Source organism: Dendrobates tinctorius, unplaced genomic scaffold (genome assembly GCF_039654945.1).
Source record: "Dendrobates tinctorius isolate UK_male_01 unplaced genomic scaffold, ASM3965494v1 ptg000232l, whole genome shotgun sequence".
Taxonomy (NCBI): Eukaryota; Metazoa; Chordata; class Amphibia; order Anura; family Dendrobatidae; genus Dendrobates; species Dendrobates tinctorius.
The window spans coordinates 2,554,013-2,691,271 of record NW_027361899.1 but is presented as its reverse complement, the minus strand read 5'-3'; the positions used below and the strand labels follow the sequence as shown (position 1 = coordinate 2,691,271).

Sequence of the window (137,259 nt, the reverse complement as noted above, 5' to 3'; positions counted from 1 at the left end):
GCTCAATATCTCTCCTCCACGCAAATCAAGTGCCCTGTATTGATTCATGGCCAAGTGAGGCTAAAAAACGCCCCCTCTGATTCTCTTCAAAAGCATCATGTCCGTCATATTATGAAGAAGCTTTAGAAAGTTATGGGAAGCAGGGTGTATAGCAGTCCGCGCTAGCCGAGATTAACAAATCACCTGGGATATAAGATGTTGTAGCAGTGTACTCCTTTATTTCCTCCTACGCGTTTCGGCGCCCTTCCTGGCACCTTCCTCAGGGATATTACATCAGTCATAGGAGCAGAAAATGTATAGCCCCTAACATTAGCAATTATGGGTGTGTTCTGTTAACATGTGATGCCATGATGGTCATCACTGGGGGAGGGACCAACATTTTTGGCGAAATTTCACATAAATAACATGATAAAACAAGAAAATAATCCAAAACATTTGCTAAACTATATATAAAAATCTTACAAACAGAATGATGTGAAAATTTCCATGAAAAATGCAACAGAAACGTTGCTAAAATATCCAAACAATCACTGCAAAAGAAAAAGTGTTTTATAAACCCATTACCACCCGACTTACAAGGTAGTAGAACCCATGTATTTGCTGGTTTCAGTGTTTCCTCTTGTGACAAATGTTGAGCGCCACCGTATCACTGATGTCAGTGCCGTTGGATCAAGAGTTCTATAAACTACTTTTAAATGACACTATCCTATAATTGTTATAAAAGAATTGTTGTGAAAAACTATCAAAAGAATATATGCCAAAAATATTATTATTATGTTGACAAACAATCTTCTTTACTTTTACTTTAGGAGGAGAACAAAGAGCAGTGCTGCCATTAAAAAAACATTATAAAATAAAAACCAAATTATTCCTAAGATCAGCTGCTTCTGAGGGTGTTTATTTTTATTTTTATTTTAAATATTTATTGTAAATAAAAAATCTAAAAAAATTGTATTAAAACTGTTAAAAATGGCTTACAAACCGTGTTTCTCATCTTCCGTGTGTTTATGATCACTATTTTATATATTGGTTGTGGTGGTGTCACCCATAAATCGTGTGTGTGTTGGAACAGCAAACTTAGGTTCTAATACCCAGGAAGATCACAGGTCTCCATACAGGCACAAACAATATAGCACAAAACAATATAACATAAAAGACATGAGGAGAATATATATTTATACTGATAACATCTATTACCTATGATTGTGTCACCCACTAAGATGAATGCCACAAAGTGGGCGTGATGTGAGAATTCATATCAATTCAGAAATTATATTCAAGCCTCTAGGTTTTAATGTGTCCAGCTTAAACATCCAATATTTCTCACTTTTTTTTAGGTATTCAAACCTATTCGGTACATTATCTGCTATGTGATCAATTGGGATTAGTTTGATTGCTCTTATATCTCTATTGTGATAAGTGTCATAATGGAGTGACGCACCATGGGCTTTATAACCATTCTTTATATTTGAACGGTGTTTGTTTAACCTTTCATGAAGCGGTCTGGTGGTCCTCCCTACATATTGCAATCCGCACGGGCATTCAAGCAAATAGATGACGAATTCTGTTGAACAATTCATACCATGTTTGATGGAAAAGGATTCCTTTGTCGAGGTAGATTGGAAAGTGCTAGTCTGTTGTATACTTAGACAACAGAGACATCTAATTCTTCTGCACTTTGAGACCTTTTTCAGTGGTTCTTTACTTGGTTTCTTGGTCATTTTTTGTTTAAGCCGACTAGGAGCTACTATTCCTTTTATATTTGGGGCTCTGCGGAATGTTATCCCTGGTTTCACAGGTATAATAGATTTCAAAATGGGGTCACTCTGAAGCAAATGCCAATGAGTGTTCAAACATTTCCTGATGGTTTTATGGCAATTATTGTATGTTGTTATAAACTTCAGTGCTTTCATTTCCTCAGTCTTTTCCTTATTCTTCTGTGTTAGGAGAATTGCTTGAGGGATTTCTCCACTATATCTCTGCGTGGTGGATATTAATTCCTTCGGGTAACCTCTCTCTAGGAATCTGTCTTTGAGGATTTGAGACTGTAATGTATAATCTTCTTATAAAGTGCAATTTTTCTTTATTCTTCTAAATTGGTTTGCCGGAATATTACGCAACCATTTTCTATAGTGTCCACTCATATAGTTGATATAGGAATTCTTGTCTGTCGGTTTAAAAAATGTTTTTGTGTAAATCCGTGTAGCGACAGAAAAGATTGTAAGGTCAAGGAAATTGATGTTGTTTTCATGTATTGTTAGCTCAAACTTAATACCCCAATTGTTATTATTCATATTATCAAAGAAATTATCGAAATTACCAAGCTCAGTGTCCCAGATGAGGAACAGGTCATCAATGTACCTTTTGTATAGGACCAGGCCTTTCTTATGTACGTTGTCAAATATATGTATTCCTTCAAAAAGACCCATAAATAGGTTTGCATAAGAGCAAGCTGTTTTTGAGCCCATCGCTGTGCCATATTTTTGATGATACATTGCACCATCAAATGTGAAATAGTTGTTATTAAGTATGAAGTTCAGGGGCGTGGCCTGGAAGCTCATGGTGCAGGCTGCATAGTCAGGGAGCTCCTGCAGACACGAGCTACCACTCGGCTTCAAGCGGCTCAAACAGGCTGATTTTGTCACCTTTGTCTACTAGAGGACCCAGGGAGCACATAGCATGCCGCGAGGACCCCCGAAACTGCGCAGTAACCCGGCAAAGCTTACAGATTTCTACAGCAGGGAAGGGCTGCAGCAATCCAAGATGGCACCGGCATCTCACTCAGGCTCTGCATCCTCCCATCCCTCCTCTAGGGACATCAGAGAGACAGTGGCGATGGAAACAGAAGATATTCCTCTTACCCAGGCCACGATGCAGCGCCTCTTGTCCTCCCTCAGGAAGGCTCTCCATGACGATATGAAAGGTATGATTGGGGAGCTTAGGCAAGACATTGTTTCCCTGGGTGACCGCACAGACCATATTGAGCAGAAAATGGTGGAATATGCGATTGCTCATAATGTCCTGGCTGATGATTACTCTGCCCTAGAGGAACGTTTTTCGATCCAGCAACTTAAACTATGGGATTTGGAGGACAGATCCCGCAGATGTAACATAAGACTTTGTGGTATTCCTGAGACTGTTAAAGAGGCTGATCTGTCTGATCACTTTACGGCCTTTCTCAAAGAGGTTCTCCCTGATGCTCAATCCAGGCCCCTGGGAATAGAAAGGATTCACCGGGTGCCCAAACCCTCCCACATTAATCAATCTCTTCCCAGGGATGTGCTTGCCTGTCTCCACTCTTTTAGGGTAAAGGAATATTTCATGCATGCAATGAGAGATCAGAGAACCCTTCCGGAGCCCTTTTCAAAAACTGCTGTTTTTCCGGATCTCTCGGCAGGGACCTTAGCCAGAAGAAGAGAGTTTGCGCCCCTGTGTAAGGTGTTAAGAGAAAATAGCATTCCTTATAACTGGGGTTTTCCGGTGAAGATCCGATTTGTGCATATGGAGACAAGATACGTTTTTCACTCACCTAAAAAGCTGGAACAAGCGCTTTGTGATTGGAACCTACTGGTCTCCCCAGAGAGGGGTAGTCCACAACCTGGCCGAGTACAGCCTTCGAGAAGAGTAAGAGCGGACTGGGAGACGGCAGGTTGACCTTCCTAAAACTACTCTAGGTGGCACACAGCCTTAAATTCTTCTTGTGGCCTCTGTCTGCAGATGGCTTTTCTTTCCCTGACGCAGCGTGGGAGAATGGTGTATTCAAAGGGACCTGGTTTTCCCTTTTTTCCCTCTCCTGATGCTGTTTATCTGCCCCATTGCAGTATTCATACTGCCTGTTACGTTTACATAGATGTTCGTTTTATTGTCTGTTTACTTGTTTCCCTCATTTTGATGTGTATCCCTTTTTGTCGTCCCTGGGTGTGTCTGGTGAGACGTGTTCTCCACAGTTTCGAAACCTTTTTTACACATGACAGTGAAACTTGTTTCTTTAAATGTCAGGGGGCTTAACTCGCCGTTTAAACGCTCTATGTTGTGGGAGGAGGCTCGCCGAAATAAAGCAGATGTATTGTGTATACAGGAGTCCCATATGCTCGAAGGGGACAACCACCGGGTCCGTAGTCTCATGTATCCCACGGCCTTCTTTGCCAATAATACTTCAAAAAAAGCTGGTGTCTGTATCTTTGTTAAAAAGGATACTCCTTTTCAACTCCTCAATGAGATTGCGGACCCGGGAGGGAGATTTATTATTCTGAATTGTGTTATAGATGGTTCAGCATATTCTATTGTTAATGTGTATGCCCCTAACCTCTCCCCTGTGAAATTTATGAGAGAATTGTTAAAAGTTGTGGAGGTGGAGGCGGAGTTATTATATGTGGTGACTAGAGTTGAGCGACTTTTGCTTTTTTAGGGTCGCGTTTCGTTTCGTGAAACCCGACTTTTCCAAAAGTCGGGTCGAGCAAGATCGTCCGATTATAGGGAAAAGTCGGGGTCGTCCCGAAACACGAAACCCAATGTAAGTCAATGGGGAATAAAAGTCGGCAGTGAGAGGAGGACAGGAAACACACCTACAGTGCCCATTTGAATGCCAAAAGCATCAATTCTTCTTACTTAAGCTTGTCAACCTTAATTAACTTCATAATACAAGTTACGCACTGAAAAATGGGGGTTATTTGGCTAAATTTGTGGGGGGGGGAGGGCTGGCTGCAGGTTTTCATGTGCCCTGGGCGAAAGAGCGCCCCTTTAACACATACCACAACTCATCATGCTCCGATACGGCAGAGAAATAGCGGTATAGTACAATGAAAAATACCTCACTTTTTACATCTCATGACGAGGCCCATCTATTTCTCCATACAAAATCATTGGTCCCATATAATGTTTGAAACAGTATATGATGAGCTCCACATAATGCAACAGTATATGTTGGTCCCCATGGATGAAGCTCCACTGTCTTATGGGCCCAAATAATGCTCCAAACATAATGGGCCCCATTTCTAATGCTCTAGTGTATAATGGGCCCTGTAAATGCTGCTCCAGTGTCTGATGTCCACCTTTGGAATGTTCCAGTGTATGGTGGGCCCCATCTATCATTCTCCAGAGTATAGTGCTCCCCAAAAATTGCTGTCCCAACATTGAAAACAATCAAATAAGTCTCCTCGCTAGGGAATCCCTGTACTTGTCTGGACAGGTGCTGTAGCTTGCTTAACAGCTCGCCAGCCGTTCTCACGCCCAGTATGGATTGCACGTGATTGCACAAAGGTTAGAAAGGGTACCGTATCCCTGGATAACATGTATGGATAGCGTACACATTCAAAATATATGTCTATACAGCATGAGGCAGGCTCAGACGGTGTTAGGCCCAGTATGGATTGCACGTCATTGCACAAAGGTTAGAAGGGGTACCGTATCCCCGGATAACATGGATGGATAGCGTACACATTCAAAATATATGTCTATACAGCATGAGGCAGGCTCAGACGGTGTTAGGCCCAGTATGGATTGCACGTCATTGCACAAAGGTTAGAAGGGGTACCGTATCCCCGGATAACATGTATGGATAGCGTACACATTCAAAATATATGTCTATACAGCATGAGGCAGGCTCAGACGGTGTTAGGCCCAGTATGGATTGCACGTCATTGCACAAAGGTTAGAAAGGGTACCGTATCCCTGGATAACATGTATGGATAGCGTACACATTCAAAATATATGTCTATACAGCATGAGGCAGGCTCAGACGGTGTTAGGCCCAGTATGGATTGCACGTCATTGCACAAAGGTTAGAAAGGGTACCGTATCCCTGGATAACATGTATGGATAGCGTACACATTCAAAATATATGTCTATACAGCATGAGGCAGGCTCAGACGGTGTTAGGCCCAGTATGGATTGCACGTCATTGCACAAAGGTTAGAAGGGGTACCGTATCCCCGGATAACATGTATGGATAGCGTACACATTCAAAATATATGTCTATACATCAGGAGGCAGGCTCAGACGGTGTTAGGCCCAGTATGGATTGCACGTCATTGCACAAAGTTTAGAAGGGGTAACGTATCCCCGGATAACATGTATGGATAGCGTACACATTCAAAATATATGTCTATACATCAGGAGGCAGGCTCAGACGGTGTCAGGCACAGTATGGATTTGACGGCCCAGATTACACAGCGGAGGAGCAGGGAGAGGTAAAGATTGCAAATGCTGGGGCCCTGGCCAAGCAAGGGGGGCCCACTCGTGGGCGTCGGTACTGGCACTGGGCCCCTCATAGTACAGCGGTGTGTCTGACGGCGGGTGTGCACCACCACCATCAGAGACACTTGATTGCACTATGAGGGACCCTGTGCCAGTGCCCGCGCCCAAGAGTCGGCCTACCCACCTGTCCAGGGAAACGGCACTCGCACGGTGTCGTGCGCTAGGTGGTGACCCCGGCCATGGGGGAGGGGGGAGGCAGCACAGTTAAGGAGTTTTAGAAAGTGGCATATGTTGATGTTGGACATTCAACTGATGCAAAAGGCGAAATAGGTGAAGTACCAGGAAGAGGTGGACCAAAGCAAGCCATTTTTCTGTCACCCTATGTGTCATCAGGGGAAGGTGGGACAAAATCCTTGGAAACCCATGCGTGGTTCATTTTAATGAAGGTTAGATCATCCACATTTTGGGTTGACAGACGTGTCCTTTTTTCTGTCAGGATTGATCCAGCTGCACTGAAGACTCTTTCCGATAGCACACTTGCAGCTGGGCAAGCGAGCTCCTGTAAGGCATATTGGGCCAATTCAGGCCAGGTGTCCAGTTTAGCGGCCCAATAGTCAAAGGGGAATGACCTGTGTGGGAGAACATCGATATGGGAGGAAAAGTAGTTTGTAACCATAGTTGACAACTGCTGTCTCCTGTCACTTTCCATCGATGCAGTATTACCAGTTGTGTGAGCGGTATTTGAAAAATCAGTCCACAACATTGTCATGAAACCCCTGTCTCCAACGCCACTTCTGCTGTGTGCACCATGAACACCTCTGCCAAGCTGCCCCCGGCCCGTATGGCTCGTGTGAGAACCATCACCGCTGCTGTGTGCTGGGAATGCCTCAAGCAACCGATTTACCAGAGTTGCTTGTTTATTAGCCAATATTAGGTCAAGGTTCTCCTGTGGCATGATGTTTTGTAATTTGCCTTTATAGCGTGGATCCAGGATGCTGGCCAACCAGTAGTCGTCATCGTTCATCATTTTGGCAATGCGGGGGTCCCTTTTTAGGATCCGCAAGGCATAATCTGACATGTGGGCCAATGTTCCCGGTGTCAATGATGCCCTGCGAGTGCTGGGTGGAGGAGCACTTTCTGACAAATCCACATCCCTCCAGTCACGCACAAACCCTGTACCAGACCTTGCCACGCCAACATTTTCACTTGCCCCACGAGATGCATCCTCCTCCCCTAAGTAATCATCCCCATCATCCTCCTCCTCTTCTTCCTCCACCTCATCCAGGAGAGGTCCCTGAGCAGACAATGGCTGAATGTCATCAAGGATTCCCTCCTCCTCTTCCTCCTCATCAACATTGGCTGCAGACGCCTGCTCCTTAAGGTGCGTCAAAGTTTGCATGAGCAGACGCATAAGTGGGATGCTCATGCTTAGGATGGCGTCGTCTGCGCTTACCAGCCGTGTGCATTCCTCAAAACACTGAAGGACTTTACAAAGGTCTTTCAGCTTCGACCACTGCACGCCTGTCAACTCCATGTCTGCTCTCAAAGTGCCTGGCCGTGTATCCTCCCACAAATGCATTATGGCCTGCCTCTGCTCGCACAGCCGCTCCACCATGTGCAGGGTGGAGTTCCACCTTGTTGCAATGTCGATAATGAGGCGGTGGTTGGGAAGGTGGAGCAATCGCTGCAGCTTCTGCATACGAACGGAGTGTACAGGCGACCGGCGGATGTGCGCGCACAGTCTTCGCACCTTCTGGAGCAGGGCTGTTAACTCCGGATAATTTTTGAGGAAGCACTGCACCACCAGGTTCAAGGTGTGAGCCAAGCAAGGTATGTGGCTGAGTTTTGAAAGGGCTATGGCTGCCACAAAATTACGGCCGTTATCACTAACTACCTTGCCTGCCTCAAGATGTACACTGCCCAGCCATGACTCAGTTTGTCGCTTCAAGTACTCGGCCAGCACCTCGGCCGTGTGTCTGTCGCCCAAACACATCATCTGCAACACAGCCTGCTGACGCTTTCCACTAGCTGCTCGATAGGGGGACACATCATGTGCAACAGTGGCAGCTGCAGATGGAGTGCTCGTACGACTGCGCTCTGTGGACGAGCTGTCGCTTCTGGAGGAGGAGGAGGAGGAGGGTCGAACGCCTACAGCCAACTGTTTCCTAGACCGTGGGCTAGGCAGCACTGTCCCACCACCGCTGTCCCCTGTGGACCCTGCATCTACCACATTAACCCAGTGCGCAGTGATGGACACGTAACGGCCCTGGCCATGCCGACTGGACCATGCATCAGTTGTGAGGTGCACCTTTCCACTCACTGACTGCTTGAGTGCATGGACAATGCGGTCTTTCACATGATGGTGGAGGGCTGGGATGGCTTTGCGAGAGAAGAAGTGGCGACTGGGTAGGTCATAGCGTGGTACTGCATAGGCCATGAGTTCGCGGAAAGCTGTGCTTTCCACCAACCGAAAGGGCATCATCTCAAACGAGATTAGTTTGGCAATGTGGGCGTTCAAACCCAGTGTACGCGGATGAGAGACTGTGTACTTTCTTGACCTACTCATAGTGTCTGGGAGGGTGAGCTGGACTTGAGAGCTGCATATGGTGGAAGTAGCGGTGGACAGGGCGGACTGAGAGAGGGTTGATGATGGTGATGGAGTTGGTGTTCTTTCTGATGGCCTAGAATCAGTCTTTCGTTGATATAACAGTGGGATTCCCTGACTGCTGTGGCCTTGCAACGACACCTCAACATTTGCTGCTGTGCTAACCGGTGTGCTTACAGTGGGGGAAACAATGTAGCGTTGCTGACTACCTTCGTTGTGATCAGTTGCACATGTGGCACTTGAGGTTTGGTGTTGTGTCCACGCTTGCAAGTGCATGCTGGTTAAATGTCTAAGCATGCAACTGGTATTCAAATTTTTCAGATTTTTCCCTCGGCTAAAGGTCTCTGCGCACTTCTTACAGATAACCTTGGCCTGATCATGAGGATTTTGTTCAAAAAACTGCCACACTGCACTCTTCCTACTTTGGCAGACATTTTGCGGTCTAGCACGCTGTGATCTTTTGACCCTCTGGACAAGCTGTCCAGCAACTCTTTTGATGTTTGGAACCTGTCTTTGGAGTGCTCCGGGCCTGCCAGATAACAGCTGTTGCGATGTCGATGTCTGCTGTGGATGCTCCTCATCTGAGCTATTGGAAGCAGCACCCTCTTCCCCCAATGGATGCCAATCTGGGTCAACAACTGGGTCATCCATCACCTCCTCTTCTATGTCATGTGCACCTTTCTCTGTGTCACCGTGTATGGTGGTATAGTGTGCGGGAAGGGGCACCTGAGTCTCATCAGGGTCAAAATCTGGCTCTGTACACTGCGAGGACAATGTAGTGCTCTGAGTGAATGTACCAGCAGAATCATCCATCAGCGGCTGTGCATCAGTGCACTCCATGTCAGATTCATCTTGGCCTGGGTAATTCACCATTTGACTTGATAATCCAGGCATGGTATGTGAAAACAGCTCCATGGAGTAATCAGTAGTATGGCCTGCGTCATCCTTCAATCTTGGTTGGGGTGAAGGACACAAGGAAAGGTGTGGTTCATGAACATGAGCCTCCAATGACGACTCAGTGCTTTTACTTTTTACAACTGAAGAAGAGGAGGCGATAGAGCTGGAGGCTGAGTCAGCAATGTAAGACAAAACTTTTTCCTGATGCTCTGCCTTTAAAAGCGGTTTGCCAACTCCTAGAAAACTAAGCGTTCGAGGCCTTATGTAGACAGACGATGACACAGGGTCAGCACCTCCTGCATTTGGTCCTATTTTGCTCTTGCCACTACCATCAGATCCACCACCAACACCATCATTACCAGCTGCCAACCCCCGCCCAATTCCACGGCCTCTTCCACCAGCCTTCCTCATTTTTGGTAGAAATGTAGACAAAATCCAACAAACTATATAGTAATGTAAAACAAGGTACAAGGTGTCTATAGGACAGGGGAGTTTTAGAATTTCTGCACACACTTGTGGACAGTGGACACTTGTGGATTGTGTGCGGCCCACTGATATCTGAGCGCTATTTGACACGCTCGATGGCACAGCTGCCTGTGACCAAAGTGACGAGAGGATAATGGAGATTTTGAATCTCTGCGTACACTTGTGGACAGTGGACACTTGTGGATTGTGTGCGGCCCACTGATATCTGAGCGCTATGTGACACGCTCAATGGCACAGCTGCCTGTGACCAAAGTGACGAGAGGATAATGGAGATTTTGAATCTCTGCGTACACTTGTGGACAGTGGACACTTGTGGATTGTGTGCGGCCCACTGATATCTGAGCGCTATGTGACACGCTCGATGGCACAGCTGCCTGTGACCAAAGTGACGAGAGGATAATGGAGATTTTGAATCTCTGCGTACACTTGTGGACAGTGGACACTTGTGGATTGTGTGCGGCCCACTGATATCTGAGCGCTATGTGACACGCTCGATGGCACAGCTGCCTGTGACCAAAGTGACGAGAGGATAATGGAGATTTTGAATCTCTGCGTACACTTGTGGACAGTGGACACTTGTGGATTGTGTGCGGCCCACTGATATCTGAGCGCTATGTGACACGCTCGATGGCACGGCTGCCTGTGACCAAAGTGACGAGAGGATAATGGAGATTTTGAATCTCTGCGTACACTTTTGGACACTGGACACTTGTGGATTGTGTGCGGCCCACTGATATCTGAGCGCTATGTGACACGCTCGATGGCACAGCTGCCTGTGACCAAAGTGACGAGAGGATAATGGAGATTTTGAATCTCTGCGTACACTTTTGGACACTGGACACTTGTGGATTGTGTACGGCCCACTGATATCTGAGCGCTATGTGACACGCTCGATGGCACAGCTGCCTGTGACCAAAGTGACGAGAGGATAATGGAGATTTTGAATCTCTGCGTACACTTTTGGACACTGGACACTTGTGGATTGTGTGCGGCCCACTGATATCTGAGCGCTATGTGACACGCTCGATGGCACGGCTGCCTGTGACCAAAGTGACGAGAGGACAATGGAGATTTTGAATCTCTGCGTACACTTGTGGACACTGGACACTTGTGGATTGTGTGCGGCCCACTGATATCTGAGCGCTATGTGACACGCTCGATGGCACAGCTGCCTGTGACCAAAGTGACGAGAGGATAATGGAGATTTTGAATCTCTGCGTACACTTGTGGACAGTGGACACTTGTGGATTGTGTGCGGCCCACTGATATCTGAGCGCTATGTGACACGCTCGATGGCACAGCTGCCTGTGACCAAAGTGACGAGAGGATAATGGAGATTTTGAATCTCTGCGTACACTTGTGGACAGTGGACACTTGTGGATTGTGTGCGGCCCACTGATATCTGAGCGCTATGTGACACGCTCGATGGCACAGCTGCCTGTGACCAAAGTGACGAGAGGATAATGGAGATTTTGAATCTCTGCGTACACTTGTGGACAGTGGACACTTGTGGATTGTGTGAGGCCCACTGATATCTGAGCGCTATGTGACACGCTCGATGGCACAGCTGCCTGTGACCAAAGTGACGAGAGGATAATGGAGATTTTGAATCTCTGCGTACACTTTTGGACACTGGACACTTGTGGATTGTGTGCGGCCCACTGATATCTGAGCGCTATGTGACACGCTCGATGGCACAGCTGCCTGTGACCAAAGTGACGAGAGGATAATGGAGATTTTGAATCTCTGCGTACACTTGTGGACAGTGGACACTTGTGGATTGTGTGAGGCCCACTGATATCTGAGCGCTATGTGACACACTCGATGGCACAGCTGCCTGTGACCAAAGTGACGAGAGGATAATGGAGATTTTGAATCTCTGCGTACACTTGTGGACAGTGGACACTTGTGGATTGTGTGTGGCCCACTGATATCTGAGCGCTATGTGACATGCTCGATGGCACAGCTGCCTGTGACCAAAGTGACGAGAGGATAATGGAGATTTTGAATCTCTGCGTGCACTTTTGGACAGTGGACACTTGTGGATTGTGTGCGGCCCACTGATATCTGAGCGCTATGTGACACGCTCGATGGCACAGCTGCCTGTGACCAAAGTGACGAGAGGATAATGGAGATTTTGAATCTCTGCGTACACTTGTGGACAGTGGACACTTGTGGATTGTGTGAGGCCCACTGATATCTGAGCGCTATGTGACACGCTCGATGGCACAGCTGCCTGTGACCAAAGTGACGAGAGGATAATGGAGATTTTGAATCTCTGCGTACACTTGTGGACAGTGGACACTTGTGGATTGTATGCGGCCCACTGATATCTGAGCGCTATGTGACATGCTCGATGGCACAGCTGCCTGTGACCAAAGTGACGAGAGGATAATGGAGATTTTGAATCTCTGCGTACACTTGTGGACAGTGGACACTTGTGGATTGTGTGCGGCCCACTGATATCTGAGCGCTATGTGACACGCTCGATGGCACAGCTGCCTGTGACCAAAGTGACGAGAGGATAATTGAGATTTTGAATCTCTGCGTACACTTGTGGACAGTGGACACTTGTAGATTGTGTGCGGCCCACTGATATCTGAGCGCTATGTGACACGCTCGATGGCACAGCTGCCTGTGACCAAAGTGACGAGAGGATAATGGAGATTTTGAATCTCTGCGTACACTTTTGGACACTGGACACTTGTGGATTGTGTGCGGCCCACTGATATCTGAGCGCTATGTGACATGCTCGATGGCACAGCTGCCTGTGACCAAAGTGACGAGAGGATAATGGAGATTTTGAATCTCTGCGTGCACTTTTGGACACTGGACACTTGTGGATTGTGTGCGGCCCACTGATATCTGAGCGCTATGTGACACGCTCAATGGCACAGCTGCCTGTGACCAAAGTGACGAGAGGATAATGGAGATTTTGAATCTCTGCGTACACTTTTGGACACTGGACAATTGTGGATTGTGTGCGGCCCACTGATATCTGAGCGCTATGTGACACGCTCGATGGCACAGCTGCCTGTGACCAAAGTGACGAGAGGATAATGGAGATTTTGAATCTCTGCGTACACTTGTGGACAGTGGACACTTGTGGATTGTGTGCGGCCCACTGATATCTGAGCGCTATGTGACATGCTCGATGGCACAGCTGCCTGTGACCAAAGTGACGAGAGGATAATGGAGATTTTGAATCTCTGCGTACACTTGTGGACAGTGGACACTTGTGGATTGTGTGCGGCCCACTGATATCTGAGCGCTATGTGACACGCTCGATGGCACAGCTGCCTGTGACCAAAGTGACGAGAGGATAATGGAGATTTTGAATCTCTGCGTACACTTTTGGACACTGGACACTTGTGGATTGTGTGCGGCCCACTGATATCTGAGCGCTATGTGACACGCTCGATGGCACAGCTGCCTGTGACCAAAGTGACGAGAGGATAATGGAGATTTTGAATCTCTGCGTACACTTTTGGACACTGGACACTTGTGGATTGTGTGAGGCCCACTGATATCTGAGCGCTATGTGACATGCTCGATGGCACAGCTGCCTGTGACCAAAGTGACGAGAGGATAATGGAGAATTTGAATCTCTGCGTACACTTTTGGACACTGGACACTTGTGGATTGTGTGCGGCCCACTGATATCTGAGCGCTATGTGACACGCTCGATGGCACAGCTGCCTGTGACCAAAGTGACGAGAGGATAATGGAGATTTTGAATCTCTGCGTACACTTTTGGACACTGGACACTTGTGGATTGTGTGCGGCCCACTGATATCTGAGCGCTATGTGACACGCTCGATGGCACAGCTGCCTGTGACCAAAGTGACGAGAGGATAATGGAGATTTTGAATCTCTGCGTACACTTGTGGACAGTGGACACTTGTGGATTGTGTGCGGCCCACTGATATCTGAGCGCTATGTGACACGCTCGATGGCACAGCTGCCTGTGACCAAAGTGACGAGAGGATAATGGAGATTTTGAATCTCTGCGTACACTTGTGGACAGTGGACACTTGTGGATGGTGTGAGGCCCACTGATATCTGAGCGCTATGTGACATGCTCGATGGCACAGCTGCCTGTGACCAAAGTGACGAGAGGATAATGGAGATTTTGAATCTCTGCGTACACTTGTGGACAGTGGACACTTGTGGATTGTGTGCGGCCCACTGATATCTGAGCGCTATGTGACACGCTCGATGGCACAGCTGCCTGTGACCAAAGTGACGAGAGGATAATGGAGATTTTGAATCTCTGCGTACACTTGTGGACAGTGGACACTTGTGGATTGTGTGCGGCCCACTGATATCTGAGCGCTATGTGACATGCTCGATGGCACAGCTGCCTGTGACCAAAGTGACGAGAGGATAATGGAGATTTTGAATCTCTGCGTACACTTTTGGACACTGGACACTTGTGGATTGTGTGCGGCCCACTGATATCTGAGCGCTATGTGACACGCTCGATGGCACAGCTGCCTGTGACCAAAGTGACGAGAGGATAATGGAGAATTTGAATCTCTGCGTACACTTTTGGACACTGGACACTTGTGGATTGTGTGCGGCCCACTGATATCTGAGCGCTATGTGACACGCTCGATGGCACAGCTGCCTGTGACCAAAGTGACGAGAGGATAATGGAGATTTTGAATCTCTGCGTACACTTTTGGACACTGGACACTTGTGGATTGTGTGCGGCCCACTGATATCTGAGCGCTATGTGACACGCTCGATGGCACAGCTGCCTGTGACCAAAGTGACGAGAGGATAATGGAGATTTTGAATCTCTGCGTACACTTTTGGACACTGGACACTTGTGGATTGTGTGCGGCCCACTGATATCTGAGCGCTATGTGACACGCTCGATGGCACAGCTGCCTGTGACCAAAGTGACGAGAGGATAAGGGAGATTGGATTGCTTTTAAAAAAGCAGTTTGCGGAGCAGTGGGTAAACAGCAATGCCAGCGTGTCAGGAAGCCTTAGAAGGCAGCCCAACAACCAACACCACTGATACACCACAATATAGCCTCCCCTTGCACTGCACATACAGTGACTTGTGTGTTGTGCAGGCCAAATCGCTAGCAGCAGAAGCAGTTTTTTTGTCTTCTTCCCTGCCTAACGCTATCCCTACAGAATCAGCAGCAACCTCTCACTATACTAAGATCGGCAGAAGTAAGATGGCGGTCGGCGTGCACGCCCTTTTATACCCCCTGTGACGACCACCAAAGCAAGCCAATCACTTGCATGCCCTTCTGAAAGATGGTGGTGACCCGTGCCTATGTCATCACGTTGCCCACAGTGTCCGTGGATCCTGATTGGCTGAAAAAGAGCGCAAAACAAACTTTTGAAACGCGACTTTGGCGCGTAAGTCGCCGACCTTGTGGCCGACCTCATCCTAGGGTCGGGTTTCGTTTCATGAAACCCGACTTTGCCAAAAGTCGGCGACTTTTGAATTTTTTCGACCCGTTTCGCTCAACTCTAGTGGTGACTTTAATGTTGTCACTTCAAGGGATTTAGACTGTTCACCGCGCTCAAAAGTGGGTCGAGGTGAACTGAGCTCTCTGTTTGGAAAAACATTTACATGATGTCTGGAGATACTTACATGCTACAGAGAGGGATTTTTCTTTCTTTTCCCATAGACACAGCTCTTACTCCAGAATTGACTACTTCCTAGTTGACAGCGGAACTCTCCCGGCATGTGTTTCGGCGGAGGTGGGAACAATCTCCTGGTCAGACCATGCTCCTGTCAGTTTGGAAATATCTGTGGGGTTTCGGCCACGGACTCCCTGGCAATGGAAACTAAATCCTGCTCTTTTAACTAGGCAGGAGGTGGGGACGGATGTGGAGGCGCAGCTGGCGGAATACTTCTCCATCAATGATAATCTGTCAGTTTCTGATGAAACTATATGGGAAGCCCACAAGGCTTTTGTTAGAGGCCTTTTTATACAAAGAGCATCCCAACTTAAAAGAGAGCGCGAGCACACTAGAGCGACCTTAGTGGCTGATTTGCAACGGCTGGAACGCATTAACAAGCTTAACCCGTCCCCTTTGGTCTCTAAACAACTGGCCTTAACCCGTTCACAACTCAGGTCCTTTCTATTAGATCAGCATGAGAAGTATTTGAGGAAAATGAAAACTTCTTTTTATGCAATGGGGGACAGAGCGGGTTCATTACTTGCTAAACGTATCAAAAAGAGGGAAAGGTTAGCTCATATTGAGGCCTTGCGAGATCATTCCGTAACCCTTATACGTAACCCCATCGCTATAGCTGAGGTATTTGCACAATTTTATTCTAAATTATATAACTTAGAGGGAGATGTGAATACCCCGCTTCCATCACAGACAGATATCCAAACCTATCTAGATTCCATCTCTCTCCCAAAATTGTCGCAGACCCAACTTGAGGCCCTTAACTCTCCTTTCTCTTTATCTGAAATAAAGCAGGTTATAAAAACTACTAAACTTCATTCCGCCCCAGGTCCAGATGGACTTCCTAACGATTATTATAGAAGTTTTTCTTCTGTTCTTGCCCCATACCTCCTCCGTACTTTCTCCTCGTGGCAAAGGTCTGGGTCGGTCTCTGCTATCTCCCTTCAGGCTACCATTGTCACTATACCCAAGCCAGGTAAATCTACAGAGGACCCGGGAAATTATCGTCCCATCTCATTACTGAACTGTGATGTAAAAATTTTTTCTAAATTATTGGCATCTAGATTGAATGTAATTACCCCGTCCCTGGTTCATCCAGACCAGGTGGGTTTTGTGGCCGGTAGGAGGGCTGGAGATGGCACTAGACGTATGATTGACGTTATTGATGTGGCTGAAAAGATGGGTGTCCCCAGTGTGCTTCTCTCATTGGACGCAGAGAAGGCTTTTGACAGGGTACATTGGGGATACCTTAGCTCTGTCCTTAAAAAGTTCGGTTTTGATGGCCCAATATTGTCGGCTATCCTGTCGTTATACTCTAACCCTAATGCTAGGGTGCTATCTTCAGGTTTTTTGTCCTCCCCCTTCCAGATCACTAACGGAACCCGTCAGGGTTGCCCCCTGTCACCGATTATATTTTCTTTGGCTATAGAACCCCTGGCTGAGTCCATAAGATCTAACAAAAATATTTCAGGTTATCATATAGGTTCACACCACCATTTGATTGGCTTATATGCAGATGACATTATTATTACTTGTACTGACTTGCATAAATCTTTACCAGCTGTTATGACTTCTCTGTCCTTATTCTCAGCAATTTCCTTTTATAAACTTAATGCGACTAAGTCTCTTATTTTTCCCATAGCAGTCCCTTCGCCGCTTCAAGAGAGACTGAAAACAGAACTCCCCTTTACATGGCGGGATGACGGAATTCCATACTTAGGTATAACCCTTACCCGCTCAAAATATATCGCCTCAACTAACATGGGAAACTTGGTCTCAGCTCTAAATTCCGAAATCTCTAGACACCCTTTACATGGTTTGTCGTGGATAGCCCGAGTCCAAGCCTTTAAAATGTTTCTTCTCCCTAAAATTCTTTATTATTTTAGTTCCCTCCCTATTGTAATTCCTTCCAAATTCCTCACTAAACTCCAAAATATTACTAACCAATATATCTGGGCTAATAAAAAACCTAGAGTAGCGGGTAAAATTATGTATCTTCCATATACGGAAGGTGGCATGGGAGTTCCCTACATAGCCGGGTATTATAAGGCTGCTGTTTTAGAAGCAGTGAAAAAGTGGTGGTCAACCCCGCTTGAGAATTTGGGCTGGATACAGATAGAATCAAGCTTTGTCGAAGGGTCCTCATTACGGTGCCTACTAGAGGCAGAATCGCTCCGGCCGACGCCTTATTCCCCTCCGCTAATTACAATGCAGGCCACCCTTGTAGGTTGGAGGCGAGTGATGGGGGATTGGATCTCACTGCCGCCGAGCCTGATAAATATCAAGGCCCTGTCCTTTCACATACCCTATATTGATCTCCTTCCCTGGATGAAGGCTGGTATCCACTCACTGGGAGATATGTTGTGGGAGGGTACCTTCTCGTCCTTTTCCAAATTATGCTCGAACTTCTCTGGTATAGAGAAAACGGGTTTCCAACACTTCCAAGTGAAACATTTATTATCATCAATACACCGCCTCTCCTTCCCCTTATTACCTGTATGCCCCTCTTCTTTTCAAAAATTTCTCCTATCCAACCCTCACCAGTACAAGGGATTATCTGCTATATATAAAGCTTGTAATAACCTTTTATTTCCTATAAGACCAACTTATATGTCGCGTTGGGAGGAGGATTTATCTTTTCACGCCTCGGATGAAGAGTGGAGAGCGGGAATAAAAGCAATACAGCAGGCATCTAAATGTATCAACCACCTTGAGACACTAAAAAAGATTCATCTTAGATGGTACTATCCCCCGATTACTTTATCTAAATTTGGAAAGAATTTCTCCCCTTTGTGCTGGAGACAGTGTGGAGGAAGAGGTACTTTGGCTCACATGTGGTGGAAATGTCCTAGTTTGACCTCCTTTTGGTTAGGTGTCTCAAACTTACTTAAATCTGTGACGGGTATTGATTTCCCTCTATCTCCTCAACTGGCAGTTCTAAACATTGGGATCGAAACACTTCCCCTAGAATTCGTACCCTTGGTCTCGAATATATTGATGGCTGCTAGGATTAGCCTCGCTGCTAAATGGAAGGCCCCGCTCCCGCCTACCCTCGCGGAGTTGGTGGTCAGACTTAACTCAACATTTCATCATGAGTACTTTCTTTCAATAGATGCAGGGGTCAGAGACAGGGTAATGAAGAACTGGGCGGGTTGGGTTTCCCACCCCTTGGCATCTCCCATAAAGTTTAGTACTTAGTCTATACATCGGATCGGATTAGGATTTCTTGAGTCTTACCGGATCCCCCCCCCTCCCTTCCTTTTCCTACGGTCTCATTGTCTGATATTGTTATTGTTATTGTTGTTTGCATTTCTGTCTGTCTATATTATGATCTTTGATTTTCTTCTGTAAGATCATTTCTGTCTTTGAAAATTTCAATAAAAATTTATTGGATAAAAAAAAAAAAGTATGAAGTTCAGACCATCAAGGATGAAATTGATGGTTCCTTTATCCAATTGTGTATCCTTTTTCAAGTAGTATTCTGTGCACACAAGTCCTATGTCATGTCCTATGTTCGTATACAATGAAGTAACATCCATAGTGACAAATCTGTAAGATGTCTTCCATGTCATTCCTTTTAAGATCCTGATCATGTCTGTCAAATCTTTGATGTAGCTATCTAATGTCACCACATATTTCTGTAGTTTTTGATCAATGTAGGTTGCGAGGTTACTTGTGAGAGAGTCAATACCTGAGATTATTGGTCGTCCAGGGGGATTGACCAGATTTTTGTGAATTTTAGGTAGATGGTATAAAAACGGGGTGGAGGGTTGCCTTTTTATCAGAAATCTCTTTAAATCTGCAGTGATTATTTCTTGTTGGAATGCTAAATTTATTTTTTGATTGTAAAGTTTTGTCAGAGAGGGATATGGGTTGTCTTTAATTTTTTCATAATATTTCGTATCTGATAATAATCTCAATGCTTCTTTTTTATAGTCGTCAATATTTTGTATGACGATGCCCCCACCTTTGTCGGCTGCCCGAATCACTATTTCTCTGTTCTTACTCAGATTCTGAAGTGCTTCTCTTTCTTTTTCCGTCAGGTTATTTTTGTCCTTCATCCTGCCAGTACAGATGTTGTTGTTCTTCATTAAAATATCTTTCTTGAGGTCTTTCAATAGTAAATCTTGGAAAGTCTCAAGTACGTGGCCCCTGCTCTCCAGGGGATAAAAACTGGACTTTGCTTTTAAATTGGGATTGGATTGCATTATGTCTCTATTATCACTGTTGTTGTCAGGTTTAAGTAAAAAATGTCTTTTGAGGGTCAACCTCCTAATAAATTGATGCACATCTAAGAAAAGTTTAAAATCATCTGGCTGATTAGTGGGGCAAAATAGTAAGCCTTTATTAAGAACCCTTGTCTCTTCTGTTAGTGTATAGTCTGACAAATTGATGATGTTCTCATTATTATTAGTAATTTTTCGTTTCAATCCCGAAAACTTATTCTTACTTTTTTCCTTGCTTCCTTTTCCTCTTTTTCCCCTTTTTTTCTTTTTCCTGTAATAGGGCTGAAAAACTTTGTTATGTTTTGATTTGTTCCTTTTACTGCGGCTAAAAAAGGAACTATGCCATTATTGTCATTTCTCGAGTTGTCCAGTATGACTCTTTGTGTAGGTGTGTCACTGTTTAGTTCTATCGCTGTCGGTGTTGTTATGTTAATTAGATCTTCCTGGATTTGATTGGTTCAGAAAGTTGTGGGAAGCAGGGTGTGTTGCAGTCCGCGCTGCCGAGATTGACAAATCACCTGGGAAACAAGATGTTGTAGCAGTGTACTCCTTTATTTCCTCCTACGCGTTTCGGCGCGCCCTTCCTGGCACCTTCCTCAGGGTATTCCGAAACGCCGAAACGCGTAGGAGGAAATAAAGGAGTACACTGCTACAACATCTTGTTTCCCAGGTGATTTGTCAATCTCGGCAGCGCGGACTGCAACACACCCTGCTTCCCACAACTTTCTGAACCAATCAAATCCAGGAAGATCTAATTAACATAACAACACCGACATCGATAGAACTAAACAGTGACACACCTACACAAAGAGTCATACTGGACAACTCGAGAAATGACAATAATGGCATAGTTCCTTTTTTAGCCGCAGTAAAAGGAACAAATCAAAACATAACAAAGTTTTTCAGCCCTATTACAGGAAAAAGAAAAAAAGGGGAAAAAGAGGAAAAGGAAGCAAGGAAAAAAGTAAGAATAAGTTTTCGGGATTGAAACGAAAAATTACTAATAATAATGAGAACATCATCAATTTGTCAGACTATACACTAACAGAAGAGACAAGGGTTCTTAATAAAGGCTTACTATTTTGCCCCACTAATCAGCCAGATGATTTTAAACTTTTCTTAGATGTGCATCAATTTATTAGGAGGTTGACCCTCAAAAGACATTTTTTACTTAAACCTGACAACAACAGTGATAATAGAGACATAATGCAATCCAATCCCAATTTAAAAGCAAAGTCCAGTTTTTATCCCCTGGAGAGCAGGGGCCACGTACTTGAGACTTTCCAAGATTTACTATTGAAAGACCTCAAGAAAGATATTTTAATGAAGAACAACAACATCTGTACTGGCAGGATGAAGGACAAAAATAACCTGACGGAAAAAGAAAGAGAAGCACTTCAGAATCTGAGTAAGAACAGAGAAATAGTGATTCGGGCAGCCGACAAAGGTGGGGGCATCGTCATACAAAATATTGACGACTATAAAAAAGAAGCATTGAGATTATTATCAGATACGAAATATTATGAAAAAATTAAAGACAACCCATATCCCTCTCTGACAAAACTTTACAATCAAAAAATAAATTTAGCATTCCAACAAGAAATAATCACTGCAGATTTAAAGAGATTTCTGATAAAAAGGCAACCCTCCACCCCGTTTTTATACCATCTACCTAAAATTCACAAAAATCTGGTCAATCCCCCTGGACGACCAATAATCTCAGGTATTGACTCTCTCACAAGTAACCTCGCAACCTACATTGATCAAAAACTACAGAAATATGTGGTGACAGATAGCTACATCAAAGATTCGACAGACATGATCAGGATCTTAAAAGGAATGACATGGAAGACATCTTACAGATTTGTCACTATGGATGTTACTTCATTGTATACGAACATAGGACATGACATAGGACTTGTGTGCACAGAATACTACTTGAAAAAGGATATACAATTGGATAAAGGGACCATCAATTTCATCCTTGATGGTCTGAACTTCATACTTAATAACAACTATTTCACATTTGATGGTGCAATGTATCATCAAAAATATGGCACAGCGATGGGCTCAAAAACAGCTTGCTCTTATGCAAACCTATTTATGGGTCTTTTTGAAGGAATACATATATTTGACAATGTACATAAGAAAGGCCTGGTCCTATACAAAAGGTACATTGATGACCTGTTCCTCATCTGGGACACTGAGCTTGGTAATTTCGATAATTTCTTTGATAATATGAATAATAACAATTGGGGTATTAAGTTTGAGCTAACAATACATGAAAACAACATCAATTTCCTTGACCTTACAATCTTTTCTGTCGATACACGGATTTACACAAAAACATTTTTTAAACCGACAGACAAGAATTCCTATATCAACTATATGAGTGGACACTATAGAAAATGGTTGCGTAATATTCCGGCAAACCAATTTAGAAGAATAAAGAAAAATTGCACTTTAGAAGAAGATTATACATTACAGTCTCAAATCCTCAAAGACAGATTCCTAGAGAGAGGTTACCCGAAGGAATTAATATCCACCACGCAGAGATATAGTGGAGAAATCCCTCAAGCAATTCTCCTAACACAGAAGAATAAGGAAAAGACTGAGGAAATGAAAGCACTGAAGTTTATAACAACATACAATAATTGCCATAAAACCATCAGGAAATGTTTGAACACTCATTGGCATTTGCTTCAGAGTGACCCCATTTTGAAATCTATTATACCTGTGAAACCAGGGATAACATTCCGCAGAGCCCCAAATATAAAAGGAATAGTAGCTCCTAGTCGGCTTAAACAAAAAATGACCAAGAAACCAAGTAAAGAACCACTGAAAAAGGTCTCAAAGTGCAGAAGAATTAGATGTCTCTGTTGTCTAAGTATACAACAGACTAGCACTTTCCAATCTACCTCGACAAAGGAATCCTTTTCCATCAAACATGGTATGAATTGTTCAACAGAATTCGTCATCTATTTGCTTGAATGCCCGTGCGGATTGCAATATGTAGGGAGGACCACCAGACCGCTTCATGAAAGGTTAAACAAACACCGTTCAAATATAAAGAATGGTTATAAAGCCCATGGTGCGTCACTCCATTATGACACTTATCACAATAGAGATATAAGAGCAATCAAACTAATCCCAATTGATCACATAGCAGATAATGTACCGAATAGGTTTGAATACCTAAAAAAAGTGAGAAATATTGGATGTTTAAGCTGGACACATTAAAACCTAGAGGCTTGAATATAATTTCTGAATTGATATGAATTCTCACATCACGCCCACTTTGTGGCATTCATCTTAGTGGGTGACACAATCATAGGTAATAGATGTTATCAGTATAAATATATATTCTCCTCATGTCTTTTATGTTATATTGTTTTGTGCCTGTATGGAGACCTGTGATCTTCCTGGGTATTAGAACCTAGGTTTGCTGTTCCAACACACACACGATTTATGGGTGACACCACCACAACCAATATATAACATAGTGATCATAAACACATGGAAGATGAGAAACACGGTTTGTAAGCCATTTTTAACAGTTTTAATACAATTTTTTTAGATTTTTTATTTACAATAAATATTTAAAATAAAAATAAAAATAAACACCCTCAGAAGCAGCTGATCTTAGGAATAATTTGGTTTTTATTTTATAATGTTTTTTTAATGGCAGCACTGCTCTTTGTTCTCCTCCTAAAGTAAAAGTAAAGAAGATTGTTTGTCAACATAATAATAATATTTTTGGCATATATTCTTTTGATAGTTTTTCACAACAATTCTTTTATAACAATTATGGGATAGTGTCATTTAAAAGTAGTTTATAGAGCTCTTGATCCAACGGCACTGACATCAGTGATATGGTGGCGCTCAACATTTGTCACAAGAGGAAACACTGAAACCAGCAAATACATGGGTTCTACTACCTTGTAAGTCGGGTGGTAATGGGTTTATAAAACACTTTTTCTTTTGCAGTGATTGTTTGGATATTTTAGCAACGTTTCTGTTGCATTTTTCATGGAAATTTTCACATCATTCTGTTTGTAAGATTTTTATATATAGTTTAGCAAATGTTTTGGATTATTTTCTTGTTTTATCATGTTATTTATGTGAAATTTCGCCAAAAATGTTGGTCCCTCCCCCAGTGATGACCATCATGGCATCACATGTTAACAGAACACACCCATAATTGCTAATGTTAGGGGCTATACATTTTCTGCTCCTATGACTGATGTAATATCCCTGAGGAAGGTGCCAGGAAGGGCGCCGAAACGCGTAGGAGGAAATAAAGGAGTACACTGCTACAACATCTTATATCCCAGGTGATTTGTTAATCTCGGCTAGCGCGGACTGCTATACACCCTGCTTCCCATAACTTTCTAAAGCTTCTTCATAATATGACGGACATGATGCTTTTGAAGAGAATCAGAGGGGGCGTTTTTTAGCCTCACTTGGCCATGAATCAATACAGGGCACTTGATTTGCGTGGAGGAGAGATATTGAGCGGTTGGGCAAAGCATCCCAGAGACCACTAGCATCTACATAATCAACCTAGAAAATGTAATCCGCTTAGAATAAAAGTTATATTGTGCAAACTAAAAAGTGCAGGATAATAACCACAAACATCCATGTTTACTAGTGATGTTTAATAGGTGGACAGCCTAATTTTAGTACTAGTAGTAGGAAAATGAGCTACCGGTATCACAGCGACGCATGCTGTGTGATAGATGGCGCATCTTGTTACACACTTTCTCTCTCACCCATATTTGCCATAATTTAGATCATTCATTTCCATTAAATTCATGATACGCCATTCATAAATCTGGCACATTTTTAGATTCACCAGATCTGTGCATCATTTTGTAGACACCTGTAAAAAGTATACAATGAGGGTGTGATGGTGTGATATGCTATGTGGATGTCATTTTTTGTATATTCCTATTTTTCTATTTCAGTTATTTTCATAGTGTTTTTCTTATTACATTGTAAGTCTACAGCCTCACTGTATCTGTCTCTTGATGACCCCCTGTAGTGCATTAATCCCTAATGCCCTTTATTCTCCTCTGGGAAGCCTGGAAACCGCCCCAACTGGTTTGACTACCCCTGGACAAGGAAGGGGGTGGGGGAGAGAACAGGAGCTGGCAAGTCAGTTTCGGTGGAGACAGGATGGTGTAAAGGCTGCATTTCAGAGAGAAGGACCCATTTTTATCCTCTGGTGCTAGAGTTTTGGAATTCTCGTTTCCCTGGACATTTTATCCTGTTACTGGACTGCATTCTTATTCTGGACTATCTTATCCTTTGTGTGGTGGACTGAATATGGACCTTTTCGTATATTTGCCTGAATAAAGGTCTTGGAATTGTTCACTCTTCGCTTGCTCTGTTGATTGTGTGATACCAGAGAAGGACCCCGTGATAACTGGTGGCAGCAGTGGGATCAACAGAGCGTAACCCAATGGAGAATCACTCACAGAGTGAGTACAGAAATTGGACTGTACGCAGTTTACAGGAGAGAGCCAGAGACCTGGGCCTGAACTACCAGGGACTGACTAAAGAGGCCTTAATCGATCTACTGGTGGGCGCTAGCCCGGCCACCTCCTTCCAGATGTCTGAAGGACGAGCACTGGAGACAGGGATCCCCTTCCAGAAAAGCCATTGGTTGGTGCGGTACGAAGAAGAGATGGCGGTTCTGGGCCCCGGCGTCTCTCAGGAGTACAAGGAGGAGGCTGCCCGCCGGGCACAGCGGAGACAGGAAGCAATGGAGCTTGTAAAAGGGAGTAACGCAATGTGGAGTGTAACCCCAACAATCCGGGAGCCTGTTCGGATCACCCGGACAGAGTTTAAGACATTTGATGAGGCTTCCGGAGATGTGGAGGGGTTCTTCAAAGACTTTGAGCAGCAGTGTGCTGTGATGGAGGTGCCCCACTCTGTTGTGAGTTCATTTTCCCCTTCGCCACTGAGGTCTGGTGAACTCCCTCTTCTGGTTAAGGAAGGTAGTGAGCCTGATTATCAAGCACCTGAGCCTAATGATGATGACTGGCTGAGTGGAGTTACTGACTGGATATAAGGCTGCCAACGCCCTTTTACCTTGCGGGTGATTTCTCTGAGGGATTCTTGGAGACCAGTCTGAATTCCTGCTCCTCTAAAGCTAAGTTTTCTGCTCTGCTTTTTGCATTTGTGTTTTGATTTTGTTTTGCTTTGTTTTTCTGGATTTCTGCCATTCCCTGCTGGGGTGAGCTGAATTCCTTTTTGCTCTGTCTTCAGAAAAGACCTGAGTACTGATATAGTATTTTTGAAGCCTAGCGTCTTCAGGGTCTTTTTCCATATCAGTCTGATGGCTTTTGTCTTTGATAGGGTTTTGGCAGATTGCAGACAGCAACCTTCCTTTCCTGTCCTATTTAGTTAGCTTGGGCCCCATCGTTTGCTCAGCCTATCTTTCTATCTGTGTTAGTGTTTTTTCATCTTGCTTCACCGTCATTATATGTTGGGGACTGCCTTTTACTTTGGGGTCTGCTCTGGGGCAGTTTAGATTTCCCTTTCTGTCTTTAGGCTATTTAGCTCTCTGGCTGTGATCGAGGGGTCTAGGGCACCGTAGGAACCCCCCACGGCTACTGCTAGTTGTGTTGATAGGTTCAGGGGTCTGCAATCTGATAGTGGCCAACTTCTCTGGTTTTCTGGACGTAGCTACTATTTTGGTGTTTGCCTCCTACGGTGACTCAATCATAACACCACTCTAGCTGGATGCGTTTGTTAGTGGGGCTCCTGAACAGAAGCATGGCGGAGGCTTACCGAACCATTGATGCACTGCGGAATTGGGATTATAACATTGTAAAGCGGACTATCCTGGATTACCATGCTATCACCCCAGACTCATATAGGGCCAAGTTCCGAGACCTCCCATGCACCACGGGGGGATCGTTTAGGATGTATGCACATAAGATGTCCAAGGCATGTCGGAGATGGCTGGAAGCAGAAAACGCCTTTACTGTGGAAGATGTTCTACAGGCGTTCCTTATAGAACAATTTCTTGCCAAGTGCCCTGCAGAGGTACGGGAATGGGTCCGGGAGCGCACGCCGTGTACCGTGTATAGAGCTGCAGCCCTGGCCGATGAAGCCCTTACTATCCAGCCGCAATGGAGGAGGCTTCTGGACAATGAACCACAGCCTGCTCCCGCTCCAATTATATCTGCCCTTCCACCTAGTCGCAAGCCGATGACAATCACGCCTCACAATCCTAGGCCCCAACAGTTCCGACCACGACCTTGGGGTGTCACAGAGAGGTGTTATGGGTGTGGGCAACCTGGACATTTGCAGTCTGGCTGTCCCTCCAGGATTCGGAGGGAACCCCACCTCGTCCAGTGCATCTTGTACACTCCACCACACCTGAGGAAGAGCTACCACCACCCCCACCAGAGTGGACCACCGACCACGGCACCATAGATACCCCTCCTGGAGTGTACGGACTCCGGCCTCTGTCCTTTAGCTACTCAGAGCAACGGCAACGCCACCTGCAGGATGTCTTTATTGATGGATACAAAGCTTTAGAGACACGGGGGCATTCTTGACTATCGCTGACCTCCGTGTGGTTCGACCCGAGGCAATTTACCAGGGTCCGGGAATTCCCATTGTCCTGGCGGGGGGTGCCCGCAAATATATACAGCGAGCTTCTGTGCGTTTGGATTATGGTTGTGGAGAAAAACTGTGTTGTATTGGAGTTATGGGAGGACTTCCTGCAGATATCCTCATTGGGAACGACATTGGGGAGTTACAGTGCCAATTTGTGGGAGCAGTCACCCGACTACAGGCCCTTCAAGCACTACGTCATCCGGACCCCACCGGGGAGCAACCACCACGAACTGCATCAGAGTCGGTAAGCAATACTTTCGCTGCTACTACATTGGGAGAGTCTTGGGACAGAGAGGAGTTTAGGAGAGAAATAGAGGGTGACACTACCTTAGCAGCCCTTAGGCGAAAGGCAGAAACTGGGCACTTGGGAGATAATGGGGATGGCTTCACTATACAAAACGGACTGTATTATCGTGTAACAAAGGGCAGTGACCAGGGCAACCCTGATGCAACGACCAGGCAACTCATTGTCCCTCAGAAGTACAGGGCACAGCTACTTCAACTGGCCCATGACATCCCCTTGGCTGGGCATCAAGGGAGAAAAAGGACTGAAAAGAGACTCACCCAAAGTTTTTACTGTCCGGGCGTCTCGCAGTCGGTAGCCCATTATTGCCGCTCCTGCGATGTGTGCCAGCGAATGCGGCATCCAGGAGCTCGACATAAGGTACCCCTGCAATCCTTGCCCATAACTGAGGAACCATTTCAACGTGTAGCCGTCGACATCATAGGTCCTCTGGCCCACCCCAGCAGGTCAGGGAAAAAATATATCCTGACCGTGGTGGACTATGCCACTAGGTATCCTGAAGCTGTGGCCCTGTCCAGTATTACAGCAGTAAAGGTAGCCGAGGCCCTTGTTACCATCTTTACCCGGGTAGGGTTTCCTAGTGAAATATTGTCGGATCAAGGCACTCAGTTCATGTAATATCTGGTCCAGTCCCTATGGCATACCTGTGGTGTTCGAGCCATTCGCACCACCCCATACCACCCGCAGACCAACAGACTATGTGAATGCTTTAATGGAACCCTAGAAAATATGCTGAGGGCTTTTGTTGACGTTGAAAAAGACTGGGAAAAGTACCTGCCACATCTCTTCTTCGCCTATCGGGAGATTCCCCAGGAGTCCACAGGGTTCTCTCCCTTCGAACTACTTTTTAGCCGGAAGGTCCGTGGGCCTCTCACTCCTCTGAAAGAACATTGGAGGGAGACATCTCAGATACCGGAATGTCCATCGTTCCCTATGTTCTAGAGCTCAGAGACCGTCTCGCCCAGCTAGCTACCTTCGCTAAAGAACATCAGCGAATGGCCCAGTCCAGACAAAAAACCTGGTATGACCGTAATGCCAGGAACCGGGAATTTATGGAAGGACAGCCAGTGCTCATGCTTACTGCTTCCCCTGCCAACAAGCTTCAAGTAGTGTGGGAAGGCCCTTATCAGGTTGTCAAGAAAATTAATGACACTAACTATGCTATTGCCCTGGACTCTAGTGGTCGACGACAGAAAACCGTCCACATTAACATGCTGAAAGACTACCACGACCGATCTCTGCCTGTTCTAGCTGTCTGCCACCCCCCTAGTGATACCGCCGCCGAGTATCTCCCAGATCTCCTCCAGGTTGCCCAAGCGGGAGGATCACTGGAACAAGTGCCCCTGGGCTCCCATTTATCGGATATACAAAAGGACGATATTGTCGCCGTACTAAGGCCGAGGGCTGCTGCTTTCTCCTCAAAGCCGGGGAAGACTACTCTCACCAGTCACCATGTTGAAACCCCCGGACAACGCCCCATCCAGCAGGCTGCCTACCGGGTTCCAGAGACTGGTGGATCGACTGTTACAACAATGTCAGGACTTTGCCTGTGCTTACTTAGACGACATTGCCATTTTTAGCACAACCTGGGAGGACCATCTTAAACACTTGGGCATAGTGCTGGACTGTATCCTTACTGCAGGACTGACCATTCGCCCTGATAAGTGCCAAATAGGGATGGCTGAGGTGCAGTACCTCGGGCATAGAGTCGGGGGTGGGTCACTAAGGCCTGAGCCTGCCAAGGTGGAAGCCATTAGCAACTGGTGTAGACCCCAGACTAAAAAGCAGGTACTTGCATTTTTAGGAACTGCGGGTTACTATCGCAAATTTGTTCCTAACTTCAGCACCTTGGCCAAGCCCCTAACCGACCTGACGCCCGAGAGAACATGCTTAGGAATGTGACGTGGACGACGGCATGCGAGGATGCCTTTTCAGCGTTAAAGACTGCCCTCGTCACTGCTCCTGTCTTGGCTGCCCCGGATTATAAACGCAGGTTCCTCGTGCAGACAGATGCATCCACCTTTGGGATTGGGGCAGTACTCAGCCAAGTGAACGCCGCCGGAGAAGAACATCCTGTTGCTTTTGCCAGTCGGAAACTACTGGATCGGGAAGTGGCCTATGCCACTATTGAAAAGGAGTGCCTTGCCATTGTATGGGCGCTAAAAAAATTGCAGCCATACTTGTATGGCAGAGAGTTTACAATTGTTACAGACCACAACCCCCTCACATGGCTGAATCGTGTATCAGGGGACAATGAAAGATTGCTGCGGTGGAGCTTGTCCTTACAACCCTACAGCTTCTCCATCCAATACAAGCGGGGAAGCCAACACCAGAACGCCGATGGACTGTCTCAACAAGAACTATAGGCTCCCCAGGCCGGCCTACCCCTGCCACTGTACAAGGAACTATAAATAACTGAGCAATGTGGACTAAAGTGAGCAGGCCAGAGGTCTGTGTAGACCTCATGGCGTGCTCACTTATTATGGGGGGGAGAGAGGTTGTGATGGTGTGATATGCTATGTGGATGTCATTTTTTGTATATACCTATTTTTCTATTTCAGTTATTTTCATAGTGTTTTTCTTATTACATTGTAAGTCTACAGCCTTACAGTATCTGGCTCTTGATGACCACCTGTAGTGCATTAATCCCTAATGCCCTTTGTTCTCCTCTGGGAGGCCTGGAAACCGCCCCAACTGGTTTGACTACCCCTGGACAAGGAAGGGGGTGGGGGAGAGAACAGGAGCTGGGCAAGTCAGTTTCGGTGGAGACAGGATGGTGTAAAGGCTGCATTTCAGAGAGAAGGACCCATTTTTATCCTCTGGTGCTAGTTTTGGAATTCTCGTTTCCCTGGACATTTTATCCTGTTACTGGACTGCATTCTTATTCTGGACTATCTTATCCTTTGTGTGGTGGACTGAATATGGACCTTTTCATATTTTTGCCTGAATAAAGGTCTTGGAATTGTTCACTCTTCACTTGCTCTGTTGATTGTGTGATACCAGAGAAGGACCCCGTGACAGAAGGTTACAAATTCATTTTCTGGAACAAAGTAATAAAAATATAAAAATAATCTGGTGCCAGAATTTTTATTGCAATAACAATGAATTTTTGCAAACAGATTTATCTCGCAAGATACTTCAGAACATAACAATGCTACTGTATGTTCTTTACACCTGTTCTCCATGCATCACAATTAGTCATTTTTTTTAATGTTTATTTTATTTGAAAATTTCCAGGAGGCGCAGAAACATCTTCATGGACATCGACACTTGTAACCACTTCTTCCAATACAAAATAGAGAATATGATGCATAAACCACTTTCTTGTAAGCGATGACTTGGATGGAGCTGCATCACTAGACGACCCTACGTTTGTCCTGCTGTCACAAACACACATACCAGTTAGTCAAGTCTTTACTTCTGGAGAAATTGTTCACATCAATCGGGATGAACAAGGCTCCAATCACACTTGCTTTAGCTCTTTTTTTTTTTTGTTAGGCTTCAGTATTTTTTGGATGGTCAGGGAAGATGTATATCTTTGTATTCTTTTATGCCTGATCACAGCACCATGGACATGCAATTACTGGTACTGAGAGGTAACTTCACATCTCAGAGAGACAGGAGGGTCTGGAAGTACAAGCTCATGACGACCTTTGACACTTTCAATGCAGGAATGAATGTGTCGCATGGATTTATGTCTTTTTACATCAATTAAGGAATTTGCTCCTAAAGCCCCCTTTACATTTAGCGATGCACCAGCGATCCGACCAGCGATCCGACCCGGTCAGGATCGCTGGTGCATCGCTAAATGATCGCGAGTGAGCTGTCACACAGGCAGACCTCACAGCGATGCAGCAGCGACGCAGCGCACGATACCCACCTTTCACACACAGCGATCCTGACGTCCTCCCGCCCGCCTCCACGCGTCGCTCGTCGTCACAGCAGGAAGCGCCCGACGAGAAATGGAGCCGGACATTCTCGCGCGATCAGCGATGGACAGCGGGGGAGCCGGTCGGAGGTAAGTATCACACATAGCGATATCGCTAGCGATATCACTATAACGTCACAAAATCGGTGACGTTATAGCGATATCGCTATGTGTAAAACCCCCATAAGACCTTGTGGGGTCATCACAACACATTAGGAGGCCCCAATCAGAGGACAATAAAACTTTCACACTCCTTATCTATGAACTGGTCCAATATTTATGTTTCTCCCCCTCCCATAATGATATTTCTGCTTCACGTCACTTGTCTTATCTATTGCGTTATTTCTTTCTGTGCTGTGTTGTGTATATATATATATGATTCTTCAGATTTTGTATTAGTCTAGCATGATGAAGAGACCTGAGTAGTCTGGAAAGCTGCAATGTGTCACCATCTTTTCAGTTAGCCATTAAAAGGTGTCAACCACTGAGGACTCTCAATTCTGAATATTTTTGATGGTCACAAATTCAGGGCTGTGGAGTCGGTGTCCATTTTGGTGGAGTTGGCATAAAATGGACAGACTCTGACAATATACAATGAATTGGGTACAGTATTTAAATGCAGGGTGTGCTGAATATTTTTTCGGAATAATTTGGGAAAGTTATGAAATGTCCTCTAAATGTCTGTTCTGTTCCTGATCTAAGGTTCTCGGCTTTTAGTGGAGATGAATCTGTGCTGCATTTTATGTATATGTTCAGTAGTAAAGATCCTCCTCTACCGATCAAAGCAGAAAGGCACTGATAAAGTATGCCCGCAGCCCTGCACTCATCTCAATAACTGCTAATGTGAACAGGAAAACATGATTAAGGTAAGTACTTCATAAAGCATATCTAATCTTTCAATAAACTGTGCATAAATCAATAGTCCAGTGTACGTTTCCTCTGTACGCTTCCTGTTTTCGTTTGCTCGTCCTCTGAGCTCCTGTTTGGAGAGGTCAGTTGATCTGATGCGCTTCACGTTATTAGCTCGCAGTTTCAGGTCCTTTCTGGGGTACGATTCAGCACAAACTTGCTCCCTTCTTCATAGACTGTGAAGCATCAGGACGTGAAACATTTACTGAGCTGTACCCTGAGAAATGCCTGAAATTGAAAGTTCAGAATAAAGCTAATAACATATATTACAAACTTTTTATTTGTCATCAACTGTACTATTGATTTATGCAAAGCTTGTTTTATTTCTGTACAAAACTATACATGATTCCCTATTTTTGTAGGAATTACATGGGCGTGGAATGCAGTGAATATTAATTTCTCTTTAGCAGCGGGCACAGGAGTTAGGCACAGCAGCCGGCTCCTGCCTCTGTGACCCACTGCTTTGCCGATGCCGCTTCCCCACAAGAGCCGGTACATCCAGACTATAAGAGGAGCCCCCCATTTTCCTCCACATTTTTGGAGTAAAAATTGCGTCTTATAGTCCGAAAAATACGGTACATTTTTTTCCCCTACTTAGGCTAGTTTCAGACTAGCGTTCAGGAGGGCTGCGGATGGCAGTTTACTTCCTCCGTGAAGCTCTGTCCACGCTCCGCCTACTGCCGCAAGCGTCCAGCATTTACCTTTGTTTACCCTGCGAATCCGCAAGTGATCAATCAACCGGACGATGACCTCTGGGATAGCACATCCCCGACCCCCAAGGAGGCATCCACCTCGAGAATGAATGGTCTGTTAGCGTCTGGGCGATGAAGTATCGGCGCTCGTGTGAAGGCTTGCTTCAGGGCTCATACTCACTTGACTCGTATGATTCTCGTGCGAGTCTCTCGCATGAAAACCTGGCACTGCCGCCAGCACTGGGACCGGAGTGTGCAGCTACATGTATTTCTATGTAGCTGCACGATCCGGTCCCAGTATCGGCAGCTGTGCCAGGTTTTCATGCAAGAGACTCGCACAAGAATCATGCGAGTCTCTCGTGAGTATGAGCCCTCAGTCAGAAAGGCGTCCTCGGCCTCCACAGACCAAACACTGGGATCAGCTCCCTTGAGGATGTGACGAGAGGTGCATGATCAACTAGGAGAAGTGGGGCATGAACTGCCTGTAATAGTTCGCGAAACCAAGGAATCTTTGGATGGCCTTCAACCTGTCGGGTCGCGGCCAGATGAGGTTGGCGGACACTTTCTCGGGATCCGTCTGTAAACCGGAGTCAGAGATAATGTACCCGAAAAAAGGCAAGGATGTCTGCACGAAGATACATTTCTCGAACTTGGCATAGAGACGGTTATCTCTCAGATGTAATAACACTTGACGAACGTTCCATCTATGGGAAGGCAGATCTGGAGGAAAAAACAAGAATGTCGTCGAGGTACATCACAACGCATTAATCCAAGAGATCCCGGAAGACATCATTTATGAACTCCTAAAAACACTGCGAGAGCATTGCAGAGGCGAAGGGCATGACCAAATATTCGTAGTGCCCATCCAGCATGTTGAATGTGGTGTTCCACTCATCTCTAGCACGGATACGGACCAAGTTGTAGACCCCACGGAGGTCAAGCTTAGTAAAGATTCTTGCTCCTCGCAGGCGATCAAAGAGCTCAGGGATGAGCGGCAGTGGATACTTGTTCTTGATGGTAATCTCATTGAGCTCTCTGTAGTCAATGCAAGGACAAAGTGAGCCATCTTTCTTTTTGACAAAGACGAATCCAGTGCCAGCGAGGGAAGAGGACTGTCGGATAAAGCCTTAGGCCAGATTCTCCTTAATATACTCTGACATGGCTTGCGACTCAGCTGGAGTGAGCGGATAGATTCTACTCCTGGGGGGGAGTAGAGCCAGGAATAAGTTCAATCGGGCAGTCATATGGCCGATGTGGGGGAAGACTCTCCGCCTCCCTCTTGCAAAAGACATCCGCAAAGAACCAATAAGAAACTGGTAATCCGGCCGGAGCAAAGATGGGTCAATAAATTTTGACAGGGAGAAATGATAACAGACATCAATCATGGCAGTGCTGACCACAACGAAGAACCTTCCCCGAGCGCCAGTCAAGGATAGGTTCATGTGCCCTCAGCCAAGATAGTCAGAGAAGAATTGCATGGGACAAATTGGGCAGGATGAAGAACGCGATTCTCTCATGATGCATAGCCCCCACCTGCAACTCCACCTTCTCCATAATCATCGTGACGGTCTTTTGTAAAGGCCTTCCATCCACAGAGGAAATCAGGTGCGGCTCCTTCAGAATCCTGACCGGAATCTGATGCTTCTTGACTTCCTCAAGACTAATGAAGTTGCCTGCCACGTCCGAGTCCAAATACGCCAACTCCGAGTAGCGCCTATTTACAGAAATTATCTGGACAGACATGGTTAAGGGTAGAGAGGAGTCACACACACCCAGGGAGGCCTTTCCTACCTGACTTAGGTGGAGAAGTTTCCCGGTCACACAGGGCAGAAACGGAGTAAGTGCGAGGCACTACCACAATAAAAATAAAGCCTTTGTGCATCCCTCTCTTTCCGACACTGATCCGCCATTTTGACCTAATCCACCTGCATAGGATCAGGCACAGGAACGGAAGAGGACGCTGAAGACCACGGGCTGAGAGATCTATTGGTGGACGAAACAGGACGATTGTACCTCCTCTCCTGAACGGACTCCTGGGAGCGCACCTGGAAGCGTAGGTCAATACGTGTGGCCAGAGAGATTAAATCCTCTAGGGAGGTTGGAGTATCCTGACCCGCCAGTTCCTCCTTAATTTGACCCAACAACCCACGCCAGAATGCTCCGACCAGTGCCTCATTATTCCACCCTAGCTCCGAGGACAGAGTACGAAAACAAATAGCATATTGGAGCCTTGGTGGAGATTAAAGAGAGCCTCAGTTCCCAAGGCTATGCGACCTGACTCATCAAAAAACTTTGCTGAAGGTCTCCAAAATGGTTGACAATTGAGAGGTTATGGGATCATCACGCTCCCACAAAGGATTAACCCAAGCCAGAGCCTCACCCTCCAAATGTGAAACCACGAACGCCACATTAGCCAGATCGGTGGGATATTGGTGCCAGGGCTGGCGTCAGCACCCGGCACACCTGGGCAAGACGAGGGGGCCCACTCACGCTGTCTGGGAATCGATCCCCGCTGCCACACACCCCGATGTACTGACCCCATCCTCACCCTGCCAGAGACCCCACCGGCCACCGCAGCCCTGATAAATCCCAGCAATGACATAGCTCCTGGGCTTCTCTGCACGCACAGGACCTGCGATGAGGTCACAGGAGGGGAGGAGTCAGGAATCACAAGATCAGGACCCTCAGTGTATGCGGGACTCGGCTGTGCTGGTTGTCATGGTGATGGATGAGGTGAAGTTTATTATGTGTGGGGTCAGGAGGGATTTACAGGGGGGATGTAGCAGAGCTGTGTGTGTACGGAGCAGAGCTGTGCGTGTACGAGGTCTGGGGAGCGGAGGTGTGGGGAGCGGAGCAGCGTGTGTACGAAGTGTGCGGAGCGGAGCCGTGTGTGTACGGAGCGGAGCTGCGTGTGTACGAGGTGTGGGGAGCAGAGCCGCGTGTGTACGAGGTGGGAGCGGAGCAGCGTGTGTACGGAGTGGAGCCATGTACACTGCGTTCCAAATTATTATGCAAATTGGATTTAAGTGTCATAAAGATGTAATTTTTTGTTTTTCAAATAAACTCATAGATGCTATTGTGTATCAGGGCTCTTTGGATCACGGAAATCAATCTCAAACGCCTGTGATAATTAGTTTACCAGGTGAGCCCAATTAAAGGAAAACTACTTAAGAATGATGTTCCACATTATTAAGCAGGGCACAGGTTTCAAGGAATTTAGGAAAGAAAACGGATCTCTCTGCTGCTGAAAAGCATCAAATAGTGCAATGCCTTGGTCATGAGATGAAAACATTACATATTTCCCAAAAACTTAAACGTGATCATCGTACTGTTAAGAGATTTGTGGTTGATTCTGAGCACAAACATGTTTGTGCTGATAAAGGCAGAATGAGGAAGGTTTCTGCCAGGCAAGTTCATCGGATTAAGAGAGCAGCTGCTAAAAAGCCATTACAAACCAGCAAACAGATATTTAAAGCTGCTGGTGCCTCTGGAGTCCCTCGAACCTCAAGGTGTAGGATCCTTCAAAGGCATGCTGTGGTGCATAAACCTACTATTCGGCCACTCCTAAACAGTGTTCACAAGCAGAAATGGTTGCAGTGGGCCCAGACATACATGAAGACTAATTTTCAAACAGTCTTGTTTACTGATGAGTGTCGAGCAACCCTGGATGGTCCAGATGGCTGGAGTAGTGGATGGTTGGTGGATGGCCACTATGTCCCAACAAGGCTGCGACGTCAGCAAGGAGGTGGAGGAGTCATGTTTTGGGCCGGAATCATGGGGAAACAGCTGGTAGGGCTTTTTAAGGTTCCTGAAGGTGTGAAAATGACCTCTGCAAAGTATATAGAGTTTCTGACTGACCGCTGTCTTCCATGGTATAAAAAGCAGAAATGTGCCTTCAGGAGCAAAATCCTCTTCATGCATGACAATGCACCATCTCATGCTGCAAAGAATACCTCTGAGTCATTGGCTGCTATAGGCATAAAAGGAGATAAACTCATGGTGTGGCCACCATCTTTCCCTGACCTCAACCCTATAGAGAACCTTTGGAGTATCATCAAGCGAAAGATCTATGAGGGTGGGAGGCAGTTCACATCAAAACAGCAGCTCTGGGAGGCTATTCTGACTTCATGCAAAGAAATACAAGCAGAAACTCTCCAAAAATTCACAAGTTCAATGGATGCAAGAATTGTGAAGGTGATGTCACAGAAGGGTTCCTATGTTAACATGTAACTTGGCCTGTTAGGATGTTTTGGAGTTAAATAGCTTTTTTGTTCTGTGAATGTGACCTCCTAATGCTGCAAATTCCACAAATGAGCATTTTCAGTTCTTTAAAACATATCAAATGTTTAGAAATTCTACTGTGCATAATAATTTGGAACAGTGCAATTTGAGTTTTTATTCATTTTGGAGATTATACTGTTATCATTGGGGGGTTTCTTCAATAAAATTCGATGCATACTCTAACGGGTGATGACTTTTATTAGACTGACTGTCATTTGTACCGACTATTTAGGAAAATCAGAGAAAAATATCATTTGCATAATAATTTGGAACACAGTGTATACAGAGCGGAGCCGCGTGTGTACGAGGTGTGGGGAACGGAGCAGCGTGTGTACGAAGTGTACGGAGCGGAGCCGCATGTGTACAAGGTGTGGGGAGCGGAGCCGTGTGTATGAGGTCTACAGAGCGAAGCCACGTGTGTACGAGGTGTGGGGAGCGGAGCAGCATGTGTACGGAGTGGAGCCGTGTATACAGAGCGGAGCCGCGTGTGTATGAGGTGTGGGGAGCGGAGCAGCGTGTGTACGAAGTGTACGGAGAGGAAGCGTGTGTGTACGGAGCGGAGCCGCGTGTGTACAAGGTGTGGGGAGCGGAGCCGTGTGTACGAGGTCTACAGAGCGAAGCCACGTGTGTACGAGGTGTGGGGAGCGGAGCAGCGTGTGTACGGAGTGGAGCCGTGTATACAGAGCGGAGCCGTGTGTGTACGAGGTGTGGGGAGCGGAGCAGCGTGTGTGCGAAGTGTGCGGAGCGGAGCCGTGTGTGTATGGAGCGGAGCCGCGCCGCGTGTGTACGAGGTGTGGGGAGCGGAGCAGCGTGTGTACGAGGTGTACGGAGCAGAGCCGTGTGTACGAGGTGTGGGAAGCAGAGCTGCGAGTGTACGAGGTGTGGGGAGCGGAGCAGCGTGTTTACGAGGTGTGGGGAGCGGAGCCGTGTGTGTGCGGAGCCGCGTGTGTACGAGGTGTACGGAACGGTGCCCTGTGTGTTCAAAGTGTACGGAGCAGAGCCGGGTGTGTATGGGGTGTAAAGAGTGAAGCCGCATGTGTATGGAGCAGAGCGTGTGTGCACGGAGCAGAACCGTGTGTGTACAAGGCTTACAAACCGGAACCGTGTGTGTACGAGGTGTATGGTGGGGAGCATTCATACCTCCCAACCTCCCAGTCACTGTAAACAATGTTTCTGTTTGTTTTCACTTTCACCCCTATAATCCTTCACTTTCTGCTAATTCCCCTAATCCCTACTCCTAGTAAGGAACTGTTCATCTCTTCTTCAATCCTCCCCATCCACCTCACCTCCTCCTCAAAACTGTTCCTTAACATACAATCCTCTGTCTCCAAACACAGACAGCCCCCTCATGCCCTCTCCTGCTCCCACCTGCTAACACTTTCTCTGTTCCTTCTCACTGCTGGTGATATCTCTCCAAATCCTGGTCCTCCTCACCACATTCCCACAGTCATTTCTACCTCCCATCCACGCTCTATCACAACCTTCCGTAACCACTCCAACCTGATACCCATTCACCCAGCCCCCGCTTCCCCAGTCCCACTAACAGGAGCTCTGTGGAACGCTCGCTCTGTCTGCAACAAGCTTTCCTACATCCATGATCTTTTCGTTACTACCAAACTTTCCTTCCTCGCCATCACCGAAACCTGGCTCCCCCCTTCTGACACAGCCTCTCCTGCTGCACTTTCATATGGTGGCTTCCACCTTTCTCACACCCCCTGCCCCAGCAGCAAACATGGCGGAGGAGTTGGTTTTCTCCTTTCAGATACTTGCTCCTTCACCCAAATCCCACTGCCACCCTGTTACCCTCCCTTCCTTCCTTTGAGGTGCACTCTGTGCGCATCTACTCCCCCTCCAACCTCCAACTGGCTGTCATCTACCGCCCCCCAGGGCCAGCCACCACCTTCTTTGACCACTTCACCACCTGGCTACTTCATTTCCTTTCCGCGGACATCCCTACTATCATCATGGGCGACTTCAACATCCCCATTGACACTTCCCTCTCAGCTTCCACTAAACTTCTCTCACTTCCTCCTTCGGCCTCACTCAATGGTCTTCTACAGCCACCCACAAAGATGGCCACACACTGGACCTCATCTTCACCCGCCTCTACTCCCTATCTAACCTCTCTAACTCACCTCTTCCTCTCTCTGACCACAACCTTCTCACATTCTCTTCCCTCTCCACTCCATGTCTACAATCCCCACCCCACAAACTTTCACACCCTCGCAGAAATCTTAAACACCTTGACCTACACTCATTCTCTGAATCCCTCCTCCCTCTCACAGATATAAGTTCCTTACACAATGCGGATGACGCTTCTGCTCTACATAACACCACAATAGCTGTAGCTTTGGAATCTGCTGCCCCACTTACACATACCAAAGCTCGCAAAATCAACAGACAGCCCTGGCACACCAGCCTGACCAAAGAACTGAGGCGAGCTTCCAGGGCTGCTGAGCGCAGATGGAAAAGATCCCACTCTAACGAGCACTTCTTCGCATTCAAACAGTCCCTCACTACTTTCAAGACCACACTCGCCACAGCTAAACAAACCTACTTCTCATCTCTCATATCCTCCCTGTCTCACAACCCTAAACAGTTATTCAACACCTTCAATTCTCTCCTCCGTCCCCCAGCACCTCCTCCCTCCCCACTCATCTCAGCTGAAGAATTTGCCTCATTTTTCAAGCAGAAGATTGATAACATCAGAGACAGTTTTGGTCAACAACCCCCAGAGCCCTTCCTCCCGACTTCCCAGCCCTCCACCTCCAAAACCAACTTCTCCACCATTACAGAAGATCGACTCTCCACTCTACTCTCAAGATCACATCTCACCACCTGTGCACTTGACCCGATCCCATCCCACTTCATCCCAAACCTCACCACAGTCTTCATCCCAACCCTAACCCATCTCTTCAACCTATCACTAACAACTGGTGTTTTCCCCTCAAGCTTTAAACATGCCTCCATCACACCTATCCTCAAAAATCCCTCTCTTGACCCATCCTCTGTATCTATCGCCCTATATCACTTCTCCCCTATGCCTCCAAGCTACTGGAACAACACGTCTACCTTGAACTCTCCTCCCATCTCTCTTCTTGCTCCCTCTTCGACCGCTTACAATCTGGCTTCCAGTCACACCACTCCACTGAAACTGCCCTTACTAAGGTCACCAATGACCTCTTAACCGCCAAGAGCAAGCGACACTACTCTGTCCTCCTCCTGGACCTGTCGGCTGCCTTTGACACAGTGGACCATTCCCTATTATTACAGACCCTCTTATCCCTTGGCATCACAGACTTGGCCCTCTCCTGGATCTCATCATACCTAACAGAACGGACATTCAGCGTCTTCCACTCACACACCACCTCCTCATCTCGCCCCCTATCTGTCGGGAGTCCCACAAAGTTCAGTCCTAGGACCCCTACTCTTCTCCATTTACACCTTTGGCCTGGGACAGCTCATAGAATCTCATGGCTTTCAGTATCATCTCTATGCTGATGACACACAGATCTACATCTCTGGACCAGATATCACCTCCCTACTAACCAGAATCCCTCAATGTCTGTCCACTATTTCATCCTTTTTCTCCGCTAGATTTCTGAAACTTAACATGGACAAACAGAATTCATCATCTTTCCCCCAACTCACGTGACCCCCACAACGAACCTATCCATTACAGTAAATGGCTGCCCACTCTCCCCAGTCCCACAAGCTCGCTGCCTCGGGGTAATCCTTGACGCTGATCTCTCCTTCAAACCACATATCCAAGCCCTTTCCACTTCCTGCCGACTTCAACTCAAAAATATTTCACAAATCGGTTCATTCCTCAACCAAAACTCTGCAAAAACCCTAGTCCATGCCCTCATCATCTCTCGCCTTGACTACTGCAACCTCCTGCTCTGTGGCCTCCCCTCGAACACTCTCGCACCCCTCCAATCTATTCTAAACTCTGCTGCCCGACTAATCCACCTGTCCCCCCGCTATTCCCCAGTTTCTCCCCTCTGTCAATCCCTTCACTGGCTCCCCATTGCCCAGAGACTCCAGTACAAAACCCTAACCATGACATACAAAGCCATCCACAACCTGTCTCCTCCATACATCTGTGACCTCATCTCCCAGTACTTTCCTGCACGCAACCTCCGATCCTCACAAGATCTCCTTCTCTACTCCCCTCTTATCTCCTCTTCCCACAATCATACAAGATTTCTCTCGCTCATCATCCCTACTCTGGAACTCTCTACCACAACATATCAGACTCTCACCTACCATCGAAACCTTCAAAAAGAGCCTAAAGACCCACCTCTTCCGACAAGCCTATAACCTGCAGTAACCACCGATCGACCAAACCGCTGCATGACCAGCTCTACCCTCGCCTACTGTATTATCACCCATCCCTTGTAGACTGTGAGCCTTCGCGGGCAGGGTCCTCTCTCCTCCTGTACCAGTTTGACTTGTATTGTTTAACATTATTGTACTTGTTTTTATTATGTATACCCCTCCTTACATGTAAAGTGCCATGGAATAAATGGCGCTATAACAATAAATAATAATAATAATCCCGGATCCAGCTGGACAGTCCCGATTTTGAGAGAGAGACTGCCCCAGCCGGGAGTTTACTTTTTCCGAGGACACAGGAGTACACGGTGGTGCCCCGAGGAGCACTTTAAAACTCGCATGTGACTTTCTACCGGAAGTGACGTGCTGGAAGCTGACCGGAAATAGGTAATTTTGGGAGGAGATTGTGATGGAACCATGAAGGCCCTTCAGGGAATGCTTCAGATCCATCATCGTGTCCTCCTCCGACAGCGTGAACAGCGGGATCGCCTTGAACTCGGGGATGTCGGCCATGTGAGCGGATCATGATATGTCCTGCATCGGGAGGCTCAGGTGGGCACTACAATGGGAGTCGGGCTGCTATGGTATCTCTATAGAATCTTTCTTTCTCTCTCTGTTTCTTTCTCTCTAATCTTTTTTTTCTTTCTCTCTCTGTTCTCTTTCTTTCCCCTCTTTCTTTCTCTCTGTTCTTTCTCTCTGTGTCCTTTCTTTCTCTCTCTGTTCTCTTTCCCCTTTTTCTTTCTCTCTTTTTCCATTCTTTCCTCTCTCTCTCTTTGTTCTTTCTTTTTCTCTCTCTCTCTGTTCTTTCTTTCTTTGCCATCTTTCTTTCTCTCTCTCTGTTCTTTCTTTATTTCCCCTCTTTCTTTCTCTCTGTTCCTTCCCTTCTTTCTCTCTCCCTCTTTATTCTTTCTTTCCCCTCTTAATCTCTCCCTCTCTGTGTCTTTTTTCCCCTCTTTTTTTTCTCTTTGTCCTTATTTTCTGTCCACTCTTTCTTTCTCTCTGTTCTTTTTCTTTCTTTGTCTCTGGTCTTTCTTTCCCCTCTTTTTCTCTCTCTCTGTTCTTTCTTTCCCCTTTCTTTCCCCTCTTTCTCTCTCCCTCTCTGTTCTTTTTTCCCCTCTTTTTTTTCTCTCTGTTCTTTTTTTCTGTCCACTCTTTCTTTCTCTCTGTTCTTTTTCTTTCTTTCTTTCTCTCTGGTCTTTCTTTCCCCTCTTTCTTTCTCTCTCTGTTCCTTCTTTCTCTTTCTCTTTTCTTTCTCTTTCCCCTCTTTCTTTCTCTGTCCTTTTTTTCTCTCTGTGCTTTCTTTCCTCTTTTTCTCTCTCTGTTCTTTCTTTCCCCTCTTTCTTTATTTCTCTTCCTTTCTCTGTTTTTTCTTTTTCTTTCTCTCTACCTCTCTGTTCTTTCTTTCCCCTCTTTTTTTTGCTCTCTCTGTTCTTTTTTTCTGCCCACTCTTTCTCTCTCTAATCTTTATTTCTCTCTCTGTTCTTTCTTTCTCTTTCTCTGTTCTTCCTTTCTTTCTCTCTGTTCTTACTCTCTTTCTCTGTTCTTTCTTTCTGTTCCTTTCTCTCTCTCTCTGTTCTTCCTTTCTTTCTCTCTGTTCTTTGTTTCTCATCTTTCCTTCATATGTACACTACTAATCAATAGCCTCCTTCACATGAACGTGTTTTGCAACAGAGCGTGTGTCCATGTGGATCACATGCGTGTCCGTGTTATCCACACGGAGACAAGTCCGTTTTTTGGCCGGCACCACGGTTGCCACATGGCATGAATCGTTGTATGTGTTAAAGGGGGCCCACTGAGACTCTTTCGCCCGGGGCCCTCAAAAACCTGGAGTCGGCCCTGACTGGTGCGGCAATAATTCAAAGTGTAGGCGGCATTCAAAAAACCACAACACAGCTTGGGGTCGCTATTATACAGTGGTGGTTTACCAAGGAGGAGTGGAGGGTGCGGAGTGGGATCAGGGTTATGAGACTGAGTGTTACGCCCCCCGGCTTCACTTACCCGGCGGCGCGCACTCCCCTGCGCGCTCCTGCGCCCCGGCACGTCCCCGTGCCCAGCCTCCGGCTCCCCCGGTGGCAGGCGCCTGCGCACTGCCTCCCTCCAGGCGCGCAGCCCCCTGGGTAATATGACGCGCTGGCCCCGCCTCCAACATGGCGGCGCCCAGCGCTACTTATGGCCGGCGTCTGGACAGGTAAGACGCCTGTTCTTCTAACGCAGTTACGCTGTCTTTGCAGCACTCTCCGTGTTCCAGGCCCTATCAACCTGCCTCTGTTTGCGCTGTGCTTCCGCTCCTCGCACCCTTACTCTTGCCTCTGCCTCCGTCAGTCCTCCCTCTGCTCTCCTGCTGTACTGTGTCCTCAGTTGCTCCAACCCGGTCCCGCTCCTCACATCCTTCCGCTTTTTGTTTCTTCTTTTGCAGCCACTCGCACCCGCTACGCTCCGGTCCTGCTCTCTGCCTGATCCCTACGCTCTCGGTGCTCCCCTGTGCTCACTGTACGGATACGCCTGTGACTCCACTCCTGCCTAGCCCTAGTCGCCCCTTTGGTTCCGGCTGTCGTGGTTCCATCCCCTGGGGGTCTGCCCCTAACACTCCCTGTATAGGGGGTGGTCCTCACCTGGGCGCTCACCCTCGGGGGCTCTGGAGCCGTGACCCAGAGGGTCCACTTCCGGGTTGCCTCTCCGTACCTTCCCGCTACAGCAACCGTAACACTGAGCTTGTGCAGAGGCTGCAGCGGCAGACTGAAGGGAGAGCAGTCTGTCATCCACCAAAGCCATATACAGTTGTGGCCAAAAGTATTGACACCCCTGCAATTCTGTCAGATAATACTCAGTTTCTTCCTGAAAATGATTGCAAACACAAATTCTTTGGTATTATCTTCATTTAATTTGTCTTAAATGAAAAAACACAAAAGAGAATGAAGCAAAAAGCAAAACATTGATCATTTCACACAAAACTCCAAAAATGGGCCAGACAAAAGTATTGACACCCTCAGCCTAATACTTGGATGCACAACCTTTAGCAAAAATAACTGCGACCAACCGCTTCTGGTAACCATCAATGAGTTTCTTACAATGCTCTGCTGGAATTTTAGACCATTTTACTGCAAATTGCAAATTGCTCCAGGTCCCTGATATTTGAAGGGTGCCTTCTCCAAACTGCCATTTTTAGATCTCCACAGGTTTTCTATGGGATTCAGGTCTGGACTCATTGCTGGCCACCTTAGAAGTCTCCTGTGCTTTCTCTCAAACCATTTTCTAGTGCTTTTTGAAGTGTGTTTTGGGTCATTGTTCTGCTGGAAGACCCATGACCTCTGAGGTAGACCCAGCTTTCTCACACTGGGCCCTACATTATGCTGCAAAATTTGTTGGTAGTCTTCAGACTTCATAATGCCATGCACACGGTCAAGCAGTCCAGTGCCAGAGGCAGCAAAGCAACCCCAAAACATCAGGGAACCTCCGTCATGTTTGACTGTAGGGACCGTGTTCTTTTCTTTGAATGCCTCTTTTTTTCTCCTGTAAACTCTATGTTGATGCCTTTGCCCAAAAAGCTCTACTTTTGTCTCATCTGACCAGAGAACATTCTTCCAAAATGTTTTAGGCTTTTTCAGGTAAGTTTTGGCAAACTCCAGCTTGGCTTTTTTATGTCTTGGGGTAAGAAGTGGGGTCTTCCTGGGTCTCCTACCATACAGTCCCTTTTCATTCAGACACCGATGGATAGTACGGGTTGACACTGTTGTACCCTCGGACTGCAGGGCAGCTTGAACTTGTTTGGATGTTAGTCGAGGTTCTTTATCCAACATCCGCACAATCTTGCGTTGAAATCTCTTGTCAATTTTTCTTTTCCGTCCACATCTAGGGAGGTTAGCCACAGTGCCATGGGCTTTACACTTCTTGATGACACTGCGCACGGTAGACACAGGAACATTCAGGTCTTTGGAGATGGGCTTGTAGCCTTGAGATTGCTCATGCTTCCTCACAATTTGGTTTCTCAAGTCCTCAGACAGTTCTTTGGTCTTCTTTCTTTTCTCCATGCTCAATGTGGTACACACAAGGACACAGGACAGAGGTTGAGTCAACTTTAATCCATGTCAGCTGGCTGCAAGTGTGATTTAGTTATTGCCAACACCTGTTAGGTGCCACAGGTAAGTTACAGGTGCTGTTAATTACACAAATTAGAGAAGCATCACATGATTTTTCGAACAGTGCCAATACTTTTGTCCACCCTCTTTTTTATGTTTGGTGTGGAATTATATCCAATTTGGCTTTAGGACAATTCTTTTTGTGTTTTTTCATTTAAGACAAATTAAATGAAGATAATAATACCAAAGAATTTGTGTTTGCAATCATTTTCAGGAAGAAACTGAGTATTATCTGACAGAATTGCAGGGGTGTCAATACTTTTGGCCACAACTGTAGCTTAATATGTGAGTCTGGGTGTCATGCTGCTGATCAAGCTCCTGTTGAAGACTGGCGAGCTGGGAGGCATTCCCTGGGTCTGAGGCTTGTAAAGCGGACAACCAAAACTCCATAAACTTCATGAATGACATTATACACGTCTGATTCTCCCGCAAGTACACCTACTTCTGAGCAGCAGCCGAGGCACCAGCAGGGTCCATGGCCTGATTATTCTGTTGTGATTCCTGGAGTGGACCCACTGGATCGCGGTGATGACCGATCCCAGGCGAGCTGGCCAGGTGGAACCAATCCCTATATCAACTGTTACCACCCACCTTTTGTGTCTCCCTCTTTCCTCATAGACTGTAAGCTTGCGAGCAGGGCCCTCACTCCTCTTGGTATCTGTTATGATCTATGTGATTATTGTTATGCTGTAATGTCTATTGTCTGTACAAATCCCCTCTGAAATGTAAAGTGCTGCGGAATATGTCGGCGCTATAAAAATAAAATTTATTTATTATATTATATACAGGGACCGTTAGGGACGGGCCTAGGAGGGAGGTACACCGCAATAGCAAGTGCCAGGGGCAGCTTCAGGACAACTAGAAGAATCAGGGTACTCACTGAGAACCAGATGGGGCAGAGCAGCCACAGAGAGACCCAGGACTCAGGACACGCCAGGGTTCACACAGAGGGTACTGGATCCTGGACGGAGCAGAGCACGCACTGGAAGCGTACAGGGACAGAGTAGAGCAGAGCATGCACTGGAAGCGTTCAGGGACAGAGTAGAGCAGAGCATGCACTGGAAGCGTACAGGGACAGAGCAGAGCATGCACTGTAAGCGTACAGGGACAGAGCAGAGCATGCACTGGAAGCGTACAGGGACACAGTAGAGCATGCACTGGAAGCACACAGGGACAGATTAGAGCACGCACTGGAAGCGTACAGGGACAGAGTAGAGCATGCACTGTAAGCGTACAGGGACAGAGTACAGCATGCACTGGAAGCGTACAGGGACAGAGCAGAGCATGCACTGGAAGCGTACAGGGACAGAGCAAAGCACGCACTGGAAGCGTACAGGGACAGAGCAGAGCATGCACTGGAAGCGTACAGGGACAGAGTAGAGCACGCACTGGAAGCGTACAGGGACAGAGTAGAGCATGCACTGGAAGCGTACAGGGACAGAGCAGAGCATGCACTGGAAGCGTACAGGGACAGAGTAGAGCATGCACTGGAAGTGTACAGGGACAGAGTAGAGTAGAGCACGCACTGGAAGCGTACAGGGACAGAGTAGAGCATGCACTGGAAGCGTACAGGGACAGAGTAGAGCATGCACTGGAAGTGTACAGGGACAGAGTAGAGGAGAGCATGCACTGGAAGCATACAGGAACACAGTAGAGCACGCACTGGAAGCACACAGGGACAGAGCAGAGCATGCACTGGAAGCACACAGGGACAGAGCAGAGCATGCACAGGAAGCACACAGGGACAGAGTAGAGCATGCACTGGAAGCGTACAGGGACAGAGTAGAGCATGCACTGGAAGCGTACAGGGACAGAGCATGCACTGGAAGCGTACAGGGACAGAGTAGAGCACGCACTGGAAGCGTACAGGGACAGAGCAGAGCACGCACTGGAAGTGTAGAGGGACAGAGAAGAGCATGCACTGGAAGTGTACAGGGACAGAGCAGAGCACGCACTGGAAGCGTACAGGGACAGAGTAGAGCATGCACTGTAAGCGTACAGGGACAGAGTAGAGCATGCACTGGAAGCGTACAGGGACAGAGCAGAGCATGCACTGGAAGCGTACAGGGACAGAGCAAAGCACGCACTGGAAGCGTACAGGGACAGAGCAGAGCATGCACTGGAAGCATACAGGGACAGAGTAGAGCACGCACTGGAAGTGTACAGGGACAGAGTAGAGCATGCACTGGAAGCGTACAGGGACAGAGCAGAGCATGCCCTGGAAGCGTACAGGGACAGAGTAGAGCATGCACTGGAAGTGTACAGGGACAGAGTAGAGCAGAGCATGCACTGGAAGCATACAGGAACACAGTAGAGCACGCACTGGAAGCACACAGGGACAGAGCAGAGCATGCACTGGAAGCACACAGGGACAGAGCAGAGCATGCACAGGAAGCACACAGGGACAGAGTAGAGCATGCACTGGAAGCGTACAGGGACAGAGTAGAGCATGCACTGGAAGCGTACAGGGACAGAGCATGCACTGGAAGCGTACAGGGACAGAGCATGCACTGGAAGCGTACAGGGACAGAGTAGAGCACACACTGGAAGCGTACAGGGACAGAGCAGAGCACGCACTGGAAGTGTAGAGGGACAGAGAAGAGCATGCACTGGAAGTGTACAGGGACAGAGCAGAGCACGCACTGGAAGCGTACAGGGACAGAGTAGAGCAAGCACTGGAAGCGTACAGGGACAGAGCAGAGCATGCACTGGAAGCGTACAGGGAGAGAGTAGAGCACGCACTGGAAGCGTACAGGGACAGAGCAGAGCACGCACTGGAAGTGTACAGGGACAGAGTAGAGGACGCACTGGAAGCATACAGGGACAGAGCAGAGCATGCACTGGAAGCGTACAGGGACAGAGCAGAGCATGCACTGGAAGCGTACAGGGACAGAGTAGAACCACAAAAAAGTCCAAAAACATACTAATGCAGTAGGGGAACCTTCACCATAAAGGACTTCCCAGCATGCATAAAGTACAGGGGAGCGTGAAATACATAGACCAAAAAGTGGATACAAAGTATCCTGGGCACACCACTCACAAAGAGAGATATATCATAAATAAAAACTAATTTTATTAAGTAAATTCATATCATAGATATATAGACAAACAAAATACAAGTAAGAGGAAGGAATGTATACCCAAGTGAAATACACACAAATACAGGAGTAAAGGAATGGATACAGGTAATGGTAAAGTGCAAAAATATATCAGCATATAAGCATATAATATCCACCTAGACCCATAGTGGTCTGTAAAGTGCAAAGTGCCATATAGAGGAAAAAATCCCCATGCTGGTAATCTCATATAACATGAGCACATACCCATTTAATTGCCTGTTCACAGAATTCCTGGAGTCCGACGCACGTTTCGCCTTTTTAGCTTTTTCAAGGAAATCTTAAATGGGTATTGTGATGGTGTGATATGCTATGTGGATGTCATTTTTTTTGTATATTCCTATTTTTCTATTTCAGTTATTTTCATAGTGTTTTTCTTATTACATTGTAAGTCTACAGCCTCACTGTATCTGTCTCTTGATGACCCCCTGTAGTGCATTAATCCCTAAGGCCCTTTGTTCTCCTCTGGGAGACCTGGAAACCGCCCCCAACTTGTTTGACTTTCCCTGGACAAGGAAGGGGGTTGGGGGAGAATAGGAGCTGGGCAAGTCAGTTCCGGTGTGGACTTGATGGTGTAAAGTCTGCATTGCAGAGAGAAGGACCTATTTTTATCCTCTGGTGCTAGAGTTTTGGAATCTCGTTTCCCTGGACATTTTTCCTGTTACTGGACTGCATTCTTATTCTGGACTATCTTATCCTTTGTGTGGTGGACTAAATATGGACTTTTTCGTATTTTTGCCTGAATAACGGTCTTGGAATTGTTCACTCTTCGCTTGCTCTGTTGATTGTGTGATACCAGAGAAGGACCCCGTGACAACTGGTGGCAGCGGTGGGATCAACAGAGCGTAACCCAATGGAGAACCACTCACAGAGTGAGTACAGAAATTGGACTGTATGCAGTTTACAGGAGAGAGCCAGAGACCTGGGCCTGAACTACCAGGGACTGACTAAAGAGGCCTTAATCGATCTACTGGTGGGCGCTAGCCCGGCCACCTCCTCCCAGATGTCTGAAGGACGAGCACTGGAGACAGGGATCCCCTTCCAGAAAAGCCAGTGGTTGGTGTGGTACGAAGAAGAGATGGCGGTTCTGGGCCCCGGCGTCTCTCAGGAGTACAAGGAGGAGGCTGCCCGCCGGGCACAGCGGAGACAGGAAGCAATGGAGCTTGAAAAAGGGAGTAACGCAATGTGGAGTGTAACTCCAACAATCCGGGAGCCTGTACGGATCACCCGGACAGAGTTTAAGCCATTTGATGAGGCTTCCGGAGATGTGGAGGGGTTCTTCAAAGACTTTGAGCAGCAGTGTGCTGTGATGGAGGTGCCCCACTCTAGCTTGATGCGTTTGTTAGTGGGGCTCCTGAACGGAAGCTTGGCGGAGGCTTACCGAACCATTGATGCACTGCGGAATCGGGATTATAACATTGTAAAGCGGACTATCCTGGATTACCATGTTATCACCCCAGACTCATATAGGGCCAAGTTCCGAGACCTCCCATGCACCATGGGGGGATCGTTTAGGATGTATGCACATAAGATGTCCGAGGCATGTCGGAGATGGCTGGAAACAGAAAACGCCTTTACTGTGGAAGATGTTATACAGGCGTTCCTTATAGAACAATTTCTTGCCAAGTGCCCCGCAGAGGTACGGGAATGGGTCCGGGAGCGCACGCCGTGTACCGTGGATAGAGCTGCAGCCCTGGCCGATGAAGCCCTTACTATCCGGCCGCAATGGAGGAGGTTTCTGGACAATGAACCACGGCCTGCTCCCGCACCCCGTCCCCCTCCAATTATATCTGCCCTTCCACCTAGTCGCAAGCCGATGACAATCACGTCTCACAATCCTAGGCCCCAACAGTTCTGACCACGACCTGGGGGTATCACAGACAGGAGGTGTTATGGGTGTGGGCAACCTGGACATTTGCAGTCTGGCTATCCCTCCAGGATTCGGAGGGAGCCCCACGCAGCCCCACCTCGTCCAGTGCATCTTGTACACTCCACCACACCTGAGGAAGAGCTACCACCACTCCCACCAGAGTGGACCACCGACCACGGCACCATAGATACCCCTCCTGGAGTGTACGGACTCCGTCCTCTGCCTTTAGCTACTCAGAGCAACGGCAACGCCACCTGCAGGATGTCTTTATTGCTGGATACAAAGTGTCAGGATTTAGAGACACGGGGGCATTCTTGACTATCGCTGACCCCCGTGTGGTTCGACCCGAGGCAATTTACCAGGGTCCGGGAATTCCCATTGTCCTGGCGGGGGGTGCCCGCAAATATATACAGCGAGCTTCTGTGCGTTTGGATTATGGTTGTGGAGAAAAACTGTGTTGGATTGGAGTTATGGGAGGACTTCCTGCAGATATCCTCCTTGGGAACGACATTGGGGAGTTACAGTGCCAATTTGTGGGAGCAGTCGCCCGACTACAGGCCCTTCAAGCACTACGTCATCCGGACCCCACCGGGGAGCAACCACCACGGACCGCATCAGAGTCGGTAAGCAATACTTTCGCTGCTACTACATTGGGAGAGTCTTGGGACAGAGAGGAGTTTAGGAGAGAAATAGAGGGTGACACTACCTTAGCAGCCCTTAGGCGAAAGGCAGAAACTGGGCACTTGGGAGATAATGGGGATGGCTTCACTCGAGAAAACGGACTGTATTATCGTGTAACAAAGGGCTGTGACCAGGGCAACCCTGACGCAATGACCAGGCAACTCATTGTCCCTCAGAAGTACAGGGCACAGCTACTTCAACTGGCCCATGACATCCCCTTGGCTGGGCATCAAGGGAGAAAAAGGATTGAAAAGAGACTCACCCAAAGTTTTTACTGACCGGGTGTCTCGCAGTCGGTAGCCCATTATTGCCGCACCTGTGATGTGTGCCAGCGAATGCGGCATCCAGGAGCTCGACATAAGGTACCCCTGCAATCCCTGCCCATAATTGAGGAACCATTTCAACGTGTAGCCGTCGACATCATAGGTCCTCTGGCCCACTCCAGCAGGTCGGGGAAAAAATATATCCTGACCGTGGTGGACTATGCCACTAGGTATCCTGAAGCTGTGGCCCTGTCCAGTATTACAGCAGTAAAAGTAGCCGAGGCCCTTGTAACCATCTTTACCCGGGTAGGGTTTCCTAGTGAAATATTGTCGGATCAAGGCACTCAGTTCATGTCAGATCTGGTCCAGTCCCTATGGCATACCTGTGGTGTTCGAGCCATTCGCACCACCCCATACCACCCGCAGACCAACGGACTATGTGAATGGACTATGGAACCCTAAAAAATATGCTGAGGGCTTTTGCTGACGTTGAAAAAGACTGGGAAAAGTACCTGCCACATCTCCTCTTCGCCTATCGGGAGGTTCCCCAAGAGTCCACAGGGTTCTCTCCCTTCGAACTACTGTTTAGCCGGAAGGTCCGTGGGCCTCTCACTCTTCTGAAAGAACATTTGGAGGGAGACATCTCAGATACCGGAATGCCCATCGTTCCCTATGTTCTAGAGCTCAGAGACCGTCTCGCCCAGCTAGCTACCTTCGCTAAAGAACATCAGCAAATGGCCCAGTCCAGACAAAAAACCTGGTATGACCGTAATGCCAGGAACCGGGAATTTATGGAAGGTCAGCAAGTGCTCATGATTACTACTTCCCCTGCCAACAAGCTTCAAGCAGTGTGGGAAGGCCCTTATCAGGTTGTCAAGAAAATTAATGACACTAACTATGTTATTGCCCTGGACTCTAGTGGTCGACGACAGAAAACCGTCCACATTAACATGCTGAAAGACTACCACGACCGATCTCTGCCTGTTCTAGCTGTCTGCCACCCCCTAGTGATACCGCCGCCGACGAGTATCTCCCAGATCTCCTCCAGGTTGCCCAAGCGGGAGGATCACTGGAACAAGTGCCCCTGGGCTCCCATTTATCGGATATACAAAAGGACGATATTGTCGCCGTACTAAGGCCGAGGGCTGCTGCTTTCTCCTCAAAGCCGGGGAAGACTACTCTCACCAGTCACCATGTGGAAACCCCCGGACAACGCCCTATCCAGCAGGCTCCCTACCGGGTTCCAGAGGCTGTTCAAGGCATGATAAAGAACGAACAGGAGGAGATGAAACAACTGGGAGTTATTCAGCCATCTCACAGTTCTTGGGCCTCTCCTGTCGTCCTGGTCCCCAAGAAGGATGGTACAACCCGATTCTGCGTAGATTACAGATGACTAAATGATGCCACCAAGAGTGATGCTTATCCCATGCCCGGGATTGATGATCTATGGGATCGTCTGGCCAGTGCCCAATTTGTGACCACGTTAGACTTGAGCAAGGGGTACTGGTAGATACCCCTAACGGAGGACGCTCGGGAGCGCTCAGACTTCATTACTCCATTTGGGCTTTATGAGTTCCTGGGAATGCCATTTGGGATGAAAACTGCCCCCGCTACTTTCCAGAGACTGGTGGATCGACTGTTACAACAATGTCAGGACTTTGCCTGTGCTTACTTAGACGACATTGCCATTTTTAGCACAACCTGGGAGGAACATCTTAAACACTTGGGCATAGTGCTGGACTGTATCCTTACTGCAGGACTGACCATTCGCCCTGATAAGTGCCAAATAGGGATGGCTGAGGTGCAGTACCTCGGGCATAGAGTAGGGGGTGGGACATTAAGGCCTGAGCCTGCCAAGGTGGAAGCCATTAGCAACTGGTGTAGACCCCAGACTAAAAAGCAGGTACTTGCATTTTTAGGAACTGCTGGTTACTATCGCAAATTTGTTTCTAACTTCAGCACCTTGGCCAAGCCCCTAACCGACCTGACCCGCCCCGCAAGAACATGCCTAGGAATGTGACGTGGACGACGGCATGCGAGGATGCCTTGGGATTGGGGCAGTACTTAGCCAAGTGAACGCCGCCGGGGAAGAACATCCTGTTGCTTTTGCCAGTCGGAAACTACTGGATCGGGAAGTGGCCTATGCCACTATTGAAAAGGAGTGCCTTGCCATCGTATGGGCGCTAAAAAAATTGCAGCCATACTTGTATGGCAGAGACTTTACAATTGTTACAGACCACAACCCCCTCACATGGCTGAATCGCGTATCAGGGGACAATGGAAGATTGCTGCGGTGGAGCTTGTCCTTACAACCCTACAGCTTCTCCATCCAATACAAGCGGGGAAACCAACACCAGAACGCCGATGGACTGTCTCGACAAGAACCATAGGCTCCCCAGGCCGACCTACCCCTGCCACTGTACAAGGAACTATAAATAACTGAGCAATGTGGACTAAAGTGAGCAGGCCAGAGGTCTGTGTAGACCTCATGGCGTGCTCACTTATTATGGGGGGGGGGAGAGGTTGTGATGGTGTGATATGCTATGTGGATGTCATTTTTTTTGTATATTCCTATTTTTCTAATTCAGTTATTTTCATAGTGTTTTTCTTATTACCTTGTAAGTCTACAGCCTCACTGTATCTGTCTCTTGATGACCCCCTGTAGTGCATTAATCCCTAAGGCCCTTTGTTCTCCTCTGGGAGGCCTGGAAACCGCCCCCAACTTGTTTGACTTTCCCTGGACAAGGAAGGGGGTTGGGGGAGAATAGGAGCTGGGCAAGTCAGTTCTGGTGTGGACTTGATGGTGTAAAGTCTGCATTTCAGAGAGAAGGACCCATTTTATCCTCTGGTGCTAGAGTTGTGGAATCTCGTTTCCCTGGACATTTTATCCTGATACTGGACTGCATTCTTATTCCGGACTATCTTATCCTTTGTGTGGTGGACTGAATATGGACCTTTTCGCATTTTTGCCTGAATAAAGGTCTTGGAATTGTTCACTCTTCGCTTGCTCTGTTGATTGTGTGATACCAGAGAAGGACCCCGTGACAGGTATGTGCTCATGTTATATGTGATTACCAGCATGGGGATTTTTTCCTCTATATGGCACTTTGCACTTTACAGACTACTATGGGTCTAGGTGGATATGATATGCTTATATGCGGATATATTTTTGCACTTTACCATTACCTGTATCCATTCCTTTACTCCTGTATTTGTGTGTATTTCACTTGGGTATACATTCCTTCCTCTTACTTGTATTTTGTTTGTCTATTTATCTATGATATGAATTTACTTAATAAAATTAGTTTTTATTTATGATATATCTCTCTTTGTGAGTGGTGTGTTCAGGATACTTTGTATCCACTTTTTGGTCTAGGGACAGAGCAGAGCACGCACTGGAAGTGTACAGGGATAGAGCAGAGAACAAGGACAGAATAACAGTGAAGGCACCGGAGGGGACAGTACCTTGAGAGGTATGGGTACCTGACGTACAGAAACCTAAGAGGACCTAGAGGAGGCACTGAAAGGCACAATAATAATCAGGTGCTTCCTCTAGCAGGAAGCGACCTGATATACCCAGGCAGGACAGCACTTCCGGGTCAGTACAACCCGGCATCATAAAGGAGCCGGGAGTGCGCACAACCTAAGCAGCCTAGTGCGCATGCGGGGGGAGCGGTATCCCCAGCGCGGCTGAGGACCTGGAAGAGCAGGCGAGACGCGGCGAGGGACCCGGGAAGCAAGGTATCACCGGATGTAGTAACATAAAGTGTAGTACCCCCATACATTGTTCCCCCATACAGTGTAGAGCCCCCTACATTGTTCCCCCATACAGTGTAGAACCCCCCCTACATTGTTCTCCCACACAGTGTAGTACCCCCATAAATTGTTCTCACATACAGTGTAGTATCCCCCTACATTGTTCCCCCATAAAGTGTAGAACCCCCTACATTGTTCCCCCATACAGTGTAGAGCCCCCTACATTGTTCCCCCCATACAGTGTAGAACCCCCCCTACATTGTTCCCCCATACAGTGTAGAGCCCCCTACATTGTTCTCACATACAGTGTAGTACCCCCCCTACATTGTTCCCCCATAAAGTGTAGAGCCCCCTACATTGTTCCCCCATACAGTGTAGAGCCCCCTACATTGTTCCCCCATACAGTGTAGAGCCCCCTACATTGTTCCCCCATAAAGTGTAGAGCCCCCTACATTGTTCCCCCATACAGTGTAGAACCCCCCCTACATTGTTCCCCCATACATTGTAGCACCCCCCTACATTGTTCCCCCATACAGTGTTCTCACACACAGTGTAGTACCCCCATACATTGTTCCCCCATACAGTGTAGAGCCCCCTACATTGTTCCCCCATACATTGTAGCACCCCCCTACATTGTTCCCCCATACAGTGTAGTACCCCCATACATTGTTCCCCCATACATTGTAGCACCCCCCTACATTGTTCCCCCATACAGTGTAGTACCCCCTACATTGTTCCCCCATACATTGTAGCACCCCCCCTACATTGTTCTCACATACAATGTAGCACCCCCCTACATTGTTCCCCCATACAGTGTAGTACCCCCCTACATTGTTCCCCCATACATTGTAGCACCCCCCCTACATTGTTCTCACATACAATGTAGCACCCCCCTACATTGTTCCCCCATACGGTGTAGAACCCCCCCTACATTGTTCCCCCATACATTGTAGCACCCCCCATACATTGTGCCCTTCATACACTTTGCCCAGCTTGTGCTTCTGGAGACATGCACCCCATAATTTTTTAATGGTGCTCTCCCTGCTACAGTAATGCCAAACATGTACGCACTTACTGCGGTTTAGGTACCATGGGGCTCAGAAGGAGGGGGCATTTGGTTTTGGCAGCGCAGATTTTGGTGGATTTTATTTGAGGGGATGGGTGCCATCGTTTTTCCATTGTCTTTGTTCTCCCGGTAACGTTTCCAGTGACAGATGACGGACCTGAGGGGGCTGGTTTTATGTTGGACACATTAGGATTTTTATCGCTTTCCATATATGGCTGGGATCAGATGACTTCATTCTTCGGGTCGGTGCGATTGCAGCAATACCAGATTTCTCTCGTTTTTTAGGTTTCACTGCTATCACACAGTAACAATGTTGTTTAGAAAAAGAAAAATGCCATCGCCATACCCTGAGGGTGAGAGCTGTTACTTTTTTATTTTTCGGCCAATGGAGCACGCCTTACTTTTTGAGGGACAAGTTGATGATGTTTGTGGTACCATTTTGAGGTATATAACATTTTTTGATCACTTTTTATTCAAATTTTTCAGATGCAGAATGAACAAAAAGCAGCGATTCCGTTATTGTTTTGTACATTTGTCCTTGCGCCGCTCACTGACAGATTTATTCATTGTGTCAGTACGGTTACAGTTTTTTTATACTTTGCTACTTTTACAGACTAAAAACAATATTTTACAAAATTGAATTGTTTTTTTTTTCATCGCCTTATTCTGAGAGCTGTAACTTTTATAGTTTTTGACACATAATCCATATTAGTTCTTGATTATTGTGAGACATTTGGCGTTTTCATTTATACAATATTTTTTTGCACATGACTATCTGATCGCTTTTTGTTCTTTTCTTATGTGTCAGTATTATGAAAAAGCTACATGTTTGGCATGCTTTTTATAATTTTCTTGCAGTTATTAACAGTTTTATAGGTCGGGTCGTTAAGGATGCGGTGATACAAATGATGTGAATACTTTTGCTTACTTTTGCTTTAACACAACAGCTGCATTTTTAGTGGCGACCTGTTTTTTGGGTATTACTGTGTGCTTTTTTTTTTTTCACATATTTTATTTAAGCTTTTTTACCTTTTTCACTTAGTCCCACTATGGACATTAATATTTTTTACTCTGATCAGAATGGTTTTCAAGAATTACTGTTCACATTTACCACCTGTGGCTAAAATCCTGCACCGCAGATGACCTAACAGCCAAAGTAGTCCATATGAAAAAGAGCTGGAGCAGAGATCTGTGAGATTTATTACACCTCTTACCATATTATTACTTTTATCGTCATCTGAACTTTTTCTTTTGCGCGAAGAAGTTGAATTAAGGCCGTTGCTTTGTGGCGCGGAAACATTTGTATCACTTGTACGTCTCATTTGTAGATTCAAAACTGTTTCTGCAATAAGAAATAACAAATTGGAAGTGTTAAATACATGAAAATAAATATAAACGTAGGCTGAAAACCAAGACATTGATAAGAGCCTGATGGGTAAGGTCCATGAGACCGGTGCTGTGGGACGCCTGCCAGCTCATGGTGAGGAGCAGCTATGGCAGGGAATTGTAATTGCACTAAGAGACTATTTGCTGCACAAAACATACAGTGGGTGAAATAAGGATTGAACACTTCCCCAATTTTCTAAGTAAATCTATTTCTAAAGGTGTTATTGACTTGAAATTCTCGCCAGATGTTGGTAACAACCCATCCAATCCACATAGGCAAAGAAATCACCATAGATGTCCAAGTTGTGTTTAATAATGAGAAATAACACAGAGAAAAGTATTGAACACGCTTATTGAAATTTATTTAATACTTTGTACAAAAGCCTTTGTTGGTGATGAAGCTTCAAGACGCCTCCTGTATATGGAGAAACTAGTCGCAGGCATTGCTCAGGTGGGATTTTGCCCATTCTTGCACACAAAGACTCGTCACATCCTGAAGCTTCTGTGGCTCCTTATATGAGCTCTGAGCTTTAGTTCCTTCTATAGGTTTTCTCTTGGATTCCGGTCCGGTGATCGGCTCAGCCATTGTAGCAGATTTATTTTCTTTCTCTGACGTTTGAGTGTTTCCTTGGCCGTGTGTTTGGGATCATTGTCTTGCTGAAATGTCCACCCTTGTTTCATCTTCATCATCATGGTAGATGGCAGCAGATTTTTTTCAAGAATGTCTCAGCACATTTGTCCATTCATCCTTCCTTCCATCAAATTGAGTTTGCCAGTATGCTGAAAAACAGCCCCACACCATGATGTTCCCACCTCCAAACTTCACTGTGGGTATGGTGTTTTGGGGGTGATATCCAGTGCTTTTTGGCCTCCAAACATGGTGTTTATTATTGCATTCAAATAATTCAATTCTAGTCTCATCTGACCAGACTATATTCTCGCAGTATTTTACAGGCTTGTCTAAGTGTTGTGGAAAAAACTGTAAATACGCTTGGAGATGCTTTTTGTCCAGCAATGGAGTCTTGTATGGTGAGTGTGCAGACAGGCCGTGAAGGTTATGTGGTGAGTGTGCATAAAGGCCATGGATGTTGTGTGGTGAGCGTGCATACAGCTATGGAGGTCGAGTGCATTATATATTGTTTTTTATTAAGCAGTTGTACCTGCTGATTGTAGGTCTTTCTCTCCACAGGTGGTTCTTAGCTCTTGGACAACTCCTGTGATCATTTTTTTCACTCCTCTGCCTGAAATCTTGCGGAGAGCACCTATTCCAAGGTGGAATTATTATAATATGTAAAAACTTGCTTTATTATTCCAATATGCCGTATTTTTCGGACTATAAGACACACTTTTCCCAAAAATTTTTGTGGGAAAATGGGGGGGTGTCTTATAGTCGGAATATACTTACAAATACTGTGGTGGCAGCAGGAGTCGGGCAATTCTGCGGCGGTCCCGGTCCGACGCTGCCGGGCGATGATCACACTCCCTTCCCAGGCTGGTGCAGCAGGTGCGGGATGTTTGGCGGTGGTGCTCTGCCGGCATCTTGTGAAAGCCAGGTGGCCCCGCATATCCATTGCTGCGATGCGATGGCCTCTGGGAAAATGGCCACCGGGGGCAGCGCATGCTCAGATTGAGATCTGTCGCACCAGCAGCGGATGGGAGTCATATCGCCGGTCCACCGAACACCCCCTGTGACCCCGCTCCACCAGCGCTACTGATCCCCCTGGGTAAGCTGAATTCGAACTGTAAGATGGACTGCAATTTGACACATTAATTTTTTTCCCCTAGTTTCCTTCTGAAAATTTGAAGCGCGTCTTATGGTCCGGTGCGTCTTATAGTCCGAAAAATACGGTCTACACCACGATTAAGGCTCCTAGCTGAAACATGTTGGTCTACTTCACATGGATGTCTAATGGTGGCCAGCACATTTGTCTGTTTCTATATCGGAATAATAAAGCCAGTTTTTCTATATTGTAAATCTTGCGACGGGGCCTATTGTCGCTGGAGATCGCCTTTTTCTATTCTGCATCTAAGGATTAGGTCCAAGACTGTGATGGCTCCGTGCGAGCTGCCTCCACCTGACAAGGGGCTTCTAAAACTGCTGAGCTGACTTTCCATCTTCCCCTTCCTTCCTTTTCACCATACATGACGTCACAAGGATTGCTGTGTCTGAAGAGCATGGATCAGACACGGGATCAGGGCCGTTATACGAGGCAGGCCGCACAGGACCATAGAGAACAGAAGGTGCACTGTCCTACAAAATGACCTCCAGCACCTCCTGCTGTGCATGTGTCTAAGCAGAAACGGACTCCATTGAGGCGCCCTTACCTTCACAGGTGAAAGTCTGAAGACGCAGTGCTGAATGTCACGCCGTCCCCAACATCATCCAGCATTGCTTTGGTGGTGGATCAGTGATGGTGTGGGAAGACATGTCCTTGGAGGACTGCACAAACCTAATATCCACCATGACTGCCAGGATGAAAGCCATTGTCAGACCTTACCCAGGTGCAGTGAGCTCTCGCTTCCTCCCGGTGCAGGACCATGGCCAGCTTTATATGGGCAGAGTGTGCGGACCAATCATGGATGATGACGGCATTAATGTCAGTAACCGGCGCTGACGCTCTCCAGACTCAAATCCAACTGAGAACCTCTGGGACACTGTGTATCAGAGCCTCAGTCCCCGGCTGCCACAAGCCCATGATGTCCTGATACAGAACCGAGAAGAAGCCCCCAGTGCACCAACTCCTCAGGAGCCAAAAGTCAGGGCGCATACAGACACGTGGGGTCACAGTGACAACATTATGGGATGTCAGGACACATGCAGACACGTGGGGTCACAGTGACAACATTATGGGATGTCAGGACACATGCAGACACGTGGGGTCACAGTGACAACATTATGGGATGTCAGGACACATGCAGACACAGTGACAACATTATGGGATTTCAGGACACATGCAGACACGTGGGGTCATAGTGACAACATTATGGGATGTCAGAGCACATGCAGACACGTGGGTCACAGTGATCACATTATGGGATGTCAGGGCACATACAGACACGTGGGGTCATAGTGACAACATTATGAGATGTCAGGACACATGCAGACACGTGGGGTCATAGTGACAACATTATGGGATGTCAGGACACATACAGACACGTGGGGTCATAGTGACAACATTATGGGATGTCAGGACACATACAGACACGTGGGGTCATAGTGACAACATTATGGGATGTCAGGGCACATACAGACACGTGGGGTCATAGTGACAACATTATGAGATGTCAGGACACATGCAGACACGTGGGGTCATAGTGACAACATTATGGGATGTCAGGACACATACAGACACGTGGGGTCATAGTGACAACATTATGGGATGTCAGGACACATACAGACACGTGGGGTCATAGTGACAACATTATGGGATGTCAGGACACATGCAGACACGTGGGGTCATAGTGACAACATTATGAGATGTCAGGACACATGCAGACACGTGGGGTCATAGTGACAACATTATGGGATGTCAGGACACATGCAGACATGTGGGGTCATAGTGACAACATTATGGGATGTCAGGACACATGCAGACACGTGGGGTCATAGTGACAACATTATGGGATGTCAGGGCGCATACAGACACGTGGGTCACAGTGATCACATTATGGGATGCCAGGGCACATACAGACATGTAGGGTCATAGTGACAACATTAGAGGAATGTCAGGACACATGCAGACACGTGGGGTCATAGTGATAACATTATGGGATGTCAGGACACATGCAGACACGTGGGGTCATACAACATTATGGGATGTCAGGGCACATACAGACATGTGGGGTCATACTGACAACATTATGGGATGTCAGGACACATGCAGACACGTGGGGTCATAGTGAAAACATGGGATGTCAGGGCACATACAGACACGTGGGTCACATTGATCACATTATGGGATGTCAGGACACATGCAGACGTGGAATCACACTGATCACATTATGGGATGTCAGGATACATACAGACACGTGGGGCCATAGTGACAACATTTTTTTTTTCAGTGTTGAATAATCTTGTACTCAACACTAAAAAAACTGCTGAGATGGTTGTGGATTTTAGGAAAGATCAACATGAGATACTTCCAATCTACATCCATGACGAAGTGGTTCTTAGGGTCACAGAGACCAAATTCCTTGGTGTTATCATCTCTCATGATCTTAAATGGGGGAAAAACGTGGATGCTGTTATAAGAAAAGCACAAAAGAGGATGTTCTTCCTGCGTCAGCTGAAAAGATATGGTTTGTCTAAGAATCTGCTGATCTTATTCTTTAATGCTGTCATCAGATCTGTGATTTGTTCCTCTCTGATAGTCTGGTATGGGGGAGCCACTGCGCATGACAAACTCCGCTTACAAAGGACTTTCAGAACAGCAGAGAGAATTATAGGTTCCCCCCTGCCTAAAATCCAGGATCTTTATGATAAGAGTATTCGATCCCACGCATTGAAAATTTCATCCGATCCCTCTCACCCGGGACACTCCTCATTCCAACTACTCCCTTCAGGACGTCGTTTCAGAGTCCCCAAATGCAGCACCAACCGCCATATGAACAGCTTCTATCCACTCTCTGTTCAACAACTAAATCGTCATGTGTAGACTATATACTGTATCTGTCTTGTTAGATGTTACTTGTTGTATCTGTTGTTATATGTTATGTTGCCTCTTTGCCACAAAGAATTCCTTGTATGTATGTAATATGTACTTGGCGATAATAAATTTGATTGATTGATTGGTTGATTGACATTATGGGATGTCTGGACACATGCAGACACGTGGGGTCGTAGTGACAACATTATGGGATGTCAGGGCACATACAGAGACGTGGGGTCATAGTGACAACATTATGGGATGTCAGAGCACATGCAGACACGTGGGTCACAGTGATCACATTATGGGATGTCAGGGCACATACAGACACGTGGGGTCATACTGACATTATGGGATGTCAGGGCACATGCAGACACGTGGATCACAGTGATCACATTATGGGATGTCAGGATACATACAGACACGTGGGGTCATAGTGACAACATTATGGGATGTCAGGACACATAAAGACACGTGGGGTCATAATGACAACATTATGGGATGTCAGGACACATACAGACACGTGGGGTCATAATGACAACATTATGGGATGTCAGGACACATACAGACATGTGGGGTCATAATGACAACATTATGGGATGTCAGGGCGCATACAGATGTGGAGTCACACTGATCACATTATGGGATGTCAGGGCACATAGACACGTGGGGTCATACTGACAACATTATGGGATGTCAGGGCGCTTCCCCTGACGAAGCTGTACGGGTTGCGGCGATACGCGTGGGGTATGGTCCTGGGCAGGGCGCCCAATTGTCTGGTTCTTATCGCAGTTTCTTATCTCCCACTGAGGGGTGGATGTTGTCTGGTTTTTGTATATTTTGGCATTGCCTATTGTGAGGATCTAGAGTTGTGGGTGTTAGTAATCACCTAGGCAGGTTAACGATGCAGCAAGTTTTATTTGTATCCATACAAGCATTTCAGTAAGTCCAGGTAGATGACCCCAATGTAATGCCCCAGTTCACGAGATCAGCAACAAATCGGCCAAATTAGTCCATTGGATAATTCCTAGGAGAATGTAGATCCCACGACCGAAGCCCGAGAATAAAACTTAGTTCCAAGTTCTATGGTCCATTCATGGATTCCAGGAGCGGCCTGGGCTCTGCTCCTTTCGCTTCAGATCCCTGGACACAACTGCCCTCCCCCCATCAAGTCGCTCAACTGTCTTTCCAACCCCCTAACCAAATCCAACATTCCAACCCCCTTCACTAATGTACATTGAGTTCACAGCCAGTGAAGTCTCCGGCCAGCCTGGAGTGGTGTGAACCCAAGTGTCCCCCCTGCGGAGAGAAAGAAAGGCACATATTCCCCCACCAGATAAGGTCAGTGCATGTACATACAACATAAATTGAAGTAACTAGTCATCTGTGCTGGGAAAGTATTTCAGTTCCTCACATTCCTCCCCCACTTTTCCAGCACGGCAAGCATTGGGCTCCAATTCATGAAATTGACTATCCTTCTTCTGACGACAATTACCAGAGTTCGTGGCTTTCTCAGTTTGTCTCGATAGTCCATCAGCATTGCCGTGGTCTCTCCCCACTGGCGGGAGGTTATTTGGCATGTCGAGGTCTTCTAATGCAGCGGGAATGGGTCCTTGGCTTCGGGTTGCGACACTGGCCCAGTGGCACACCAACCCTGCTCCTAGGTTGTTGTCCAGCAACACATCCACAGGTAGGTGTGGCACTACCCCCACATCCACCATTCCCTTGCTGTGTCCCCAATCTAAATGTAGTCGGGCTGTCCGAATGTTCAGAGATGCTCCTCCAGCTACGTGGACTCGAATGTGCCCGGCATTCCCTGGCGAAGTGTCCCCTGCGTCCGCAGTTATAGCAGCTTAATCCACCTCGCCCTGATGTGGGCCGGACTTGGGGTTTTGGGAGACTTCCTCCTCTTTTCTCGCCCCCAGCATTCCAGCCCCATTGCAGTACACTGTACACAGGTTGGAAATGCGGATGACGTGGACTCGAATGGGCCCGGTATTCCCTGGCGAAGTGTCCCATGCGTCCACAGCTATGGCAGCTTAATCCACCTCGCCCTGATGCGGGCCGTACTTGGGGTTTTTGGAGACCTCCCCCTCTTTGTAGAGTACGAAATCCTTGCAGTTCCTCCTCTCGCTGGACCATGGGTCTCGCTGGCCTCTCTGTAAGCCCCTGTTCCCGACTTGCCGGAGCTGTTCTCCCACACAGCCCTGGTCGATTGGCAGACCAGTCATCAGCCAGTCTTGCAGCCTCATCCAGACTGAGTGGTTTTCTATCCGCCACCCATTCCTTTATGTCACGTGGGAGCTTGGACATAAATTGCTCCCGCATGAATATATCCAAGACATGTTCAGCTTCCCGAGCTCCCAGTCCTTCGATCCACCGAGCACATGCTGTACGTAATGTGTTGGCAAACTCCTGGTGCGTATGTGCATTGGGCTTTTCAGTCTCCCGAAACTTCCTCCGGTAGGTTTCAGGTGTGACGGCATACCTCTCCAGTAATGCGCTGCGAATGGTAGCATAACACCTCTGATCCCCAGAAGACAAGTTATTAAAAGCTTCTCTGGCTTTCCCGGTCAGGCCAACACTCAAAAATCTCGGCCAGTCCTCAATGGACACCTCATGAAGCAGGCAGAGGTTCTCAAATAATCGAAGATTGTCATCAATACCCGTGGTGTCTTCATTAAACTGTGGCATGTCCCGGTACCTCAAAGATGCGGGTCCCTCTCTCCCGTTATCCACTGTCATCTGCTCCGAGGGTGGTGGGGTTACGGCTACATGGACGCCCAGATATTTGCTTATCACAGCCGCCCGTTCTCTTTCTGTGGCCCGCTCCCCTAGCGCAGCCAGCACCCGCCCCAACTCAGTCAATCGATCCTCTGCCATCGGAATGATTGCCCGCGGCTGTTGTCCGTCCACTGGGCTGTCCTCTTCTACATCTGGACTGATCTCCTCCTGTGGGTGTTCTTGATCCCACTCGTCCAAGCGTTGTATTAGGGCCATCCGGTTGTCCGCCATCGACCACTCCAGCTCTCTCCCAGAGCACAGGGCTCTCAGCTGCTCCTACTTGAGTCTCTTGTAGAAGGAGTCTGCCATCTCTTCTGCCAAGTCACCATCAGTAACTTTCTCTGTTACGCTGTTCAGAGATAGGTGATCCCACCGCTGCCACCACTTGTGAAGATCTAGAGTTGTGGGTGTTAGTAATCACCTAGGCAGGTTAACGATGCAGCAAGTTTTATTTGTATCCATACAAGCATTTCATTAAGTCCAGGTAGATGACCCTAATGTAATGCCCCCAGTCCACGAGATCAGCAACAAATCGGCCAAATTAGTCCATTGGATGATTCCTAGGAGAATGTAGATCCCACGACCGAAGCCCGAGAATAAAACTTAGTTCCAAGTTCTATGGTCCATTCATGGATTCCAGGAGCGGCCTGGGATCTGCTCCTTTTGCTTCAGATCCCTGGACACAACTGCTCTCCCCCCATCAAGTCGCTCAACTCTCTTTCCAACCCCCTAACCAAATCCAACATTCCAACCCCCTTCACTAATGTACATTGAGTTCACAGCCAGTGAAGTCTCAGGCCAGTCTGGAGTGGTGTGAACCCAAGTGTCCCCCCTGCGGAGAGAAAGAAAGGCACATATTCCCCCACCAGATAAGGTCAGTGCATGTAAATACAACATAAATTGAAGTAACTAGTCATCTGTGCTGGGAAAGTATTTCAGTTCCTCACACCTATCACTATAGGGTTTCCCTTGGGCTTATCATGGCTCGTGCATTTAAACCTGGCAGCACGGATGTTCACATGGGATGGTTTTAGTCCACCTAGTGGCTATGTAGTGTCAGGGCTACATGGTCCTCATGAGTCCAGTGATAGGGAGGTCGATTGCTTTATTGTTATAATTTTGTCAGACTATATTTAGGTACTTACATTGCATATGTTTATTATGTGTTATATCAAATTATTATTTATGTTTGGGATGCCTGTCATGCTTTTATCATGATTTTACTCTTGTATCAATAAAATATTTTCCAGTGTCACTACTATTGGGTCAGTGTGCGCTCTTTGCAGTGGTGCTTTCCTCTTTTTTTTTTCATTATGGGATGTCAGGGCACATAGACACGTGAGGTCATACATACTGTTCACATTATGGGATCTCAGGAATGATTCGTACTAATCGCCTCTTCAATTGTCACTCTCCACAAGGAGAGACGTTACCCCTTAGATCCCATGATCCATACAGACACGTGGGGCCATATACACTACTGATGGCATTATTGATAGCACATGTGGTGCTCGGACCACCTGTCGCCTGATGTACATTTGCCCCTGATTTATGTGTTTGAGGTGTCATCTGGACACACTCATTGGACAACTGCGCGTTAACATACAGCGCTACAGATGTTTAATGATAATTTTCTTAATTATTTGAGGTGTAATTAACAGGATAGATGTGGAACATTTTGGCAATAGATTGGAATGAGAAAACCAAATGAGAGGTTCCCTTACCGTGATGTTATTTATTACCTTGCGATGGACTTTCTTGGTTAGAAGACCGATCCTGACTCCAAACACCACTTGATGAAATAGTAACAGAAATTGAAGAGTTGCTATCTGTCACATAGTCCAAAAACAAATAACGTTTTTTTAGTTTCATAACATAATGCCAGAACCTAATAATTTGATATACAGTCATATGTAAAAGTTTGGGCACCCCTATTAATGTTAACCTTTTTTCTTTATAACAATTTTGGTTTTTGCAACAGCTATTTCAGTTTCATATATCTAATAACTGATGGACTCAGTTATATTTCTGGATTCAAATGAGGTTTATTGTACTAACAGAAAATGTGCAATCTGCATTTAAACAAAATTTGACCGGTGCAAAAGTATGGGCACCCTTATCATTTTCTTGATTTGAACACTCCTAACTACTTTTTACTGACTTCCTGAAGCACTAAATTGGTTTTGTAACCTCATTGAGCTTTGAACTTCATAGCCAGGTGTATCAAATCATGAGAAAAGGTATTTAAGGTGGCCACTTGCAAGTAGTTCTCCTATTAGATTCTCCTATGAAGAGTGGCATCATGGGCTCCTCAAAACAACTCTCAAATGATCTGAAAACAAAGATTATTCAACATAGCTTTTCAGGGGAAGGATACAAAAAGTTGTCTCAGAGATTTAACCTGTCAGTTTCCACTGTGAGGAGCATAGTAAGGAAATGGAAGAACACAGGTACAGTTCTTGTTAAGCCCAGAAGTGGCAGGCCAAGAAAAATATCAGAAAGGCAGAGAAGAAGAATGGTGAGAACAGTCAAGGACAATCCACAGACCACCTCCAAAGACCTGCAGCCTCATCTTGCTGCAGATGGTGTCACTGTGCATCGGTCAACAATACAGCGCACTTTGCACAAGGAGAAGCTGTATGGGAGAGTGATGCGAAAGAAGCCGTTTCTGCAAGCACGCCACAAACAGAGTCACCTGAGGTATGCAAAAGCACATTTGGACAAGCCAGTTACATTTTGGAAGAAGGTCCTGTGAACTGATGAAAAAAGATTGAGTTGTTTGGTCATACAAAAAGGCGTTATGCATGCGCTGTATTGTTGACCGATGCACAGTGACACCATCTGCAGCAAGATGATGCTGCAGGTCTTTGGAGGTGGTCTGTGGATTGTCCTTGACTGTTCTCACCATTCTTCTTCTCTGCCTTTCTGATATTTTTCTTGGCCTGCCACTTCTGGGCTTAACAAGAACTGTACCTGTGTTCTTCCATTTCCTTACTATGTTCCTCACAGTGGAAACTGACAGGTTAAATCACTGAGACAACTTTTTGTATCCTTCCCCTGAAAAGCTATGTTGAATAATCTTTGTTTTCAGATCATTTGAGAGTTGATTTGAGGAGCCCATGATGCCACTCTTCATAGGAGAATCAAATAGGAGAACTACTTGCAAGTGGCCACTTTAAATACCTTTTCTCATGATTTGATACACTTGGCTATGAAGTTCAAAGCTCAATGAGGTTACAAAACCAAACTTTTACATATGACTGTACTGTTAGTATCAAAATGTATATTCACCTTTCAATATCATCCACTAGTTGTGTGTAGAGTCTACATTAAATTTCAAGTCACTTTAAAAACAATTCTATTATACCCCAGAGCTGCACTCACTATTCTGCTGGTGCAGTCACTGTGTACATACATTACATTACTGATCCTGAGTTACATCCTGTATTATACTCCAGAGCTGCACTCACTATTCTGCTGGTGCAATCACTGTGTACATACATTACATTACTGATCCTGAGTTACTTCCTGTATTATACTCCAGAGCTGCACTCACTATTCTGCTGGTGCAGTCACTGTGTACATACATTACATTACTGATCCTGAGTTACTTCCTGTATTATACTCCAAAGCTGCACTCACTATTCTGCTGGTGCAGTCACTGTGTACATACATTACATTACTGAACCTGAGATACATCCTGTATTATACCCCAGAGCTGCACTCACGATTCTGCTGGTGCAGTCACTGTGTACATACATTACTGATCCTGAGTTACATCCTGTATTATACCCCAGAGCTGCACTCACTATTCTGCTGGTGCAGTCACTGTGTACATACATTACATTACTGATCCTGAGTTACATCCTGTATTATACTCCAGAGCTGCACTCACTATTCTGCTGGTGCAGTCACTGTGTACATACATTACATTACTGATCCTGAGTTACATCCTGTATTATACCCCAGAGCTGCACTCACTATTCTGCTGGTGCAGTCACTGTGTACATACATTACATTACTGATCCTGAGTTACATCCTGTATTATACCCCAGAGCTGCACTCACTATTCTGCTGGTGCAGTCACTGTGTACATACATTACATTACTGATCCTGAGTTACATCCTGTATTATACCCCAGAGCTGCACTCACTATTCTGCAGCTGCAGTCACTGTATACATACATTACATTACTGATCCTGAGTTACATCTTGTATTATACCCCAGAGCAGCACTCACTATTCTGCTGGTGCAGTCACTGTGTACATACATTACATTACTGATCCCGAGTTACATCCTGTATCTCTTTTATTATAAAATATCAAAAACAATACAACACAACATTCCAGAAAAGAAAAACACATAAACCAAAATACACATATTAATCATACACTTAGGACATACAGAAACTTGTGCATAACCGCAACTTGTTATAGTCCCCAAGCTTTCCAGCTTAGGGGACCCCCAGCAGGAACTTTCCAACAGAAAACTCTTCCCATAAAATAATGAAAAACAGTTTTTAATCTTTCACCCCCATTCACACTTCCACCCATACCTATATACAGGAAAACAAAAATAATATTCTTGGCCCATGCTGCCTTAAATAAACCTAGCCAATTCTTTTTTGGCAAAAGTACCTACACCAGCTTAACACCTCAATATATATATATATATATTTTTTTTTTTTGCTGTTTTTTTATTATTTTTCCCACCACCCACACCACAGGTCCATAAATGTCCATGGCCTTATCACGTCTAGGCCTGATGAGCACGAAGAAAGTTTATGCCCACAAGCAAAACCCTCACCCATTTGCCCCCGATGTGCTCAAAAATGGTCCATTTTCCATAATTTCCATGGTCCATGGTATATGGTATATCCATTCGCCACTTTCCCCTTGGTTTAGGGTCCTTTTACTTTTTTTTCCGCTCTTACCCCCCCATTCACCCCCCTCCCAACCTCACTACGCCCCCCATGCACCTCTGACTACGGAAAAGAATAACAACACATACTACAATACATATACTACAATACATATTTACAATACAATATTACAATGCAATGTCATTACATCATTTGCTTTACCGAATAATACCACACCACAAACCTTTACTTACAGGCCCAAGTTCAGTGCCTGCAAGCCCAATATCCATTATTTCTCTATCTCAAAACAAAAATCTAGGTGTGCCATGCAGTAGCCCACCACCAGGAAAAAGGAGTTCTAGAGGCCCCATCCCTCACTAACACATTCACCCTGTCCCTCAACAACTAAGACTGTCCCTACTTCTGTCCCTAAAGAAACTGTCCCTATCTGTCCTTACCTGCCCCTACTCTACCTACCTTATCATAACTAACTCTCTATCTGTCCCTCAGTGCCTGTCCCTCCCTGTCCCTATCTGCCCCTACTTCTGTCCCTCACCACCCACACCACCTTATGCTGTCCCTACCCACATTCACACAAAATCTAGCTCTCCCTAGAGTGCGTTTTTAAAAGGAAAGGCCCCTCCAAAGCCAATAGGCCCTCCTCACACCCAACCTTTCGAACTCCAAAGAACGCACCTTCACCAGGTCACCCAGGATGTTACTAACCACCTCTTCCCTTGGGAGGGCTTTCTGCCGCGTCGAAACTAAGCACCGTGCATTCCAAATGTAGAACCTAACCACTACACTGACTAGGAATAAAGTGCCCCGGTCTCGGCCACCCAGAGTTCTGAACGCTCCATAGGCCCACTCGGCATAGGAGAGGGACGCCAGCCGCGGCCAACGTATGGAAGCCCCCACCCTGTTGTAAACCTCTGTATTAAAGGGACACTGAAGCAGGAAGTGCTCCATGCTTTCCAGCACGTCGCCACACTCCTCACGGGGACAACCCCGATCATCGGATTTCCTGCACTTCAGGTTATCCTTTACATACAGCCTCCCGTGGAAGCAGCGCCAGGTCAAGTCCCAAAACTTCGTGGGGATCCGCTTAGAATTTAAAAGCCCGAGCCCCACCTCCAGATCCCAGCCTGGGCAATCCTTAAGGGCCAGGGGCTTCTGGAAATGGGTCAACAGAACCCTCCTGTCAAGGCATTGCCGCGACATGGTCCTGATTTCCCACATTCCCAGACCCCACCAGCGGATCACCTTCAGAACCGGGGTAGCATAAGCCGGGAGATGCCCATGAGGTGTGCGGAGGTCCTTCACTTGCCCTCCTGTCTCCCATTCCTGGAAGAAGGGCCGAAGCCAACCCTTGCAGGAGACTACCCACGGAGGAGCCCTCTCTAGCCAGAGGTTGGAAATGTTGGCTTTAAGAAAGGTGTTCACTAAGAACACTACCGGGTTGACCATACCCAACCCACCTAGTCTCCTCGTGCGGTATGTGACCTCTCTCTTGATTAGGTTGAGCCTATTCCCCCATAACAGCTGGAAGAACAGGCTATAGACCCGTGTCCAGAGAGGTTCTGGCAAGATTCACACGCTGCCTAGGTAAATTAACAAGGGAAGCAGAAAGCCTTTAGCCAGGGCAACCCTTTCCCTTAGGGACAAAGACCAACCCTTCCAATGGTCCACCTTTTGGGCAGCGATCTTAAGTCTGCCCTCCCAATTTTGCTGGGGGTAGTCCCCGGGGCCAAATTCGATGCCTAGAATTTTGGCGGTGGCCTGGGGCCCTGGAAGGGTGTCCGGGAGATCAAAACTAGGATCTCCCCCTCCCAGCCAGAGACTTTCACACTTATCCCGGTTGATCATGGACCCGGATGCCTCAGAGTAGCGCACTACCTCTGACATGACCCAATCCGCCTCCCCCCTCGAGGACACGAAAAGGGAAACATCATCGGTGTACGCCACCACCCTCAGAGAGGACCCAGAGCCCACCTGGTCCATCCCGACTCCCGCCAACGGTCCACGATCTACCCTCCTTAGGAAGGGATCGATCGCGAACACGTATAAAAGCGGGCTCAGCGGACAGCCCTGACGGACCCCCGAACCCACCTCAAAAGGGCGACCTGACCAACCGTTCACCAGCGGAAAAGTCTCAGCCCCTTGGTACAAGATCTCTAACCATTTTACAAACCTCCCAGGCAGACCATACCTCAAAAGGACGGACCAGAGGTACTCATGGTTGACCCGGTCAAAGGCTTTCGCTTGGTCTAACGACAGCAAGTACCCCTTCCAGTGGCCTGCCCTACCCTGCTCCACTGCCTCCCGGACACCGAGCACAGCACTAAAAGTACTGCGGCCTGGAACAGAGCAATGCTGGGCCCCCAAAAGGAGCCGGGGTGCAAACTTCACCAGCCGATTAAACAGCACCTTGGCCAGAACCTTCCGGTCCGTATCGAGAAGCGCTATGGGACGCCAATTCTCGATACGGGACGGATCTTTACCCTTTGACAGAATAATTAGGGCTGACTTTCTCATTGAGTCGGGAAGAGTGCCCGAGGATAGACACTCATTAAAGACCCCTGTCAAGAGGGGGACCAAGGAGTCCCTAAAAGTCTTATAAAACTCGGATGTTAAGCCATCCGGACCTGGCGATTTCTTGGGCCGAAGCCCATCAATGGCCAGTCTCACTTCCTCCTCCCTAATTTCTTCTGCCAAAACACCAAGAGAGGGATCACCCCCTGGCTCGGGGACGGTTTCAGCCAGGAAAGCCGACATCCTATCCCGATACAGATCCTTCTTTTCCAAGAGGTGTGAGTAGAAGGATCTGACCACCTCCAGGATCCCTGATTTGGATCTGTTCAGGGACCCCGTACTGTCGATCAGTCCTGTCACCATCTTACAATTCACTGACATCTTACAGTTTCTGTAAGGGTCGGGCGAGCGGTACTTCCCGAAGTCCCTCTCAAAAACTAAAGATGTGTGTCTATCATACTGGCACCTCTTGAGCAAAGATTTCACTCTGGAGATTTCCTCACGGTCACCTCCAGTCGAGACAAGCTGCTCGAGTTTCCTCCCCAGAGCCTGATACAAGCGGTGCCTGTTCAGACTTCTGAGGTTCGAGAGCTGACGGAAGAACCCCGCCACACGCTTTTTGAAGATCTCCCACCACTCTGACTTACTACTACAGAGATCCAACAGCGGTACCTGGCTCTGAAGAAAATCCTCGAAGGATTGTCTCACCTCCGCTTCTTCCAGCAGGGACGAATTGAGCTTCCACAGCCCTCTTCCCATCCGAGGAGTCTCTGCAACATTCAGAGAAAAGAAAATTAAACAGTGGTCGGAGAACTCCACCTCAACGGCGGACACAGCAGAAAAGATGGTGTCCTCCTTCAAAAAAAACCTGTCTATTCTAGACCTACTGCTACCCCTATGGTAGGTGAAACCCCCGTGGCCAGGGGTGTGCCGGATGTGGACATCCACCAGGCGAGCTTCACTAGCTATGCTATTAAGCGCGACGCTGTCATAAGCCAGGCGGTCTCCGGGACCCCCCCGGTCACGGGACCTCGTAACGGTGTTGAAGTCCCCACCGAAGACCACCTGTCGGCTCGTAAAAAGAAAGGGCTTGATCCTCAGGAAGAGACATTTACGGTCCCACTTGGACTGTGGGCCGTAGATATTAATGAGTCGGAGCTCTTGTCCCCTCATGAAGACATCTAGGATCAGGCACCTCCCCATTTCCAACTCAGTAACCCGTCGGCATTCAACATCTGCAGTCTTAAAGAGGACGCCACCCCGCTATACGGCTCAGCCGCAAGAGACCAGTATGAGGGCCCGCACCTCCACTCCCTCCGTGCTTTAAAGATGGCCCCCATGTCCGTTAGTCTGGTCTCTTGCAAAAATAAAATTTCTGCCTCAATCCGGGAGAAAAAATCAAAGGCCGTGAAGCGAGCTGCATCTGACTTAATGCTGGCAACATTAATGGACGTCAGCGTCAACGGGGCGAGTTCAGCCATCATGGGTGATCGAGTTGGATGGCCAGTTTCTTCCTTGCCCCGCTATCACCTCCTCCTGGGGAGGGGTCAGACACCTTCCTTTTTAGGGAAGCCCCCGACGTGTCCATCCCTCCCCCCCCAGTGTCCTCGCCCCCGGGTTCCAGGCCTGTCCCCCCCTCAGGAGGAACAGTGCCCCCTGAGGGACGGACTCCACCATCCCCCGAAGGACCCTCCGGTGTTACCCCCGGCCCAGCACCCTCGTCTTGCGGATCATCATCTGAACCTCCGAGGGCGCTGAACCGGTTGGAGAGTCTGATCAGAGGGGGGTCAGCGGGCCCTTCCGTATGCACTCTTGTGGTCGGGGGCGGGGGGGACTTTGAAGACTTGTCAGCCCTCTTCCCTCCCGATTTACGGTTGGCACGCTTGTTTTTGCCACCTGATGCTGTAGGCTGCCCCCTGACATCCTCGTCGACACTTTCATAACGAGAGGAGTCGTCTGAGTCAGCCGCTTTCTCCTCTCTCTCCATCCTCCTGATCTCCTCACTCACCGCACTCTCCCCCAGGGCCTCAGAGGCTTTTGCCACGGGCCTAGAGGGAGGGGCAGGCATCACCCCAGTTTCCCGAGGCTCCACCTGCCCCTTGCCTCCATGGCGTTTTTCTTGCCTCCGCTCATAAGCGGGGCCCCTTGCCTTAGCATTGCCCTTCCTCACCGGCCCCTCAGCCCTTCCCCCTCCGCCACCACCTGCCACGGCAGAAGCGCCACCAGAGGTTGCCCCCTCACGGTCTCCCCCCACCGGGCCTGCAGCGGTATTGGAGAAAGAGCGAGGGCAGCGGCTGAGCGGGTGACCTAGGTCACCACACAGGTGGCACCGAATGTCTTTGCACAAGGCGGCCAGGTGGCCTACCCCACCACACAACGCACACTTCTGCACCTTGCAGCTGGCGCTGAAGTGGGTCTCTATCCAGAAAGACAGGTCCACTGTCCTCCCCTCTACTGTTACCGACCTTTCTCCCCTTTTAAGGGCCTCCAGGAAACGGTGGTGCAAAGCGCCGTCCCTGGAACCCGGAGGCGAGGAGACCCCCCCAGGACCACCCTGACCCCAAGCCGCGGCCCCCGCATAGTTACGTTGGGGTCTCGCGGCCGGGGGGGCAGATGGGCCAGCCCTCCCACCACCACTTGTGCCTGCACCCCCATTCGTCCTCCCACTCACTCTCCCATTCACTCTATTATTCCCACTCACCCCAGCATTCACTCCAGCACTTTCAGCCACATTCACTCCCTCATCCATGTCACTCACATCCCCATTCACGTCCACAAACAACTCCTCAAAAATATCAGTCACCCCGCTCTCACATTCACTCACGCACTCCTCATACTCCTCAGCACCAATTTTATTTATATTTACATTTTTATTTACTTCAGCATTAACAGTTCCTTTGCCGCAATTTTCCCTCCCACCTGCTGGGGGCCCTAGCTGGCCAGGTGCTCCATGATTGCCTTTACTGGCCAAGAGTGCTGCTGCCCCTTTAAGTGCCTCAGCGCTGATGACATACTGCACATTTCCCTGGCTGTGCCTGGGAGCAGCACCATTTTTTTTTCTTTTTCAGAGTTTCTTTTGTTTTCCTTGCTCTGGGCAGGGACGGCCTCTGGCACAGCTCCCTGCCCTGCATCCTTCTTCACTCCCTCTGCCGGCTTGCCAGGGGGCGCCAGAGTCCCCGCACCCTCAGATGAAGGTAGGTGGGCTGGGGACCCCGACAACCCCCCGCCAGCTTTTGGGGGCAGCTTGCTTGCACTGCTTGGGAGGGTGGGTGGGACAGAGGGCAGCGGGCCTGCCGTGGCCATGCCCCCCCCGCCAGTCACGGCCACCACGGGCAGAGCAGTGACCCCTTGCGAGGCCACGCCCCCCCAGGTGACGCGGACGTAGCGAGTGGGACAGCGGCCGAAGAGGACACGCCCCCCGCATGCCACAGCCTTTGCAGGCCGGGCAACACTCGGGGAGGCCCCGCCCCCCTCGCAGACCACCGCCGCCACTCTGTGCCCACCACTTGCCACGGGCAGGGCCGGCCACTCCCCCTCGTCGCCCAGTGGCGGCGGAGCCCCCCGCACGGACCCCCTTTTGGGTCGACGTGCCGGAGACCCTGCTCTTACCAGCTCCCTGCACCGCTTCAGTTGTTGTTTGATTTTTTGCTCGCCCTTCCTAGACTTCTGGACCCCCACTAGCGATCCAGACTTAGCGGATCCGTACGTGGGGGGTCCAGAAGCCCCAGCACTCGCCGCCGGAGGTGCGGCCCTGGCTGTACCAACTTTACCTGGTGCCAGGCCAGCCCCCCCTGCCACCGAGGGCTGAGCCTGGACACCACCACCAACACCACAACCAGCACCGACCTCCATGTCGCTGCCCTGGTCTGAACTGTCACCAGATGCGACAGTCAGGTCACAACAGTCATCTCTCTCCCCGCTCCCTCGCTGCGGACCCACCACAGGGCCCGAGCCGGGGTGGGTAGCGGGTTCCACACAGCGGGACAGAGGGGCCCCGGGAAGAGGAGCAAAAACCAGTTGTTCCTCCACGCCTTCAGAGGCCTTACGCCTGCGCCTCCTGTTTCTCCTCTTCCCGGTTGCCTCATCCTCCGGGCAGACTTCATCCCCAAACAACAGCGTGCCAAACCGTGCTGGGGATTCCATCTGCCGCACTTGCCTGAGGATGAGGCAGCCCCCCTTGGTATTACTCCCACTCCCTCCATCCTCCCCCTCGCTCCTGCTTTCCTCCGCGTTACTGGAGTCCAGCGGGAGGGCCAATTGCTCAGGGGCTATCCCGCTGCATGTTACCTGACTCCTGCTGGTGTCCGTCAGGTCTTCAGGTGGAGGCGGCCCGGGTGTAGCGTGGGCGCCATCTTGCTCTTCCTTCTCCTCACTTTCCTCCACCTGGGTGGGGCCTCCTGACCCCCCAGGAGACCCACCGGCCATGGCCCTGAACCGGTCCTCGTTCCGCAGCTTCTCCTGGAAGGGGCCGCTGCCAGCCATGATGACACTTCGCCGGCCCTCCAGGGCCCGAATCTCCTCTTCCAGCCGCTGGACTGTGGCGGCGACCTCCGCTTTCTTTGAGGTACGGAGCCTGTTTTTAGATATTATCTTGGCTCCCTCCAACTCCCCCCGAAGTCTCCTCAGCTGCTTCCCGGCCTCCTCATATTCGGAGAGGTGGGCATGGATGCGGGAGGCGTAGGTGGTAGCCGGCTCTCCCGCAGCCTTTGAGCCCCAGATGTTAAGGGGGGGCCCCGCCTCACCTCTGCCGGCTGCTGCACCTCCGGGGGAAGGGCCCGCCACAGCCTTCACTTCAGGGGTCCCGAACCCTGGAGCCTTGCGGCCCCCTGGTGTCCGCTTTTTCCCCATCCCTGGGACTGGCTGGCTGTGCCTTGGGCCTCCTGGTGGTGGATGAGGCCCCCCACCCCCAGCTGGCTTGCCGGGGGGTGGGAGGCAGGGGCACAGCCCCGGCGCTCAGTCCCAGGGAGAGTCCTCTTTCCTGGGAAGGGGGCAGATGGAAAGTCCTTGCAGGAAAAAAAACCTCCCTTCCCAGGAGCTTAGCAAAATCCCAGCTTGCAGACGCTCAGCTGTGATGCTCCTCCTCTTCCTGGGCGTGTCCAGAGCTGCACTCACTATTCTGCTGGTGCAGTCACTGTGTATATACATTACATTACTGATCCTGAGTTACATCCTGTATTATACCCCAGAGCTGCACTCACTATTCAAGACATGATGGGGCAGAATGCAAGACATGATGGGGGCAGAATTTAGACATGATGGGGGCAGAATGCAAGACATGATGAGGGCAGAATGCAGGTATGATGGGGGCAGAATGCAGACATGATGGGGGCAGAATGCAAGACATGATGGGAACAGAATGCAAGACATGATGGGGGCAGAATTTAGACATGATGGGGGCAGAATTTAGACATGATGGGGGCAGAATGCAGATATGATGGGGGCAGAATGCAAGACATGATGGGGGCAGAATGCAGACATGATGGGGGCAGAATGCAGATATGATGGGGGTAGAATGCAGACATGATGGGGGTAGAATGCAGACATGATGGGGGCAGAATGCAAGACATGATGGGGGCAGAATGCAAGACATGATGGGGGCAGAATGCAGACATGATGGGGGCAGAATGCAAGACATGATGGGGGCAGAATGCAGACATGATGGGGGCAGAATGCAAGACATGATGGGGGCAGAATGCAGACATGATGGGGGCAGAATGCAAGACATGATGGGGGCAGAATGCAGACATGATTGGGGCAGAATGCAGACATGATGGGGGCAGAATCCAAGACATGATGGGGGCAGAATGCAGACATGATGGGGCAGAATGCAAGACATGATGGGGGCAGAATGCAAGACATGATGGGGGCAGAATGCAAGACATGATGGGGGCAGAATGCAAGACATGATGGGGGCAGAATGCAAGACATGATAGGGGCAGAATGCAAGACATGATGGGGGCAGAATGCAGACATGATGGGGGCAGAATGCAAGACATGATGGGGCAGAATGCAAGACATGATGGGGGCAGAATGCAGACATGATGGGGCAGAATGCAAGACATGATGGGGGCAGAATGCAAGACATGATGGGGGCAGAATGCAGACATGATGGGGCAGAATGCAGACATGATGGGGGCAGAATGCAGACATGATGGGGCAGAATGCAGATATGATGGGGCAGAATGCAGACATGATGGGGCAGAATGCAGATATGATGGGGGCAGAATACAAGACATGATGGGGGCAGAATGCAGACATGATGAGGGTACAATGAAGACATGATGGGGCAGAATGCAGATATGATGGGGCAGAATGCAAGACATGATGGGGGCAGAATGCAAGACATGATGGGGGCAGAATGCAGACATGATGGGGCAGAATGCAGACATGATGGGGCAGAATGCAAGACATGGGGCAGAATGCAGACATGATGGGGGCAGAATGCAGACATGATGGGGGCAGAATGCAGATATGATGGGGGCAGAATGCAGACATGATGGGGGCAGAATGCAGATATGATGGGGGCAGAATGCAGGTATGATGGGGCAGAATTCAAGACATGATGGGGGCAGAATGTAAGACATGATGGGGCAGAATGCAGATATGATGGGGGCAGAATGCAGGTATGATGGGGGCAGAATGCAGATATGATGGGGCAGAATGCAAGACATGATGGGGCAGAATGCAAGACATGATGGGGCAGAATGCAGACATGATGGGGCAAAATGCAGATATGATGGGGGCAGAATGCAGGACATGATGGGGGCAGAATGCAAGACATGGGGCAGAATGCAAGACATGATGGGGCAGAATGCAAACATGATGGGGGCAGAATGCAGACATGATGGGGGCAGAATGCAAGACATGATGGGGCAGAATGCAAGACATGATGGGGGCAGAATGCAAGACATGATGGGGGCAGAATGCAAGACATGATGGGGGCAGAATGCAAGACATGATGGAGGCAGAATGCAAGACATGATGGGGGCAGAATGCAAGACATGATGGGGGCAGAATGCAAGACATGATGGGGCAGATTGCTGGACATGATGGGGGCAGAATGCTGGACATGATGGGGGCAGAATGCTGGACATGATGGGGCAGAATGCAAGACATGATGGGGCAGATTGCAAGACATGATGGGGCAGAATGCAGACATGATGGGGGCAGAATGCAAGATATGGGGGCAGAATGCAGACATGATGGGGGCAGAATGCAAGACATGGAGGCAGAATGCAGATATGATGGGGCAGAATGCAGACATGATGGGGGCAGAATGTGCCAGTAAGACAGGATGGGGCAGAATGTGACAGTGAGACACAGGAGGGCGCAGAAAGTGAGACATGGGGCAGAATGCAAGACATGGGGCAGAATGTGACAGTAAGACACAGCAAGGGGCAGAATGTGACAGTGAGACACAGGAGGGGGCAGAATGTGAGACATGGGGCAGAATGTGACAGTGATACACAGGAGGGGGCAGAATGTGACAGTAATGACACAGGAGGGGGCAAAATGTGAGACATGGGGGCAGAATGGACATGGGGCAGAATGTGACAGTAAGACACAGGAAGGGGCAGAATGTGACAATAAGACACAGGAGGGGGCAGAATGTGACAGTAAGACACAGGAGGGGGCAGAATGTGAGACATTGGGGCAGAATAGACATGGGGCAGAATGTGACAGTGAGACACAGGAGGGGGCAGAATGTGACAGTGAGACACAGGAGGGGGCAGAATGTGACAGTGAGACACAGGAGGGGGCAGAATGTGACAGTGAGACAGGAGGGGGGCAGAATGTGACAGTGAGATGCAGGAGGGGGCAGAATGTGAGGCACGGGGGCAGAATGTGACAGTAAGACACAGGAAGGGGCAGAATGTGAAAGTGAAATGCAGGAGGGGGCAGAATGTGAGGCACGGGGGCAGAATGTGACAGTAAGACACAGGAGAGGGCAGAATGTGACAGTGAGACACAGGAGGGGCAGACTGTGACAGTGAGACACAGGAGGGGCAGAATGTGACAGTGAGACACAGGAGGGGGCAGAATGTGACAGTGAGACACAGGAGGGGGCAGAATATGACAGTGAGACACAGGAGGGGGCAGAATGTGACAGTGATACACAGGAGGGGCAGAATGTGAGGCACGGGGGCAGAATGTGACAGTAAGACACAGGAAGGTGCAGAATGTGAAAGGACACAGGAGAGGGCAGAATGTGAAAGTAGGAAACAGGAGGGGCAGAATGTGACAGTGAGACACAGGAGGGGCAGAATGTGACAGTGAGACGCAGGAGGGGGCAGAATGTGACAGTGAGACACAGGAGGGGCAGAATGTGACAGTGATACACAGGAGGGGCAGAATGTGAGGCACAGGGGCAGAATGTGACAGTAAGACACAGGAAGGTGCAGAATGTGACAGTAAGACACAGGAGAGGGCAGAATGTGACAGTGAGACACAGGAGGGGCAGAATGTGACAGTGAGACACAGGAGGGGCAGAATGTGAGGCACGGGGGCAGAATGTGACAGTAAGACACAGGAAGGGGCAGAATGTGAAAGTAGGACACAGGAGAGGGCAGAATGTGACAGTGAGACACAAGAGGGGCAGAATGTGACAGTGAGACACAGGAGGGGCAGAATGTGACAGTGAGACACAGGAGGGGGCAGAATGTGACAGTGAGACACAGGAGGGGGCAGAATGTGACAGTGAGACACAGGAGGGGGCAGAATGTGACAGTAAGACACAGGAGGGGGCAGAATATGACAGTGATACACAGGAGGGGGCAGAATGTGAGACACAGGGGGGCAGGATGGGAGACACATGGTGCAGGATCATGGGGCAGGATGTAGACGGGGCAGGATCGGGAGATCATATGGGGGCAGAATGGATACTCATGAGGGCAGGATGAGAGAAAATATGGCTGAAGTCAGGAATGAGACACACAGGGGTCAGGATGAGGGATATTATTACCATAGGGGCTAATTAAGGGATATTATTAATGCAGTGATGTATTTATTTTATTTTTTTGAGGATACTGTGGTGCTTAGCCTGCTGTCTTTGTGTGTAATATCGGGGGGTGATGCCTTCGAGTATTGGATTGATGCAAAGGTAAGACACGTTTATCTGAGTTTATCTAAAGTATTCAGCATGTTCAGGGTACTCAAAAACAGGAAAAAGTTGTTAAAAAAAAAAAGTGTCAGAATTTTTATTTTGTATACATATATATCTTTTCCTCTTTTTCTCTGGGGCCATAAGAGGATATTTTTTTCTTTTTCCTAGTGGAGATTAAGCAATTGTCTGATCGTGTGGAGCAGCTGGCTGCTGAAGTGCAGGGAATTTCCACCTACCGCATTCAGTCACATGCTGCTGAACCTAAGATCCCTACTCCTGATGTGTTTTCTGGGGATCGGTCTAAATTTCTGAATTTTAAGAATAATTGTAAATTATTTCTGGCCTTGAAGCCTAACTCATCGGGGAGCTCTGTGCAGCAGGTTAAAATTGTCATCTCCTTGCTGCGCGGCGATCCACAGGATTGGGCTTTTTCTTTGACACCTGAAAATCCTATTCTGACTAATGTGGATGCATTTTTTCATGCCTTGGGGTTGTTGTATGATGAACCTAATGCTGTTGATCAAGCTGAGAGAGCCCTGTTGGCATTAAACCAGGGTCAGGATTCTGCAGAGTTATACTGTCAAAAATCCCGAAAGTGGGCGGTCCTTACTACATGGAATGATAGTGCATTGGCAGCTCTCTTTCGGAAGGGTTTATCAGAGACCGTAAAAGATGTTATGGTGGGATTTCCTGTTCCCTCTGGTCTGGATGATTCTATGTCATTAGCCATTCAGGTTGATCGGCGTTTACGTGAACGTAAAACTACACGGGAGGCGCTGCCACCTTTTGAACAAATGTCTGAACCTATGCAATGTGATGGGGTTTTGTCTAGGGCGCAACGTCGGGAGTTTAGAAGGCGTAATAAGCTGTGTTTTTTCTGTGGAGACGTCTCTCATACTATTTCTGTCTGCCCTAAACGAGAGAAACGTTTTGCACACACATTTGCTGTGGGCAGTGTACAACCTAAGTTTCTTTTGGCAATTACACTGATCTGCTCCTTATCCACGTTTTCCACTAAGGCTTTTGTGGATTCAGGAGCAGCATTGAATCTGATGGATTTGGACTTTGCTAAACGTTGTGGTTTTTCCATGACGCCTCTGCGGACGCCTATTCCTTTGAGAGGTATTGATGCTACTCCTTTGGCGGAGAATAAACCTCAATTTTGGACCCAGGTGACGATGCGGGTTGCCCCAGACCACCAAGAAAATTGTAAATTTTTGGTGCTGCATAATTTGCATGATACTATTGTTCTGGGTTTTCCTTGGTTGCAAACTCATAATCCAGTTTTGGATTGGAAATCTGGGTCTTTGGTGAGTTGGGGTTGTCAGTGTATTCTTAGGGACGCTCCTGTTTTCTCCACCTCTCCTCAGTCTCATGATATTCCTGATTATCTGGCTGATTTTTCTGATGTATTTAGTGAGAGTAAGTCTGTGTCTTTGCCTCCTCATAGGAGTTACGACTGTGCAATTGAGTTGATGCCTGGGTGTAAATTTCCCAAGGGTCGGCTTTTCAACTTATCAGTACCCGAACATGATGCTATGGGATCCTGTATTAAGGAGTCATTGGAGAAGGGTCATATTAGACCATCCTCTTCACCCTTAGGTGCTGGGGTTTTTTTTTGTGGCCAAGAAAGATGGTTCATTAAGACCGTGTATTGATTATCTTTCCCTTAACAAGATGACGGTTAAATATCAGTACCCGTTACCTCTGATGTCTGATTTATTCTCCAGAGTTAAAGGTGCTTGCTGGTTTACTAAGCTTGACCTCAGGGGGTGTATAATCTTATTCGCATCAAGCACGGGGATGAATGGAAGACGACGTTTAATACTCCGGAGGGACATTTTGAGTACCTGGTGATGCCTTTTGAGCTCACTAATGCCCCTTCTGTCTTCCAGTCCTTTATGAATGATATTTTCCGAGACTTTGTGGATAAGTTTTTGATCATCTATCTGGATGATATTTTGATCTTTTCTAGTGATTGGGATTCTCATGTGGAACACGTCCGGACTGTGTTCCGGATTTTGAGGGAGAATTCCCTGTTTGTTAAGGGATCAAAATGCCTCTTTGGTGTACAGAGGATTTCATTTTTGGGATTTATTTTATCTCCATCGACTATTGAAATGGACCCGGCCAAGGTACAGGCCATTTATGATTGGGTTCAGCCCACTTCTTTGAAGGCCCTCCAGAAGTTTTAGGGTTTTGCTAATTTCTATCCTAAATTTATAGGTAATTTTTCTTGTATTGTCAAACCACTGACTGATCTGACCAAGAAGGGCGCTGATGTGCTGAATTGGTCTCCTGAGGCTGTCTCAGCATTTCAGGAGCTTAAGCGGAGATTTACTTCAGCTCCAGTTTTACGGCAACCCGATGTCTCACTTCCATTTCAGGTAGAGGTAGATGCTTCTGAGATTGGTGCAGGAGCTGTTTTGTCCCAGAAAGACCCTGTGACAACTAAGATGAATCCCTGTGCCTTCTTTTCTGGAAAGTTCTCTCCATCTGAACGCAACTATGACGTGGGGAATCGGGAATTGTTGGCCATGAAGTCGGCATTTGAGGAGTGGAGACATCAAGTTGTGGTCCTCACCGATCACTAGAATTTGATTTATTTGGAGTCGGCCAAACGCTTGAATCCTAGACAGGCTAGATGGGTCTTGTTTTTCACGCGTTTTAATTTTGTGCTCTCTTTTCTTCCGGGCACTAAGAATGTTAAGGCACACGCCCTTTCTAGGAGTTTATTTGCCGATTCTCTTAGTGTGACCGAGCCTACTACCACCCTAGGGGAAGGGGTAGTTCTTTCTGCCATTTCGCCCGATTTGAGACGTGCTCTGGAGGAATTTCAGGAGGATAAACCTGAGCGTTGCCCTATGGGAAAATTGTATGTTCCTGACCAGTGGAGAAAGAGAGTGATGTCTGAAATTCATTGCTCCGCATTGGCTGGTCATCCAGGTATTTTTGGTACCAGAGATTTGGTGAGTCGGTCCTTTTGGTGGTCTGCCTTATCTCGTGACGTCAGGAATTTTGTACAGTCCTGTGGGACTTGTTCTCGGTCTAAACCCTGTTCTTGTTCTAGTGGGCTGCTGATGCCCTTGCCGGTGGCCAAGAGGCCATGGACCCATATCTCAATGGATTTTATTTCTGTTCTTCCTGTCTCTCAGAGAATGACTGTTATCTGGGTGATTTGTGATAGATTTTCGAAGATGGTCCATCTTGTACCACTCCCAAAGTTGCCATCTTCCGCTGAGTTGGTGCCCTTGTTTTTACAACAGGTGGTTCGGTTACATGGGATTCCTGAGAACATTGTGTCTGACAGAGGAGTCCAGTTTGTTTCCAGATTTTGGAAAGCCTTTTGTTCCAATTTGGGAATTCAGTTATCCTTCTCCTCCGCGTTTCATCCCCAGACCAATGGACAGACTGAGAGAACAAACCAGACCTTGGAGTCTTATTTGAGATGTTTTATATTTGCTGATCTGGATGATTGGGTCTCATTTTTACCCTTGGCTGAATTCGCGCTGAACAATAGAGCTAGTTCTGCCACTTTGATGTCACCCTTTTTCTGTAATTTTGGGTTTCATCCTCGATACTCTTCAGGGCAAGTGGAATCTTCGTCCTGCCCAGGTGTGGACACTGTGGTTAAGAGAATGCAGCAGATATGGGACCAAGTGGTGGATAAGTTATCACTCTCTCAGGAAAAGGCCCAGCGATTTTCCAACCGGCATAGGACAATTGGTCCCCGGTTTAAAGTGGGTGATATGGTTTGGTTGTCGTCTAAGAATATTCCTATGAAGGTTGCATCTCCTAAGTTTAAGCCAAGATTTATTGGGCCTTATAGGATTTTGGAAATTCTTAATCCTGTTTCGTTTCGATTGACTCTTCCAGTTACGTTCAAGATCTATAACGTATTTCACAAATCTCTGTTGAAGAGGTTTGTTGAGCCAGTAGTTCCTGTGGCGGCACCTCCTGACCCTGTGTTGGTTGAGGGCAATGGGGAATATGAGGTAGAGAAAATATTGGATTCTCGTTTGGTTAGACGGAGACTCCAGTATTTGGTCAAATGGAAGGGTTATGGTCAGGAGGATAATTCTTGGGTCTCTGCCTCTGATACTCATGCCAATAGATTGGTTCGTGCTTTTCACCGGGCCCATCCTGATCGGCCTGGTGGCGTGGATGAGGGTTCGGTGACCCCTCCTCAAGGGGGGGTACTGTTGTGAGTTCATTCTCTGGTTCACCAGTTGTGAGTTCTCCTTCCAGACTCCCTCTGGTGGTAACAGGAGGTAGTGAGGCTGATTTGATCGGTGGTGATCTGCCACCTGAGAATGAGGATGACGATTGGACTTCAGGAGTCTCAGATTGGATTTAAGGCAGCCGACGCCCTATTCAGTTGCTGGTGATTCCTTCTTGCTTGTCAGGTCTTGGTTCTCAGCTCTGTTCCAGTCAGCTCAAGCTAAGTTTCTCTGTTAATGTTCACACTTGATTTTGTTGGTTTATTCAGTTTTTTGTGGTCAGCCAGCCCCGGCATGGGCTGTGCTGTATTTCCACTCTTATTTATCTGTGTTTGCCAATTTGCTTTTTGTCCCTTATTTGGCCTCTTTTTCTCTGAATATTTCAGAGTGCTGATATAGTGGGCGAAGTCTAGTGACTTCAGGGTTATTTTTGCTATCAGAAGTGTTGGACATTATTTTTGTAGGGTTTTTTGCAGATTGCAGACAGTGTCTTTCCTTTCCTCTCCTTTCTAGTTAGTTTGGGCCCCATCGTTTGCTCAGCCTATTTTCCTACCTGTGTTTGTGTTTTCATCTTGTTTCACCGTCAACACATGTGTGGGGGCTGTTTATTCCTTTGGGGTCTGCTCTGGGGCAGTTAGTTTTCCCTTTTCTTGCTTTAGGCTTATTTAGTCCTCCGGCCGTGACGAGGCGTCTAGGTTCATCGTAGGCACGCTCCACGGCTGCTTCTAGTTGTGTGGTAAGATCAGGGATCTGCAATCTGCATCGTTACCAACCTCTCTGGTTTTTCTGGGCTTAGCATGTTTAGGTTTTTTCCTCCTCAGTGACCCATTCATAACAGTGCCCCTTCCAGTGTATCAGATACTGGAGTCTCCGGCGCACCCACCAGGAGTCAACAATGCACCCTACTTCATACTCCAGCTGCCCCTCTACCAGCACTGGCGGAGCATTTGATGAGGGATCTTCTCTCACCGTACGCACAGGCTTTAACAGGGACCTGTGGAAGACATCAGAAATTTTAAAGGAGGTGGGCAGCTGCAGTCGGTAGGCTACTGGGTTAACAACCTCCACATCTTTGTATGGGCCAATAAACTTGGGGCCCAGCTTTATAGATGGTATCTTAAGCTTGATATTGCGGGTGGATAGCCACACCTTCTCCCCTACTACAAATGTTGGACCTGGCCCCCTCCTCCTGTCAGCAAACTGCTTATAGTTTTCCTGGGCCTTGGAAATATTCCTCTGAACCTCCCTCCAAAGAATTCTAAGACGTTGTGTCGCACCCTCAGCTCCAGGACAACCTGTATCCATGTGGGAAAACTCTCCAAAATGTGGGTTAAACCCATAGTTGATCTGAAAGGGAGACTTCCCAGTAGATTGACTCACACGACCGTTGAATGCAAACTCTGCCATGGGCAATACCTCACACCAGTCCTCCTGCCTGGAAGAGGCCAAGCATCTCAGAATCTGCTCCAACGATTGGTTCATGCGCTCAGTCTGTCCATTAGACTCTGGGTGATAGGCAGAGGAGAAGGACAACGAAATCCCCAGCTTTTTGCAAAAAGCCCTCCAGAACCAGGCTACAAACTGTACCCCTCTGTCTGACACCACATTCATAAGCACTCCATGCAACCTAATTATATGCTGCATAAATAAGCGGGCCAGGGTTTCAGCAGATGGTAATGTGGGGAGAGGTACAAAGTGGGCTTGTTTTGAAAACCTATCCACCACCACCCATATCACCGAGTTGCCCCTGGAAGGAGGAAGATTTGTGATAAAATTCATGGACAAATGTGTCCAACGTCTATCCGAAATTGGCAAAGGCACCAACTCCCCGGCCGAACCTGAGAACTTTTAGAACGAGCGCACACCCCACATGCAGTCACAAACTTTTTAATGTCTGTTACCATAGAGGGCCACCAGAAACCCCTCGCAATTGCCCCCCGGGTAGCTGCAATCCCAGGATGAGCACTCAACATAGAATCGTGAAATTCCTGCATAAGTCCGAGACGGAAACGTTCCGGTACAAACAATTTACCCGGGGGTTTACCACCCGGAGCCTGAGTCTGGGCCTCCAAAATCCCTCTCTGTAACTCAGATGAGATTTCGGCCACCACTACTCCTGGCTGAAGAATGGAGGAGGGAGGTTCTGGAGGGGACACCGAATCAAAGCTTCAGGATAAGGCATCAGCCTTGATGTTTTTAGATCCCGGGCGGAATGTGGTGGTAAACTGAAATCGAGAAAAAAAAAAAGCGCCCACCGAGCCTGTCTGGGGGTCAGTCTCTTGGCAGACTCGATATAGGCCAAATTTTTGTGATCAGTGATGACTGTAATGGGATGAACACCCCCTCCAGGAAATGCCTCCATTCTTCAAAAGCCAACTTTACCGCCAACAACTCTCTATTTCCAACAACGTAATTTCTCTCAGCAGAGGAAAATTTTTTAAAGAAGAAGGCGCAAGGCCTCAGATTAGTAAGGGTAGGAGGGCCCTGAGACAAAACTGCCCCCACTCCTACTTCCGAGGCGTCAACCTCCACGACAAAAGGTCTTGACGGGTCGGGTTGTACCAATACAGGGGCTGAAGAAAAGCACTTTTTTAATGTCATGAAAGAATTTTTTGCAGCTACAGAACAATTTTTTACATCAGCTCCCTTGAGAGTGAGGTCCGTTAGAGGCTTTACCACCTGCGAGAAGCCCTTAATAAATTTTCTATAAAAGTTGGCAAAGCCCAAAAATCGCTGCAACCCTTTCAAGTCATGAGGCTGCACCCACTCCGTAACAGCCTGGACCTTCTTAGGATCCATGCGGAACCCCTCCCCTGACACAATCAACCCCAGAAAGGATACTTCTTGCATGAAAAATGAGCATTTTTCCAACTTGGCATACAAATGATTCTCCCTCAGTCTCATGAGAACCATCCGCAAATGGTGCAAGTGAGATTGACTGTCCACCGAGTACCCAGAATGTCATCCAAATAGATAACCACAAAACGACTAATTAAATCAGAGAAAATTACATTAATAAAATTCTGAAAAACAGCAGGAGCGTTGGTGAGACCAAAGGGCATAACCAAGTTTTCGAACAGCCCTTCAGTCGTCAGGAATGCTGTTTTCCATTCTTCACCTTCCCTGACTCTTATAAGGCTGTATGCCCCATGTAAATCCAGTTTAGAGAACCACTTGGCCCCGGTGAGTTGGTTACATAGATCAGGAATTAGGGGGAGAGGGTATGTATTTTTCACAGTAATTTTGTTTAATTCCCGAAAGTCGAGGCACGGCCGCAAACCACCATCTTTTTTCTTAACAAAAAAGAAGCCCGCTGCCACAGGTGAAACAGAAGGCCTAATATGCCCTTTGCGGAGACTTTCAGTAATGTACTCCTTCATGGCTAGACGTTCGGGCCCGGACAAACTGAACAGGCGAGACTTGGGTAACTTAGCTCCAGGGACTAGATTAATGGCACAATCAAAGGGTATATGTGGTGGTAGCGCCTCAGCCTCACTTTCAGAAAATACGTCTTCAAAATCTTTCAGGTACTCCGGAATAACTTCCAGATCGACAGACAACACTGACACAGATTTTACTGGGGTGACAAGAGTTGTCAAGTTACAACATAGACCGTTAGCCATACAACCCCACTGAATGATCTCCCCCGTGACCCAGTCAATAGTAGGATTGTGACGTTGAAGCCAAGGCATACCCAGTACCAGTCCAGCCGGCAGATTATTTATAACAAAACACCTTAATTTTACCACGTGAGTGGAACCCATTTTCAGAGAAAAGGTATCAGTCATGAAACAAATTCCCTCCTGGGTGATAGGAGAAGAATCAATTGCTACGATTTTAACAGGATCTTTTAACCTGACTGTCCCTATCTTATGAAAAGTCACAACTTTGGCATCGATCAGATTAATAGAAGAACCACAGTCAACAAAGGCGGTAGTCTCAACCGGACCGCCTGTAAGTTCTAGTTCCACCGGAAGCAGAATTTTAGTAAGTGAGGAAAAGGGTACCTGGGAGTCTGGGCAACCTCCTCGATTGTTGCCCAGACTCAATCGATTTCCTGACAGCTTCACTGAAGAAGGGCAAGAAGGACAGTTCCTTCTCCAATGTCCAGCGGATCCACAGTAAAAGCACAATTGGTTGTTTCTACGGTGTCTCCTCTCTTTTTCCTTCAATGACGTGGCACCAACCTCCATGGGCCCAGGACTAGATGCAGAGTCTCTCAGATTGGAGAATAAAGGAGTCTCCTGCAGCATGACCCCTCTCGCCCGCAGCCTATGGTCCATGCGGACAGCCTGGATCATAGCGTCCTCCAAAGAATCCGGTTGAGGATGAAGGGCTAGGGCATCTTTCAAACGTTCGGACAGGCCTCTACAGAACAAACCCCGGAGGGCAGCATCATCCCAGGAGACCTCCGCTGCCCAGCGTCTGAACTCAGAGCAGAACCATTCAGCAGAGTTCCTCCCCTGTGTCACACTCATCACCATATCCTCTGCCAGACGCACTCTATCAGGCTCATCATTAATCATAGAATCGTAGAGTTGGAAGGGACCTCCTGGGCCATCTGGTCCAACCCCCTGCTCAAAGCAGGATTCGCTAAATCATCCCAGTCAGATGTCTGTCCAGCCTCTGTTTGAAGACTTCCATTGAAGGAGAACTCACCACTTCTCGTGGCAGCCTGTTCCACTCATTGATCACTCTAACTGTCAAAAAGTTTTTTCTAATATCTAATCTGTGTCTCCTCCCATTCAGTTTCATCCCATTGTTTCTAGTCTTTCCTTGTGCAAATGAGAATAAAGTTGATCCTTCTACAATGTGACAGCCCTTTAGATATTTGTAGACAGTTATTAAGTTATTAAATGTACCCCAGAGCCTCAAAGAACAAATTCACAGACATGCGTTCAGGAGTAGAGGAAGAGAGAGAAAGCCCATGCCTGTGGAGCCCCCCGAAGTAGGGAAATGACGACCCCCACCCTCTGGAACTCATCACCGGAGGAGCGGGGCCTCAGAGAAAAAAAAAGCTTGCATCCTTCTCTGAAAGACCTGAACTCCCTTTTATCCCCTGAGAAAGGGTCTGGCAATTTGACCAGAGATTCAGGGAATGCCAATGACACATCTCTATCCCCAGCACTAGAAGCCCCTGTAGCGACAGCCCCCTGCACAGTATCCACCAACTGTTGCTGGGTCTGGGCCATCGTGCGCTGTTCCACATTAAGTTTGTGGAACATTTGAGCTTGTATGGGATCCATGAGGATAACAAAATGGTCAGCTATAATGTCAGGAACACCACACTGCACTTGCTCAAAGATACCTGTGGAGCAGGGCAGCAGCGGTGACGATGCGTGCTTCAGAGTATCAGGACCTGAAGCATGTGACTGCTGGGGGTGTGACCTAAGCTCCACAGAGCCAGAAGCTGCAGGGAAACTCCTAGAAAGGTAACTACAGGACAATGTTACCAAGGGGCATAGACAGAGACAGAAACCAGATGAAGCCAGGGTCAAAGCACAAGATAGCAATACAGTACCAAAGGGTTAGACAGAATGGATAGTCAGGACATAGCAATAGGTCAGAAAACCAGAACGGGCAATAGACAGTACAATAGGGACAAACTGTAACGGAGTAACGATAGCCAAGTCGGGAGGTCAGAACCAGAAAAGACAATAGTACCAAAGCGAGAGACGGAGTACAGAGTGAGGGAACAGGCCGGGTCATACACGGGAAGCAAACAAGCAATGCAGAATACACGCACACCAGGGGTCAGACACACCAGAACAACAGTATAGCTGACAGAGAACCCTGGTAAAGAGTGAGTATAAATACTCCTCCCAGATCCAGAAAGAGGCCATGAACACTTAACCCTGTGACTGCAGGGCAAGAACCCTATTCAAACCATGACACATTACTGATCCTGAGTTACATCCTGTATTATACCCCAGAGCTGCACTCACTATTCTGCTGGTGCAGTCACTGTGTACATACATTACATTACTGATCCTGAGTTACATCCTGTATTATACTCCAAAGCTGCACTCACTATTCTGCTGGTGCAGTCACTGTGTACATACATTACTGATCCTGAGTTACCTCCTGTATTATACTCCAGAGCTGCACTCACTATTCTGCTGGTGCAGTCACTGTGTACATACATTACATTACTGATCCTGAGTTACATCTTGTATTATACTCCAGAGCTGCACTCACTATTCTGCTGGTGCAGTCACTGTGTACATACATTACATTAGTGATCCTGAGTTACATCCTGTATTATACCCCAGAGCTGCACTCACTATTCTGCTGGTGCAGTCACTGTGTACATACATTACATTACTGATCCTGAGTTACACCCTGTATTATACTCCAGAGCTGTACTCACTATTCTGCTGGTGCAGTCACTGTGTACATACATTACATTACTGTTCCTGAGTTACATCCTGTATTATACCCCAGAGCTGCGCTCACTTTTCTGCTGGTGGAGTGTAGGGGTCCCGTTACATTTAGCGATGCACCAGCGATCCCGATAACGATACGACCCGGTCAGGATCGCTGGTGCATCGCTAAATGGTCGCTAGTGAGCTGCCACACAGGAAGATCTCACCAGCGATGCAGCAGCGGTCGGCGGTCGTCACTCACCTGTCTGACGCGGCGATGACGACCGTCTTTCGCCCACGTCCATGGCTCGCTCGTCGGCGCCAGCAGGAAGCCGACAACGAGAAATAGACCAGGCCGTTCTCGTACGATCAGCGATAACCAGTGGGGGAGCCGGTCGGAGGTGAGTATCACATGTAGCGGTATCGCTAGCGGTATCGCTGCTGCGTCACAAAATCGGTGATGCTTTAGTGACATCGCTATGTGTAAAAGGCCCTTAACATACAGCGCTACAGATGTTTAATGATAATTTTCTTAATTATTTGAGGTGTAATTAACAGGATAGATGTGGAACATTTTGTCAATAGATTGGAATGAGAAAACCAAATGAGAGGTTCCCTTAACGTGATGTTATTTATTACCTTGCGATGGACTTTCTTGGTTAGAAGACCGATCCTGACTCCCAACACCACTTGATGAAATAGTAACAGAAATGGAAGAGTTGCTATCTGTCACATAGTCCAAAAACAAATAACGTTTTTTTAGTTTCATAACATAATGCCAGAACCTAATAATTTGATATATTGTCAGTATCAAAATGTATATTCACCTTTCAATATCATCCACTAGTTGTGTGTAGAGTCTACATTAAATTTCAAGTCACTTTAAAAACAATTCTATTATACCCCAGAGCTGCACTCACTATTCTGCTGGTGCAGTCACTGTGTACATACATTACATTACTGATCCTGAGTTACTTCCTGTATTATACTCCAGAGCTGCACTCACTATTCTGCTGGTGCAGTCACTGTGTACATACATTACATTACTGAACCTAAGATACATCCTGTATTATACCCCAGAGCTGCACTCACGATTCTGCTGCTGCAGTCACTGTGTACATACATTACATTACTGATTCTGAGTTACTTCCTATATTATACTCCAGAGCTGCACTCACTATTCTGCTGGTGCAGTCACTTTGTACATACATTAGTGATCCTGAGTTTCATCCTGTATTATACTCCAGAGCTGCACTCACTATTCTGCTGGTGCACTCACTGTGTACATACATTACATTACTGATCCTGAGTTACATCCTGTATTATACCCCAGAGCTGCACTCACTATTCTGCTGGTGCAGTCACTGTGTACATACATTACATTACTGATCCTGAGTTACATCCTGTATTATACTCCAGAGCTGCACTCACTATTCTGCTAGTGCAGTCACTGTGTACATACATTACATTACAGATCCTGAGTTACACCTTGTGTTATACCCCAGAGCTGCACTCACTATTCTGCTGGTGCAGTCACTGTGTACATACATTACATTACTAATCCTGAGTTACATCTTGTATTATCCTCCAGAGCTGCACTCACTATTCTACTGGTGCAGTCACTGTGTACGTACATACATTACTGATCCTGAGTTACATCCTGTATTATCCTCCAGAGCTGCACTCACTATTCCGCTGGAGCAGTCACTGTGTACATACATTACATTACTAATCCTGAGTTACATCCTGTATTATCCTCCAGAGCTGCACTCACTATTCTGCTGGTGCAGTCACTGTGTACATACACTACATTACTGATCCTGAGTTACATCCTGTATTATCCTCCAGAGCTGCACTCACTTTTCTGCTGGTGCAGTCACTGTGTGCATACATTACATTACTGATCCTGAGTTACACCCTGTATTATACCCCAGAGCTGCACTCAGTATTCTGCTGGTGCAGTCACTGTGTACATACATTACATTACTGATCATGAGTTACACCTTGTGTTATACCCCAGAGCTGCACTCACTATTCTGCTGGTGCAGTCACTGTGTACATACATTACATTACTAATCCTGAGTTACATCCTGTATTATCCTCCAGAGCTGCACTCACTATTCTGCTGGTGCAGTCACTGTGTACATACATTACTGATCCTGAGTTACATCCTGTATTATACTCCAGAGCTGCACTCACTATTCTGCTGGTGCAGTCACTATGTACATTACATTACGGATCCTGAGTTACATCCTGCATTATAATCCACAGCTGCACTCACTATTCTGCTGGTGGAGTTACTGTGATGCTGCATTTTTGTATTGTTGGTGGTTCTGGCAATATATTTGAGTATTGGCGGTTCTGGTGATGTGTTCATCTATTGTTGGTGGTTCTGGTGATGTGTTCATGTACTGATGGTAGAATTGGTGATTTTTCTCTGTTCTGATGGTAGTTCTATTGATGTATTCCTGTCCTGTTGATGGTTCTGGTGATGTATTTCTATACTGATGGCGGCTCTGGTGATGTATTCCTGAACCATGGTGGTTGTGATGTAGAATTTCTTTATTGTTGGTGGGTTTGGTGATGTTTTTCTGTATTGTTGTTTGTTCTGGGATGTATTCATGTATTGTTGGTGGTTGATGTGAAATATTCCTGTCCTGTTGGTGGTTCTGGTGATGTATACATGTGTTGATGGCGGTTCTGGTGATGTATTCATGTGTTGATGGTGGTTCTGGTGATGTATTTCTATACTGATGGTGGCTCTGGTGATGTATTCCTGAACCATGGTCGTTGTGATGTAGAATTTCTTTATTGTTGGTGGGTTTGGTGATGTTTTTCTGTATTGTTGTTTGTTCTGGTGATGTATACATGTAGTGTTGGTGGGTGATGTGAAATAGTCCTGTCCTGCTGGTGGTTCTGGTGATGTATACATTTATATTTGATGGTTCTGCTGATATAATTCTGTACTGTTATTGGTTCCAGACCCTGTACACATGTAACAATCCATATCTTCAGATCACATTATACTGAATATTGTGATGTTAGTATTGTGACATTTGACAAGTTAAGGATTGCTTCCTCTGGATTTATGTTAGGAGCACGAACTATAAAATGAAGGAGTGTAATCAAATCCAACAGCGTATAATGTCCTCCCTGTCGGGATTCGGCTTTACTTGCTGATTCCAGTGGTCATCATATGACCGCTTACATGTCATTTTACTACTTATGGTTATGTGATGACGAGCTTCTCGTCCTGATTCTCGCAGTGAAGCTGGGGCTGTAGTTTTTCACTGAACATTGAGAAATGTAGGAAAAGCAGCTCGTTGGTACGTGACAAAGTATGCAAATCGCATATAAGCGGTCACTTGACAACTACTCAAACCGCTTAAAATGTGTAAACGAGGGTGCAGCCAAAGTGAATTTTTGGCCAGGGTGCAGAAAAATTTGGACCCACCATTGCATTTCGTGTTGTCACATACAGACCCGTGGGGCGATATACACTACTGCTCACATTATGGATTGTTAGGATACATACAGAAATAAGGTGTCATACAAACTGATCACATGATGGGTTAAGAGGAGCACACGGTGTCTGGACCACCTGTCGCCTGATGTACATTTGCCCCTGATTGATGTGTTGATGTGTCATCTGGACACACTCATTGGACAACCCTGCTCGTTAAGGGTCCCGTTACATTTAGCGATGCACCAGCGATTCCGATAACGATACGACCCGGTCAGGATCGCTGGTGCATCGCTAAATGGTCGCTAGTGAGCTGCCACACAGGAAGATCTCACCAGCGACGCAGCAGCGGTCGGCGGTCGTCACTCACCTGTCTGACGCGGCGATGACGACCGTCTTTTGCCCACGTCCATGGATCGCTCGTCTGCGCCAGCAGGAAGCCGACGACGAGAAATGGACCCGGCCGTTCTCGCGCGATCAGCGATAACCAGTGGGGGAGCCGGTCGGAGGTGAGTATCACATGTAGCGGTATCGCTAGCGGTATCGCTGCTGCGTCACAAAATCGGTGATGCTTTAGTGACATCGCTATGTGTAAAAGGCCCTTAACATACAGCGCTACAGATGTTTAATGATAATTTTCTTAATTATTTGAGGTGTAATTAACAGGATAGATGTGGAACATTTTGTCAATAGATTGGAATGAGAAAACCAAATGAGAGGTTCCCTTAATGTGATGTTATTTATTACCTTGCGATGGACTTTCTTGGTTAGAAGACCGATCCTGACTCCCAACACCACTTGATGAAATAGTAACAGAAATGGAAGAGTTGCTATCTGTCACATAGTCCAAAAACAAAGAACTTTTTTTAGTTTTATAACATAATGCCAGAACCATATAATTTGATATATTGTTAGTATCAAAATGTATATTCACCTTTCAACATCATCCACTAGTTGTGTGTAGAGTCTACATTAAATTTCAAGTCACTTTAAAAACAATTCTATTATACCCCAGAGCTGCACTCACTATTCTGCTGGTGCAGTCACTGTGTACATACATTACATTACTGATCCTGAGTTACTTCCTGTATTATACTCCAGAGCTGCACTCACTATTCTGCTGGTGCAGTCACTGTGTACATACATTACATTACTGATCCTGAGTTACATCCTGTATTATACTCCAGAGCTGCACTCACTATTCTGCTGGTGCAGTCACTATGTACATACATTACATTACTGATCCTGAGTTACGTCCTGTATTATACCCCAGAGCTGCACTCACTATTCTGCTGGTGCAGTCACTGTGTATATACATTACATTACTGATCCTGTGTTACCTCCTGTATTATACTCCAGAGCTGCACTCACTATTCTGCTGGTGCAGTCACTGTGTACATACATTACATTACTGATCCTGAGTTACATCCTGTATTATACCCCAGAGCTGCACTCACTATTCTGCTGGTGCAGTCACTATGTACATACATTACATTACTGATCCTGAGTTACATCCTGTATTATACTCCAGAGCTGCACTCACTATTCCACTGGTGCAGTCACTGTGTACATACATTACATTACTGATCCTGAGTTACATCCTGTATTATACCCAAGAGCTGCACTCACTATTCTGCCGGTGCAGTCACTGTGTACATACATTACTGATCCTGAGTTACATCCTGTATTATACCCTAGAGCTGCACTCACTATTCTGCTGGTGTAGTCACTGTGTACATACATTACATTACTGATCCTGAGTTACCTCCTGTATTATACTCCAGAGCTGCTCTCACTATTCTGCTGGTGCAGTCACTGTGTACATACATTACATTACTGATCCTGAGTTACATCCTGTATTATACCCCAGAGCTGCACTCACTATTCTGCTGGTGCAGAATAGATCATCAGCTCCTCCTCACTATGCTCCGTTCCATTGGCCTCAAGGACACCGTTCTCTCCTGGTTCTCCTCCTATCTCTCCGACCGCTCCTTTACTGTATCTTTTGCCGGTTCCACCTCCTCTCACCTTCCCCTTACTGTTGGGGTTCCTCAAGGATCGGTTCTAGGCCCCCTCCTCTTCTCCTTGTACACTGCCCCTATTGGTCATACAATCAGTAGATTTGGTTTCCAGTACCATCTCTATGCTGACGACACCCAATTATACGCTTCTTCTCCTGACATCACGCCAGCCTTTCTAGAAAACACCGGCGATTCTCTAAACGCTGTGTCTAATATCATGTCCTCACTATATCTGAAACTGAACCTGTCAAAGACTGAACTCCTTGTGTTTCCTCCCTCTACTAATGTACCTATACCCGACATTGCCATTTCTGTGTGTGGTTCCACTATTACTCCCCAGCAACATGCCCGCTGTCTTGGGGTCATACTTGATTCCGAGCTTTCCTTTGCCCCCCACATTCGATCACTGGCTCGCTCTTGTCATCTGCACCTCAAAAACATTTCTAGAATTCGACCTTTTCTTACTTTTGACTCCGCAAAAACTCTGACTGTTTCTCTTATTCATTCTCGTCTCGACTATTGTAACTCTCTTCTAATCGGTCTCCCTCTTACCAAACTCTCCCCTCTCCAATCTGTCTTGAATGCTGCAGCCAGGATCATATTCCTCACCAATCGTTACACCGATGCCTCTACCTTGTGCCAGTCATTACACTGGCTACCCATCCACTCCAGAATTCAGTACAAACTTATTACCCTCACCCACAAAGCCCTCCATGGCTCAGCACCACCCTACATCTCCTCCCTTGTTTCAGTATACCACCCTACCCGCGCCCTCCATTCTGCTGATGACCTGAGGTTAGTATCCTCAATAGTCAGAACCTCCCACTCCCGTCTCCAAGACTTTACACGTGCCGCGCCAATTCTTTGGAATGCACTTCCCAGGTCAATACGATTAGTCCCCAATCCCACAATTTTAAGCGTGCCCTGAAAACTCATTTATTCAGACTGGCCTATCGCCTCAACACATTAACCTAATCTATCCCTGTGTGGCACAGCCAAAAGTTTTACCATAACCAGATTTCCCGCATCATGTTCCCACATGCTTTATGCATCCATTAGCCCTCTGTGTCTGTACTGTTACACACTTAACATTATGGCTGGTCCATACAATCAGGGCAACTGTTACCACCCACCTTTCGTGTCTACCTCTTTCCTCATAGACTGTAAGCTTGCGAGCAGGGCCCTCACTCCTCTTGGTATCTGTTATAATCTACTGTATATGATTATTGTTATGCTGTAATGTCTATTGTCTGTACAAATCCCCTCTGAAATGTAAAGTGCTGCGGAATATGTCGGCGCTTTAGAAATAAAATGTATTATTATTATTGTGGTGCAGTCACTGTGTACATACATTACATTACTGATCCTGAGTTACATCCTGTATTATACTCCAGAGCTGCACTCTCTATTCTGCTGGTGCAGTCACTTTATACATACATTACATTACTGATCCTGAGTTACCTCCTGTATTATACCCCAGAGCTGCACTCACTATTCTGCTGGTGCAGTCACTGTGTACATAAATTACATTACTGATCCTGAGTTACATCCTGTATTATACCCCAGAGCTGCTCTCACTATTCTGCTGGTGCAGTCACTGTGTACATACATTACATTACTGATCCTGAGTTACCTCCTGTATTATACTCCAGAGCTACACTCACTATTCTGCTGGTGCAGTCACTGTGTACATACATTACATTACTGTTCCTGAGTTACATCCTGTATTATACCCCAGAGCTGCACTCACTATTCTGCTGGTGCAGTCACTGTATACATACATTACATTACTAATCCTGAGTTACATCCTGTATTATACTCCAGAGCTGCACTCACTATTCTGCTGGTGAAGTCACTGTGTACATACATTACTGATCCTGATTTACATCCTGTATTATATACTCCAGAGCTGCACTCACTATTCTGCTGGTGCAGTCACTGTGTACATACATTACATTACTGATCCTGAGTTACATCCTGTATTATACTCCAGAGCTGCACTCACTATTCTGCTGGTGCAGTCACTGTGTACATACATTACATTACTGATCCTGAGTTACCTCCTGTATAATGCTCCAGAGCTGCACTCACTATTCTGCTGGTGCAGTCACTGTGTACATACATTACATTACTGATCCTGAGTTACCTCCTGTATTATACCCCAGAGCTGCACTCACTATACTGCTGGTGCAGTCACTGTGTACATACTGTACATTACATTACTGATCCTGAGTTACCTCCTGTATTATACCCCAGAGATGCACTCACTATTCTGCTGGTGCAGTCACTGTGTACATACATTACATCACTGATCCTGAGTTACATCCTGTATTATACTCCAGATCTGCACTCACTATTCTGCTGGTGCAGTCATTGTGTACATACATTACATCACTGATCCTGAGTTACCTCCTATATAATACTCCAGAGCTGCACTCACTATTCTGCTGGTGCAGTCACTGTGTACATACATTACATTACTGATCCTGCGTTACCTCCTGTATTATACCCCAGAGCTGCACTCACTATTCTGCTAGTGCAGTCACTATGTACATACATTACATTACTGATCCTGAGTTACATCCTGTATTATACCCCAGAGCTGCACTCACTATACTGCTGGTGCAGTCACTGTGTACATACTGTACATTACATTACTGATCCTGAGTTACCTCCTGTAGTATACCCCAGAGATGCACTCACTATTCTGCTGGTGCAGTCACTGTGTACATACATTACATAACTGATCCTGCGTTACCTCCTGTATTATACCCCAGAGCTGCACTCACTATACTGCTGGTGCAGTCACTGTGTACATACTGTACATTACATTACTGATCCTGAGTTACCTCCTGTAGTATACCCCAGAGATGCACTCACTATTCTGCTGGTGCAGTCACTGTGTACATACATTACATCACTGATCCTGAGTTACATCCTGTATTATACTCCAGAGCTGCACTCACTATTCTGCTGGTGCAGTCACTGTGTACATACATTACTGATCCTGAGTTACCTCCTGTATTATACCCCAGAGATGCACTCACTATTCTGCTGGTGCAGTCACTGTGTACATACATTACATTACTGATCCTGAGTTACATCAGTATACCCCAGAGCTGCACTCACTATACTGCTGGTGCAGTCACTGTGTACATACATTACTGATCCTGAGTTACCTCCTGTATTATACCCCAGAGATGCACTCACTATTCTGCTGGTGCAGTCACTGTGTACATACATTACTGATCCTGAGTTACATCCTGTATTATACCCCAGAGCTGCACTCACTATTCTGCTGGTGCAGTCACTGTGTACATACATTACTGATCCTGAGTTACCTCCTGTATTATACCCCAGAGATGCACTCACTATTCTGCTGGTGCAGTCACTGTGTACATACATTACATTACTGATCCTGAGTTACATCAGTATACCCCAGAGCTGCACTCACTATACTGCTGGTGCAGTCACTGTGTACATACATTACTGATCCTGAGTTACCTCCTGTATTATACCCCAGAGATGCACTCACTATTCTGCTGGTGCAGTCACTGTGTACATACATTACTGATCCTGAGTTACATCCTGTATTATACCCCAGAGCTGCACTCACTATTCTGCTGGTGCAGTCACTGTGTACATACATTACTGATCCTGAGTTACCTCCTGTATTATACCCCAGAGATGCACTCACTATTCTGCTGGTGCAGTCACTGTGTATATACATTACTGATCCTGAGTTACCTCCTGTATTATATTCCAGAGCTGCACTCACTATTCTGCTGGTGCAGTCACTGTGTACATACATTACTGATCCTGAGTTACATCCTGTATTATACCCCAGAGCTGCACTCACTATTCTGCTGGTGCAGTCACTGTGTACATACATTACTGATCCTGAGTTACCTCCTGTATTATACCCCAGAGATGCACTCACTATTCTGCTGGTGCAGTCACTGTGTATATACATTACTGATCCTGAGTTACCTCCTGTATTATATTCCAGAGCTGCACTCACTATTCTGCTGGCGCAATCACTGTATATTGTAAGGGTTATACTCACTTGGGTGCGACGGGGAAAACAGGAGGCACTTTCCTTTAAAAGTTCATGTGGGTTTATTGCTTCATAAACCCAGAAGCACAAACAGAAAAGTAAACAACCTTTAGATGACGCAAAAACAAAGCATAATTGTCCATAGCAGGGCTTTGCTCCACCAGGCCTGTGGGCACACAAGCTGGGGTAATGTCCAGCATTCAGGCTCGGTCTGGAGCCACACACACAGAAGGCCTTCTACCTCCCAACACACAGACCATGTGCCAAACAACAGTCTCCATTATATAGACTGTAACCACACCCAGTAGTGAGGTATGTGGGTAGTCAGACCTGCCCATCTCTCATAGCTACCCGCAACCCAGAAACAGATGCACCAAATGACATCTTAGTGCTTACGTGCACTAAAGAAAGTACTCCGTGTTACATCACAGAGAGCAGCCATCTCTGTGACACATACCTCCCATCGATTACACAGTCATTAGCCTCCTTACATACCTCCCCCCTGCCTAAAGCCATGGGGCTTGGCACTTTCTACTACCAGACAAGGGATTCTTGAGAGGGCATCGGCATTACCATGTAGCTTCCCTGCTCCAACATGGAAGGTGAAGTCTTGCAGGACTAAGAACCAGCAGGTGACCCTAGCATTTTTACTCTTTGCTCCCCTCATCCATCTGAGTGGGGCATGGTCAGATACCAATCTAAATTTACATCCTACCAGATAGTACCGTAATGTGTCCATGGCCCACTTTATGGCCAAGCACTCTTTCTCCACAACTGAATAATTCCTTTCACATGAGGACAGCTTCCTACTCAGGTAGAGAACAGGGTGCTCCTCCCTGTGTATCTCCTGAGAAAGGACTGCTCCTAAACCGACATCTGAGGCGTCTGTTTGGATTATAAACTCTTTCATAAAGTCAGGGGCCACCAGAATCGGTTGCTTGCATAGAGATCCTTTCATTTTGTGAAACCTCGTTTGTGCCTCTACAGACCAAATAACCATTATTAATTTTGTCCCCTTAAGGAGATCAGTCAGGGGTGTGGCCATGAGGGCCATCAGGGCGAAGTTCGGGATGAATCTCCTGTAGTATCCCACGATTCCCAGGAAGGCTCTAACTTGCTTCTTGGACAGCGGTCTCGGCCATGTTTGAATTGCCTCCACTTTACTGAGTTGGGGTTTGATCTTGCCTCGACCCACTACATAACCCAGGTACTTGACTTCTTCTTTCCCCAAGGCACACTTCTTTGGGTTTATTGAAACCCCGCCTTCTTTAGAGCATCAAACACCGCTTGGACCTTTTCTAGATGACTCTACCACTCCAGGCTAAAGATAACAATATTGTTCAGGTACACAGTGGCGTATTTCTTATGGGGTGCACGGATTCTATCCATAGTTCTCTGTAAGGACGCTGGAGCCACCTGAAGTCCGGACATACTGGAAGCATCCGTCCGGCATAGAAAACGCAATCTTCTCCTTGGCTTCCTGTGCCATGGGGACCTGCCAAAATATCCCTTTGTCAGATCCAACGTGGTTATGTATCTTGCAGGTCCAAATTTCTCGATTAGCTCATCGCCGAGTGGCATGGGATATGTGTCGAACTTGGAGATCTCATTCAGCTACTGATAGTCGCTGCAGAACCTCCATTCCCCATCAGGCTTTGGGACCAGGGCAATTTGGCTTGACCAACCGCTCTTGGACTCCTCAGTGACCCCGAGTTTTAACATGCGCTCCACCTCCTTGGAGATCACTTCTCGACGGGACTCCGGAATCCGATAAGGTTTCAAGTTCACGCACACATGTTGCTGCTTCAGAACTTCGTGTTCTACAACCTTTGTGCACCCCGGCAATTCCGAGAACACGTCCCTGTTCTTCTGGAGTAATTCCTGGCACTGCTGTTTCTGGGCCTTCGACAGTGTCTCCACTATAGCAAGCACGGTGTTCCAGCCGGCTCCCTGTCTTTCCATGACTTGATGAGGTTGATATGGTAGACCTGATATGGTTTCCATCTTCCTGGTTGATGAATCTTATAATTTATATCACCATTCTTCTCCACCACCTCATACGGCCCTTACCATTTGGCCAAGAACTAGCTCTCCACTGTAGGAATTAGCACAAGAACTCGGTCTCCTGGATGGAATTGCCTCACTCTGGCTGACCGGTTTTAGACCCTGGCCTGAGCTTCTTGTGCCTGGAGGAGGTGTCCTTTCACGATGGGCATCACCTTCACCATCCTCTGCTGCATCAGTGCCACGTGCTCAATGATGCTTCTGTGGAGCGTGACTTCGGATTCCCAGGTCTCCTTGGCTATATCCAGGAGACCTTGTGAATGTCGGCCATACAAAAATTCGCAGGGCGAGAACCCCTGTGGAACCTCATGGATGGAGAACAGCAGATACGGTAAGGGACAGTCCCAGTCTCTGCCGTCTTTCTCTATGGCTTTCCGCAGCGTGCTCTTCAGTGTTTTACTAAATCTCTCGACAAGGCCATCTGTCTGAGGATGGTACATTGAAGTCCTCAAATGGGACATTTTCAGTACCTTGCATAACTCCCTCATCACATTACTCATAAAAGGTGTTCCCTGGTTGGTCAGGATCTCCTTCGGTAAACCTGTCCGGGAAAACACATGGACCAAATCGCGGGCTATACTCTTCGCGGAGGAGTTTCTCAGGGGAATTGCCTCAGGATAGCGTGTGGCATAGTCCAGGATGACCAATATATACTGATGCCCACGAGTTGATTTAACCAGGGGACCGACCAAGTCCATAGCAATTCTCTCGAACGACACTTCAATAATGGGCAATTGCATGAGGGGACTCCGAAAGAGGTGGAGGCGGTTAACTGACATGTGGGGCAGGACCTGCAATAGTTTAATATTTTCCGGTGACACTCAGGCCAATAGAACCTCTGAACAATCCGTTCCTGCGTTTTTTTGCACTCCCAGATGTCCCCCCCAAGACGTGTGAATGGGCCATGTCCAACACCTTCCGTCAATATTGCCCCGACACTATTAACTGCTCCACCAACTCCTTCCTTATTTTCGTGACCCAGTACAACAACTCCCCACTCATCATAAAATAGGGAAACCTTGTGTTAGCCCCCCGGCTCCTGTGCAACCCCATTAGTGACAGTGACATTGTTGAAGACTTCTTTGAGAGTGGGGTCCCTATGTTGGCCAGTCTCAAAATTTTCACGGGTCACCCCTAACTCTGGAATGTCAGTTACAGGGGACACTTCCTCCTCATGCCCCACAAGGACAAACAAGGGAAACCTGTCTGCCTCTGGGTGTGGTGAAACCTTATTAGGGTTCACTGGTTCCCTATTCGTGCCAGCGAACTCAGAACCCTCCCCCCAAAATAAGCAAAAGTCCCGTCTATAATTATAGGGTGCAATAAGTTCCGAACAATGACGACCTCATGGGACTCAGTACCATGGGCTGTTTCAATGTGCACTCTGGCCATAGGGTAGTCTTTAGCATCACCATGAATGCACTGCACGCCGACCTTTTTCCCCGGGATCAGTTGAAGCGGAAGGGTGTCCCTCACAAGGGTCACTAGACTACTGGAGTCTAGCAGCGCCGTTACCTCCTACCTGTTTACCTTCACGGGACACGCTTGTGGTCCCTCGCTGGGTGGACAGTTCACATTGCAGGCTGGATACGTGTAATATGAACACAGGCATCCCATGCTCCATTCCATCTGCTCAGGGGTCAGGGGACAACGGGTGGCTATATGGCCTGGGCCGTGGCATCTCCAGCAAACAATATCACCCGTAAGAACCTTGGGCACCACCTCCCCCGCCCCTTTGGCCCTTGGGTGCCATATGGAGTGGGCTGCTTTTCCACGGAACCTTCTATCCCCTGGTATCTCTCGACCAGTCCATCGGCATCCCGGGGATCACCCTAGGCAACCCAAGTCTGTGCGGGCCTTGGCAGGGAGTGCACAAACCTGTCCATCACCACCCGTTCTACCATCTGTGCAGGCATAGAGGACTCTGGCTGCAGCCACTTCTGGACCAGGTGCAATAGGTCAAACATTTGGGAGCGCGGTGGTTTGTCCTGGTGATACGCCCAATGGTGAACCCGATGAAACCATGAGAGTCATTGTCACCTCCAAGTGTGCAAGAATCTCAGTTTTTAGCTTGCCATACTCTTTGGCGTCCTGAAAAGCTAATTCATTATATGCCTTCTGGGGTTCTCCCGTCAAGTATGGTGCCAGCACCTCTGCCCACTGCTCTGGCGGGAGTTTCTCCCTCTCGGCGACCCTTTCAAACACCATCAGGAAGGCCTCAACATCATCCCTGGAAGTCATTTTTTGCAAAGCCCGTCTTACTGCCTTCCGGATGTGGGCGTCATCTGTTGTGAGCTCATTTTCTCCTTCACCTTTGATGTCTGATGAACTCCCTCTGCTGGTGAAAGGAGGTGGTGAAACTGATTTGGATGGGAGAGACCTGTCACCTGAACAGGTGGATGGCGATTGGACATCCGGAATTTCTGAGTGGATATAAGGCAGCCGACGCCCTGCAGGGTTGCTGGTGATTCTCTGAGCTCTGGCCTCCAGTTCAGTTCCTGTCTTCAAAAGCTAAGTTTTGCGCTGTTATTGTTCCATGAGTTTTTGTCTGATTTGCTTAGATTTGTCCTCAGCCAGCCCCGGCTGGGGTTTTTGCTGAAGTTCTATTTTTTGTCCCTGATCGGTTAAATCTCTTTTGCTCTGTCTTCAGAATATATTGGAGTGCTGATATAGGGATTTTGAAGTCTAATGACTTCAGGGCCTTTTTTCCTATCAGACGTGTTGGGACATTTTTGGTAGGGTTTTTGCGGATTGCAGCCAGCATCTTTTCTGTCCTGTCCTATCTAGTTAGTTGGGCCCCATCGTTTGCTCTGCCTGTCTTTCTGTCTGTGTTTTCATCTGTTTTTCACCGACAATACATGTTGGGGGCTGTCTATTGCTTTGGGGTCTGCTCTGGGGCAGTTTAGATTTCCCCTTTCTTTCTTTAGGCTTATTTAGTTCTCCGACTTTGACGAAGCGTCTAGGACCACCGTAGGAACACTCCACGGCTACTGTTAGTTGTTGTGAATAGGATCAGGGGTCTGCAATCGGCTAGCTACCAACCTCTCCGGTTTTCTGGACTTAGCTTGCATTTTTGTTTTTTCCTCCTCCGGTGACTCATCATTCATAACAGTCATCAGTCAGGACTGGGGTTGGGGTGCTCATCCTGCCCTGGATGGTGGTTGCCAGAAGCTGCATCTGCTGCCGTAGCTCCTGCGGGATCTGCTGTAGCAACAGTCTGACTTAGTACCACAATTTGTTCCCATGATCACTCTGGCCAGAGGGTAGTCCTTGGCATCTGCGTGTATACAGAGGACGCCCAAAACCTTAATAGGGATCAACTAGTTGAGAAGTGTAGCACTGACTAGGGTCACTAGACTTCTAGAGTACAAAAGTCCAAGAACCAAAACCCCATTGACGGACATGGTACAGGCCTGCGGCCACTCACTGAGTTGACAGGCCATGCTGCAGGCCGGATAGGCGTAATAGGAGCAAGGTCTGTCTAGGCTGCAGTCTATTGGTTCAGGGGACATATGACACTGGGCGGCTACGTGTCCAGGGTTGTGAAATCGCCAACAGACCACGTCCTTAATAACAGCCTTACGGACGCCCCCCCCCCCCCCCATTTGTGGATCTAGACACCCTCCATGGTGAGCCAGCCCCCCTTTGGGTATCCCAGTACGGGGAAGAGGCGATATCTGATTTCCCAAGGGATTTCTCAACAACCTGGTATTCTGCATCCTGGGGGTCTCCCTGGGCAACCCAGGTCTGTATTGGCCTGGGAAAGGAGTGGAGGAATCTGTCCATCACCACACGCTCGACCATCTGAGCACGAGTGCATGTCTACTGGAAGATTGTGGAGCTACTGAAACAGACCAAGGGACCTTTATAAACGTTTAGGAAGTCTTTGCAGGTGTTTTTTGTTAAATATTCTAATTTCCTGAGATAATGACTTTTGGGTTTTCATTGGCTGTAAGCCATAATCATCAACATTACCAGAAATAACAAAGCACAAGATAAAAAGCGGACGGCACCGCTGTTACCATATAACTTCAGATGATGTGCGGCATGCAGGAGACCACCAGCTGGGAATCTCGGGTGCCAGACCTGGAAACAGTTAATCCTGGGAATCCATGCAAAGAGGAAAGGTCGCACTCGTCAAGATGAAAGTTTCACTGATTTAATGACATATAAAAAACATGTCAAGTCGGGGGAGTGACATAAGGAGTGCAAGGAAGGCTGACAATGGCCGTTTCGCGCTGTTTGAGCGCTTCAACGGGTCAGACAGTGGGGGGAAGTGACGGGTTCATATGAAAATCACATCACTCCGTACCTCCTCCCTCCACAGCTGCTGTCTAAGTGACATTAGTGAATTAAAAACATGCTGAGATGCATTACAACGTACAAAGAGTATAAATAGAACTTGATGCACAAGCAGAAAAAATAGTTAGTTACATCGAGAGATTATTAATTACAATACATATTCATATATCAAAGACTACCATTTTTTTCTATGGAAAACATCTACAGTTATATATATCCAGAGACCAACATGTCTCACTATTGTTATACTCGCGGGCAAAAAAGAAATGCAGCAACCTAAAAATAATTACCCATTAATGCAACTACATATCCATTTTATGAGCATTCTCATAAAACTCTAGATACCTCCATAGCTATATCTTATTGTGAATGAACACAGAAGTGAACTATCAGTAACAAATCCCAATCCTAACGGACAAAAACCGCTACACCGAAGACGCACAATGTATATGTGTACCTATATTATGCAAACAAAAAACAGGTCACTATACAATTAAATTACAACGGGAAAAAGCGAACTAGATAAAGAAAAGTATCTTTGCCTCAATTATGTAGAAGTTCATCAAAACTACAATAAAAGGCTCCAGCAAAAAGCACCAACCAGAAAAGCCACATGTGTGCATATGTGACATAGTTCTCCTATCAACTTAGAGGAGATGAGGGAAAATAATCCACCTGGATCCTCGTTTTAATAAGATTTTGTTTAAATGCGCTCCCTGCGACAGGTCCGCTAGGTTTTAATGATAGAATAGACATGGCTATTTTTCTATGAAGGAGTTTGTTATTTCCCCTCATTTTCCCCACCAACAAAGAATGGAGAGGTCTGTAATTTTCATCACAGGTACACTTCAACTGTGAGAGACAGAATCTAAAAATAAAAAGTCGTAGTTACTCACCGGTTAACGGTATTTTTCGGAGTCCATGACAGCACCACCTGAGAGAGGGGATCCGCCCTCCGGGAACAGGAAATCCTGCAGATACATAAGGGCGGCACCTCTCCCACGCATCAGTTGGTTTACAGAGCACAAGAGGACCGCAATGGTTAATAGCATAATTTATATACAATACTCTACACGACTATCAATTACCCGTGTACATATAAGAGGAAGAAGTGCACACCCAAATTAAACTAAAGGGAGGGAATATACGGGTGCTGTCATGGACTCCGAAAAATACCGTTAACCGGTGAGTAACCACGACTTTATTCGGTCGTCCATGACAGCACCACCTGAGAGAATTACAGAGAGTAATATCAGCTTTAGGGAGGGACTACAGCCTGCAGAACCCTGACACCAAAGGAGAGGTCTGAGGAAGCACCCAGGTCTAGTCTATAATGGTTATAAAAGGTGCTCGGAGAAGACCAAGTAGCTGCCTTACATATTTGGTCGATTGAGACCTCCGATCTCTCGGCCCACGAGGTTGCCATGGCCCTGGTGGAATGCGCCCTCAGCTTGCCAGGGGTCGGTTTGCCTTTGAAGGCGTATGCTACAGAAATGGCCTCCCTAATCCATCTCGCTAGCGAACTTTTTGAAGCCCTAAGGCCCTTTCTAGTGCCCTGATAGGAAATAAATAAGGCATTATCTTTTTTCCAGGGGTCGGTGACTGCCAGGTACTCTAGGAGACATCTCCTAAAGTCTAGCGTGTGTAATTTCCTTTCCTTATCGTTCGCGGGATTAGGGAGGAAGGATGGAAGAACTATCTCTTGAGTTCTATGGAAACTGGAGGCTACTTTAGGCAGGTATGCCGGATCGGGTGTAAGAATTACCCTATCATCCCTGAATTGTATGTAAGGAGGGAGTCTGGATAGTGCCTGGATGTCACTCACTCTACGGGCTGATGTTAACGCTACCAGGAGAGCCACTTTAAGGGACAGGTTTTTCGTGGAAGCTGATGATATAGGCTCAAACGGGGCCTCTGTCATGGCCGTAAGGACTAGGTTTAGATCCCATGGCGTGAATTTATTCCTCACTATCGGTCTGGACCTGCCTGTTGCTTTAATAAACCTGCTGATCCAATGGTTATTGGCGATGTTGCAGTTGAATAGTGCCCCTAGAGCCGACACCTGTACCTTAAGGGTGCTGGTGGAGAGTCCCATATCCAGACCTTTTTGCAAGAACTCTAAGATCTGTGCTATAGGAGTGTACTGTCCAGCTACTACCCCTGAACTCTGAAGGAATTTCTTCCAGATCCTGACATAGATTTTTGTTGTAACCGGCTTTCTGCTTTTAAGCAGGGTGTTAATTAGGGCCGGGGAAAAACCTTTCCTTTTTAGCAGTGCCCGTTCAAAATCCACGCCGTCAGATGTAGGCCAGCTACCTGGGGATGTAAACTGGGCCCTGGGACAGGAGGTCTGGGATGTCTGGTAAGACCCAAGGGTCGGATACCGACATGGTCCTTAGGCATGAGAACCATGCCCTCCTGGGCCAAAACGGGGCGATCACTATGACCCTCGCTTTGTCCTTCCTGACTTTCCTCATCACCAGGGGAAGTAGAGTCAGGGGAGGAAAGGCGTATGCTAGCCTGAAGTCCCATTTGATTAACAGAGCATCTACTGCCAGAGGGTTCTCCCTGGGATTCAGGGAGCAGAACTGAGGCACCTTCCTGTTCTCTCTGGTGGCAAAGAGGTCCACTTCTGGCTGTCCCCATTTTTGTACTATCTGGTTGAAGATGGACGCTTTTAAGGACCATTCTCCCTGCTTTAGAAGGTTGAGGCTGAGGAAGTTTGCCGTGGTGTTCTCTTTTCCTTTTATGTGCAGAGCTGTTAAAGACAGGAGATGTTGCTCTGCCCACTGGAACAGTCGTTCTGCTACCTCCATCAGGGACTTGGACCGAGTGCCGCCTTGGTGGTTGATGTAAGCCACAGTGACCTGATTGTCGGAGAATATACGAACATGGTGCCCCTGTAGATACACAAGAAATTTTTTAACTGCCTGCTCTACGGCTGTTAGTTCTTTCAGGTTGGAGGACATTTTCAACTGATGACTATCCCATAGGTCTTGAATCAAGGTGTCCCCCATGTGGGCCCCCCAACCCGTAGGGCTTGCGTCCGTGGTGACTACCCGGGAGATGTTATATTCCCAAGGCACCCCTCTAGCTAGATTGTTCTCGTCTAGCCACCATTCGAGTGACCTCAAAGTGTGTTGGGATAGAGTCAACTGGCCTTCTAAATACTCGCCCAAGATTTTTTGGTGGCATAAAACCTCGCCCTGTAGCACCCTTGTGTGGAACTGGGCCCATCGCACCGCGGGGATGCAGGATGAGAGAGAACCCAGGAGGGACATTGCCCTCCTAAGAGACATGGAAGGGCCATTAAAGGCGTTCAAGACCTGCTGGCGTAGGCGCACCAATTTATTGGGAGGAAGACGACATTCCTGTTTTTGTGAATCAAGGATTAAGCCCAAGAACTGCTGGACTTTCCTGGGCTGTAGATGGGATTTCTTGATATTTAATAGCCACCCTAATTTTTCTAAGGCCAATTTTACTTTCTGCAATTGATCCAGACAGTGGGCTGCTGTTTTCCCTACGATTAGGAAGTCATCCAGGTAGGGGATTACCAGAATGTCTGCCTCCCGTAGATGTGCCATAACTTCCGATACAACTTTAGTGAATACTCGGGGGGCGACTGCTATACCAAAAGGAAGGGCGCCATACTGGAAATGCTGTAACGACCCCTACAAATGAACTGCTACTCTCAGGAAACGCTGATGGGACGCATAGATGGGTATATGGTAATAAGCGTCCTTTAAATCCAACACCACCATAAAACAATTTTCAAAAAGAAACTTTATTGTGGAGCTGATCGTTTCCATTTTGAAAGGTCGAATGACTAGGTATTTGTTAAGCGCCCTCAGATTAATTATGGTCCTGTAGGAATTATCCGATTTACGGACCAAAAATAGGGGGGAGTAGAAGCCTTCGCCCTTCTCTGCCTCTGGCACTTTTGTCAGTACCCCCTTCTGGCATAGATCAATAATCTCGGATTCTAGGGCAGTTTGTTCTGCCAAGGAGGATCTAAGTGGAGTGGCTCTAAAGCTGTTCTGGGGGATACAGGCAAATTCGAGCTTTAGGCCTACGGCCACCAACCCCAGGATCCAGTTACTGTTCGAGATCCGCGACCAGGCTGGGTAGAAGGCCGATAGTCTACCACCCACCGGGGCCTCTAGTCATTGGGGAGGTTTCTTGGACTCACGGGATGCTTCCTGGCGTCCCCCTCCAAATATAAAGCCGGTACCTTTCCTTTTCTTATCTTCCCATCTGCCCCGGTCCCTGGATGACCTCCTCCGAAAAAATCTCTTCCTAGCAAAGGGACGCCTATAGGAAGTGGTGGGTAGGGAAGGAAATTTCTTTTTATCATTGCCCGCTTTCTCTAAAAGTTCATCTAGGACGGGCCCAAATAAATATTCTCCCTCACATGGGATGGAGCAAAGCCGGGATCTGGCCTGGATATCCCCGGGCCAACATTTCAGCCATATAGCCCGTCGGGCTGCATTTGAAAGTCCTGCGGCTTTGGCCGCCATTCTCGCAGAGTTTGCTGAAGAATCGGCTAAAAAGGCTGCCGCATCCTAGGTTGGTAGGTAAGGTTTTTAAAATAGACTCCCTGGAGGCTTTGTCCACTAGCTGTGTCTCTAATTGGTCCAACCAGACCATCATAGATCTGGCCGTGCAGGTAGCTGCGACCGCCGGCCTCAGGGCGCCAGCTGACATCTCCCATGTGCCTTTTAAGTAGGAGTCCGCCTTTTTATCCAGCGGATCCTTTAAAGAGACCATGTCCTCGAAGGGAATAGTGGATTTTTTGGACGCTTTAGCTACTGCTGCATCCAATTTCGGGGCTTTGTCGCATTTAGTCACCATAGGGTCCTCAAAGGGGTATCGCCGTTTAAAGGCTGGTGGTAGGGAACCTTTTCTTTCTGGTTTCCTCCATTCTCTATTAATCAGACTCTGGACTTTGTCGTTCAACGGGAACGACTTTCGCTTCTTGGGGTCTAACCCCCCAAACATTAGGTCCTGTGCTGGCCGTTCAGGTCTGGCGTCCGTTACCCCCATGGTAGCCCTGACTGCTTTGACTAGTTTGTCCACTCGGTCAAGACCTAGACAGAAACGGCTGGCATCTTCCTCTGAAGAGGACGCGGAGGTGGAGGGGTTTGAGGAGTCTTCGTTCCCTCCAGGGTCTGCTGAAGAGCCTGACTCTGAGAAGCTTGCCCTCTTTCTCTTCCTAGACGACTCCCCCTGGGGTACAGTTTTTAGGGCTTTAACCTCCGCTCTGATTATTTCCCTTAGACTTGTAGCGAAGTCAGGGGTCTCTTCTGCCACCTACAGGAGGGGGGACAGAGCAAGGAAGCATGCTTGTAACCTTTGGGGTCTACGCCTCCCCCCTTTCTTCCCCTTTTTTTTTTTTTTTTACTGTCTGCCGTATGCATGACTGGCACAGCCTCTTAGGGTAGGCATCTGGCAAGGCGCATTTACAAAGGGCGCATTCCCTATTTTTTGCCTTGTCAGTACATTTCTTCCCCTATAGGAGAAAAAACATAAGGGGGACACTGCGTCAGGGCACATTCACGAAGATCTCTTACCCTGAGCAGAAGGCGTAGGTACCGGATCACGGGGGCGGGGGGGGGGGGGCAAGCTGGATCCTTCGGCCTGGAGGAACTTCTATGGCCGGATTGTCCAGTTCGTTTCTTCTTTTGCAGGGAGCTGGTTTGGGACCTCTCTGAGGCACGTTCCTGCTCTTTGTCCAGCTGGGGCACGGGTGCTTCCTGCTCGTCCATCCTGCATCCGAGCTGAAGCCGCTTCGCTAGTGCCTCTGTGCCCTTTTTGTTCCCCCCGGTCATCCGGGTTTGCAGGTGACGTGGCCAGGGGCTGATTCTTGCCCCCTCCCTCTTTCCCTCCCGACGTCACTCCCGTGCGTGCCGCGCCTCCCCCGCCCAGCGACACACAGGGAGAGAGGAGGGCGCCGGCACCTGACTTCCGGTCCGGCGCCGCTGGCCACGCCCCCGCCGCGCCACATCCGGTCCGGGCGCAGGAGAGGAAGCGCAGGCCGACCGCACCACCGGCCCCGCCGCGTCACTTCCGGCCCGGGAGCGTGCGAGGACGCGCAGGCCACCGGCCCCGCCCCCCGCAGCGTCACTTCCGGCCCGGGCACGCGCGATGACGCGCCGACCAACGGCGCCCCCGGCCCCGCCCCCCCCGCACACCCCCGGTCTGGGCGCGCACGAGGACGCGCAGGCCCCAGCGACATGGCGGCGCCCCACACCCAGCACCCCCGAATGCCACCGAGGCGCAGCCGCACCACCCCGAACGCGATCCGGGGCCGAGGGAACAGCACCACCACCAGGGCCGGGATTAGGGGAGGTAGAGGCCATACATACCTGCCGGCGCTAGCCCAGGAGACGGGCATCCTCCAGACCCCGCCCCCACCTGCCCCGCACACTGTCGAGGAACCCTCCGCGGGCCACCGTGGCGCTTCCAGGGGGCTCCGCACTGCCCGAGGTAGGAGACCCCCCCGGCTACCTGAGTCGGACAGCCGGCCTGGGGATTCCTCGTCCATCATGGTATGATCTGTAGGGAATCCTGTCCTCCAGGAACAGGAAACCAACTGATGCGTGGGAGAGGGGCCGCCCTTATTTATCTGTAGGATTTCCTGTTCCCGGAGGGCGGATCCCCTCTCTCAGGTGGTGCTGTCATGGACGACCGAATAAAATAGAAAATCACATAGTAGCAGTAAATAATTAGATTGCATTTTATTGCATGAAATAAGTATTTGATCACCGACCAACCAGCAGGAATTCTGGCTCTCACAGTTTTTCTTTAAGAAGCCTCCTACTCTGCACTCATTACCTGCATTAATTGCACCTGTTGGAACTTGTTACCTGTATAAAAGACACCTGTCCACACACTCAATCACACTCCAACCTCTCCACAGTGGCCAAGACCAAAGAGCTGTCTAACAACACTAGGGACAAACTTGTAGACCTGCAGAAGGCTGGAATGGGCTACAGAACAATAGGCAAGCAACTTGGTGAGAAGGCAACAACTGTTGGCACAATTATTAGAAAATGGAATAAACACAAGGTGACAGTCAATCTTACTCAGTCCGTGGCTCCATGCAAGATCTCGCCTCGTAGGGTAAGGATGATTCTGAGAAAGGTGAGGAATTAGCCCAGATCTACATGGGAAGACATGGTCAATGACCTGAAGCAAGCTGGGACCACAGACTCAAATATTGCCGTTAGTAACACACTACGCCATCGTGGATTAAAATTCATCTGCATACACAAGGTCCCCTGCTCACACCAGCACATGACCAGGCCCATTTGAAGTTCACCAATGACAATCCGGATGATTCAGAGGAGGCATGGGAGAAGTCATGTGGTCAGATGAAACCAAAATAGAACTTTTTGGTATCAACTCCCCTCAGATTGGAGGAAGAAAGAGGAGGAGTACAACCCCAATAACACCATCCCAACCGTGAAGCATGGTGGGGGAAACATCATACTTTGGGGGTGATTTTCTACAAAGGGGACAGGATGACTGCACAGTATTAAAGGGAGCCTTTCACAACTGGTTCAGGACCCAACAAGAGGGGGGGCACTGCTAGACCTAATATTAATCAACAGGCCAGACCGCATATCAAATGTAAGGGTTGGGGGTCACTGGGGGGATAGTGATCACAAATTAATAAGTTTTCATGTATCCTTTAATAAGATGTGTAGTAGAGGGGTTACAAGGACACGAAACTTCAGGAAAGCAAATTTCCAATGGATGAGAGATGATCTTGGTGCAATTAACTGGGACGATATCCTGAGACATAAAAATACACAAAGAAAATGGGAGACGTTTATTATCCTCCTGAATAGGAGCTGTGCACAATATATACCGTATGGGAATAAACATGCGAGAAATAGGAGGAAACCACTATGGCTAAATAGAGCTGTAAGGGGCGCAATAAGAGATAAAAATAAAGCATTTAGCGAATTAAAGCAAGTAGGTAGTGATGAGGCATTAACTAACTACATAAGATTACATAAATTCTGTAAAAAGCAAATCAAGACAGCAAAGATTGAGACAGAGAGACTCATTACCAGAGAAAGCAAAAATAATCCCAAAATATTCTTTAACTACATAAATAGTAAGAAGCTAAAAAATGATAGTGTTGGTCCCCTTAAAAATAGTCTGGGTGAAATGGTGGATGAGGATGAGGAAAAAGCCAATATGCTAAATGACTTTTTTCAACAGTATTTACACAAGAAAATCCCATGACGGATAACATGATCAGGGATAAAAATTCTCCATTAAATGTCATCTGCTTAACCCAGCAGGAAGTACGGCGGCGTCTAAAAATCACTAAAATTGAAAAATCCCCGGGCCCGGATGGGATACACCCCCGAGGACTGCAGGAATTAAGCACAGTCAGAGATAGACCATTATTTTTATTCTTTAAGGATTCAATAATAACAGGGTCTGTACCACAAGACTGGCGTATAGCAAATGTGGTGCCAATATTCAAAAAGGGGACAAAAACTGAACTTGGAAATTATAGGCCAGTAAGTTTAACCTCAACTGTGGGTAAAATCCTAGAGGGTTTTCTAAGAGATACTATACTGGAGTATCTGGAGAAGAATAACCTCATGACCCAATATCAACATGGGTTTACAAGGGACCGTTCCTGTTAGACTAATCTGATAAGCTTTTATGAAGAGGTAAGTTCCGGACTGGACCAAGGGAATGCAGTGGATGTGGTGTACATGGACTTTTCAAAAGCTTTTGATATGGTGCCACACAAAAGGTTGATACATAAAATGAGAACAATGGGGATAGGGGAAAATATGTGTAGGTGGGTTAAGAGCTGGCTCAGGGATAGGAAACAAAGGGTGGTTATTAATGGAGCACACTCGGACCGGGTCACGGTTAGCAGTGTGGTACCACAGGGGTCAGTTTTGGGCCCGCTTCTTTTTAACATATTTATTAATGACCTTGTAGGGGGCATAGAGAGTAGAATTTCAATATTTTTTAGATGACACTAAACTCTGCAGGGTAATCAATACAGAGGAGGACAATTTTATATTACAGGAGGATTTATGTAAACTAGAAGCTTGGGCTGATAAATGGCAAATGAGCTTTAATGGGGATAAATGTAAGGTCATGCACTTGGGTAGAACGAACAAGATGTATAATTATGTGCTTAATTGTAAAACACTGGGCAAAACTGTCACTGAAAAGGACCTGGGTGTATGGGTGGACGACAAACTCACATTTAGTGGCCAGTATCAGGCAGCTGCTGCAAAGGCAAATAGAATAATGGGATGCATTAAAAGAGGCATAGATGCTCATGAGGAGAACATAATTTTACCTCTATATAAGTCACTAGTGCGACCACACTTAGGATACTGTGTACAGTTCTGGTCTCCGGTGTATAAGAAAGACATAGCTGAACTGGAGCGGGTGCAGAGAAGAGCGACCAAGGTTATTAGGGAACTAGGGGGTCTGCAATACCAAAACAGGTGATTACACTTGGGGTTATTTAGTTTGGAGAATCGAAGGCTTAGGGGTGATCTTATTACAATGTATAAATATATGCGGGGACAATACAAAGACCTTTCTAATGATCTTTTTACTCTTAGACCTGTGACGGGGACAAGGGGGCATCCTCTACGTCTGGAGGAAAGAAGGTTTAAGCATACTCACAGACGCGGATTCTTTACTGTAAGAGCAGTGAGACTATGGAACTCTCTGCCATATGATGTTGTAATGAGTGATTCCCTACTAAAATTTAAGAAGGGCCTGGATGAAAAGTATAATATTACAGGGTATATACAGTAGTCTCCTTAATATTGCGTTGATCCAGGGACCTAGTCTGATTGCCGTATGTGGAGTCGGGAAGGAATTTTTTTCCCCAATGTGAAGCTTACTGTTTACCACAAGGGATTTTTTTTGCCTTCCTCTGGATCAACATGTTAGGGCAAGTTAGGACAGGATATGGATTGAACTAGATGGACTTAAAGTCTCCCTTCAACCTTAGTAACTATGTAAAAGATTTTGGCCAACAACCTCTCTCCCTCATTAAGAGAATTGAAGATGGGTCGTGGCTGGGTCTTCCAGTATGACAATGACCCAAACACACAGCCAGGGCAACTAAGGAGTGACTCTGTAAGAAGCATTTCAAGGTCCTGACGTGGTCCAATAGAAAATCTTTGGAGGAAGCTGAAACTGAATGTTGCCCAGCGACAGCCCCGAAACCTGAACAAAATCCCTGCTGCAGTGTGTGCAAACTTTGTCAAGAATTACAGGACACATTTGATCTTTGTATCTGCAAACAAAGGTCTCTGTACCAAATATTAATTTGTGCTTTTCTATTGTATCAAATACTTATTTTGTGCAATAAAATGCAAATTATTTATTTAAAAATCATACAATGTGATTTTCTGGATTTTGTTTTACGATTCTGTATCTCATAGGTGAAGTGTACCTACAATAAAAAATTAATAACCTCTTCATTCTTTGTAGGTGGGAAAAGTTACCAAATCGTCAGTGTATCAAAAACTTATTTTCCCCACTGTATATAGATTACATAGATAAAAATATGTGAGTGAGCTATATAATCACTGCTTTGCGTGTGCATCTTACTGTGCATGTATTTTAGTAATAAATTAATAAATATCTGAAAAAAATGGTGTGGGATCCCTAAAATTTTAATAACCAGCAGAGGGAAAGAGGACAGCTAGGGGCTGATGTTTATAGCCTAAGAAGGGGGTAATACCCATGGAGCTTCCCAGGCTATTAATATCAGTTCAAAGTTGTATACTTAGCCTTTACTGGTTATTAAAATAGGGGAACCCCCCCAAAAAATGACATTGGGTACCCCTATAATTAATAACCAGTAAAGGCTAGGCACACAGCTGCGGTCTGATATTAATAGGCTTGGAATAGGCCACGAAAATTGGCTCCCTTCCAAACTAAAAACATCAGGTCTCAGCTGCCCCAGAAAGGCACATCAATAAAGTCTGATTCACAGTTTCTGACATATACCGTTATTGTTGTTTTCATTACTGGTCTCTTCTTCCTCATTCTGCTCGGTTTCCTCGGAACAATCCATGTCTTTAAAAATAATAGAAATTAGACAATTATATCAGAAGATCACATCACACACACTCCAACCCAAGGTGAACATTTACATACATGACTCCAGGCTACTGGAGGCGCTCTTCATCTCCTGTGTATTGGATTCTGCAGTGGAAAAGGAAGAGTGAACAGAGAGGTCAGAACCTTCACAGATCCAAGAGTCCTTTATAAGACATATAATCCTACATAAATCAACTCAAGCAATGTGGAAATGGAATTGACATCTGTGGCAGTACGGTGGTTCAGTGGTTAGCACTGTATGGTGGCTCAGTGATTAGCACCGATTAGGGGCTCAGTGGTTAGCTTTGTTGCTTTGCAAAACTGGGGTCCTAGGTTCACATCCCACCAAGAAAAACATCTACAGCAGGGGTCTCAAACTCGGCAGAGTAAATGGGCCGCACATAAAAAAAAAAATTTAAGCTGGCGGGCCGCATTCCATTCAAACTTAATACAGTACAAAATTATTGTACCTCGTACACACGTGGCTCCGCACACCACGTACACGCACAACTCCACTCCGTGCACACCTCGTACGCGCGGCTCCTCTCCGTCCACCTCGTACACACGCGGCTCCGCTCCGTCCACCTCGTACACACGCGGCTCCGCTCCGTCCACCTCGTACACATGCGGCTCCGCTCCGTCCACCTCGTACACACACGGCTCCACTTCGTCCACCTCGTACACACGCTGCTCCACTCCGTACAATTCGTACACATGTGGCTCGGCTCCACTCCGTACACCTCGTACACACGCGGCTCCTCTCCGCACACCTGGTACACATGCAACTCCGCTCTGTACACACACTGCTCCTCTCCGTACACCTCGTACATACGCGGCTCCGCTCCGTACACCTCGTACATACGCGGCTCCTCTCCGTACACCTCGTACACACGCGGCTTCTCTCCGTACACCTCGTACACACGCGACTTCTCTCCGTACACCTCGTACACACGCGGCTCCGCTCTGTACAACTCGTACACACGCGGCTCCTCTCCGTACACCCCGCTTCATACACTTCGTACACACATGGCTGCGCTCCATACACTTCGCACACACGGCTCTGCTCCGTCCACCTCGTACACACACGGCTCTGTTACATCCACCATGTAAACCCCTCCTGACCCCACACATAAACTTACCCTCATCCAGAACTATGACAACCAGCACAGACAGCAGTGTCCTGCACACACTGAGGCCCCTGATCATGTGACACCTGACTCCTCCCCCTCCTGTGACATCATCCTAGGTCCTGTGCACACAGAACAGCCTTCGTGAGCTCCTGAATGCGCACCTTCCACCTACCTGCCTCAGGGAGTGAGACATGTGGCGCACTGCGGGCCGCAGATGCCTGCCTCAGGGGCCGCATGCGGCCCGCGTGTTTGAGACCTCTAATCTACAGAGAGTCTGTATATTCTCCTCGTGTTTTGTGGGTTTCCTGTAGGTTCTCTAGTTTCCTCCCACACTCCAAATATTTATAGGGAATTTAGATTGTGAGCCCCGATGTGGACAGTGATGATGATATCTGTACAGAGCTGCAGAATATTATGGCCGTATATAAGCAAAGCATAATAAATTACTAGACAAAAGCTTTCAACATTAAACCAATAATATAATACAAAAAAAATTCTGTACATAAATGAGAAAAAAATACTTAATTACAAATATCACACAAATAAATTAGTACAAAATTACAAAGGAATCCCCAATACAAACAAAAAAACCACAAAACATAAAGCAAAAAATCACAGCTATACAGTCAATGGTAAACACCTGATCAAAACATGATTGTAAAGGTACCGTCACACATAGCGACTCACCAGCGATCCCGACAACGATATCAACGTGACAGGATCGCTGATGAGTCGCTATGTGATCTCTGGTGAGCTGTCAAACAGACAGCTTCATCAGCAATCAGCACCAGCAACGCCGAGCGCGCGGCATCGCTGTGTATTTTAGTTACCAGCGCGCTGATGCAGGGAGCTGGCAACTAAGGTACACATCGGGTTTCTAAGGGACGTGCGTCACTTAGATACCCGATGTGTACGTTAGTTACCAGCTGATCGCTGGTCTCCCGCCTGTCACATGCAGCGATGCGTGCTGGCCAGCGGGAGACCAGCGATCAAAGAAATGTCCAGGGCTTTCCAGGAGCGATCAGTGATACCCGGCAGGGGGGCCGGTCGCTGATCGCTGTCACACACAGCGATCTCACAAAACTTGTGACTCAGCAGCGATCTCGCTAGTGAGATCGCTGTGTGTGATGGGGCCCTAAAGCTTTATCTAATGATGCAGATTGGTGTAACCACTCTTGTGCAAACACCTTGACATACTTTTCGCAATCTTTGTCAAGAGGTCCTGACAAAGATTGTGAAACCTGCATGTGATTTCACAAGAGTGGTTACACCAATCAGCATCAGTAGGTAAAGCCACTCTTTAGGATCATGTTTTGATCAGGTGTTTACTGTTGATTGCTCTGAATGGCATATAATTATTCTGTATTTCTAATCATGACTATATATTAGCTTAATTTATTTACAAATTACTGCTTTGAGCAGAGTTGCCACTAATATGTAGCTGAAATTTGATACATCTACAGTCATTATTTACATTTGACCTATAGGCGTTGTTGCTATTACCTCTCTTTTGTGTTTTTGTTATGTAGAGTATTTTTTGTCTGTTCTGGCAATTTCTTTGTATTTTTGTACTGATTTATTATTATGATTAATAAGGTATTTTATTTTTATTAATGTATAAAAAATATGTTTTGATTTGATTTTTGGTTTAATTTTCTTTAAAATAAAGTATCATTAATTTATTTGATGAATGCAAGTCATGACATTAAATTGCAACATGGGAGAAGTTAGAAAGCTGGAGCCCTAATAATGCTGATGCATGTAGGAGCAGGACAGGGAAACTATTTATGTGGGTATAAAGTCATTTGAACAACTGGGAGTAAAGTTTGACCCCATAGCGGTCCCCATAGCTTGCAACATTTACTGATGTTTTTTACAGGTCACTGAATGACAAATCCATTTTTTTTTTTTTTATGTTTTTTTTTATTTTAACTTATTGTATTTTCTATTTACCCCCAGTTTGGTCACTGAATGGCTCTGAACAATCCATCTCTAGACCTGTGAACACAGATAAGTGGAAATACAAAACAGTTAACAGCATGGTGTTAGCACATGTACAAATGGGAGATTATTGTGTGCATTGTACTACATACTGGATTGACAGCTTCTAGAAGATTCCGTGGTCTCCTGGGAACGACTTTCATCTTCTGAGGGTGATCTAAGGAAAAAGAATGAAATGTCTGAGAACACATTGAATAATAGCAGATTGTAGTGTAGTTGTGTGGATTAATAATTCTGCTACATATCTTTCATAACAACAAAATGTACCCAAGACTATGATAATGTACGTAACTCAAAACTTAGTATTAGCAACTCAAAAAGCAAAGAAAAAAAAGTTTACCGTATGTACCATGTAAAAATCAGTATTAATCTTTATTTAATAAATAAGAATAAAAACAAATTCTGTGGACAATGCAGATACCATGTCAGGGCCTGCAATTCCATATGTTAGTCTGAGTCCTCAGTGCATATTTTACCCTTATATCCTATGCTCTGTCCGTATAATCATGATAAAGAATGGCCTTTTACAATATAAAATGCTGCTGCTTAGAGTGCATATACAGTGCAACACAGTTCATATTTAAGACTTCCATAGGAGGACAAGGTATGGAGAGGGTGCTCCTGCCACCCCAACGCACGTTTCCAGAAGGTAGATAACTATGTACCGTTGTGAGGTAAATGGGTCAGCCTATTCCTTACAGATGAACATTTGCAGACAGGCAGTCTGGATATTGGCTGCTTTCAGGTTCTCTCTTAGTGGAGACACTCACTCAGTTACTCCTCAATGGCTGAGCTGTTTTCTTCCCTCTGAGGCGACTTGCCCTCCCACAAATGCAGTGAAAATCGTCTCACAATGGCGGCTGTCCGGTGCCTTCCCTTCTATGTCTCCCGTCAGTCTCACACACCAGTCCTTGCGGCCATCACCAGCTTTTTCTGACTGACTCACATCTAACCGCCTCATAACAGTTAGCTCCTCCCCATAACATGTGACTTTCCGAGAAGCCGTCATTGGTTGACTTCACTGTCAGTACTCCTTCCCATAAAACTCGCTAAAACCTTTACTGATGTCGTCCCTGTAAGAAAATTCACAATTAAGTAAGACAAGCAAAGAAATGGGAATCACAGGAAAAGCCACGTACACTGAAAATGCAGAAATAACGTATTAACAGCAATACTTCTATCTCAGAAACTTTATCTGATAGAGCAAAACTGAGCAGATTTATAGAATCAGCGCATCACACTCCATAGAGCGGACATCTTACCTGTGCTGATGATTTTTTTGTGTGACCGGTGAAATCAATGCCTGCAATGTGCTTGGTGTCCGACACAGAATGTTCAAAAAGCGCATTACGTAGCACCTGATTGACATTTCTAGTGGAAATTTATCGAAGGCAGTAAGACATTTCCGCACTGTACAGCAAGGAAGGGTTAAAAGCTTTAGAACCGGCTGCGGGCTTATTGATGCACAGGGGCCCGGAGGTCAGGGGGCCACGACTTCCACAGCAGGTGGGATTGTGCATCATGAGACGCTGCAGGACTGCACGGGGTCCGAACATTGTTCTGCGCCCCTCTATAGGACCAACAGCATAAAAAGGCTCATAAGGCTCGGGATCCGAGCAGAGCTTTAATGAGGTTATAAAAAGAGAAATAAGACGTCGTTATAGAGAATAACTGTGCCATTTGCTGATCCTTCCAGAGTTCAATCCAACACTTAGTATTTGTGTTTTAGGAGTTGTCCTTTATGCATTTGTCCAAACAGTAGAACAAGAGTTAAAAAGGTTTCAGTCCCCGGTGGGTGCCCGGAGGGTAATGTGAGTTCTGGATGAGATCTTCCTGCTCACACAACATTAGTGATAACTAAGGGGGCTGTCAGGTGAAGACAAGTTATCGTCTACCTGCAGGACAGGTGGTAACTTGCCGATCAGTGGGAGCCCCACTTCTGAGACCCCCACAGACCGGTAGATCAGGGAACGTTTATCCTCATTGTAATACTGAGTGGCAGGTTGGATGCCTGAACCCCTGTCCATTTGTTCTCTAGGGGGCTGTCTGGAGGAGACACAGGAGACTAGAGGGGGAAAGGAGTTTAGAGGGGACAGAGTACACAGAGGAGCCTGAAGGAGAACAGAGGAGTCTGGAGGGGACGAGACAGAGGAGTCTGGAGGGCACAGAGGAGTCTGGAGGAGGAGTATAGAGGAGCCTGGTGGAGGACAGAGGAGTCTGGATGAGGACAGAGTAGTCTGGAGGGGACAGAGGAGTCTGGAAGAGACAGAGAAGTCTGGAAGAGACAGAGGACTCTAGAGGGGGCAATGGAGTTTAGAGGGGACAGAGTACACAGAGGAGCCTGAAGGAGAACAGAGGAGTCTGGAGGGGACACGACAGAGTAGTCTGGAGGGGACAGAGTAGACAGAGGAACCCGGAGGAGATAGAGGAGTCTAGAGGGGGCAAAGGAGTTTATAGGGGACAGAGTACACAGAGGAGTCTGGAGGAGGAGGGTAGAGGAGTGTGGGGGAGGACAGAGGAGCCTGAAGGAGACAGAAGAGTCTAGAGGAAGAGGACAGAGGAGCCTGGAGGAGACAGAGGAGTCTGGAAGAAGAGGACAGGGGAGTCTGGAGGAAGAGGACAGAGGATTCTGCAGAGGGATGGGGTTGTCTGTTAGTAGATTACTCCTCTCTCTCCATTGAAAACAGTTGAACACTCAGCCGATCATTCATGTGTTTGGAGGAGTCGGGAGAGATCGCTGATGGTCATGGAAACATTCATCCTCTGACTCCCTTATACAAGGGTCCCCAACCTGTAGCTCGGGAGCCACATGTGGCTCGTGGTCCCATGAATTGTGGCTCGCGGCTGTCTGCCAGCTTGGTGCATTAGCTCCAGGTCTAGCAAACATGTATGAAGAGCGCATGGTGGATTGTGTGAGTGTCCTGCACAGAAGAGCAGATCTGGATGCACATACACTGGTCTTAGGGGTTCAGAGATGATTTAGGTCTGGTACGCTGGAGGATGGTCCTGCCTGTTAGAGGAGGAGCTCAAAGCTGGATGTGACAGTGTGTTGGGAGAACACTGAATGGGGGGATTGTGGGGACCCCTGGATCTCAGTGTACTGCTTTGGAGTGATTTCTGTGGAAAAGCTTTGGTTATCATTATACCCGTAATGGGGGCTTTGGTTGACACTTCTTAGAGGGGGACAGGAGCAGGATGTTGCTCGTGACCCTCTCTCAGTGCTACTGAGTAGATTAGGAGCGCCCCCATCTTGTCAGTACAGGTCTGCCACTGATTTTATAATGAGTTATGAACAAAATATTTCAAAGAAATGGAGAGGACAGAAAAGCCTTCAGGACAAGAAATGGTTAAATAACTTATGATAAATTGACACCTGGACAAAAGCCGTGAAACGCGTCTCGGCTCTGACAACGCGGCTGCCGATCCCTCTCTCTGCTCCTTCTACAGTAACAGGAAGAGACGGCAAAGTTCTTGGCGCCTTTTTACAAAGCCGCAAACAACGCAGGTTACTCGTGTGTCACATGGTGCAGACATCCACAGCTGTAAGAATGTGTCCAGGGTGGGGGAGGACAGCGGTCCAATATATTCTTGTCGTCCTCCCCTCCACCTGTTGTCCCTCCATGTCCCCATATGTGCACCGCTATCATCCCACATTCCTGCAGACATTTCCCCTCTTACCTGTTGTCACTTTGCTCCATTTCTCCGATCAGCAGAAATTGCAGGGTCCTCACAGGAGAGATATGGGGCCCGATGTCCGGAGATCTCCAGATCACAAATCAATGAGACCTGAGAGATGAGGACACGGCTCCTCCTCTTGTGTTTTACGGTAGAAAGTTTCACTTTAAGAAAGGTGACTTCTAGTTTCCAGGAACACAAAACTAAATAGAAAGTGGAAGATAGATCTGATGTAATTAACCCATTCTCTCTCACCTGGCGGATGGAATAGTTGCACAATATTTAAGCTGCCAGCAAGACATGAACAGGTGGTACAGGTGGTAGAGAAAGGGTTAATCACAGTAATTCTAGCACGCAGCAACGCAATCCGATGTAAATGTGAAACGGCGAGTGCTGCTCTGCAACATTAATTCTGCTATTATGATTATTCCTACAAACAAATCCAGAGTTACTTTTCATTAATGTATTACGGAGAACTTTTCACTCCAACTTTGCAAACTGGCGCTCATGGGACAAATGCAAATTCCAGAGGAAATGGTTAAACAAGAACTAAACTTTTTTTTCTGTAAATGTAATTTTTGATCAGCGTTTGCATAGTCGTGAATCTTTGGAATATATTCCATTACCTTATTTTGCTTCCTTTTCTCCCATGCTCCATGCTGAAAGTGCTGTTTTGTCTGTCTGATTCCAGTGTGATCTTCTCTTCTTCCCTCCCCAGGATAAGAGGGGGAAAGTGTAATAGGCATTGTCTGATGATGGGGAGGGGAGCGGAGAAGATCACACTGGAGTATGGATCCTTGGAACTGCTGCAGTCTCAATCAGCTGCTCTGAGTGCAAGAACAAGGCAGATAAAACAGCTCCTCTGGGAAATAAGATAAAGCAATGGAGAATATTCAGGACGCCACAAAGAATGATCAGAAACTAAATAAAGAAAAGTTTAGTTTCTCCTTAAGAATATGCTGCTCAGCAGTTAGGAAGTAAAGTGCATGAAAACTGTGCACAGATACATTAGTAACTGCGGACCATGGAGCTTTGCTCTGAGCTGCAGCCTATGCGGACACTACCAATTTTTAGCCTCCCCCATGCAGACCCCCCCTGCAGGCACATAAGGAGAAGCCCAGAAGGAACAATTAGAGGGTGCACTTATGGATTAGGGGGTAATCACTGAGGATCATTGTGCTCGTGTGCTCTTCAGAACGCTGGATTCATGATTACCTTGCAGTGTAAACAGTGTAGGGATCTGTAGGCAGTGGCAGGGCCGCAGTAATGAGGCAACACACAGGCTTAAGCCCCCGTCACTCATAGCGATCTCACCAGCGAGATCGCTGTGTGTGACACTTACCAGCGACCGGCCCCCCTGCCGGTTATCGCTGATCGTCCTGGAATGGCCAGGACATGTTTTTGATCGCTGGTCTCCCGCTGGCCAGCACGCATCGCTGCGTGTGGCAGGCGGGAGACCAGCGATCAGCGAGCTGGCGCTGGTAACTAAGCTAAACATCGGGTTTCTAAGCGCCGCGCAGCGCTTAGAAACCCGATGTGTACCTTAGTTACCAGCGCGCTGGTGTAGGGAGCTGGTAACCAAGGTACAAATCGGGTTTCTAAGTGCCGCGCGGCGCTTAGAAACCCTGTGTGTACCTTAGTTACCAGCTCCCTGCACAAGCGCGCTGGTAACTAAGGTACACATCGGGTTTCTAAGCGCTGCTTGGCAGCTCACCAGCAATCATGTAGCGACACACCAGCGATCCTGACAAGGTCAGATCGTTGTCGGGATCGCTGGTGCGTCGCTATGTGTGACGGGGCCCTTAGAGTCCAACTTCAGTGGTTTAATGTCACTTTAAGCAGCAGGTTAACAGAAAGGAAAAACATAAATATACTCCAGCTTGGAGAACCACTGGTCTCAGACTCACCCTTGGATGGGACGGGCTTAACTAAGCGGCTGCCAGGTCAGCGGCGTCCGCCAGTTGCCATTCCCAGGGTTGTTTTGAGTCTTGCTGGTAAAGCTCTGCAGCACAAATAGTCCAACAAACAAATTGAGGCTAGCTCCAGCCAAGTTCCTAATGTCTTCCACACACACTCACCATGTGCCAAACACCAACCTCCATTACATAGCCCATAACCCCTCCCACAGGTGAGGTACACATCACATGGGTTGATCACGTGAAGGTGACATCATTGCAGGTCCTTCACTTTAGGGAAAATCCCAGCCAAACTTTATCCTGCTGGGAGAAATGTATCTCCCATCCAGCACTATACCCTTTGCTGCACCACATACCTCCCTCCTATATTCAACCCTAGAGGGGTGGACACATGGCATACAGTGAACTCTGGACAGGGCAACTGCGTTCCCCTGTAGTCTGCCTGCCCGATGTTCCACTGAAAATTTAAAATTTTGCAGGGACAGGAACCACCTGGTGACTCGGGCATTCCTCTCCTTAGCTTGACTCATCCACGTAAGAGGGGAATGATCTGTCACCAACCGAAATGTTCTCCCCAGCAAATAGTAGCGCAATGATTCCAGTGCCCACTTGATGGCCAGGCACTCTCTCTCCACAATACTGTACCAGGTTTCAGCTGAGGTAAGCTTCCGGCTTAGGAAGCTAACGGGATGCTCTTCCCCGTTAACTTCCTGAGACAGCACGGCACCGAGCCCTATCTCAGAGGCATCAGTCTGCACAATGAACTCTCTTTTGAAATCGGGTGTGATAAGAACTGGTGTACCAATTTTAACTTTACAAAGGTCTCCTCTATCTGATCATTCCAGCAGACCATCACAGATTTCCTCCCCTTTAAGCAGTCTGCTAAAGGCGCGGACAGGGTTGCAAAGTTGGGAATGAATCGCCTGTAATATCCCACCAAACCTAAAAAGGCTTTTACCTGTTTTGTTGTGAGGGGACGGGGCCAGTTCTGGATTGCCTCCACTTTGCTTACTTGGGGCTTGAGAACTCCTCTCCCAATGACATAACCCAAGTACCGAGCTTCCTCCAACCCTATGGAGCTCTTTGGGTTGGCAGTTAGACTCTCTGCGACAAGCAGGGCTATCACTGCCTGCACTTTTGCTAAGTGACTTTCCCAGTCGGTGCTGTTCACAATAATATCGTCTAGATAGGCTGAGGCATAGCGGCGATGGGGACGGAGAACAATATCCATTAATCGCGGGAACGTTGCTGGTGCGCCATGCAACCCAAAGGGTAACACCTTATACTGGAACAGCCCCTCGGGTGTTACAAAAGCCGTTTTTTCCCTCGCCGCCTCTGTTAGGGGTACCTGCCAATAACCTTTTGTGAAGTCAAGGGTTGAAAAATACGGTGCCTGCCCAAACCGCTCTATCAACTCGACCCGGGGCATAGGGTAGGCATCAAATTTTGAAATTTAATTAAGTTTTCTAAAGTCATTACAGAACCTTAGCTGCCCATCAGGCTTCGGTATTATGACTATAGGGCTGGCCCACTCACTTTGGGACTCTTCTATGACCCCTAACTGCAGCATAGTTCTTACCTCCTCCGAGATGGCTTGTCGCCGGGCCTCAGGCACCCGATATGACTTTAGTCGGACTTTGGCCTGTGGCTCCGTGACAATGTCATGTTGGATTAGGGAGGTGCGTCCAGGGAGCTCTGAAAAAACATCTGTATTTCGGCTAATGAACTCCCTGACCTCCTGAACCTGTTTAGGAGACAAAGTATTTGCTATTTTGACTACGGTGCAGATTTCTCCTGTCTCGCTCCGAGGTGATGGAGTCTTCTCCATCTGAAACGCAGGCAGCGGACTATCCCCACCAAGGTGCTCTCTATCTTTCCAGGGTTTAAGCAAATTAATATGGTAAACCTGTTCTGGCTTCCTCCGACCTGGTTGGTGTACCTTATAGTCTACTGGCCCTACCTTCTCCATAATCTCATAGGGCCCCTGCCACCTTGAAAGAAATTTGCTATCTACGGTAGGCACAAGTACCAACACCCGATCCTCAGGGCTAAAGGTTCTTACCCGAGCCACCCGGTTATAGACCCGACTCTGTGACCGTTGTGCTGCCTCCATATGTTCCCGGACTAAGGGTAGGACTGTCTCCATTCTTTCTTGCATTTTCTTGCCCCGTGGATGTCTGCCGTACAATAGTTCAAAGGGAGAGAACCACGTAGATGCCTGAGGCACGTCCCGCACTGCAAACAACAAATATGGCAATAAGAGATCCCAGTCCTTCCCATCTTTGGAAACTGCCTTTTTAACATGCTATTTAGCGTCTTATTGAATCTTTCTACCAGACCGTCTGTTTGTGGATGATAGACCGAGGTGCGCAACTGCTTAACATTTAGCAAACGGCAGAGTTCCTTCATTATTTGTGACATAAAGGGGGTTCCCTGGTCTGTTAAAATCTCTTGCGGAATACCCACCCGTGAAAACATACCCATGAGTTCCTTTGCTAAAGCTTAGCTGATGTGTGGCACAGAGGAATGACCTCAGGATATCGGGTAACATAATCTAGAACTACGAGGATGTGTTGATGTCCCCTTGCTGACTTATTGACAGGCCCTACCAGATCCATTGCCACGCTTTCGAAACGTACCTCTATAATTGGCAAAGGCACCAAAGGACTCCGAAAGTGAGGTTGGGGACTGGTTACCTGGCATACCGGACAGGAATTACAGTACCGTTTAACTTCTTCATGGACACCTAGCCAGTAAAACCGCTGCAGAATTCGGTCCCTGGCTCAAGCCAAAGTAGGGTCTCGGAGTGGCGCTGTACCAAAATTTGATTTCGGAATAAATTCTTGGACTTCTGTGCGCTAACAGATAAAATCACATATGTCATCCCCTGAAGAAGAAATGGTACACATTTCGAAACGCGTTGGGAAATAAATGGATTAATCTTTCTCCAAAATACTGGATTAGTGATTTTATCTGTTAGCGCACAGAAGTCCAAGAATTTATTCCGAAATCAGATGTTGAAGCGGCCACAGAGTTGACCTTTGGACGTGCAGCAAGCAGATTACTGATCCTACATGTTTTAATCTCTCCTAAAAAGGGTGAGTAAAATTTAATTTACTTTTTCTACAATAACCCGGATAAGACCCTATTGCGCTTTTTCTGTTCCTTCAGCTATATCACAGCTGTACCAAAATTGTCACCTGATACATTTAAGTCTGACAATTCAGGTCCCGGCGGCAAGTCTTCCACCTCTCCAACCAATACTTCTATGTAAGAATTTTTCCCCTCCTCCACTGAAGGGAAGGTTACCCCTACCGCCAGCATTCTTCCTCTGGGCCACCAGGTTCATGCCCTACCTCTGGAGAATGTAACCTGGTTGCCACTGGTGCCGGCAATTGTTCAGTGGGTGGGACAACAGATGACCACAGCATAGAAAATAAAGGAAAGTCTCTTCCAATTATCACTTCATAATGCAGATTAGTCACAACCCCCACCTCGTGGCACTGCCTCCCTGCTGGCGTGTTTATCACCACTAGTGTGGTAGGATAGTCTTTTAGGTCCTCATGTATACACAACACCCCAATTTTCCAACCAGTATACTCGCTGGTTTGTACCCAGCTGGCTCGTACCAGGGTCACGAGACTCCCTGAGTCCAGTAGGGCCTGGGTGCCCTCCACAACAACCTTACACAAATGTTCCATATTGGGACCTTTCGGGGTGCCCATTGCAAACATCGGTTCAGCATAGTGAGACTGGCAGTACCCAAAGTTTGTGTCCATGGGCTCAGCCAGATGGGGGCAATCAGCTCTCATATGGCCTGGTTCCTGGCACCGCCAGCAGATTATGGGGCTCCTTACTTCCCCAGATAAGTCTTGAGCGGTCTTCCTGGGCTCTGCTCGCCGAACCAGGGGTGGAGACTTAGGGAACCTTCCTGTTACCTTCCGGGGACTCCCTCCCTGTAGCTCTTTGGTAGCCCCATATCTTTCTATGAGGTCTATCATCTGAAGGGCATTAGTAGGGGATGCCTGTCCGACCCATGTTTAGAGGGAGTGGGGCAAAGCCCTCCAAAATTTATAAGTCACTATGCGGTCCAGCATGGCGGTGGGAGACAACACCTCAGGTTGCAACCCCTTTTGTATCAGGTGCACCAGGTCGTAATACTGGGACCGTGTCTGCTTGGAGGTGGTAAACTCCCACTGGTGTACCCGCTGGGCCCGAACTAACACATTTACCCCAAGACGTGCCAGTATCTCACCCTTGACGATCGTGTAGTCCGCCCTTTGCTCAGTGGGTAAGTCCTGATAGGCTTTCAATGGTGGTTGAAACACTTGTACTGTGCTTCAAAAAGATCTGTTGATCGAAACGTCGCCACAGGAGGCAGAATAAAATGTAAGATTTTTCTTCACCACGGTTTGAGGCGCTGTCTTTTTGTTTGTGATATGTCATACAACTCAGTCTGTATGGACACACATCTGGGGAAGTCTACTGATTAATGGATAAAAGCTGCAGAAAAAAAAATGCACGAGAACCAGGCAAGTTCGGAACTCGAACAGATGGAAAGAGTAAACCCAAGCAGCAGGCCTATTGATGTAAACTTTCATTTTCTGTGTGTTCTTCAAGGACAAGGACTTCACGCTTCCTAATACTCCCCAACTAAGGACACGACTGCAGATATTTTTTGCAAAGCCACTGACTGCATTTTGGCTGATAAAGAGGCTGGGCCTGATGGACTGAGGCTGAGTTCTTTAGAAGGGGTGCTGGAGCGTACAGCAGCTGCAGGCTTGTGTGGTGGAGGAACAGCAGATGGTGCAGTGTCGTCTGTAACACTTTGCAGATGTGTGAGTTCCTCTCTCGGCTACGCGCTCTGCTATCAACGCAGCACATTAAGGTCAGGCACTATTTTTGATGAACGGTCAGCCGTCCGCCCAGATCACCGAGTATAAGGACAGGAATATTCACACCTCATGAGCGTCATCCAGATATTAAACTGACATTCCATCAATCCGGAAATATCAATGATAACATCTGCTTACAAGCACAAAACAGACAAGATGGAATGGAGGCACGAGGCACCTCAAACCTCACTGCTGCCAGCGGCTCCTGCTATGGGCGGATAACTTCTGCTATCTGCCGCAGAAACAAGCAGCAGTACATGGTGAGGGCAGTGATCACGCCGCCGTCAGTGAGGCGCTCAGTAGCCTCCTGTGTATGTAGCATCTGCAGAGCGCTCAGCGGCTTATACGGCATCAGCCCATTATATATAACTTATATAAGGCGTCAGCATGTAGTCGGGCATCATGAGTGTGGCCGAGTGATGTCAGGGCAACGGACCCTACACCGCGGCGCCTCCTAGGAAACAGGTAACGACATCTGACAGCACTCGTTCTGTGGCCTCACTATCAGTTTCCAAAAGCAACCAATCACAGTACAGCGTTCATTCCATACTCTGCTCGGTGAGACACAAGCTCCGCTCTGATTGGTTGCAGTTTAGACAGCATCAGAGGCGTATCTAGGAGGCGCAGTCGAGGCATTTGCCCCGGGCGCAGTCGGGCCGCCTAATGCGGCGGTCCGCAGTGTCTCCCCTGACGGCTGCATTCTGCCGCACCCGGACAGGGAGACAGCTGTTCTCTGTGCTGATTGTCAAGCTGACAGCCGACACAGAGAAGCTGCAGTGCGCCGGCTCCCAGGGATCAATTGCACTCGCATCTTACAGACGTGAGTACAAGTGAAGCTCAGATCTCCTGGTCAGAGCGACACCAGCAGCGTGATCAGGTCATGTGATCAGGTCATGTGATCACGCTGCTGATGTCACTCGCCGGCGCTGCAGAGGCGAACACTAGTGGATTTAATGTGTGTGGGGGAGATTAATCATGGGGATAGGGGTGTTTAATCTGTGTGGGGAGATTTGAGGACACAAAATGAGGAGCAAAGGGGGAGATGCAGGGCATGGATGAGGAAACAGTATGGGGGATGGGCACAGACACAGTATGGGGCGTCGGGGGATGGGTGCAGACAGTATTGGGAGTGAACAGGTGAATTATGTGGACACAGTACGAGTAGCGATGTGAAATATGTATGTGGACAGAGTATGGAGAGCAAGGGTGATGGGATGTGGGCAGACACAGCGTGTGGAGTTGGGGGTATGTGTGAGCAGACAGTATAGAGAGTGAGGGGGTAAATATATGAGGGGACAATATGGTGAACAGGGGTATGTGAGAGGAGACAGTATGAGGAGGAAGGGGAATAGTGAGAGGACACAGTATGGGGGGAGAAAATTGAGTGGGCACAGAATAGAGACTGAGTAGTGGGGACGTAGCATGGGGAGACAGTGTAAGGGTACAGCCAGGAGGGGACAGTATGCCGAGGGGGAGTGTGATGAGAGAGAACTATATAAAGACTGGGCCCTATAGGAGGACACAGTGTGAGAGGACAGTGTGAAGAGGGGGGCAGTATGGAGAGGTCAGTGTGAAGAGCATGTACCATAAGGCTGGTTTCACATTAGCATTTTTTAGCGCTGCGCATCGTACGCGTCCATGCGCATGCGCCCCTATGTTTAACATGGGTACGGATGGTTTAGTGTTTGCACGCGTTTGTATGCATTTTTTGTGCGTCCAAACTGTGTCAGAAAAACACATTACAGTCTATGGGAACTGCCCTCACTCACCTGCTTTACCTCTCTGGTTGCGATTTTACCGCCAGAGCCCATGCATTTTTTTCCAATGAATTAACCCCTTAAATTAACACCTAGACGTCCCACATTTTACCCACAAACCCTCATCTAATTATTAGTCAAGGACATATAAAAAAAACATGAAATGAAATGGTTTGCTGTATGTAAGCCATGTGTCATTTCATGTCGGGTTGGGGAATGATTTGACAGAAGCCGGCAATTGAAATAGCGGCTATTCTGCTATGAAGAACTCTATGAAATATAAATACAGTACAGACCAAAAGTTTGGAAACACCTTCTCATTCAAAGAGTTTTCTTTATTTTCATGACTATGAATATTGTAGATTCACTGTGAAGGCATCAAAACTATGAATTAACACATGTGGAATTATACAATTAACAAAAATGTGTGAAACAACTGAAAATATGTCTTATAGTCTAGGTTCTTCAAAGTAGCCACCTTTTGCTTTGATTACTGCTTTGCATACTCTTGGCATTTTCTTGATGAGCTTCAAGAGGTAGTCACCTGAAATGGTCTTCACTTCACAGGTGAGCCCTGTCAGGTTTAATAAGTGGGCTTTTTTGCCTTATAAATGTGGTTGGGACCATCAGTTGTGTTGTGCAGAAGTCTGGTGGATACACAGCTGATAGTCCTACTGAATAGACTGTTAGAATTTGTATTATGGTAAGAAAAAAGCAGCTAAGTAAAGAAAAACGAGTGGCCATCATTACTTTAAGAAATGCAGGTCAGTCAGTCCGAAAAATTGGGAAAACTTTGAAAGTGTCCCCAAGTGCAGTGGCAAAAACCATCAAAGAAACTGGCTCACGAGGACCGCCCCAGGAAAGGAAGACCAAGAGTCACCTCTGCTGCGGAGGATAAGTTCATCCGAGTCACCAGCCTCAGAAATCGCAGGTTAACAGCAGCTCAGATTAGAGACCAGGTCAATGCCACACAGAGTTCTAGCAGCAGACACATCTCTACAACAACTGTTAAGAGGAGACTTTGTGCAGCAGGCCTTCATGGTAAAATAGCTGCTAGGAAACCACTGCTAAGGACAGGCAACAAGCAGAAGAGACGTGTTTGGGCTAAAGAACACAAGGAATGGACATTAGACCAGTGGAAATCTGTGCTTTGGTCTGATGAGTCCAAATTTGAGATCTTTGGTTCCAACCACCGTGTCTTTGTGCGACGCAGAAAAGGTGAACGGATGGACTCTACATGCCTGGTTCCCACCGTGAAGCATGGAGGAGGAGGTGAGATGGTGTGCGGGTGCTTTGCTGGTGACACTGTTGGGGATTTATTCAAAATTGAAGGCATACTGAACCAGCATGGCTACCACAGCATCTTGCAGCGGCATGCTATTCCATCCGGTTTGTGTTTAGTTGGACCAAGATTTATTTTTCAACAGGACAATGACCCCAAACACACCTCCAGGCTGTGTAAGGGCTATCTGACCAAGAAGGAGAGTGCTGGGGTGCTACGCCAGATGACCTGGCCTGCACAGTCACCAGACCTGAACCCAATCGAGATGGTTTGGGGTGAGCTGGACCGCAGAGTGAAGGCAAAAGGGCCAACAAGTGCTAAGCATCTCTGGGAACTCCTTCAAGACTGTTGGAAGACCATTTCTGGTGACTACCTCTTGAAGCTCATCAAGAGAATGCCAAGAGTGTGCAAAGCAGTAATCAAAGCAAAAGGTGGCTACTTTGAGGAACCTAGAACATAAGACATTTTCAGTTGGTTCACACTTTTTTGTTAATTATATAATTCCACATGTGGTAATTCATAGTTTTGATGCCTTCAGAGTGAATCTACAAATTTCATAGTCATAAAAATAAAGAAAACTCTTGAATGAGGTGTGTCCAAACTTTTGGTCTGTACCGTATGTATATATATAAA

At 47.3% G+C, this 137,259-nt stretch overlaps 1 protein-coding gene across 8 annotated transcripts; it reads right to left on the bottom strand.

The window, feature by feature from the left end:
• Positions 1-23,710: 23,710 nt before the first annotated feature.
• LOC141060009 (uncharacterized) lies at positions 23,711-130,339 on the bottom strand. Of its 8 annotated transcripts, XM_073556257.1 has the most exons (11): positions 130,272-130,325; positions 126,780-126,979; positions 123,194-123,258; positions 123,054-123,098; positions 120,028-120,075; positions 119,878-119,946; positions 97,159-97,245; positions 93,588-93,674; positions 67,610-67,696; positions 58,266-58,393; positions 23,725-23,784 (listed from the first exon to the last, which is right to left on the bottom strand). In XM_073556257.1, exons 2-11 carry the CDS (start codon positions 126,797-126,799, stop codon positions 23,755-23,757), a joined length of 666 nt encoding a protein of 221 aa, XP_073412358.1. In that variant the 5' UTR covers positions 126,800-126,979; positions 130,272-130,325; the 3' UTR covers positions 23,725-23,754. The 8 variants fall into 8 exon arrangements, with proteins under 8 accessions (XP_073412360.1, XP_073412355.1, XP_073412358.1 ...); XM_073556254.1 differs by lacking the exons at positions 126,780-126,979; positions 130,272-130,325 and adding an exon at positions 127,403-127,517 and having other exon boundaries at positions 23,722-23,784; XM_073556260.1 differs by lacking the exon at positions 126,780-126,979 and having other exon boundaries at positions 23,728-23,784; positions 130,272-130,339.
• Positions 130,340-137,259: the final 6,920 nt, after the last annotated feature.

Coding starts and splice junctions, on each gene's coding strand:
- LOC141060009 (XM_073556254.1), bottom strand. CDS start 127,434: ATGGAGCATGGGAGAAAAGGAAGCAAAATAAG. Junction 123,099..123,193: donor TTCTAGAAGCTGTCAATCCA/GTATGTAGTACA, acceptor CTGTGTTCACAG/GTCTAGAGATGGATTGTTCA. Junction 93,675..97,158: donor CCAAGAAAGTCCATCGCAAG/GTAATAAATAAC, acceptor ACTATGTGACAG/ATAGCAACTCTTCCATTTCT.